At 43.6% G+C, this 144,179-nt stretch overlaps 5 protein-coding genes, 1 long non-coding RNA gene, 1 other non-coding gene and 1 pseudogene across 11 annotated transcripts; 4 read left to right on the top strand and 4 right to left on the bottom strand.

The window, feature by feature from the left end:
• Positions 1 to 20,016: 20,016 nt before the first annotated feature.
• On the bottom strand, positions 20,017 to 37,472 carry LOC121569245 (armadillo repeat-containing protein 1). 2 transcript variants are annotated; one of them, XM_041880047.2, is made up of 7 exons: positions 37,055 to 37,472; positions 35,933 to 36,141; positions 32,846 to 32,937; positions 26,359 to 26,551; positions 25,618 to 25,734; positions 25,427 to 25,501; positions 20,017 to 22,821 (listed from the first exon to the last, which is right to left on the bottom strand). In XM_041880047.2, the coding sequence occupies exons 2-7, from the start codon at positions 36,092 to 36,094 to the stop codon at positions 22,630 to 22,632; spliced, it is 831 nt and encodes a 276-aa protein (XP_041735981.1). In that variant the 5' UTR covers positions 36,095 to 36,141; positions 37,055 to 37,472; the 3' UTR covers positions 20,017 to 22,629. The 2 variants fall into 2 exon arrangements, with proteins under 2 accessions (XP_041735981.1, XP_041735982.1); XM_041880048.2 differs by lacking the exon at positions 37,055 to 37,472 and adding an exon at positions 36,950 to 37,022.
• Positions 37,473 to 37,709: 237 nt separating this feature from the next.
• LOC121569243 (mitochondrial fission regulator 1) lies at positions 37,710 to 50,224 on the top strand. 2 transcript variants are annotated; one of them, XM_045221252.1, is made up of 10 exons: positions 37,710 to 37,795; positions 38,720 to 38,789; positions 41,434 to 41,535; positions 43,838 to 43,888; positions 46,748 to 46,890; positions 47,067 to 47,308; positions 47,546 to 47,786; positions 47,910 to 48,105; positions 48,290 to 48,352; positions 48,459 to 50,224. In XM_045221252.1, the coding sequence occupies exons 2-10, from the start codon at positions 38,754 to 38,756 to the stop codon at positions 48,504 to 48,506; spliced, it is 1,122 nt and encodes a 373-aa protein (XP_045077187.1). In that variant the 5' UTR covers positions 37,710 to 37,795; positions 38,720 to 38,753; the 3' UTR covers positions 48,507 to 50,224. The 2 variants fall into 2 exon arrangements, with proteins under 2 accessions (XP_045077187.1, XP_041735976.2); XM_041880042.2 differs by lacking the exon at positions 43,838 to 43,888.
• Positions 50,225 to 50,683: 459 nt separating this feature from the next.
• Positions 50,684 to 84,656, bottom strand: LOC121569241 (high affinity cAMP-specific 3',5'-cyclic phosphodiesterase 7A). Of its 3 annotated transcripts, XM_041880038.2 has the most exons (13): positions 83,622 to 84,656; positions 63,818 to 63,878; positions 60,573 to 60,605; positions 59,987 to 60,076; positions 57,631 to 57,830; positions 57,447 to 57,510; positions 56,924 to 57,120; positions 56,609 to 56,740; positions 53,614 to 53,705; positions 53,314 to 53,458; positions 53,041 to 53,137; positions 52,749 to 52,829; positions 50,684 to 52,628 (listed from the first exon to the last, which is right to left on the bottom strand). In XM_041880038.2, exons 1-13 carry the CDS (start codon positions 83,757 to 83,759, stop codon positions 52,315 to 52,317), a joined length of 1,644 nt encoding a protein of 547 aa, XP_041735972.1. In that variant the 5' UTR covers positions 83,760 to 84,656; the 3' UTR covers positions 50,684 to 52,314. The 3 variants fall into 3 exon arrangements, with proteins under 3 accessions (XP_041735972.1, XP_041735974.1, XP_041735973.1); XM_041880040.2 differs by lacking the exon at positions 60,573 to 60,605 and having other exon boundaries at positions 59,987 to 60,073; XM_041880039.2 differs by lacking the exon at positions 60,573 to 60,605.
• On the top strand, positions 83,256 to 83,786 carry LOC121569242. Its single transcript, XR_006001344.2, has 2 exons — positions 83,256 to 83,522; positions 83,631 to 83,786. It is a non-coding gene; the product is annotated as an uncharacterized LOC121569242 (long non-coding RNA).
• Positions 84,657 to 87,077: 2,421 nt separating the features above from the next.
• LOC121568690 lies at positions 87,078 to 96,631 on the top strand (annotated as a pseudogene).
• A 1,048-nt stretch (positions 96,632 to 97,679) lies between these two features.
• Positions 97,680 to 97,765, bottom strand: trnay-gua. Its single transcript is given in 2 exon segments — positions 97,680 to 97,715; positions 97,729 to 97,765. It is a non-coding gene; the product is annotated as a tRNA-Tyr (tRNA).
• A 6,019-nt stretch (positions 97,766 to 103,784) lies between these two features.
• Positions 103,785 to 106,196, top strand: LOC121569240 (tripartite motif-containing protein 55-like). The gene is made up of 6 exons (XM_045221025.1): positions 103,785 to 103,790; positions 104,263 to 104,472; positions 104,666 to 104,761; positions 105,260 to 105,493; positions 105,592 to 105,614; positions 105,731 to 106,196. Exons 1-6 carry the CDS (start codon positions 103,785 to 103,787, stop codon positions 105,876 to 105,878), a joined length of 717 nt encoding a protein of 238 aa, XP_045076960.1. The 3' UTR covers positions 105,879 to 106,196.
• Positions 106,197 to 112,413: 6,217 nt separating this feature from the next.
• On the bottom strand, positions 112,414 to 114,020 carry LOC121570461 (corticoliberin-1-like). The gene is made up of 2 exons (XM_041881923.2): positions 113,862 to 114,020; positions 112,414 to 113,320 (listed from the first exon to the last, which is right to left on the bottom strand). Exon 2 carries the CDS (start codon positions 113,299 to 113,301, stop codon positions 112,798 to 112,800), a length of 504 nt encoding a protein of 167 aa, XP_041737857.1. The 5' UTR covers positions 113,302 to 113,320; positions 113,862 to 114,020; the 3' UTR covers positions 112,414 to 112,797.
• Between the last annotated feature and the right edge of the window lie 30,159 nt (positions 114,021 to 144,179).

The following is a 144,179-nucleotide window of genomic DNA, read 5'->3' on the forward strand; positions in this document are numbered from 1 at the left end:
TCTTCGCTCCAGTCTCTCCCTCTCTCCACTCCAGTCTCTCCCTCTCTTCGCTCCAGTCCCCCCCCTCTTCTCCGCTCCAGTCTCTCCCTCTCTCCGCTCCAGTCTCTCTGTCTCTCTGTACCCATGCACATCCCCATCCCCAGAGAGAGCCCATACAAGCTAGTGATCAGGTATTCATGTGTAGCCCAACCATCTCCATCTCTCTCTCCAATCCCTCCAGCCGGCACACTCGGAGGATCTCCCTTGATTCTCATTCCACCACCAGGATCCTCTCCTCCACCATTTATCTCTGTAATGCCCTCAGCCTTTAAGTGGATAATGTGGTTATTACTGCATTCTTTGGCTTAATTTTTTCTCTCACCCGCTTATCCCCCACTCACATTCACACACTATCTCCCTCTCCCTCTTTCTCTCTCTCTCCCTCCCTCCCCTCTTTCTTTCTGAAACTGTTGAGCTGGTAAGTTCAATGCAGAGGCAAGTATTTGCAGTGGAAAGGTAATCTAGCAGCCTGTTGAGCCATGACAAATAGGGACAGCTGCCCTAATTGAATCATTTGAGCTAAGACAGCTCAACTTGGTTATCCCCACTGCAGACCACACTGATATTAGTGCAGCGGGAATCATTAGCCATGAAATCATGTCTGCTCCCTCTGACTGCATCCTTTATGATGTGACAGCCAGCCTGAGCCCGGCCTCTCTCTCTCTCCCTCTTTCTCTCTCCCTCTCTTCCTCTCTCTCTCTCTCTCCCCCTCTCTCTCTCTCTCTCTCTCTCTCTCTCTCTCTCTCTCTCTCTCTCTCTCTCTCTCTCTCTCTCTCCCTCTCTCTCTCTCTCTCTCTCTCTCTCTCTCCCTCTCTTCCCTCTCTCTCTCTCCCCCTCTCCCCCTCTCTCCCTCTCTCTCTCTCTCTCTCTCTCTCTCTCTCTCTCTCTCTCTCTCTCTCTCTCTCTCTCTCTCTCTCTCTCTCTCTCTCTCTCTCTCTCTCTCTCTATCTTCGCTCTCTCTCCCTCTCTCTCTCTCTCTCTCTCTCTCTCTCTCTCTCTCTCTCTCTCTCTCTCTCTCTCTCTCTCTCTCTCCCCCCTCTCTCTCTCCCCCTCTCCCCCTCTCTCTCGCTCCCTCTCTCTCCCTCTCTTCCTCTCTCCCTCTCCCCCTCTCTCTCTCTCCCTCTCTCTCCCTCTCTTCCGCTCTCCCTCTCTTCCTTTCTCTCTCTCCCTGTCTCACTCTCTCGCCCTCTCCCCCCCTCTCTCTCTCCCTCTCTCTCTCTCCCTCTCTCTCTTTCTCTCTAACAAAAAGAGCCCTCCATCACAAACAGGCACAGAGGTAACTGATATGAACTATTCATTCAAGAGATTAGCTTTTATACAAGACTAAATACACAGAAAAGGTTAGGGTTGTTAAGGATGTACAAGCTCAAGAAAATTGATTTCAGATATGTATTTTGTGTGGTAACAACATATAACACAACTCACAGCATGTTATATTCACAATACGTTGCATGGTTATAATTTTGAGAAAACTCTGAGCTATGCATGCTTCAGCAGCATATCTGAACATTTACCATCTAAACAGATCAAGAAATCTAACTGTTTTTTTTGTGTCAGTGACTGAATGTCTGTTGTCTATCCATGGGTGATTTGGCGGGATAGTCAATGTGCTATTTTGACAAAAGCCAATCTCTGTTTTAGGGTCCTCCTGTCACACTTCACAGGCTGTAATGACACACAATTACACTCATTCCTGAAGACCATTTGCCAGTAATGCAATCAGGTGCGCATGATAGGTTCCTCCATAGCGTGGGGGCCACCTCAGTGGGGTGGTGAGGGGTGCCACATGTTCTGAGACCCCTCCTGCCTCACGGCCTGTTTTCTTTGGTTCCTCTCGGCAAGGTACCCAGCGATGCCAGACTGGCTGTGCCATGGGCCGCTATAGAGTTGGAGATGGAACAGCAGACAGACAGACAGACAGCAGGAGGACAAAACAGCAAAGCAGCCATGTTTTCTACAGATTAGGCTAGGGATAGTGGACATCTTGGGTGCTATTGTTTGTAGTTATACAGTATTTCAGGGGGTTCAGTTTGAGAATATGAATCCACCTCATTGTTTGGTTACTAACGATTATGTCTTGTTTATTCCTATGTGGACAACACTTTCTCTGTGCCGCCACCCCCCATTCCCACCTCGTTGCCATAGTGCTGCTATATAGATGGAGTGTAGTGTAGGGGGTAAAGAACACAAAGGTGTTATGGTATTATGTTATGACAGGATAAATGGTCCTGGTCCTCACTATAATCATGATGGTGTTATGGTGTTATGTTATGACAGGATGAATGGTCCTGGTCCTCACTATAATCATGACGGTGTTATGGTGTTATGTTATGACAGGATGAATGGTCCTGGTCCTCACTATAATCACGATGGTGTTATGGTGTTATGTTATGACAGGATGAATGGTCCTGGTCCTCACTATAATCATGACGGTGTTATGGTGTTATGTTATGACAGGATGAATGGTCCTGGTCCTCACTATAATCATGATGGTGTTATGATGTTATGTTATGACAGGATGAATGGTCCTGGTCCTCACTATAATCATCTACATCCATCCAAAGGCTGGCTTGGCTGGTTTAATGGAGCCCATGCAGCCGGGGATACCGTGGTAATGTTCAGGTCCATTTCCCTTCCACTCACATCCCACAGGATCGCTGTGACCCCAATGAGACGGCTGCTTTATCCTGGTGGCTAACCTTCCCCCCTCCCAGAGCAGGGGAGCGAGGAGACCCCCTTCCACCCATTGGGCCAGGCTGGAAAAACACTGCAGACACCAAAGCAGACACACACCCACACACACACTCAGTCAGCCTCTCGCTCACACCCTCAGGGCTCCAGTTCGCTTTCAAGGAAAATTTGACACAAGCAATTATTGGGGGCTTGGAAATGACAGGTCTATTCCAGGTTTCAACAGGAGCCGAGAGGAAAGGCGGGAGGACAATCGTCTGGAAAGATGGAATTACCGGCCAGCCTCAATGTCCTGGACTAACCATGCTCTCTCTCTCTCTCTCTCTCTCTCTCTCTCTCTCTCTCTCTCTCTCTCTCTCTCTCTCTCTCTCTCTCTCTCTCTCTCTCTCTCTCTCTCTCTCTCTCTCTCTCTCTCTCTCTCTCTCTCTCTCTCTCTCTCTCTCTCTCTCTCTCTCTCTCTCTCTCTCTCTCTCTCTCTTCCTCCTTCAGGGCTTTTTGAACGAGTGCGTCCTATCCAGCCTTCCCCATGATGTTTACCGATCGTTAATGGTCATCCATCTCTACCCTATTTACTCCTTTAAAAAGAAGCGATGTGAGTCTAAGACGTACCAATAGACAGTTCCTGGTCAAGCATGACAGAAATGAGAGCTGTAGCTATGGGTGGTTATTTTACAGAGGAATAAACGGGGTCCCTAAGACAGTGAGACAAAGGGACAGTTTATGTCAGAGTGGTGGGAGAAGTCGCTGGGACGTTTTAGACTTGACGTTTTGGGGTGCGTGTTTGATCTCCTGCTATATTTTAAATCAGGCTTCATCGAGTCATGGGATATTCCATTTGACTGTTTCTCTTTTAAACTCCTTTTAAACTAAAATTCTGTACTTTAATTTCTATTAAAATGTTAGTTGATATTTATTGTGGTTGTTGAATGGTTACTCAATGTATTCATAAATACGATTTCAAAAATAAAAGCAATCTAAAAATATTCAAAGTCCAAATATCATTCAGAAAGCTGTTAGCGGAATTCTTCGCCCCATTAAAACATATTTCACTTCAGAAGAAGACAAGAAGAGCAGGGAAAAAGAAAGTCTGGTGTGTGGCAGACACGTTACACAACACTGGTAATGAAGCATTGGCAGAAAGTGATCATTATTTTAATTAATGATAATGGTTTTAATTATTCAACATTTTGGCTAATTGATTATGATTGATTGCACATTACTAAACAAGGAGAGTGAATCAGGGAAGTAATCAGGGAGATGACAGCTACAGGTCAACACTACAGCGTGACGGAACATACAGCACACATACTAATCAGTTCTGGAGGGAGGGAGGGAGGGGAGAAGGGAGGAGGGAGGAGGGAGGGAGGAGGGAGGAGAGGAGAAGGGATGGAGGGATGTAAAGACAGAGATGGAGGAGGGAGGGAGGGAGGGAGGGAGGGAGGGAGGGAGGGAGGGAGGAGGGAGGGAGGAGGGAGGGAGGGAGGGAAGAGATGTAGAGACAGAGGGATGGAGGGATGTAAAGACAGAGATGGAGGGAGGGGTAGAGAGGAGGAGAGATGGAGGGAGGGGTAGAGAGGAGGAGAGATGGAGGGAGGGTAGAGAGGAGGGAGAGGATGGAGGAGAGAGAGGAGGAGAGATGGAGGGAGGAGTAGAGAGGAGGAGAGATGGAGGGAGGGGTAGAGAGGAGGAGAGATGGAGGGAGGGGTAGAGAGGAGGAGAGAGGGAGGGAGGGGTAGAGAGGAGGAGAGATGGAGGGAGGGGTAGAGGGGAGGAGAGATGGAGGGATGAGAGAGTAAGTGAGTAACCAAGGGAGAAAGATAAGAGAGAAAAGAGTAGAGACAATAAAATGAAAATATTTTTTTGCACAAAAAATCTATCATTTCTAAAAAACAATTGTTTTGCATGTAATAACACCTTTTCATTCTTATGATATCTGCAAGCGAGCACGTGCAATTGTCTTTGTGTGTGCGTGTGTGTGCATGTGTGTGCGTATATGTGTGTGTGTGTGTGTACAGTATGTAAGCTTGTGTGGTGGGATTTTTTGTGGCCATCTGAAGAGTAATCTGTACATGATGTGGCAGTGCAGCATTGTTAAGAGAAGAACCAGAAAGAACCAGAAAGACCCAGAAAGAACCATAAAGACCCATAAACTGCTCTCCATTCACCACCCAGACATTATAACAGAGGTATCCATGACACCCACATCTCACCCCATGCGCCGCCTCACCACAGCCTCTCTATGTTTGTTTATGTCGCGGGGGGATAACCATCCTCACCCCACATCACCCCCTCCCTGCCCTGATGCAGGAGGTAATTGTGCTCTCGATCTGTTTTGGGCATCAAGCCTCTCTACCCTCCTTTCCTCCGTCCCTTCCCCCTCTCTTACGGTTGTTTGCTCCACAGAGAGAGGACACTTGTCAGGAGAATTTTGCCTCTTACACTACACCCCGATGCGGGCGCATTCAGACACTCACACACACACACTCATCCGCCCTCTGCAGCCCCCCTCATCAGTAGCTATTGTCTAACCCAGCCCTCCAAAAAGCCCCTGACATGCAAATCTGTCCCCTGTATTTCACTTTGGGGAGACAGCGAGTGGAGTAGTGGAGTGGAGTGCCCCTGCCCTCTGCCACCTAACCCACCACCACCCCATCCTCCACTCTACTCCCCTCCACCCACTGGATGATGCAGTCCTCCTCAGAGTAGATTGACTGGGTTAGGTTTTAATTAATGAAATGTATGATAATGTGATTTCTTTAATAGAATGACATAGTCTAATAGTGTTGTGTGATGATGATTAATATAGTACTTTGGGACGTGGCTAAACGAGGCTCTCCTCTCTCTCTCAGTTCCAACCCTGGATACATTTCAGACCCTGTCTTGGAACCTGATACAGTGCTAATGGTGACTGTGGCTAAGCTCAGGAATATGGACCACAAAATGCATAGCTATGCTTCATCAAATCCTGAACCAGCCCCTAACCAAGTTATATCATATCCTAATACATTAAGCAGATGCTCTTATCCAGAGAAACTAGGGTTAAGTGCCTTGCTCAAGGGCACATCAACAGATTTTTCACCTAGTCGGTTCAGGATTTGAACCAGTGACCTTTCAGTTACTGGCCCAACGCTCTTAACAGCTAGGCTATCTTTACACCACATATAACCCTCAAACTCAACTCTGGACCTCGAAGCCAGTTCCACTGCGTTTTTCCATTGTTCCCCTCTAATCAGGAACTGATTTAGACCTGGGATACCATGTGGGTGCAATTAATTTTCAGGTAAAGGAGGAAACCAGCAGGCTCTGGACCTCGTAGGGTCAGAGTTGAATACCCCTGTCATATACTGATTTCACAATCTAGCTCTGTGATTTGCTTTAAGTTTTCACTGCGTTTGGACTGACATGATTCAATGGTTTAAGTTTTCATTGTGTTTAGAATTGATATGTGTCTCATTGTATTTCAGGCTACTTCACTGCCTCGGCTCTCCTCCAGGTCCAATTGTTTGAAGGTGGTGTGAAGGACGGGGTTTGAGGGAAGAGGTTTGAGGGAAGAGCTTATCCACAACCGTTCGTCACTCTGATACCTGGTAAATGTGATAATTAATACTGTAATTTAACTAAACCTACTCTGCGAGGTCTGTAATTAAAACTGATGTACCTACTTAGTGCACCCAGCATCACAGGTGGGCCCAAATTAATCTACAAATAGAGCTAAATTGCCTGCACTTAGCGTTTTCGTCAACGTCATTCAGTTTGGGGGGAAATATCGGTAATTAATTCCGATATAACAAAGTCATAAATTTGAGGTTAAATACGGCGTCGGTGGCAGTCGCACTGACAGGCAGGACCACATCTGATGTTCCCAGATGGGACCCAATACTCTGGGATCTTGGCTGGGAGTCTGGGAGTTTAGAGGAATATGGGAATATCACTGAGATAAAGTCCCTTTGCACTGGAGGATTGTTCAGAACTTTATGGGTCAGTTTGTGTCTGATTCTAGAGCAGAAATAAAAACTATTTTCATTCCAGAACACTTTTGCATCTAAAAACAAAAAGGGGCATCAGGATTGACTGTAATCAATAGTTATCTATTTTATTGTTCCCTAAATACAATACTATTATTCTGCTAAAATCCCAACAGTATTTTTAGTCAAGCAGATACTCTTATTTCAGAGAATGGGTTGGTGAATTTGTTTGATTCCAAATATTTTTTTCTCATTTCCTTTTTGGTTTTAGTTTTTGGTGGCATAGACAGCACACTCCAGTAGGCTGCTATTGTTTAATGAGAATAGTAGATTAAACCGAAACGCAGAGAAATCAAATAAATAATCACACATTTATGAATATTTTACATCATAGTCATGGCAAATAAGGCGAGTAATTAGTAGTTTCCATAAATTTGCAAATTGTTATTTATTTTATGTTAATGAGAGATCTTCAGTTTTACTCATGAATAATTTATGACTGAACACAAAGTTTAACACAAAGAAAAAAATAGTCACATTTTGTCTGTCTACTAATGTAGGCGTAGAAACACGTGCACACACAAACAGCACACAGTTCTCCATCAGTTCCCATACTATGTAAGGATTTTCATAGGGAGATGAGGACTTGGGTGGCTGTGGGTTATTTATGATTGTGTGAGTTCCAGCCCCCCTCTGTGTCCAATACTGTCTATAGAGACAGAGAGATATAGCTGAGTTCCAGGCCCCCTCTGTGTCCTGTACTGTCTATAGAGACAGAGAGCGAGAGCTGAGTTCCAGGCCCCCTCTGTGTCCTGTACTGTCTATAGAGACAGAGAGAGAGAGCTGAGTTCCAGGCCCCCTCTGTGTCCTGTACTGTCTATAGAGACAGAGAGATAGAGCTGAGTTCCAGGCCCCCTCTGTGTCCTGTACTGTCTATAGAGACAGAGAGATAGAGCTGAGTTCCAGGCCCCCTCTGTGTCCTGTACTGTCTATAGAGACAGAGAGAGAGAGCTGAGTTCCAGGCCCCCTCTGTGTCCTGTACTGTCTATAGAGACAGAGAGATAGAGCTGAGTTCCAGGCCCCCTCTGTGTCCTGTACTGTCTATAGAGACAGAGAGATAGAGCTGAGTTCCAGGCCCCCTCTGTGTCCTGTACTGTCTATAGAGACAGAGAGATAGAGCTGAGTTCCAGGCCCCTCTGTGTCCTGTACTGTCTATAGAGACAGAGAGAGAGAGCTGAGTTCCAGGCCCCCTCTGTGTCCTGTACTGTCTATAGAGACAGAGAGATAGAGCTGAGTTCCAGGCCCCCTCTGTGTCCTGTACTGTCTATAGAGACAGAGAGATAGAGCTGAGTTCCAGGCCCCCTCTGTGTCCTGTACTGTCTATAGAGACAGAGAGATAGAGCTGAGTTCCAGCCCCCTCTGTGTCCTGTACTGTCTATAGAGACAGAGAGATAGAGCTGAGTTCCAGGCCCCCTCTGTGTCCTGTACTGTCTATAGAGACAGAGAGATAGAGCTGAGTTCCAGGCCCCTCTGTGTCCTGTACTGTCTATAGAGACAGAGAGATAGAGCTGAGTTCCAGGCCCACTCTGTGTCCTGTACTGTCTATAGAGACAGAGAGATAGAGCTGAGTTCCAGGCCCCCTCTGTGTCCTGTACTGTCTATAGAGACAGAGAGAGAGAGCTGAGTTCCAGGCCCCCTCTGTGTCCTGTACTGTCTATAGCAGGGATCATCAACTAGATTCAGCCAGGGGGCCAATTATTTTCTTAAGTGGATGGTCAGGGGGTCCGGAACATAATTACAAATAATTTGTAGACTGCAAATTGATATGCAAGAAGCCCAAACAGATATAATATTTGACTAAAACATAATCATTTTAAACCTTGCTTACATTTGTATAAGATCACATATATATCGCTATTATGCGTGGGAATACTTTGGAACAGAATTCAAATCACGTGGAGCTGATTGGCTGGTGTTTGTACAGTATTTTATGTCCAACAGAAATTGGGGGACCAAATAAAATCACAGAATTTGGCCCACGGGCCGCCAGTTGGGGAACCCTGGTCCATAGCGACAGTGTGATGGGTGATTTTGGCCCACGGGCCGCCAGTTGGGGAACCCTGGTCTATAGCGACAGTGTGATGGGTGATTTGAAGGAGTCAGCCGCAGGAGGGTAAATCACAGAATAACAGAATTTATTCCAGAAGTACAGAGTTATGGAGTAATGTGTCAAAACAGTCCAGTGCACAAACCAGTGCACTGGAACCAACAAGGCACACAGGGAAAATAACCCGGCAATACAAAATACACGGAGCTCAACCGAGCTACACTCTCCTCACAACAAACAATCACACACAAAGACAAGGGGGCAGAGGGAACACTTATACAAGTACTGATGAGGGGATATGAACCAGGTGTGTGTAATAAACAAGACAAAACAAATGGAATGATGAGATGAGGAGCGGCAGTGGCTAGAAGGCCGGTGACGACGAACGCCGAAGCCTGCCCAAACCAGGAGAGGAGGCAGCTTTGGAGGAAGTTGTGACAGACAAAGAGACAGAGCTGAGTTCCAGGCCCCTCTGTGTCCAGTACTGGCTATAGAGGCAGAGAGAGAGAGAGCTGAGTCCCAGTCCCCTCTGTGAGGCAGAGGGAGGCAGGTCAGTCACAATAGAGACACCAACTCCAGTTTATGCCCACTCTACTCTGATACTCTGTTCTGTAGTATGTCCTGTTTCATGTTTTGTGTGGACCCCAGGAAGAGTAGCTGCTGCTATCACAACAGTTAATAGAGTGGTGAGGAGTCGAATTCACCATTCATGGAAGCGAATTCACCATTCATTTCTAGATTCAGGGTTCACTCAAACATTGTTTTGAGCTTTGTTTTACTATTGGCAGTTACAGCTGATTTGGGGATTGTATATCAATTTGCTCTCCTTAAATATGAGTCCGCGGATGTATTAGTTTCAGTCTCTGAATTGTTTAATCACACTTTTCACAGCCAGCTCCTGATATCAGAGCATAAAAACTACAATCTGTCTCCTGAATTATCCTACTGGAGTAGGCCCGAGCTTGTTTTCTCCGGTTTTCCTTGGCTAAACTAGCTGGCTAGTTTTCACCCTCATTGCCAAACTTCATAAATACTGCACCCTCAACTTCAAAACTCCTTTGCTAGTTATACAATCATGTAACTAAGAAATTAGCTGGAAAGTAACTTTAAAATGATGTATTGTTTTATTGTTTTGTTGAATACTCATGACCGGTTTGAGATATCTGTCTTAAGATGACAGTGGCAAAGGATATCATTGCTACTTAACGCAGATCCAAGTTCAGTTTTGAGAACCACCGGCGTCATTGGCGTAGGGTTAGATGGACATTTCTGACAGGTCTTGGAGCTGTGACAATGGGCAGTGTCTCCCCGCTCGGCTCTATGGGATATGTAGTGATTTTGCCAACACAGCCAGATACAGTGTCTTCAGAAAGTATTCATACCCCTTGACTCGTTCCACATTTTGTTGTGTTACAGCCTGAATTTAAAATGAGTTAAATTGATTTTTTTTCTCACCCATCTACACACAATACCCCATAATGACAAACATTCAATGTCGTCATGGTAAGCAACTCCAGTGTATATTTGGTCTCTTCAGTTGCAGTTGAGTGCCTTATTGCAAACAGGATGCATGTTTTGGAATATTTTTATTCTGTACAGGCTTCCTTCTTTTCACTCTGTCATTTAGGTTAGTCTTGTGGAATAACTACAATGTTGTTGATCCATCCTCAGTTTTCTCCTATCACAGCCATTAAACTCTGTAACTGTTTTAAAGTCACCATTGGCCTCATGGCGAAATCCTTGAGCGGATTCCTTCCTCTCCAGCAACTGAGTTAGGAAGGACGCCTGTATCTTTGTAGTATCATGTTAAACACTGTTATTGCACACAGAGTGAGTCAATGCAAATTATTGTGTGACTTGTTAAGCACATTTTTACTCCTGAACTTATTTAGGCTTGCCATAACAAATGGGTTGAATGCTTCTTGACTCAAGAGATTTCAGCTTTTCATTTTTAATTAATATGTAAACATTTCACTGACATTATGGAATATTGTATGCAGGCCAGTGACACACAATCTCAATTTAATCCATTTTAAATTCAGGCTGTAACACAACAAATTGTGGAAAAGGTCAAGGGGTGTGAATACTTTCTGAAGGCGCTGCATGTACACAGTCTTGTACCCTTAACCTTTTTTCAACTGACTATCGTATTTGTTGATTAAATCTGACTTTATTAATATAATGAGTAATCCAGGAATGTCACGAGTTAATTGACACGAGAAAACTCGAGAAAAGAGCAACTCTACGGATCGCAATGACTACAATTAATGGCTAAATTAGTTCCGAACACTAAGGGTCCACGGAGCTCCTCCTCCTCCTCACAACTCTATGAAGATCCTGATAAAATACCAAATACCAATACACTCTCACCTCCACAGTGGCCAGATTGGGAGCTCACTTACTGTAGGGGGCTGGAAGAAGGGGCACAGTAGGAGTCAATATTGTAGTGTGGGTGTCGGGGCACGCCACGGATGGAGGGGTAGGGGGTCTTGGAGCAGGGGTTAATGTGAGGGCGGATGAGGGGGTAACCAGGGGAGGCAGTGAGTCAGAAAACAAGAGCAAAACAAATCTGTGATGTGGAACTTTCCAGAGCCAGCCACTCAGGGGGGATTAATGAGGAGTAGGAAGCTGTGAAATTACGTGGCCTTTGAGTGGGGAGAATGGCCCTAGCAGAGCATAGCCCTGAAATGAGGTGATACAAACTTCACCTGATCCACAATTAACAGTGTCACGCAGAGGCAGGGGGGGAGCTGAGAGGGACAGGGGTCACAGCAGGGGAGGGAAAAATCACAATTCTCTGTGTGTCAAATTATCACCCCCCAAAAAGCGCAACAATGAGAAACTGGGACCCAGCGAAGGGAGGAGAACAAGTATTTATCCACATCCGTTTATTACAGAGAAAGAGACAGGGGAGAGAGAGACATAGACAGAGACAGGGGAGAGAGAGACATATACAGAGACAGGGGAGAGAGAAACATAGACAGAGACAGGGGAGAGAGAAACATAGACAGAGAACAACAGATAGGCAGAGACAGAAGTAGAGAGAAACAGAGAGAAAGACAGAGAGACACAGAGAGAGAGAGACAGAGAGACAGAGAGACACAGAGAGAGAGAGAGACAGAGAGAGAGAGAGAGACACAGAGAGAGAGACAGAGAGATAGAGAGACAGAGAGACACAGAGAGGGAGACAGAGAGACACAGAGAGAGAGACACAGAGAGGGAGACAGAGAGACACAGGGAGAGAGACACAGAGAGGGAGACAGAGAGACACAGAGAGAGAGACAGAGAGACACAGAGAGAGAGACAGAGAGACACAGAGAGAGAGACAGAGAGACACAGAGAGAGACACAGAGAGATAGAGACAGAGAGACACAGAGAGAGAGACAGAGAGACACAGAGAGAGAGACAGAGAGAGAGAGAGAGAGAGAGAGACACAGAGAGAGACAGAGACACAGAGAGAGAGACAGAGAGACACAGAGAGATACAGAGAGACACAGAGAGAGAGACAGAGAGACACAGAGAGAGAGACAGAGAGACACAGAGAGAGAGACAGACACACAGAGAGAGAGACAGAGACACAGAGAGAGACAGAGACACAGAGAGAGAGAGAGACAGAGACACAGAGAGAGAGACAGAGAGGCACAGAGAGAAAGACAGAGACACAGAGAGAGAGACAGAGAGACACAGAAAGAGAGACAGAGAGACACAGAGAGAGAGACAGAGACACAGAGAGAGAGAGACACACAGAGAGAGAGAGAGAGACACAGAGAGAGAGACAGAGACACAGAGAGAGAGACAGAGAGACACAGAGAGAAAGACAGAGACACAGAGAGAGAGACAGAGAGACACAGAGAGAAAAACTGATAGAACCAGACAGATAGACGGAGAGTTTGTTTCAAGTTTTAATGTCACGTGCACAAGTACAGTGACATGCCTTTCTTGCAAGCTCTGAATCCAACAATGCAGTAATCAATATCAATGTAGTACTAAAAATAACATAAGGTAGAACAAAAACACATGAGAAAGTAAGAAACGTTATATTGGTCAGGTCCAATACCATATTTACAATATGCAGGGATACTGGAGTGATAGAGGTAGATATGTATAGGGGTAAGGTGACTAGGCATCAGGATGTATAAAAAACAAAGTAGCAGCAGCATAATAGAAGATTGTATGTGAGTGTGTGTGTGTGTAGTCAGCATAAATGTGTGTGCATTTTATGTGTGTTGGAGTGTCAGTGTGCGTGACTGAGTGAGTAGACACCTGTGAGTGTGCATAGAGACAGTGCAAAAATAAAAATAAATACAAGGGTCAACTCAGATAGCCAGTTTGTTAGCTATTTAGCAGTCTTATGGCTTGGGGATAGAAGCTGTTCAGGAGCCTGTAGGTGTCAGACTTGATACACCGGTACCGCTTGCTGTGTGGAACCAGAGAGAACAGTCTATGGCTTGGGTGGCTGAAGTCTTTAACAATTTTCCAGGACTTCCTTTCACACCGCCTGATATAGAGGTCCTGAATGGCAGGGAGCTCGGCCCCAGTGATGTACTGGGCTGTATGCACCACCCTCCGTAGCGCCATGCGATCGAGGGCGGTGCTGTTACTATACCAAGCAGTGATGCAGCCAGTCAAGATGCTCTCAATGGTGCAGCTGTATCACTTTTTGATGATTTGAGGGCCCATGCTAAACTTTCAACCTCCTGAGGGGAAAGAGGCGCTGTCACAGCTTCTTCACGACTGTGTGTGTGTGTGGACCATTATAAGTCCACACACACATTCCCAAGGAATAGGGGAGAATTTAAATGAGAGCGGGTCCATTCTGTTGTGGTAAGAGGGTGAGGTGGTGTAACAGGGTCCATTCTGTTGTGGTAAGAGGGTGAGGTGGTGTAACAGGAGCCACACATGATTAAAGGAACACTTGTTTGCCAGACCCATCTTTGTGTGCCTTTGTTGTCTGTTCTAGCAGCAGGCTTTATCTGTGTGTAATTCTCCCTCTGATGAAATGTGTTTAAAGAGATGAATTGGGATCGGAGGACCTGTCCTGACATGATTATGAGAGATTCATCTGGAGCCATCTGTCACCGTTATGAAAGGGGGGTGAGGGAGGAATAGCAGAGAGAGAGATGGATGGGGGAGGGAGGGAGGGGGCGAGAGACAGGGAAAGAGGAGTGCAGACCTTCTGTTCAACAGCCCTGCCATAAACCCACAATGACACAGGTCCTCAGCATACAGTGTTACTTTACATCTAGGTCTGGACGTGAGAGAGACTACCATTCAATCAACACTGATAACCAGGTGGCTGACTAAGACTTCTAGAACTGTGTAAATGAACACGTGAATTCATCCATAAAACCACATTTAATGTGTATATAAAGTAATAGGTCATGATTCTCATTTAAACAGTATGCTCTCCTGCCTATAGAAAAACACTGTCTTGATTACATTAAACTAAACTGAACAAAAATATAAACGCAACATGTAAAGTGTTGGTCCCATGTGTCATGAGCTGAAAAATACAATTTCCAGAAATTTTCCATATGCACAAAAAAAGTATTTCTCTCTAATTTTGTGCACAAATTTGTATACATCCCTGTTAGTGAGCATTTATCCTTTGCCAAGATAATCCATCCACCTGACAGGTGTGGAATATCAAGAAGCGGATTAAACAGCATGATCATTACACAGGTGCACCTTGTGCTGGGGACAATAAAAGGCCACTTTAAAATGTGCAGTTTTGTCACACAACACAATGCCACAGATGTATCAAGTTTTGAGGGAGTGTGCAATTGGCTGTCGCCAGAGAATGTAATGTTCATTTCTCTACCGTAAGCTGCCTCCAACGTTGTTTCAGAGAACCTGCCTCACAACCACGCCAGCCCAGGACGTCCACATCCGGCTTCTTCACATGTGGGATAGTCTGAGGGGGGGATGCTGAGGAGTATTTCTGTCTGTAATAAAGCCCTTTTATGGGGGAAAAATCATTCTGATTGGCTGGGCCTGGCTCAGCATGTTGCGTTTATATTGTTGCATGTTGCGTTTATATTTTTGTTCAGTATAAATACTACTTTGACCTGATTAGGGCCTTGAGTTTACACAATCAAATGAGGTCAGAGGTTAGATTTCCATGTCCAAAGCCATCCCACTGGGCACAGACGTCAATTCAACGTCTATTCCACGTTGGTTCCACGTCATTTCATTGAACAACGTAGATTCAACCAGTGTCTTCCCAGTGGGATGCCTTTCATATATATGTGAAAATACGTATACACTGAGTGTACAAAACATTAGGAACACCTGCTCTTTCCATGACGACTGACAAGGTGATTCCAGGTGAAAGCTATGATCCCTTATTGATGTCACCACTTCAATCAGTGTAGATGAAGGGGAGGAACAGGTTAAAGAAGGATTTTTAAGCCTTGAGACAATTGATTTAGGATTGTGTATGTGTGCCATTCAGAGGGTGAATGGGTAAGACCCCCGGGACCACCCATACACAAAAATGTATGCACGCATGACTGTAAGTCGCTTTGGATAAAAGCGTCTGCTAAATGGCATATTATATTATTATTATATTATTTAAGTGCCTTTGAATGGGGTATGGTAGCAGGTGCCAGGCGCACCGGTTTGAGTGTGTCAAGAACTGCAACGCTGCTGGGTTTTTCAAGCTCAACAGTTTCCCGTGTGTATCAAGAACGGTCCACCACCCAAAGGACATCCAGCCAACTTGACTTGTGGGAAGCATTGGAGTCAACATGGGCCAGCATCCCTGTGGAACACTTTTGACACCTTGTAGAGTCCATGCCCTGACACACTGAAGCTGTTCTGAGGGCAAAAGGGGGTGCAACTCAATATTAGGAAAGTGTTCCTAATGTTTTTTTACACTCAGTGTATATGCCATATCTTCCAGGTAGCAGTGGCTCTGGGCTGGTAAAAATGTCATCTATACATCATGTTCACACACCAGTTGGAGGAGAGGACACGCCAGATGGATCCATTGCTCATCACGACGTCCATTAGCTGTTGGAGAGAAGGCGGACGGAGGCCGCAGCCAACATGCCTGGAGTTGTGTAACAGGCTTCAGTGCCACATGGGAAATGTGCACGTTTTCTTTGCTGTCACATATCAGCTATGTACTGCAGCTACAAATAGATTCTGTAATTGATATGCTCAATGATATGGGTTGATTCACAATCTAAAGTTCAACTGTAAAAAATCTAGTAAAACTTACTTTTGGGGTTATTTTCATGGCAGATTGGCATTGTCCATATCACACATGTGTAGAGCACTGGAAGTAAAGTGCATGAAATTATAGTTTGTATTGTAATCAACTACATCTCTATGTTTAGGAGAAAGAGAGGCTTAAGTACAACTGGTCAACAATGAAGACTAGCTTATCGCATAAACTCAGTTGTCAAACAATCTCTTATAACGAACACAGCGAACCCTCAGCTCCTCAATCCTCCCCATATTACCCTGTTACAAAGACAAATCCATCAGAGAGAGGAAGGTAGTTGCAGAAATGATCCTGCCGTGATCCAACAAGGCTAGCTCAACTACCCCTCTCACTTCTCCTGTGTTAAAACACTGACTATTTCATTCCCTGCCATTCAGGCTCAGCATTACTTCACATTACAGGTCAACGTTATGGTGCTTAATTATGTGCCGGCTGCTCTGCGCTCCTAATAACCTGTCATTGGGGGGAATTTGAATGTCACAGCATATTGTTGAGCCCTAATGGCGGACAGCAGATCCACTGATGAGCGGTTTTGGGACAATTACAGCAGATATTCAAATCACATGTGGGGTGTGGAGTGACCCACCATACACACACACTGGAATATACATACACACATTGAAGCATGACCACACACTGACACACAAACACACACACACACACACACACTTGACCTCATAATCCAGCACAGTTGACCCTGATAAAACAGACACCTTCCTCCTCGGCCTGCTGAAATAGTTTTAACTGCAGTCTGATCGCTTTTATTATCCTCCTAGTCCAGATATCAGCCATTTCATCAGGCCAGGAAGATTATGCATATCATGAATTATTTTGACACTGGGACCTTTTAATTTTCGGCGGCAATATTTCATCCCACCAATCAGTGCCTGGAGTGGTTGTCGCTGGGCGGACGCGGCGGTGTCAGAGGACGAGGCTCCCCTGGCGGCTCCAAATCATCTGAGGGACATAATGAACTACGGCCACAATTATGAGCTGCAGCCTCTCTCTCTCTCGCTCTCTTTCTGTGTGTGTGTGTGTGTGTGTGTGTGGCATGCATGCATGCATCTCAACAGGACCATTTCACAGGGAGGGAAGGAGGACTACTTACACACAGGCGTAGATATATAAGCAATCATAATAAAAATACACACAAAATATCTTCCATAGGTGGAGGGTGGGGTCCACACAGCATTCTAAATCACATAAAGTTACATAGTTGTTCTCTTCTTCTCTGTGTCTTTGTCTGGCTGACAAAGTATACTTCTTTATGCACTCCAGTGTTGCCCATCCTGGCTGAACTAAAAGTGTCATGACTCCATTGATCCTGGAGTAACTGTAAAGATGAGTGTTGAAGGTTTAGCATGGCAATGACATCAATGGCCTCTCAGTGATCTGCTCCTCCGGTTTCTTTCCACTCTTTATTCCCCATGGAGACTGAACGCTACATGAGCAAATTGGATCTCCAATCCAGTCAGCCTGTGACCTTCCCTCATCCAGGCTGTTGACCCCCCATCTAAAGGAGGCATTACATCTCGTTACACAACAACATGCCGCTCGCTCAGCGCTTAAGATAAAGAAAAATGTCTCAATTAAATCTCCACCGGGGCCCTCAGCCCAAGAGTTATGGCGCCTCGGTAACGCTGATTGCTACACTCACACATCCTCAAAAGTTATTTGACATAAATTACAGGAGTCACATAATTTCACGCCGTGCGCAGCGCAGGGGGATTTACGGCTGATCCCATTGATTGGAGGCTGAACCTGGAATCAAATCGTCAAAGCGGCCCAGCAGATACACCTTTCTTCCCTATCTATCTCCTCACAATCAGGCCCTCATCCCCGGCAAGCATAGATATAAAATGCAAATAGCGCTGCTGCTAGTGATATGGACGACATGTATGCACAAATATGCAAGAGGGCTGATATCGCAGACGAACAAGGTGTTTAGGAGAAGGGCACTTGTGCTGTTTGATCAGACAAGATGTGGGTGGAAGGTGAAAGGGAAGCTTATTTGAAATATCCAAGAAATGAAAACCTTTTATGTGGAATTAACTTTCTCAAAATAAGATAAGCTGCTAGGCTGATAGCTCTCTCTACTACCAGAATCCCCCGACACACAGTTCTAGATCTGCAGTGAGGTGTAGCTGGCTCTGTTAGTTCTCTCCATGGCAAATTGTTGCTTTCTTGAGAATATGTGTGGGTGTATCCGTAGGAGTCTGTGAGTGAATATTGGAAGAATATTTAAGAATTAGAGAATTTAAGAGACTTGTTAGGAGAAAAACCATGGTAGAAAATATAATATATTTGGTGTTCCTCTAATGCTGCATAGCCTACAATCAGAGGACAGGTATTTATAAATGATAATTATGAAACCATGTCAGTCAAGGTTGAATGCGTCGGCTACCCTGTTCAATTACTGATTCTCTCTAATTACCTTTACTTTTGGGGGGTGAAACGATACATCCCAAATCTACAATACATCCCAGATCTACAATACATCCCAAATCTACAATACATCCCAGATCTACAATACATCCCAGATCTACAATACATCCCAAATCTACAATACATCCCAGATCTACAATACATCCCAGATCTACTTCTAGAATAAAAAATGGGCCTGACTTCAGAGAACTGCTCTAGAACTCTCTATTGCTAAAACAGTTTAGTCTTAAATCAGTCTGAAACTGAATGTTTTAGGCGTCTATTCTGTAAATGTAGAAACACAGTTACCGGTATGTTTGTCCTTGTCCTCTTCATTGACATGCGATTGAACAATAAATGGCAAGTTCTGAGATGGTTTTCACTTTTGTTGGTCACAATTTGTCATTTCCACTTTTCTCAGCTAAGAGACTCCCTCTAGTGGAGAGCACATCACATTACCCTGAGAACCAGACAGTCTTCTATGACACTGAACGGAGGAGCACAGCCGCCCAGAGATGTGCACCAGCAGCACTGCCTCCAGGGGCCTACAGCTGTGACTAGATCCTCCTGCCCAGGCTGGTGGGGGGTGGACTGGCTAGGCTGGGGGAGCAGCAGGGGGAGGTGGACCAGGCTGGGCTGGTGGAGCAGCAGTGGGAGGTGGACCAGGCTGGGGGAGCAGCTGGGGGAGGTGGACCAGGCTGGGGGGGCAGCAGGGGGAGGTGGACCAGGCTGGGGGGCAGCAGGGGGAGGTGGACCAGGCTGGGGGGGCAGCAGGGGGAGGTGGACCAGGCTGCGGTATCAGCAGGGGGAGGTGGACCAGGCTGGGGGAGCAGCAGGGGGAGATGGACCAGGCTGCGGTATCAGCAGGGGGAGGTGGACCAGGCTGCGGTATCAGCAGGGGGAGGTGGACCAGGCTGGGGGAGGAGCAGGGGGATGTGGACCAGGCTGGTGGAGCAGCAGGGGGATGTGGACCAGGCTGGGGGAGCAGCTGGGGGAGCAGCAGGGGGAGGTGGACCAGGCTGCGGTATCAGCAGGGGGAGGTGGACCAGGCTGGGGGAGCAGCCAGGGGATGTGGTCCATTCTGGGGGAGCAGCAGGGGGATGTGGACCAGGCTGGTGGAGCAGCAGGGGGATGTGGACCAGGCTGGGGGAGCAGCAGGGGGATGTGGACCAGGCTGGGGGAGTAGCAGGGGGATGTGGACCAGGCTGGGGAGCAGCAGGGGGATGTGGACCAGGCTGGGGGAGTAGCAGGGGGATGTGGACCAGGCTGGGGAGCAGCAGGGGGATGTCCAATGAAAACAGATTTGATCATATCTCAATCTTTCTCTCTGCTGCCCTCAGCATTTTGATCTGGAAACATGAGCAGGTTTACAGCTGCTGCACTATGGACATGGTAGATGACTGCATGCCTAGGCCAAAGTATTCTCTTCCAATGAGGATTGTCATCACAAAACACACTCTGCTGACATCACAACACATTCTGCTGACATCACAACACACACTCTGCCGATATCACAACAACACTCTGAAAACATCACAACACACACCAGACGCAAACAATTGCAATTGTAGTTCTTTTTAATATTTGCCTTAATATGGAATTGGGAATCAACCGTTTTGAGATCTGCAATACATTATATTACATTAGACGGCAGATAAACACTGTATATGAGAAAAAGCTACTATACTGAGGATTTGCTACACGATTCTGTCAGCCATCCTGATGTAGTGGCTATTAAAGGATAGGTTGAGATTAAAAACTAACTGCATATCACATGGGGGATTTAAAACAGACAAAGAAACGTGTTCAAGTATTTATGATAAACAGTACAAGAGGTGTAACATATAATATAATTATTTTTCCATGGCGTGAATTTTGACTGATTAAGGATTAGGATTAAATATAATACTGATGATTTCTCAACTTCATCCTATGACTTGTTGTTGTTGTTGTTGTTGTTGTTCGTAAGCACTACTTTTGAAGGCTGGTGACAGATAAGAGACACTGACTTTAGTGGATATATGTTATTAGGCTAATTCTTTGTGAGGTCATTTTAATCATGCTATTCTACTAGCCATGTGAGCTGGGAGTTTGGCCTCCAGAAGGAGAACTATTCATTGTCTGGTCGGCACTTCCTTTACACAATGCATGTCAATCACACTCAAATCAGATGCTAATCAGATGAGATCGTGAAGAAGGGATTACAGGCAAGAAAGGGCTCTCAAAAGAAAATGAAGTCAATCCAAAAACGGATCTCTGCAAGAACCTACAGTATCATCGTACTTTAGTGTTTCTGACATTAGTCAAAGCCTCTTGATAAAGGGTATTATCTACATTTAAATTATATTCCATGGCATCCTTCAACAACAAAGTAAAATGGAGACAAAGTTTAACTGTCGAACAGAAGAAAAAAAAACATGATTTCTTCCTGAAATAAGGACTGTGATTAATATAACTAGGAGACCAGAGACCATTTACAAATGTACATATCCACACCCCTGATGCTGCTTAAACCTCTACTGTCTTCCTCTCAGCAGCAATGGTGTGAGTGTGTGTGTGTGTGTGTGTGTGTGTGTGTGTGTGTGTATGTGTGTGTGTAATTTGTTTTAAAGGACACTGCTGGCTAAAGGGGGTAAAATAAACATTTAAAGTGGCTGGGCCACAATAGTGAAGATGTTGATGAGCTTTAGGGTGAGAGACACATTTGGCAGGCGGCTATCAAGCCCTGAGATGGTTTCTCCATCACAATGATTTAGGCCAGGTTGACTACTCTCAGACCTTTCAGAAGGCCATATGATAATGCTATATGAAAACCTTGATGAAGGGGAAAGAACTAAGAAGTAATGTCAGGATGTCAGTCAATGCATCACAACTTCAACATCAACAATGATCTGTCTGAACACACTTCTACTCTACTGTACTGTTCAACCAAGGGATTCCCAAGTCCTAGGCGAGACTAACAAGAGGTAATGAGCGGACCAATGCAGATGTCTATAGTATAAACAGTAATCACCACAATTTCCCTTTTCTTTCTGCATCAACAGTCCTCTATGGGGAAGCTAGTGTCATTTGACTGACTGACTGGGCCCCAGTCTTCGCTGGTGTCTCGTTTCCTTACGACAAATATGACACATCTCCCTGTGAGAGACATGAGCTGCTAGGGGAAACAAAATCCCAATATAGAGGACTGAGATTGCATTATTCACAAGGCTTCAGAGGTTTTGAGCGAAGTTCAAATGGACCACTAAATAGTAATAAATTGCAGCAAAGCATCAAAAAGGCACACACAAAGGATTGAGATTTAAACAAAAAATGAAGAAAAGGCAACAAGCAAGATCGGCACACACAAAACAGAATTACAGCATGCTTTAAACAGGCCCCCCACGTGGGGGAACGAAAAGTGAATGAGGGATTATTGGCAAAAAGACAGAAAAGGGTGAAAAAAGCTTATTTTTAAAAATGAGGAAAAGACAAAGGAGAGCACTCAAACTCATGCACAAAAAGAAACTCCTATTTCCACAAGCGCAGCGTCATCTAATGCAATCGCTCAAACTCAGAAGACTAAGCAGCGCCATGCATTCCCACAATGCAATTTGGTTTCAAAGAGATGATGGACCCATCAGGCATCAGAGAAAACTCATTTTCTATTGGAAAAGAAGATTCTGAAGTCCTCCATCGACGGCTTGTGAGGTGCATAATGTGTAAGGATTGACTGAGTGTATTTAGTGTGCAGCACTTTACCTGTGGTACAGTAGCTAGCATGTTCTTAGCTTATTTCCTCTTATATACAAGTGAAGGTTATTGCAGGTTCAGGATTGCAAGTTTCCAGCAACTCTCAGTAAATTCCCTGGTTTTCCAGAAATCCTGGTTGGAGGCTACCGGCTTTCCAGCTTCTTCCCTCCTGATTCTGGGAATCCTCCAACCGGGATTTCGGGAAAACCAGGGAATTTATTGAAAGTTCCCGGAATTTTGCAACCCAATGTAGGTTGTGCTTGGCAGTCCAGTGCTCCTTATAGACACACTGAGCAGAGTTGTACTCTGTGTGGCTGCTGAGAGGGACTAGAGAGTAGAAGAGCTGGATGACTGGGGAAGGGGCAGGGCTGGTGGCCTAAGCGATCGACCGTCAGTTGGTGGTATCGGGTTGTGACGATGGGGACTGACACAGGAAGTGGTCACCAGTAGAAGGAGCGGGACAGGAAGTTGGCGGCGGTGCTGAGCCAGCCCACGCCGTCTGTGATGGAGCCCACGCGGGTCACGGCCTTGTCCTGCTCCTGAGACGGGCTTTCCTCCTCGGGGAGGTAGTCTGGGATGTCCACATTGTGCTCCACCACCACCTCCGCACCCTCCTGGAATGGAAGCATCAGCTGGGGGAACAGATGGAGAGAGGGAGGGAGGGAGAGAGTGTGGGACGTAGGGACGGTGGGAGGGAGGGTGGGACAGACAGAGGGAGGGGGGAGAGAGAGATAGACAACAATTGTTCAGAATCCATGCCTAGTAGCAAACGGGTTTAATTAAACAAGGCAACAGTAAACATGTCGTCTTCCACGAATGATGCCCCCCCCCCCCTCCCCCCTGGGCCAATTAGTGACAATTCAAACTAGACTATACTGGTAGTAACAAAAAATGTCCCCTTTATAGCGCCACCGTGTGGTCGATATGAATGTTCTTGCATATGTTGAGTCTTGACAGTGTTTGCAACATGTTTACCAAATTTTGTTACAATACGAATATCTGTGACTGAATTATATGCATTTATGTGCCAGACCACGCCCACGTTAATGTTTATTAGTCAATAGTGGCCATGTTGTTTGAGGTACTAATCTGGAAAATATTGTGTTGAGAGACCTTTGTCCATAGATGCAACATATCAAGTTTTATGCAGATCGGTCATTCGGTGCCAGAGTAGCATTTTAAGTGTTTTTCACAAAATTCTAAATGGCTGAAAATCCTTATGGGTCCATGAGGCAAATGTGTTCCTTGTGAGGAGAGGGATCTATGTACCGGATTTCATGACTTTAGGTCAAACGGGTTGAGTGGCGTGACCTTTCAAGGTTGGCATTTACAATCGCTTGTTATAGCGCCACCATCTGGACAATCAGTGTAATTATGTAAATGCTGGATCTCTATGGCAAGACGCATCATTCACCCAAGTTACGTCAAAATCGGGCCAGTGCTGTCTGAGATATTGTGTGTGACGAACATATGGACGTAGACAGATCCACAGTCCCCTCCCCAATTTCATTGTGGGGGACAAAAATAGTGCAGACAAAACAACACCAAGATCAGGAAACTTCAAGCTATTCTCTACCTCTCCAGTGTCATCTCTGAAACATAAATCAACCAGCTCTGCCCCCTGATGGACAGAAGAGGAACAGCAGCAGGTCAGTGAGGAGCTGTGGCTTGTTTTGGAGAGGGCCATTTCAGGCCATGATTGAGCACCCCAAGGAAGAAAACTCCCCCTAGTCTAATTTAACTACTTCAGACAGGAGGAAGAGTTCTGTTGGTGGCTCTGTCTCCTCTGATGGGGGTTGCGGTTTCCCAAAGATACATGGTGTAGTGCCATACTGCTCCCAGGGCATGCTGGGATTGGTCATGTGACTTGGCGGTGAGTAATGCCCTCAGGACAGAGTGATATGACCAGCTAATGGTGTCACTCCAAATAACCCAGATTCATCTGGGATCAAGCTACCATCCCAAGCACACCAAGATATAGACATATCCCCAGCACACCAAGATATAGACATATCCCCAGCACACCAAGATATAGACATATCCCCAGCACACCAAGATATAGACATATCCCCAGCACACCAAGATATAGACATATCCCCAGCACACCAAGATATAGACATATCCCCAGCACACCAAGATATAGACATATCCCCAGCACACCAAGATATAGACATATCCCCAGCACACCAAGATATAGAGACGTATGGGCTGGCAAAGAGCTCTACCATTCCTAATCCCCATGCCTACTCCCACTGGGTGTGGACATTTCCAAAGAAAGAAGAAGTCCTAGTCAAAGCTGCAACAGCACACTAATATAACGTCTTACCCTGTCAGGTAAGAGGGCCAGACACAGTTTCGGTTTATAAATCACGTTTGAAAACCCACTCTTTTAGCTTGAAGTTTAATACATTATTTTACAGTTATTGAGCATGGGCTTGAATCAATAATTTCAATATTATTTTCAGAGCTGGAAAAAGTACCCAATTGTCATACTTTAGTAAAAGTAAAGATACATTAATAGAAAATGACTCAAGTAAAAGTGAGTCACCCAGTAAAATACTACTTGAGTAAAAGTCTTAAAGTATTTGGTTTTAAATATACTTAAGTATCAAAATTAATGTAGTTGCTAAAATATACTTAAGTATCAATAGTAAAAGTAAAAGTACGAATAATTTCAAATTCCTTATATTAAGCAAACCAGACGGAACCATTTTCTTGTTTTTATTTATTTATGGATAGCCAGGGTCACACTCCAACACTCAGACATAATTTACAAACGAAGCATGTGTTTAGTGAGTCCACCAGATCAAAGGCAGTAGGGATGACCAGGGATGTTCTCTTGATAAGTGTGTAAAATTGACCCTTTTCTGTCCTGCTAAGCATTCAAAATGTAACAAGTACTTTTGGGTGTCAGAGAAAATGTATGGAGTCAAAAGTACATAATGTTCTTTAGGAATGTAGTGAAGTAAAAGTAAAAGTTGTCAAAAATATAAATATTAAAGTACAGATACCCCCCCAAAAAACGTATAGTATTTTTACTTAAGTACTTTACACCACTGATTATTTTAGACATCTTTTTTTATATATTTTTTAAACATTCTTTTATTAGCTTCTGTTCACCTTCATTTTATTGTTTTACTGTAAAGTGAGTTGTGATTTTAAATGCACTTTAAATAAAGTTGAATTTGATTTGACAGTACTATCCCTCCCTCCCTCTCTCTACTCTACTCTACTCACCTCTCCTCCATCCTCTCCCTTCACCACCTGTGCAGCCTTCATCACCTTGGTGGAGTTGATCGCCGTGCCTAGTGCCTGAGGAACACAAAGATGGAGGCTCTTCATCACAGGATTACAAAGTAATCAAAAGAGGGATGTTCTTCATCCATTTCCCAGTGCCATGGAATGACATTGTGGATAGGGTAACTCACCTCAGCCTTGAGGTCAGAGCGGATCCTGACCACACACCTCTTCACAGCCATCTGGAAGGTGAAGCTGATCACCCCTCGGATCTTCAACAGGGCCTCCTCACACAGACTTCTACGAGTCTGAGGGATGGAGAGAGACAGGTAAGATGTACAGACGACAAGGCCAATCCAGTCTTGACATAAAATGGTCACCCAGAAACCCTGTAAACCTTCACATTCTATTCAGATGAAGGGGTTTAATGTTGCATTCATACACAGGTCCAACACAGTAATAGAGCTCATCTTCCATTGCCTTGTGTGTGTGTTATGGTATGTGTGGTCGTCACTGAGGCCGTCTGTCTGGTGTAATGTGATCTGGCCAGGTGCAGCTATCCTGTGGTGTGGTGTTCAGGTTTAATCTCAACACCCTGCTGTTCAATGGCTGACATTTACAACACTGACCCACACTACCTGACAATGTGCGTTAGACTATGTGGTCACATTGACAACAGGGCGACAATATGCCCAACTCAAGGATTCTTAGAGGTGGTGACTTATCGACTGTGTTAACCTATCACAATAACGACAACTGAGATTCTATTTTTTCGCCAATTTTCATCCCAGGGAGACACATTAAGGCAAGAAATCATGGAGCAAGCAACCAGTTTGGAATGTAGCCTGGACCTTCGGTCTGGCAAACTGCTCTCCTCAGGGTGTGTTATGGGACTGTGTGTGTACAAGCTGGAGACACCACCATCCACTCACTGAGTCGTCCAGGCCATCGATGTGCAGCACCACAGTCTTGGCCCTCTTGTTGGTGGAGCCCAGGAAGAAGTGGGCCTTGCGTCTGCAGGAGGCAGCCTCAGCCTCGGCCTGCTCTGCCTGGTCATTACCAGCCGCCTGCAGAATCTCATAAATCTCAGATGCCAGCAGCTTGGTCTCCCCTGGGGAGGTGCTCCTGAGGGAGGGTTAGGGAGGAGAGAGAGGTGGGAGAGAGGGAGGGAGGGGGTGGAGATGAGGGGGAGGGTGGAAGGGGAGGGTTAGGGAGGGAGAGAGAGAGGTGGGGGGGGGGAATAGAGGGCGGGAGAAATAAAGAAGTTAAGTATCAAAAGTTACATTTTTTCAAATAATTTTGTGGACAGTTATCTCTGCAAACAAAGGCATACTTGCTGTGTGAGATTTTCTTTTTACACATTTTATTTCAATAACCTTGACTTTTTCGTCATGTCCAAGTCCTCTCTTCAAATCCAGACAAGGGCAAGATGGTACCAATGAATCCATGTCAATAAGGAAGTGGACGCATAAACAGCAAAGTATCCATGTCTACTCTTCCTCTCTGTACAACACGACGACGGTGGTCTCCTTTACAGTTGGGTGTCCTCTCCTGTGGTCTGGGCCTGTCCAAGTCTCTCTCAGAGCCGACTGGGCTGAGTGGTTGATATTTCTAAAACGTGTCTCTCTGCCAGACATACTGCACCAGCTACATGGAGGGGGTAGGGTGGGGTGGGGGGTGGTCCCCTACAGAGAGCCAGTGTGACAGGCCTGTCACTACCTGACCTTTTCACTGTATAAATAGCCAGCCTCGTTGGAGGAGAAATTACCACACTACACTCATAAATGGCCAAACATTCACAAAGGTCTCTGTCCGTCTCTAAAAGGTCGAATAATTATACTGTTAATGAAAGTAGTAGTCTAATATCATTTAAAGCTGCAATAAGTAACTTTTTGGGCGACCTGACCAAATTCACATAGAAATGTGTGTTATAGATCTGTCACTCATTGAAACCAAGTCTAAGAAGCGGTAGATATGTTCTACGTGTGCTATGTCTATGCTTCCCGTGCTTAAGTTTTGTTTTTGCGTTTTGTAAACCTGCATCAAACAGCTGAAAATACAACATTTGTGGTTATAAACAGCTGAAAAGACAATATCTGTGGTTATGGAAAATATATTTCACAGTGGTTTAAGATGGTACAATGATTCTCTACACTATACTTGCTTGTTTTGTCACATAAACTGAAATTAGGCGAACTATTAAAATTTTAGCAACCAGGAAATGGCGGAGCGATTTCTACATTGAGCTCAGGTGCATCCTGTTTCTATTAAGCATCCTTGAGATGTTTCTACAACTTGAATGGAGTCCACCTGTGGTAAATTCAATTGATTGGACATGACTTGGAAAGGCACACACCTGTCTATATAAAGGTCCCACAGTTGACAGTTCAAGTCAGAGCAAAAACCAAGCCATGAGGTCGAAGGAATTGTCCGTAGAGCTCAGAGACATGATTGTGTCGAGGCACAGATCTAGGGAAGGGTACCAAAACATTTCTGCAGCATTGAAGGTCCCCAAGAACACAGTGGCCTCAATCATTCTTAAATAGAAGAAGTTTGGAACCACCAAGACTCTTCCTAGAGCTGGCTGCCTGGCCAAACTGAGCAATCGGGGGAGAAGGGCCTTGGTCAGGGAGTTGACCAAGAACCCAATGGTCACTCTGACAGAGCTCCAGAGTTCCTCTGTGGAGATGGGAGAACCTTCCAGAAAGACAACCATCTCTGCAGCACTCCACCAATCAGGCCTTTATGGTAGAGTGGCCAGACAGAAGCCACTCCTCAGTAAAAGGCACATGACAGCCCGCTTGGAGTTTGCCAAAAGGCACCTAAGGACTCTCAGACCATGAGAAACAAGTTTCTCTGGTCTGATGAAACCAAGATTGAACTCTTTGGCCTGACTGCCAAGCGTCACGTCTGGAGGAAACCTGTCACAATCCCTACGGTGAAGCATGGTGATGGCAGCATCATGCTGTGGGGATGTTTTTCAGCGGCAGGGACTAGGAGACTAGTCAGGATCGAGGCAAAGATGAACGGAGCAAAGTACAGAGAGATCCTTGATGAAAACCTGCTCCAGAGCACTCAGGACCTCAGACTGGGGCGAAGGTTCACCTTCCAACAGGACAACGACCCTAAGCACACAGCCAAGACAACGCAAGAGTGGCTTCGGGACAAGTCTCTGAATGTCCTTGAGTGGCCCAGCCAGAGCCCGGACTTGAACCCGATCGAACATCTCTGGAGAGACCTGAAAATAGCTGTGCAGTAACGCTTCCCATCCAAACTGAAAGAGCTTGAGAGGATCTGCAGAGAAGAATGGGAGAAACTCCCCAAATACAGGTTTGCCAAGCTTGTAGCGTCATACCCAAGAAGACTCAAGACTGTAATCGCTGCTAAAGGTGATTCAACAAAGTACTGAGTAAAGGGTCTGAATACTTATGTAAATGTAATATTTCAGTTTTTTATTTTTAATAAATTTGCTAAGATTTCTAAAAAACTTGTTTTTGCATTATGGGGTATTGTGTGTAGATTGATGAGGGGGGAAAAAACAATTTAATCAATTTTAGAATAAGGCAGCAATGTAACAAAATGTGGAAAGAGTGAAGGTGTCTGAATACTTTCCGAATGCACTGTATATGCAATGTACAGCCTTACCTATGGATTGTGCACCAATGAAACGGATTATCAGCCTACTCAGTGACACCCACAGAACACAACTATGAACATTCAGAGCTAATGTGGCTAATTTCACAGTGGTTTCAGAGTCCTTCAGTACGAGCTAAGACGCTAATATTTATGTAAACTCCACATAGTTGTGTTCTGTGGGTGTCACTGAGTAGGCTGATACCCCATTTCATGGTGCAGAGTGTGAATTACGGGGGTGCCAGGGGGGTCTCAGACCCCCTGAATGAGACATGAGTCCCCCTTAATGCAACAGTCAAACTTTGGGGGGTTCTAAATAATGCTAATTTAACCATTCTCCTATTTGTTTAAAATGTTATTTGTACTGCTACAGTGGTAAATATTAAAATAAAAGCTTATTAAAAAAATGAAAAACAAAACACCCCCACCTCTGTGTCATGGTTATTATTATTATTATTATTAATCCTGCTACCAGTCACTTTCTCCTAATCCCTGTTTACATGTACATATCTACCTCAAATACTCCAGTATCCCTGTTTATATGTACATATCTACCTCAAATACTCCAGTATCCCTGTTTACATGTACATATCTACCTCAAATACTCCAGTATCCCTGTTTATATGTACATATCTACCTCAAATACTCCAGTATCCCTATTTATATGTACATATCTACCTCAAATACTCCAGTATCCCTGTTTACATGTACATATCTACCTCAAATACTCCAGTATCCCTGTTTATATGTACATATCTACCTCAAATACTCCAGTATCCCTGTTTACATGTACATATCTACCTCAAATACTCCAGTATCCCTGTTTATATGTACATATCTACCTCAAATACTCCAGTATCCCTATTTATATGTACATATCTACCTCAAATACTCCAGTATCCCTGTTTACATGTACATATCTACCTCAAATACTCCAGTATCCCTGCACATTGTACATTTGGTACTGACCCTGTATACAGCTTCCTCTCTTATTTCTTACGTTTTTTTAAATTTTAAATAAAAATGTTTTATTAGTTATAATATTTTGATATGGAATACTGCACTGTTGGGTAGGGCTTGCAAGTTAATCATTTCACTGTGCATGTGACAAATACAACTTTAAAAAATTGTTACTGCACTTGTCATCCAGGTACAGTCCTGTATCTCAGCCCATTTTCAAGTGTCCCAACTCTTTTCTACAAAAAGGTCCTTTTGTCAGCAAAACGCATCAATTAATTCAGGCTACAAGAGTGTAGAACCAATGACAATCGCCGAATGCCATTACACTTTTTGGTGTTTTGTAACAGATGTTAATATTATGAATATTTGTGTAAACGCTTCATAGTTGTGTTCTGTGGGTGTCACGGAGTAGGCTGATACCCAGTTTCACGGGTGCACAATCCATAGGTAAGGATGTACACAGTGTATGCTCCCAATGCAATTACGCAGTCTAATACATCCACAGGGGGAGTTTTCTGTTTATTGTCAAACTAACTAATTATTCTATTTAAATTTGTAATTATGTAACAACATTCCAACCTTGTTTAGCACTATCTAGTCCAAATATGGAATGATTCCTCTATTTGTAACCATTTGCATCGCTTTCAATAAGGGACTTTTATTTTGAAGGCGAACTGCAAATTCCACTCTTCCACACAGACCGCAGTCGGTGACCATATCAACGGAGTAAACAAACATTTTCTGCCTGTGAAAAAGTGAATTGCTAGAACACCATAGCATGCATAAAAAGTATTTACAGGCAACATAAATGATTAACCCAAAAATAGATTAGAAAACGATTTTCATTGTTAGATGTGACTGTAAACCTTCAATGTTCGCCAGCTAACTGATCTGTGACATGTAGGTGCTGGAGTATCACGACGCAGGCTGTTGTGTCGAGTATGGTGGAATGCGAATGCGTCTCAACCAATGAAAACATGTGGTGGGTGGGGCCAACCCAGCCCCATTCTATGCTGCAGAGCGAAGTACTTGGACAGTAGCGCCTAGCTGCTGCGCTCCATGGTTTCTCTAGTTGAAAGAGAGCAAACACTTAATTGAACAATTGCGTCCCATAGTTCCCACCCCTACTGTTGACCTATCACCGACAAAGGGGTGTAGACTTCGGCTACCAAACATTGACTTGCCTCAAGAAAAAAATGTTGTGTGCGCTAACAGCCGGAAAAAACCCAGCCGAACACCAAAACATCTCAAAAAATGTTTGACTGGGAAGCATGCGACAGGCTTACGGAAAGCTATAGGCATTGTTCTTCTGTGTGAATGGACTGGACAAAGCTCCGTTCACAAGCTAAATCTCTGTACTAATAATAATAATAATAATAATAATAATACAGAGCCTTGGGAGTGGTAACTTAGCTAGACTTTCCCTTCAGTCTTGTGTTCACACTCTCCAGCCATGAATGACCTCCACCCAAAGTCATTGTGTGTGGAATAGGAGCAGAGGGGGCCGGTGTGACCGCAGGACCCTTCTTGATAGGGCCTGTCGCTAGCTGTAGTGACTGGCCGGTTAGCTCTAGGCCCAGGGTCAGCCTCACAGAGAGTTATACCCTGGGAGAAGATCATACAGCCTGATACCAGGCCTGCCAACCGCTGGCACACTTCTGAGTGCCAGTCATAAACAGCAGTCACTTAACACCACACACCCTCCAGATACTCTCACAAGGGGGAGTGGGGGTGGGGGGGGAGCACACAACCTCCTATCTGGAGCACCCACACCTCGGAGGTATAGAGACCCCTCTGGGTGACCAGAATGTGTAAGTCATATTGATTTAGCAAGGTACCCAAAGGTAACAGAGGGCATTCTTTTTAACACAATCTTTTTTTACTGAATGACTAAGTAGTGATATGGGGGAGGGGGGGGGGAATCGATACAGTTACATATCGCAATATTATTTTGGACGATATTATAAATCGATACTTTGACTTCAAGTATCGATTAGAAAAAACAAATATTTGTTGTTGTTTTTGTTGCCGCTAGGTAGCGTTAGCTAACGCTAGTCGGCTGTATCTGCGCCAAAACTCTGTATTTTTCATCCTATAGCTGGTTCTCCATCTTCTTTTAAAATAGTGAGCCAGCATGTTTTCAGCACTTTTATGTCCATGACTGATTTTAAAAAATCATGCTCTCTCATCCCACTGCAGCAGACATATAGTGAGCAATATGTTTGGAACATCAAACAGCAAAAAAATTTGCAGTATCGAATCTCAATACATACCGTATCGGCACCTAAGTATGGTTATAACATCGTATCGTGAGGTCCCTGGCAATTCCCAGGCCTAGTATACAGTAAGGGCAAATTAAATGTTTATGCCTAACTAAAGGGCATTCAATAGACATTAACATGTATTTATTTGAAGAGACAGACGCAGTGATGAAAGTGTAGACTTAGCTACTTAGCTGAGATAACCGTCCTTGAGAGAAATACCTGGCAACCCTAACATTATTCAGAATTTAACAAAAACCAGTGGGGATACTGACTAGATCAATTGTGATATTTTTTAAAACAAGTGGCAGGTTGCATTAAATCCCTCAATGTGTGGAAACAACTAATTAATTGTTTACCTGCAGACTTTAATTCAGGATTAATCTAATTTATCCTGACATGGCAACCTTAGACAACCTTCCTGTCAAGAACATTTGCAGACAGGCACTGAGGTAATTATTGTCCTCTGAAAACAAGAGAAATACCAGGATCAGGTTTTCAGTGAAAAGTGCACAGTGTGTGTGTGTGCTCATTCCAATGTGTGCGGTGACGGGAGGGGACTTACTTCTGCATGACATTCTGCAGACTCAGCATCATGCCCAGCTCTCCCTTCATCTTCTCTCTGTTGGACCGACATTCTGCCAGGTAGCGCACCGCCTGGAACGACAAGGGAAGCCATTACAGCTTAAACGAACCTTGGGCTATCACTATCTCTGGTTGTGTGTGTGTGTGTCTGTGTGAAGGTGAGGGAGTGTGTGTTAAAACTCAGAAAGGCAAAGATTCATACACACAAACACACAGACACGGCTGAGCAGCCAACCAGCCACTTAAGCGCAGTGAGAGCCAGTGGTGGAAAAAGTACTCAATTGTCATACTTGAGTAAAAGTAAAGATACCTTAATAGAAAATGACTCAAGTAAAAGTCACCCAGTAAAATACTACTTGAGTAAAAGTCTAAAAGTATTTGGTTTTAATTATACTTAAGTATCAAAAGAAAATTGAATTGCTTAAATTTACTTACAGTGGGGGAAAAAAGTATTTAGTCAGCCACCAATTGTGCAAGTTCTCCCACTTAAAAAGATGAGAGAGGCCTGTAATTTTCATCATAGGTACACGTCAACTATGACAGACAAAATTAGAAAAAAATTCCAGAAATCACATTGTAGGATTTTTTATGAATTTATTTGCAAATTATGGTGGAAAATAAGTATTTGGTCAATAACAAAAGTTTCTCAATACTTTGTTATATACCCTTTGTTGGCAATGACACAGGTCAAACGTTTTCTGTAAGTCTTCACAAGGTTTTCACACACTGTTGCTGGTATTTTGGCCCATTCCTCCATGCAGATCTCCTCTAGAGCAGTGATGTTTTGGGGCTGTCGCTGGGCAACACAGACTTTCAACTCCCTCCAAAGATTTTCTATGGGGTTGAGATCTGGAGACTGGCTAGACCACTCCAGGACCTTGAAATGCTTCTTACGAAGCCACTCCTTCATTGCCCGGGCGGTGTGTTTGGGATCATTGTCATGCTGAAAGACCCAGCCACGTTTAATCTTCAATGCCCTTGCTGATGGAAGGAGGTTTTCACTCAAAATCTCACGATACATGGCCCCATTCATTATTTCCTTTACACGGATCAGTCGTCCTGGTCCCTTTGCAGAAAAACAGCCCCAAAGCATGATGTTTCCACCCCCATGCTTCACAGTAGGTATGGTGTTCTTTGGATGCAACTCAGCATTCTTTGTCCTCCAAACACGACGAGTTGTGTTTTTACCAAAAAGTTATATTTTGGTTTCATCTGACCATATGACATTCTCCCAATCCTCTTCTGGATCATCCAAATGCACTCTAGCAAACATCAGACGGGCCTGGACATGTACTGGCTTAAGCAGGGGGACACGTCTGGCATTGCAGGATTTGAGTCCCTGGCGGCGTAGTGTGTTACTGATGGTAGGCTTTGTTACTTTGGTCCCAGCTCTCTGCAGGTCATTCACTAGGTCCCCCCGTGTGGTTCTGGGATTTTTGCTCACCGTTCTTGTGATCATTTTGACCCCACGGGGTGAGATCTTGCATGGAGCCCCAGATCGAGGGAGATTATCAGTGGTCTTGTATGTCTTCCATTTCCTAATAATTGCTCCCACAGTTGATTTCTTCAAACCAAGCTGCTTACCTATTGCAGATTCAGTCTTCCCAGCCTGGTGCAGGTCTACAATTTTGTTTCTGGTGTCCTTTGACAGCTCTTTGGTCTTGGCCATAGTGAAGTTTGGAGTGTGACTGTTTGAGGTTGTGGACAGGTGTCTTTTATACTGATAACAAGTTCAAACAGGTGCCATTAATACAGGTAACGAGTGGAGGACAGAGGAGCCTCTTAAAGAAGAAGTTACAGGTCTGTGAGAGCCAGAAATCTTGCTTGTTTGTAGGTGACCAAATACTTATTTTCCACCATAATTAGCAAATTAATTCATTAAAAATCCTACAATGTGATTTTCTGGATTTTTTTTCTCAATTTGTCTGTCATAGTTGACGTGTACCTATGATGAAAATTACACAATTGGTGGCTGACTAAATACTTTTTTCCCCCACTGTAAGTATCAAAAGTAAAAGTATAAATCATTTCAAATTCCTTATATTAAGCAAAGCAGATGGCACAATTTTCTTGTTTATATATTTACGGATAGCCAGGGGCACACTCCAACACTCAGACATTATTTATAAACGAAGCATGTGTGTTTAGTCATTCCGCCAGATCAGAGGCAGTAGGGATGACCAGGGATGTTCTCTTGATAAGTGCGTGAATTGGACCATTTTCCTGTCAAAATGAACGAGTACTTTTGGGTGTCAGGGAAAATGTATGGAGTAAAAAGTATATTATTTTCTTTAGGAATGTAGTGAAGTAAAAGTAGTCAAAAATATAAATAGTAAAGTACAGATACCCCAAAAAATGTAAGTACTTTACACCACTTGTGAGAGCTAGTACTGTGTGTGTGTGTGTGTTGCATAACCAATGCAAACACGTAACAAGTACAGGCTCTGAGTGTACACTGTCCAGGTCACCACTAAATAAGAACTATTATATAAAGCACTCAGATGTGTGTGTGCGCATCCTAGGAGATGTGCCCAAGAACACTCTTCTCCAAACACTGACATTGTTGAATCATGTAGCTACAAGAAAACACAATTTTATTTTTGTTGCGGTCTACAGATATGGGTGATGCAACCTACCACTTTTTAATTTATTTTTCTGTTGATATTTTCTAGTTTATTTTGCAACTAGTTTTAATGAGCATTATTACAGCCTGGACTGAGTTTGGGAAAACCTGTTGTAGATGTTGCTGGGTAAATATCAGTGTTTCTGCCTGGCGCCGACACAGTGGGAGGGATTGCCCTCCGCACCGTCACTCTAACCTAACTTGTCCTGACACAACCTGACAGCAGGGGGGGCTGCTTATGAATGACTTACCGCATGCTGCATGGTATACTCAAGATAGACTGTCCTTCTTCCCTGTTCCAATTCCTTTTGATAATTTGATCATAGGATCAGGTCACATTTCTGCATAATAGGGCCTGGAGTTTTTCCAGGTCATATGTTCAGGAAAACTCCTGACCTTATGCATAGCCAACAAAATGGTCAAATGGTGGTGGATGAGCCTTACCAATAATGCTGAGTATACGACCTGAGGGTTGGGGTGGTCCAGAAAGAGGATGAGCCCCGGTAAGCAGCCGTTGTCCTGTACTATGGCTCGTCTGTTGAGGGGGTCAGCTGCAAGATCTCGTAGCTGGTTCACCACAGTCAGTGCATCCAGCTCCCCACTCATGGTGCCTCCTCTCGCAGTGCCTTGCACATCAAACCAGCCCCTTCACACTGTGTACATAATAGGATCAGGTCAGATTTAGCTGTACAGTACCGAACCTATTCATTACAATGACATCCATTTCAGTGACAACAGTCTCTAAATGCTTTTATTTTTGGCAAAATGCATGACCAAAAAAACCAATTGACATTAAGACCCTGCCAATATTAAATGGTAATGATGTATCAACCTGTTCAAATACTGTAATCAGTATGAGCAACATATTGTGATTTGTGAAAAACAATCAGTTTGACAGGTCACTTGAAAAGCATCACCATTATTGTCTTGGTGTGTAGACCTACTAGCTAGCTACAGTAGTTAGTTAACGTTAGTTGCATTCTTTGGACACTTGGCTGAAAATATAGCGTGGGAGTCCACATTGACACATGATAACACAGGTTAAAGCAATGTAGTTAGCTAATGATATGGTATCAGCAGGGTGTTTTGATATGTGGCCCTGTCCATAGTTAAGATAATAGATATGCATAGCAAATAAGGGCGCTAAGTGTTATTATGGAGGCTAACGTTATATGGCTACAACAAAAGGCCCAACTAGCCTAATGCCATGGGCCAAAACCAACTGAATATCGCGTTCTTAATCTTTTTTGTTGAGAATGCTCGTGGTTTTATTCTGAACAACCAGCTGCACATGAAACATAGCGTGGCAAGCAAGACCAATAGCTAAAATCAATCGTTAAATAGTTAGCAAGCTAGCCAACAACAAAACAGAACTAGTTATCAGGTTAGGACTGTCAGGATAATGACAGTGAAGAGCCTCCATGTTTATTATCAGAGTTGATAATTAACTGGCTACTTCACCTTGCTTATGTAGTCTTGTTGTCTACGCATAACCTCTGAAAACACGCCCAGGACAAGCAGGAGCTGGGCTAGCAAGCTAGCTAGTTATCGTTAGCATATTATTACCTTTTCTCCAATTGATCTCCCCGTTTGAATTATAAAATGACCGCAAATACAATGCAGTTAAAAATAACCTAAGCAGTTGTGAGAAGCAGAGACAGCTGTTTCCGTCACAACATCGAAATAAAACACAGAAGCTTGTGATTTAACAAAATTTCGTCCAAAAGCTAGCTAGCTGGCTAACTCGTCAATTTTATCACGGTCTCAGTTTGAAGACAGCTGATTCGACAGTTCAGTTGTGACCGACAAGACGAAGAGCCATTCATCGAAGGTTTTACATTAACAAATTGTCACGACCTTGATTGATTGTAGTGATACTCAAGAATGTAATGTATTTTACCAAATAATTCAACAAAAGACAGTGACAGTAAACTACAGACAAGGAATTAATGTTACTTGACATTTCACTTTTGGCAAGACTTGCTACGTTCAGGCGTAAAACAAATGGCTGTCCGTAAACAAAGACCGTGGGTCCGCCTCCTTTCTGACAAATACTCCAGTTGGTCAGTTGATGGCCTGCTATTCATTATAATTAACCAATAACATTACCAATACGTTATTGTACACGCCCAATCTAAACAACTTCTCAATGCCCATTGGTTTATAAAAAGTATCTACCACCCCCATTCGTCAATAAATACATATTTTCCCCGCCCACTCTCTCTGCCAGGACCAAGGGGACTTAAAATGTGGGATTGTTTGGGGGAAAACAGAAAGCTTTTCTTGCACGTCGACGTAAGGACACTAGTAAGTTTTAATTTTTTCAAATTCGATCTACAAACGTGGCTATGATTTAGCCTTTGCTGCTACTAAAAACCCAGTGAGCCTTTGTTTGACTCGTTAACCAACTGTCTGAACCACTGAACACTCAACGCATTGGTTAGTAAGAAGTTTCGCCTGCTAGTTAGTTTAGGTAGCTAACGTACTTAGTGTAGCTAAGCCAGTTGGTTAGCTAACATTATAATTGTACCCAAACCATTCACTATGCTTGCTTACATATGAAAATAGAGGAATATGTCAAGAGACTTAATAGTTTGAAACCTAGCTACTATAAGTTGTTTGGCACGCAATAGATATTTCAGGAAAATAATGCCGGCTTTCGTCCCTAACTACTTTAGTCAGTTTAGGATTAGCTATTTACACGCAGCAACTTGTTAGGTTACTAGTCAGAGAGAGGCTGGCAAGTTGTCTGTCTACACCAGAACTAGCTACAGTCTGCACCGGTCGATATACAATGATGTTTAGCGTACATGATTGCATATCAACCACATTATTGCATGTCGGCCGTTGCAGACAAGCAGTAGCCACACAATAACATTAACTATCAAATTGTTCATTGATTCTCAGCCAGGGGCCTTTTGAGAGCTTTAAGCCAGGGGGTCCCTAAAAAGGCAGGTATAACTAGTCATCATAAAGAGAAGTCAAAGTGATGGCTAGGATAAAATGAACAAATTAAAAATAACAGGAGGAAGGCAAAAATCTATCACATGGAAAAACTTTGACTGTAATGGCAGCTGGAGTCTGTCTAATGATCTGTGAGGGTCAGTACTCCTAAGAATATGGAACAGACTCTCTAACCCTGACCTGTGTTCTGACCTGCTGCCTTGTCGTTGTTGCTCAAACTAACTACACGTATTTCCACCCCTGTTTGTCTTCCTCTTGTTTCCCCAGACTACCTCACAGAGAAGATGCTTTCTTCGATAGAATGAGTAAAGAAAATGTATGGATAGAAAAGGACCTGGTATGTGCTTAAAAAAATCATAGACTGCAGTCATGGCTAGGGCTGTTGCGGTGACCGTATTACCGCCACACCAGCGGTCACAAGTCATGAAGGCAGTCAAATTCCACGTGACAGTTTAGTCACAGTAATTAGGGTTCTCCAAGCTCTGATGCTGCTGCTGGTCATTAGTAGCCTACCAAACTTGCTAACTACCTGGTACTCAGCACTCTATTGTCCCGCAAATCACTCTTACATCAATGCAAATGTGATCAAAAATGTAATCAAACACTTAATGAGAGCCCATGAGCTCATGTTGCGCAACATTTCTATAGGCTATGCAATTGCGTGAGAAAACCGAGTGATGGACTCTACTAAAAAGAGGAGGATCCCATCAGCTTTCTATAGGCTAGGCCTACTATATTTCTCAACTTTCCTAATATTAAGCACATTGCTTATATTTACAACAGGAGTATAGCCTACCTGGCTGGCATGAAAATGAACCACGGGAAAAGCGTCGTCCATTTGCTATTTAAGTGCATAGATGACATGTATTTGTTTCCCGCTGCCCCTGTTTCGATACAGGTGCATGATGATGGTCCATTCTAAATCAAAAACAAATTTCACACACATTATTTAGTATATGCAAAGATGAGATTAAATCAAGAGTAGTCTGATGTGTGACAATATTAGCCTATCACTTGTGAATTATATATTATCACTTGTGAATGATGCCCAGCATATGAAACAATGCCCTTTTTTTGCGACTTTTTCTAATCATAGTCGCACACCTCATGTAGCCTAGCCCATAGGCCTATATGTTTTGATAAGGTTTGTAAAATTAAGCACATTAATCTGCTTTACAAAGGGTGTAGAGCCTAACTGGCATACATAAGCAGCGTGTGAGTTTCAAGTTTTTGTGGAAGATAGTTCCATTTTTATGGTGAAAATTATTTAATAAAAGCATTACATGCATAATTGCATTTGCGGTCACTTTTGATAATGGTGTTTTACGCTAATGGAACATTCGCACTTATAGCCTACTACCATGTGCGCATTGCTGCGCTTATAATGTGAAGAAATAGCCTAATAGTTTATCAACGTTTTAAACTAAACGTTCTGATCTGTTGCGTCAGCCACATTGCGTAAAAAAGGTTTTTTGATGCTAGTGGTTGTAATAATTTAGGATCTATCGCATCCCACAACTGTCCCAGACTATGTTTGGAATATTTTTGTTGTACAGAATAGGTCAACTTTTGTACTATGGAGGATAGTAGATTGACATAGGCTAGTGCTTTTTGCTATTCGTTAGTCCTACTCATCTTGTTGGCTGACGAAACGTGAATGTGGACAGTTCTTCCAATATCTTCACTATGCACCTCGGAATTGGATAAGGACGCGCGCAGTTGCGTCCCTGATGTGTCGGTCTTCACTTGTAGCCTGTGAGAAAGACCCGATCACGTGATGGAGAGCCATGTGCATGAAAGGTGATTCGGAGCGCGCAGCACTCAGGGAGACGGGCACAACAGCCACTGGCCGCAAAAGGCATGGATTTCTTTAAGGTGCATTACGGCCACACAAAGGTGACGCCGTTGTGAAATTCTAGGCATTATCAAGTGCTTGTCAAATTGTGAATGAGAGTAATGAAGTGTGTACAGCCTGCGCAAAAAACAAAGCAGAGCTCATGCCTTTCAAGTGACTTTTTTCAAATCCTCATTAGTCGCATCATGCAGCCTTACAATGTATTAAAAATCAAAACATATAGCTCAATGTTTGTAGAACAACTGAAGTTACATTAGTAACTCTAAATTAAGCATATAGGAATACCTATTTCTTTGTTAACCGCTCAACACAGAATAGCCACGTGTGCACTCCCTCAAATCGAATGGAGAAAATATCCTTTCGATTTTATTCAGCTTTGTTCAATTGTATTCTTCATACTATAAAATAATGCTACGGTATTCTAAGCAAATATTTTCTGCTAAATGAACTAGTGTAGCCCACAGCCATTTGGCATAGCCAGATCAGGACCTAACATAATGACAACTCAGAGTATGCTATTCTGTTCTTTTGAAATAGACTACATTTTCTACATATCATGCTTCGTTAGACCTGTCTAAAATAAATAATGGATTTATTGTGAAGGTGTAGGCTATATTACATGGATTTATTCGACAGTTTAAAATGTAAATGTTCCGAAGGTCTTCACAAGAGGCTTGTAGGCTGTGTGGAAGCCAGGAGATGCTAAAATGTGTTTGTTAATTAACGGTCAGTTATCGTGAGACCGACAGTTATTTGCTTGGCAATCACTGCCTGACGAAATTTCGTGACTGCCACCAAGTCATGGTCAGACCAAATATCTGTCATCTCAACTGTCACCGATCAGACGTTTTAGCAACAACAGTATACTCATGAGCAGAGCGGGGCTGAAGACAATGTTAAAGCTTCTTGAGATGATGATGATGATAATATATGACGTTTAGCAGACGCTTTTATCCAAACCGACTTAGTCATGCGTGTATACATTTTATGTATGGATCACTAAAGTATCCACATTGTAAATCTTGTCCTCGTGGCTCTTCCACTATACTGTATTGATTTAATTATGATGTACCCCTTATTGTGATTCTAGTACGTAACCACAAGCCTATGTGTTTATTTTTGGCAGGCCTTTGGCTTTTCAGGCAAGGCGTATGGGTCCTCAAGGAGTATTGTGAGAAGAATAGCCACCAATCTTCCCCTTAAACCATGCCCCAGGGTCCATTTTCAGGTAAGACTGTGTTTATGCAACAGAGGCAAGCATACTAAACTCAGCAAAAAAAGAAACATCCTCTCACTGTCAACTGCGTTTATTTTCAGCAAACTTAACATGTGTAAATATTTGTATGAACATAACAACATTCAACAACTGAGACATAAACTGAACAAGTTCCACAGACATGTGACTAACAAATGGAATAATGTGTCCCTGAACAAAGGGGGAGTCAAAAGTAACAGTCAGTATCTGGTGTGGCCACCAGCTGCATTAAGTACTGCAGTGCATCTCCTCCTCATGGACTGCACCATATTTGCCAGTTCTTGCTGTGAGATGTTACCCCACTCTTCCACCAAGGCACCTGCAAGTTCCCAGACATTTCTGGGGGGAATGGCCCTAGCCGTCACCCTCCGATCCAACAGGTCCCAGACGTGCTCAATGGGATTGAGATCCGGGCTCTTCGCTGGCCATGGCAGAATACTGACGTTCCTGTCTTGCAGGAAATCACGCACAGAACGAGCAGTATGACTGGTGGCATTGTCATGCTGGAGGGTCATGTCAGGATGAGCCTGCAGGAAGGGTACCACATGAAGGAGGATGTCTTCCCTGTAACGCACAGTGTTGAGATTGCCTGCAATGACAACAAGCTCAGTCCGATGATGCTGTGACACACCGCCCCAGACCATGACGGACCCTCCACCTCCAAATCACTCCCGCTCCAGAGTACAGGCCTCGGTGTAACGCTAATTCCTTAGACGATAAACGCGAATCCGACCATCACCCCTGGTGAGACAAAACCGCGACTCGTCAGTGAAGAGCACTTTTTGCCAGTCCTGTCTGGTCCAGCGACAGTGGGTTTGTGCCGGTGAGGACCTGCCTTACAACAGGCCTACAAGCCCTCAGTCCAGCCTCTCTCAGCCTATTGCGGACAGTCTGAGCACTGATGGAGGGATTGTGCGTTCCTGGTATAACTCGGGCAGTTGTTGTTGCCATACTGTGCCTGTCCCGCAGGTGTGATGTTCGGATGTACCGATCCTGTGCAGGTGTTGTTACACGTGGTCTGCCACTGCGAGGACGATCAGCTGTCTGTCCTTTCTCCCTGTAGCGCTGTCTTAGGCATCTCACGGTACGGACATTGCAATGTATTGCCTTGGCCACATCTGCAGTGCTCATGCCTCCTTGCAGCATGCCTAAGGCACGTTCACGCAAATGAGCAGGGACCCTGGGCATCTTTCTTTTGGTGTTTTTCAGAGTCCGTAGAAAGGCCTCTTACTGTCCTAAGTTTTCATAACTGTGACCTTAATTGCATACCATCTGTAAGCTGTTAGTGTCTTAATGACCGTTCCACAGGTGCATGTTCATTAATTGTTTATGGTTCATTGAACAAGCATGGGAAACGGTGTTTAAACCCTTTACAATGAAGATCTGTGAAGTTATTTGGATTTTTATGAATTATCTTTGAAAGACGGGGTCCTGAAAAAGGGATTTTTTTTTTGCTGAGTTTGTCGGAAGTCTACGATATATGACATTTTATAGAACTAAAAGTGATTGATAATATTCTTTGTAGATTGTCTGCTGCTGTACTTTGACAGAGTATGATCTGTTTGTGACATTGTTTCCATGTCTATCACTGTTTCTGTGTCAGCGCTCGCTACAGTGATTGTATCTCTCTTTGCCTTGTGCTCAAGTGTCATGTTATCTTAGCATTCTGGCCTAATGTATTCTGATCTAATGGTCAAGTCACTCATCAAGAGTGTTTGCCTGCTTGTTCATCTGTTTTGATGCTCTAACTATAAACAGAATGGAAGAGATAATGAGACCAATAACATGGACCTACGTGTTTATTCATGTTGAGAGAAATTAGTAGGACTGGGACGATACCAGTATCGCGATACTCGTTAGTATCATGGCAAAGAAACCAAACACACAGTTAATTTAACTTCTTTATAAAAACAGCCCTAATGTTGAAAACATCATCAATATGTTGTCATCCAGAGTCCCATTTATTTATTTTAGAAGTTATAGAACACACCACTTTACATTCAGAAGGTTTTTAAAGGACCAAAGAGTTTGGTCTGCTACGTGTTTTTGCCATTTGCGCCGATTTGGTGATAAAATATTATAGGGCCTTTTTATTGTTTAGATTGAACGTAAGTCTGGTGTGTTTTTTTTGCATTAGAAAGTCACAGCAACACAGAGCAAAACAGTTCTGTGTTTAAAGGTTTTGGTAGTCATGTTATTTCCCTGTTCTCAATCTTTAGATTCAGTTTTTCTGTCTTTTCAACACTGTTTTCTCTCTTCCTCTCTCCCTCTTTAGCTGTCCAGTATGTCTGCTTTAGGTCAGTTCACCTTGCAACCTGTAACAACGGTAACCTTGTGCTGCTGACTAATTTCTGGTGGCATGCATACAAAGGTCCTCTTATTAGGACTGTGTCCACTGTCCTTATTTCTGTTTTTGTACCTTTTTATATGCTGACTGTTGAGTTTAGGGACAGCAGAAGAATAGGCCTTGACAGGCTATTGATAGACCACATAACAATAGGCCTTGACAGGCTATTGATAGACCACATAACAATAGGCCTTGACAGGCTATTGATAGACCACATAACAATAGGCCTTGACAGGCTATTGATAGACCACATAACAATAGGCCTTGACAGGCTATTGATAGACCACATAACAATAGGCCTTGACAGGCTATTGATAGACCACATAACAATAGGCCTTGACAGGCTATTGATAGACCACATAACAATAGGCCTTGACAGGCTATTGATAGACCACATAACAATAGGCCTTGACAGGCTATTGATAGACCACATAACAATAGGCCTTGACAGGCTATTGATAGACCACATAACAATAGGCCTTGACAGGCTATTGATAGACCACATAACAATAGGCCTTGACAGGCTATTGATAGACCACATAACAATAGGCCTTGACAGGCTATTGATAGACCACATAACAATAGGCCTTGACAGGCTATTGATAGACCACATAACAATAGGCCTTGACAGGCTATTGATAGACCACATAACAATAGGCCTTGACAGGCTATTGATAGACCACATAACAATAGGCCTTGACAGGCTATTGATAGACCACATAACAATAGGCCTTGACAGGCTATTGATAGACCACATAACAATAGGCCTTGACAGGCTATTGATAGACCACATAACAATAGGCCTTGACAGGCTATTGATAGACCACATAACAATAGGCCTTGACAGGCTATTGATAGACCACATAACAATAGGCCTTGACAGGCTATTGATAGACCGCATAACAATAGGCCTTGACAGGCTATTGATAGACCGCATAACAATAGGCCTTGACAGGCTATTGATAGACCACATAACAATAGGCCTTGACAGGCTATTGATAGACCACATAACAATAGGCCTTGACAGGCTATTGATAGACCGCATAACAATAGGCCTTGACAGGCTATTGATAGACCACATAACAATAGGCCTTGACAGGCTATTGATAGACCGCATAACAATAGGCCTTGACAGGCTATTGATAGACCGCATAACAATAGGCCTTGACAGGCTATTGATAGACCACATAACAATAGGCCTTGACAGGCTATTGATAGACCACATAACAATAGGCCTTGACAGGCTATTGATAGACCACATAACAATAGGCCTTGACAGGCTATTGATAGACCACATAACAATAGGCCTTGACAGGCTATTGATAGACCACATAACAATAGGCCTTGACAGGCTATTGATAGACCACATAACAATAGGCCTTGACAGGCTATTGATAGACCACATAACAATAGGCCTTGACAGGCTATTGATAGACCACATAACAATAGGCCTTGACAGGCTATTGATAGACCACATAACAATAGGCCTTGACAGGCTATTGATAGACCACATAACAATAGGCCTTGACAGGCTATTGATAGACCACATAACAATAGGCCTTGACAGGCTATTGATAGACCACATAACAACAGGCCTTGACAGGCTATTGATAGACCACATAACAATAGGGCCTTGACAGGCTATTGATAGACCACATAACAATAGGCCTTGACAGGCTATTGATAGACCACATAACAACAGGCCTTGACAGGCTATTGATAGACCACATAACAATAGGCCTTGACAGGCTATTGATAGACCACATAACAACAGGCCTTGACAGGCTATTGATAGACCACATAACAATAGGCCTTGATAGACCATAATAAATAGGCCTTGACAGGCTATTGATAGACCACATAACAATAGGCCTTGACAGGCTATTGATAGACCACATAACAATAGGCCTTGACAGGCTATTGATAGACCACATAACAATAGGCCTTGACAGGCTATTGATAGACCACATAACAATAGGCCTTGACAGGCTATTGATAGACCACATAACAATAGGCCTTGACAGGCTATTGATAGACCACATAACAATAGGCCTTGACAGGCTATTGATAGACCACATAACAATAGGCCTTGACAGGCTATTGATAGACCACATAACAATAGGCCTTGACAGGCTATTGATAGACCACATAACAATAGGCCTTGACAGGCTATTGATAGACCACATAACAATAGGCCTTGACAGGCTATTGATAGACCACATAACAATAGGCCTTGACAGGCTATTGATAGACCACATAACAATAGGCCTTGACAGGCTATTGATAGACCACATAACAATAGGCCTTGACAGGCTATTGATAGACCACATAACAATAGGCCTTGACAGGCTATTGATAGACCACATAACAATAGGCCTTGACAGGCTATTGATAGACCACATAACAATAGGCCTTGACAGGCTATTGATAGACCACATAACAATAGGCCTTGACAGGCTATTGATAGACCACATAACAATAGGCCTTGACAGGCTATTGATAGACCACATAACAATAGGCCTTGACAGGCTATTGATAGACCACATAACAATAGGCCTTGACAGGCTATTGATAGACCACATAACAATAGGCCTTGTTGCGGTCTTGTACCATGTGCTCCGTTTCTTAGTCAACCAAAGCCAATCAAGTGTCTGTCAGGATACATTTCCAAGTAGTGTGAATGCAGTTTAAGTCATAAGATGAGAATAGCTCACATGTGGCTAAACAGGACTGTGTATTTCAGTTGTTGACCGTGTATTGAGTGATTTTGGCCCAATCCTCTGGTATGTAAGGAGAATGTTTAGGTGTATTGATGAACATGGCTGCCCTGTGTCTCAGCTCAATCCTTACACTGAGGACAGTAGTGTCCTGAACAGTGCTGGGAGACAGAATGGACTGGTGGCCTCTCTGGCTGATGTCGTCTGGATCGACAGGGAGGAGGAGGAAGATGAACATGACTGGTTTGGATTTAGGAGACGGAGGTAAGAGGGGAGCGGGCCACACTTTCTCAAGCTGTGACGCTGCCCTTAGAAAGCTACTGTTTATTGACCCACATACTGTGCTCATTAGACAGTTCCTTTGCTCATGTGTTAACTATAACTCGGAGTCTCTGCCCCTCTTCTAATATGGTGATTTATTTACCATTGGTCCCGTTCAGGTCAGAGGCACCGTCAGGGCTCATGTTCCGTTCTCACCCGCCTCAGCCCAAACAACAACAACCGTTGCCCAGACGTAGTTCTTTACCCAGCCTGCACCAGGCTGAGCTGGAGCCCCAGGGTCAGACCCGCCGCAACGATGAGGCCATCCAGAAGATCAGTGCTCTGGAGACGGAGCTGGCCAAACTCAGAGCCCAGATCTCACAGATAGTACTGACCCAGGAGCAGAACGCACATACACCAGGTACGGAACAGAGAACCCAGAACACACATGCGTGCGCACACACTAAAGGGTGAAGAAGAATCCTCAAAACACAAACCCACAAAGTTCAAATAACTCCTAGCTCCTTCATTTGTTGGGTAAGCTACAGTAGTTGCACATTTTCCTCTGTAATGACCTACATCTGCCTGAAGATGGCAGCTTTTCATAATTGTCTGACTAATCTATACATTTCTCACCAAGCTCTCTCCTTCACCTCAGCCCCAGGGGGTCCTCCTGCTCCAGGCGGCCCTCCACCTCCACCCTGCGCCCTTCCCCCTCCTCCACCCCCACTCATGGGTTTCCAGCGGAGCTTCTCGGTCATTGACCTCATCCAGGAGCGCCGTGGGAAGAAGACCGACGGCCAGACACTGCTGGACCAGGGGCCCAAGCAGGCAGAGGTCCCCAACATGCTGGATGTGCTTAAAGACATCGGCAAAGTCAAGCTGCGCCCCGCCAAGAGGTGGGCACCATGTTCATGGTCTGACTTCTACATTACAGAAATGGGCGCAACTCTTGTTTTACTAAACGTGACTAATTTCCAGCTAAAGCATTCATTTTCCTTACTTCCTGTGTTATTGTCCAGCCGGCCAGAGAAGAGCCAAGCCAAGCCTAGTGAGCCCACAGACGCTGCGTCTCTCATTGCTAATGCCCTGAAGCGCAAGTTTGCCCATCGCTATCGCCACAACAGCAATGAGGACAATGAGTTTGACTTCCCAGCCTCTGAACTGAAACCTTTCTGTTCTGAATTCCCCAAGACAGACAAAGTAGAGATTCCCCTGGTAAGAGCAACACTGATACTAGATTTAGTCTATTACATCGACCATGAATCCCCAGTTTGGGCCTTATAATTTTCAAACTACAGTGTATGTTTGTGCAACAACAACAAAGATGGGTAAAACCTTAGATCTTTGAGTTTCTGGCTATTGTGTGTAGGGTTGTCATTTGCTTACCTTTGTCCTGTAGGTAAGGAAGCACCAGTTGAAAACCCCAGCCCCTGTAGTGAAACCACACCCAGAGACACCCTTGGTAAGAGTAGTGCAAGCATGACTAATCTTTGATTTTATAAAGATATCTAATATTTGATGTGAGTTTGGAAACTAATTTGCTCCTGTCTCTCTTACCCATCCTGTAGTTTGGGCAGCACATGTTGAAATCTACTGGCAAGAGAAAGCTCCTCTGAGCACCTGCAGAGATAGGCTGGAGTTCTGGTCTGAGTTCTGGACCTCCAGACACCCATGGACACTTAAGTGCCTTATCAACCCGTGTGTCAGCTGTTTCTGTGGATGGACACGTTGTTTCTGTCTAGATATGCAGTCAATCTGCTCTCCATTCCTACTCACCAACAGTGTTGCATTGACTCATAGTCTTCAGTTCTTGCGCTTTGATAATATACAGTATCCATTTTTCAGGTGTACCATGTAGATTTTACTTTTGTTTCATTTAAATGTCCTATTTTTGTTTCTTAAAATGATGCCAGTTTTGAAATCTCCGATCTTAAATTAGGAAGGTCCAAGTTTGTTTGTCAGATTTTCTTTTAATGTAGATGTATTTTGTATCATAACTAAATTCCAATATGACATTCACCCAGTGTGTTATGTTCTGGATATGCACTCTGTAACACTACAGAATCCTAACATTCAACTGAGAACCGTTAATAACGACATGTATTAAAGGGGGATTTATGGGAAATTACTGTTTCTAAATGCACATAGACGGAAAGGCTTATCCATTTTGCATGCCCTTTAAGGCAGTTGTATTTCTCTTTGCCTCTACTTCTTGCTATGGGTGGAGAGATGTCTGCAGTCATTTGGTCCCTTTTGTGTAGGATTGGGCCATTTTATATTTTTGTAAATTGCATCCTAGTCAATTTAGTTTATGATTTCTTGAACACTGTTTGGTTTTTAGAACAGAGTTTATAGTGAATACTTGATACAAATAATTGTTGTAGTTGCTACCAATTATCAATGCGTGTGTGGTTGATTTAATTGTGGTTTTAATTTTAGACTGGCTCTTTTAGCTTTGAGTTGAACTGGGACCAGTTTAGTACCTCACTATGAAGATTGGACCAAACTTACACTAATCTACAGTATGGTGACAGTTGTCTTAATGCATTCTGAAAGAAAACTATGCTAATGTTGATCTAAAGCTGTAACACTGGGACACTCCACCAGTCATTTTACTGATGCTGGGACGGAGGATGTTTTTATTAGTTCCAATCTGTGTATTCTGGCTCATGACATATGGGACAAGCCCAGTGGCATTATGGGAGGTAATGCTACTCAGTGACGAGCTGTGTTTCCCTCTTTCTTTAACCCACAGAAAATGGTGGCTTCATATGATACTACCAAGATATTTTTCAAAGAACAGTTTCATAATTGATGTTTTTTTTTGTAGAATGTGAAGTGTTTTATCCGCTCACCTTGATCGCATGATTCAAATGACTATTTAGGGGGGAACAGTATTTTAATTATATATAAGTCTAACCTGTGAGTCTGGTTCGTTTATCCTTTGAAGGCAAGGGCCAGTTGGTTTATCATTGACATACTGTACTGATAGTATTTTTCCTGCTCAGTTTGTCTAAGCTTTGAACCTGTGCATGGTGGGAGTGTAAGGGAACATGGACAACTGTCAGTAATACTTGATGTAAAACCCTAACTCACACCGATCCCTATAATGTTTGAGGGGAGATGTCATCCACACTTGACAGAAAGCTGGAATCAAATTCATGAAGTAGCTCAGCTGGTAGAGCACGGCGCTTGTAACGCCAAGGTAGTGGGTTCGATCCCCGGGACCACCCATACACAAAAATGTATGCACGCACGACTAAGTCGCTTTGGATAAAAGCGTCTGCTAAATGGCATATTATTTTTTTATTTAATAAAACTAAATGAAACTTTGGTTGTGTGAACTTGTGTATGGATTTTTCTTTTTCAAATGCTCAGTCACTTCAAGATACGTTTCAGGTAAATAGGAACTGTTTGCACAGTTCCCTATAAGAGACCTTCAGTGGTTGAACAGTGAATGACCTAGGGCTCTTCAATCTGAAGCGTTACAGATACATTTAAAGGTAATTTAATGAGCCGACATGCAGCGTTTACCGTGAATGCAGTCTCTGCTAACGTGGGAACCTTGCCTTTAAATTTCAAAGCGATGTAATGCTGAACTTCAGCGATAGATTGAATCAAGCCCTAAAGCTCATTCTGTTTATGTCCTCAGTTCCACTTTAGATGTTCAGAAGTGTATGATGTAGAACAGTTGCCTGTCATGTCAGCTCCATTCATTACATTTCTAGCTGCAATGTTGAGTATTTCACCTCAATACAGCCCTGTTTATGAATCATTGTGAATAACTAAGACGTTTGTCAACTGGTTTTATTAATCAAAATGTAACAGGCATGTATCAAAAGGTCAATACGGCAAAGACTTTACAAAATGGCTTGATACTGAAGTCCTCTTCCCAAAATGGCTGTCGCAAAAAATTGTAAACAGTTTTATCAACAGTCTTAAAGCACTTACAGCGAAATTACAAATCAGCTAAAATAAAACAGCACCTGTTATTGTTCAAAACATCTGCTGTCTGTACAGAATCAAAAGAGAACCCCCAAAATTAGAATGTTCATAGTCACTCATCCCTTTTGTATTCCATATATAAAAAAGGGTTGGGTTTTCCCTCACAACAAAAGGCAAATGGGGATCAGACAGTGCATTAAGGAGGACAAGCACACGATGCACTTAATGAGTAGTAGAACTAATAGTAGTAGGAGCTGGTTTGGTCACTTAGCGTAATCTGTGCATAGTTGAAAGGCATCGGTAGAGCAGTCCTCTAGGTTGCATGTGGCTATGATGATTAGAGACATTCAGAGAGAGCGAGCGTCCCATTCAGTAGAAGTAAACATGTTTACCAGGTAGCTAAACCACATCAGGAAACTTCCCTCCTACAGTCCACCCTCTACCTCGGGATAGAGATTGGCAAAACCCTGAGCTAGTTGCATTGTGATGGAGTTTTTAGATGAGATGCGTGTGCTATGACTGAGTGACTGGTCCAGGGTGACCGAAAGAGGTGCTCTACAGGCACAGTCCACAACACTGCTTTTTCATATTGGTTCCATTGTACAATCTAGAATACCGTAGAATGCCATTCTGTCTGTCCCAAATTCTTTCAGAACAAAAGCTGTGTCCAACATTTCAGTCTTTTGGGAGTGCAAGGAGGAGAGGAATACAATAGAAAACAGGTGGTGTTTTCTTTATGGCATCTGGTGTGTGACTGTCCGACTGTCAGACGGAGGCTTTGTGCTCGACTTCAGCAGTGGGGCGGCAGTTCAAACGCTAATGGTTCTTCGCATCTGTGCTTAGAAGGCATATCGCGGAATCGAAATGATTCATTTAGAAAGGACAACAATGACAAACAAAGAGATGTCTGTAAACAGTCAGAGGCAGCAAAAGAACTGGGCTTGTCACATTATCCCAAAAATGTTTTACATGAGGAATAAGATTCATTACAAATGCATCAACACACCTCACAGCATCTCTGAGCTGTCTTTAGAGAGCCTCTTCTCAATACTCAATGTGTTTCAAATCACTTTCAAAGCATCTTATAGAACTGTTTGAAAATGGCACTTAAACCAGAAAAGTGTATTCTTCAGTTACTGTCATTCCCTTAGATTCACTTTGCCACCAAAATAGTAGTGTGTCAAATTAGTAAGGCCAAAACTAGAGGACAAATAAATAAACAAGTTAATAAGAATAACAAATACAGCAGTAGCCAAATGAGGTATCTAGGTGTTGCTCCATGTCAAGGAAAGGAATTAAAAATTAAATAAAATCAGTGGTCTGTCAAAGACGGGATGCAAAAGCAACAAACTTAAGGTTCAGGTGGAGGGAGGAGGGGTTGAAGTCCACACCCCGTCCCTCCTACCTGTCCCACCCACTACCCAGTGTGTGGCGAGGCCAGGGGTCATAGGTCGGGGTTCTAAGGGCAAACGTGGAGTGTCAGGATTCTTTGCTTCCCCAAGGTATTTCTTTGGAGTTGGCTTCTCCCGTGGCTGTTGCCGTGGTGAAGGCTATGGGTTCCGCGGCAGAGGCAGACTCTGGTTCTGACTGGGTGACGGCGGGCGTTGGCATGGTGATGGAGGCAGGGCTGCTAGGTTCCAGCTCCTCAGGGCTAGAGGACCCCTCCTGCTGTACTAACCCACCCCAGCTGGCCTTGTTCAGCCCCAGGTGGCCTAGCATGGTCTGGGACAGACGTGTGTCAGAGAACCGTCCCCACTCGGCAAACAGAGGCTCCACCACGTACGTCATGAAACCTGGGGAAGGGAAGACAGGAAGACACACACAGGGTTAGAGAAGCGGGCCTAATAGAGCTTCTGGTTTATAATCAATGTAATGTAGCTAGTACTTACCTAGAAATCGTCATAAAAACTTACCTATCTGAATGTTTCCCATTGAGTTGCTCTGGCTATCACACAGTGGACTGACTTCAAGTTTGTGCTTCTTCTCAATGTCTCCTACAGAGGGATAGACAACACACTGATCAGAGATCAGAGGGATATACAACACACTGATCAGAGATCAGAGGGATAGACAACACACTGATCAGAGATCAGAGGGATAGACAACACACTGATCAGAGATCAGAGGGATAGACAACACACTGATCAGAGGGATAGGTGAAGAGAAAAAGAGAGATTAAGAAGAGGAGAATGAATGAGATGCTACCTTGGTGGAAAAACTCTTCAGTCACTTTCTCGCTCCACTGTTTGCTCAGCTCCCAGGGTCTGCAGGGGTTGCAGATGTCCGCACACTTCAGAGCCATCTGCAAGGGGTTAGAAACAAAATAGCCAGTTAGACCCCACAGTTTCCAGCTGGTAAGAGCCAAAATGACCGGTTCTACACAGTTTTCCCATGCACAACTAAGAGCCACAATGACTGGTTAGTTGCCACAGTTTCCCCAGGCCCAACTCTAAGCCTACGGCCCAGCTGGTAACTGACCTGGAGGATGAAGTGTCGGTGGCTGGCGTTGCTCAGGCACAGGTCATCCTGGTTCAGGTGTGTTCTGAACTTTCCCAGGTACTCGTTCTGTCTGCTGATGTCAGTGGCCAGGATCAGAGAACCCAGCTGGCGCTCCATCTTCAGCCTGAGGAGATCATGAGCAGTTTAAATAAATGTGTTAAATGTATACTACCATACTTGAGTGTACAACAACCAACTCATTACCTTCCTCTTTAACAACAGAGTCATGTTCATTAATCATAAAATACTTGGCACTGGAAAAAGAGAACCTAGACTGACCCTTCCTCAGCAGGCAGGTGGGAGAACAGGCCAGTCTCTCTGAGCAGACCTACTGCAGACCTCCAGTGGTGGTTCTCCAGAACAGAGGAATTCTACAGACCACAGAGACATATACATTAGATTTCTATAACACTGTTATCTTGAGTTCCTAAGTACATTAAATCATAGACCTCAACATTATCTTAAAATAAGAGCAAATACCCGATGAACTAGGTCAATTTTAAGACGTTATCACCACTTTTGTCCTGTCAAGCATGGCCATCTAGTGATCTCCAGCCAGGTCTAATGCTACAGGATTGCTTTGCCTTCTCACCCTGTCCAGCTTGGCCAGCTTAGAGTTAGCCAGAGGGGTATACTACTAAGCAGGATCAAAAAGTTGGCCTAAATATTCTGATATAAGGTTTTATTTTTAGGAAAGATAAGCTTGTAATAGGTATGGGCTAATTGATTCAACAAATCAAAACAGATATCTAAGATTAGATTTTTATTATCATTCCTTTCATTGATTTATTTGTGGTATCAATTGGTAGTTACAGTCTTGTCCCGTCGCTGCAACTCCCCTATGGACTCGGGTGAGGCAAATGTCGAGAGCCATGCGTCCTCCGAAACACGACACTGCCAAAGCGCACTGCTTCTTTTTTTTTTTTTTTGGGGGTAGATCAGCTTTAATATTGCATATGTTTTTACATACATACATACATAATGAGAAAAAAAAACATCCAGAAAATCACATTGCAGGATTTTTAATAAATTTATTTGCAAATTATGGTGGAAAATAAGTATTTGGTCAATAACAAAAATTTCTCAATACTTTGTTATATACCCTTTGTTGGCAATGACACAGGTCAAACGTTTTCTGTAAGTCTTCACAAGGTTTTCACACACTGTTGCTGGTATTTTGGCCCATTCCTCCATGCAGATCTCCTCTAGAGCAGTGATGTTTTGGGGCTGTCGCTGGGCAACACGGACTTTCAACTCCCTCCAAAGATTTTCTATGGGGTTGAGATCTGGAGACTGGCTAGGCCACTCCAGGACCTTGAAATGCTTCTTACGAAGCCACTCCTTCGTTGCCCGGGCGGTGTGTTTGGGATCATTGTCATGCTGAAAGACCCAGCCACGTTTCATCTTCAATGCCCTTGCTGATGGAAGGAGGTTTTCACTCAAAATCTCACGATACATGGCCCCATTCATTCTTTCCTTTACACGGATCAGTCGTCCTGGTCCCTTTGCAGAAAAACAGCCCCCAAAGCATGAGGTTTCCACCCCCATGCTTCACAGTAGGTATGGTGTTCTTTGGATGCAACTCAGCATTCTTTGTCCTCCAAACACGACGAGTTGAGTTTTTACCAAAAAGTTATATTTTGGTTTCATCTGACCATATGACATTCTCCCAATCCTCTTCTGGATCATCCAAATGCACTCTAGCAAACTTCAGATGGGCCTGGACATGTACTGGCTTAAGCAGGGGGACACGTCTGGCACTGCAGGATTTGAGTCCCTGCGGCGTAGTGTGTTACTGATGGTAGGCTTTGTTACTTTGGTCCCAGCTCTCTGCAGGTCATTCACTAGGTCCCCCCGTGTGGTTCTGGGATTTTTGCTCACCGTTCTTGTGATCATTTTGACCCCACGGGGTGAGATCTTGCATGGAGCCCCAGATCGAGGGAGATTATCAGTGGTCTTGTATGTCTTCCATTTCCTAATAATTGCTCCCACTGTTGATTTCTTCAAACCAAGCTGCTTACCTATTGCGGATTCAGTCTTCCCAGCCTGGTGCAGGTCTACAATTTTGTTTCTGGTGTCCTTTGACAGCTCTTTGGTCTTGGCCATAGTGGAGTTTGGAGTGTGACTGTTTGAGGTTGTGGACAGGTGTCTTTTATACTGATAACAAGTTCAAACAGGTGCCATTAATACAGGTAATGAGTGGAGGACAGAGGAGCCTCTTAAATAAGAAGTTACAGGTCTGTGAGAGCCAGAAATCTTGCTTGTTTGTAGGTGACCAAATACTTATTTTCCACCATAATTAGCAAATAAATTCATTAAAAATCCTACAATGTGATTTTCTGGATTTTTTTCCTCAATTTGTCTGTCATAGTTGACGTGTACCTATGATGAAAATTACAGGCCTCTCTCATCTTTTTAAGTGGGAGAACTTGCACAATTGGTGGCTGACTAAATACTTTTTTCCCCCACTGTATATACTTATTATGGACACAGTATGCTTACATTATTATCTAGTTGTTATTAGTCCCATCCTTCAGCTCCATTCAACACCTCCCATCTATCTCTTACCACCATCCATATTGGATTTCTATTTGCCATATATTTTTCAACTGTACTGTGATGTTTTACAAAAGTTCTGAACCTTTCTATTCTCATTGTTTCTACAGATTGTAAATTGAAAATAAAACATTTTTGCTAAAAGTATTATTAATCGATTGACTAAGAATTTTATATAATAATTTAACTTAAAAAATTATAAGTTTTGAATCCGGCATCGTTTTGCGTATCAGTTCATAAACACAGGATCGGTACATAAAAAATCTCTTCCCAACTATTTTGCAATCTATATGGGACGGCTGTCAATCCTTTGGTCCTTAAATGAAACTGGTATAGCAGACATTTCCATATGTTTTTGTTAGCTGCATGTGCGACATAACTGCTTCTTGACACACTGCTCGCTTAACCCGGAAGCCAGCCGCACCAAAGTGTTGGAGGAAACACCGTCCAACTGACGACCGATGTCAGCTTGCAGGCGCCTGGCCCGCCACAAGGAGTCACTAGAGCACGAAGAGACAAGGAAATCCTGGCCGCCAAACCCTTCCCTAACCCGGACGACGCTGGGCCAATTGTGCGCCACCTCATGGGTCTCCCGGTCACGGCCGGCTGTGACACAGCCTGGGATCGAACCCGAGACTGTAATGATGCCTCAGCACTGCAATGTAGTGCCTTATGTCTTCTTAAGTAGCTGTGGACTGCTCCAGCTATGTGCTCTCACCCTGTAGAGCTTGGCCAGGTAGTGGTTGGTCTTGATGAGGAAGGGCTGGTTGACTCCCGGGTGGTCCAGGTCATGAGTGGCGGCTGCTAGCAGGCCCAGGAGGATGTCACAGGACGTCAGGGACTTGGCCAGCTATGGAGAGACAGGGAATGTCAGCTCACTTTTCTCTGCTCATATCCATGAGCCCAGGAGCTAATGCCTAGGCTTTAGGTCAGTGGGATAATGTGGTCAATAGCCCAGTTCAACACCCAATAAGCTACTTCTGAATACTTTCTCTACAACAGAAAACCAGCACTGTCAATCTCTGTCTGCTACCTTGGGTTCTCGCAGGTAGCAGTACATGGCCTGCGTGACGTCAGCGGCGTGCACAGCATTGTGGTAGGGGTTGAGGCTACGGTAGTCCTCCTGCACCATGACCAGGAAGTGCCACAGCTTCACCATGTCCAGCTGAAACAGCTCCAGCAGACCATACTGGTTCAGGAGGTGGAAGGTCATCGTCACCAGGCTGTTTCCTGCATGGAGAGGGGAGGGATGGGAGATGTAGTTTAAAGAGCTGGTCAGGAATAGTGTTTGGGGGTGGGTAGTTCTGTTTTTATGTGGTCGTGGAGGAGTTTAGCATTGCAATGAAAATCTATGGAAAAGGACTTAAGAGGCCCCACCATCCCAGTTCTACACAGCATTCAGCAAAACAAACACCAGAGGGCATCATTGTCCACATCTCTGATGAGTTTAAAGCAGGCCTATGCAGTAATGTTACACTCATTCTGTGAGGATGATGACATTACAAAAATGTAGGTGAGGCTTTAGGAGAAAAGATGGACATCGGTCAGAAACATACCATTCGTTAATCTGTCGAAGAGGAAAATGTCGAAATTCCAGCTCCCGACCCTTTCCAGCATACACTGCAAGAGAAAAACACACGTAAATGTAAGTGTGTGTTAAGCCATGCACATAAATATTAATTGTGTATGCATAAGAGTGTATGATTGGCTCAGAGTGTATGTTCTGTGTAAGTATCAGACCTTGGCCTGTCCGATGTAGTCCTCGTCCAGGATGTGGAGGGGGTTGAGGTGGGTTGTTCCCCAGAGCAGACGGGACGAGTGCAGGTATCTCTGGAAGCTGAGCAGTCTGCGGAGCCTCCTACCAGACACTGGCCCAGCCGAAATGAAGCCAGGACCAGCGATAAGACTAGAGGCGGAGGTGGAGGTGGAGTCTGAGCAGGCTGAAGACACAGGAACACCGACAAGGGTTTATTCAGAACATTGGAGTTGTTTAGAACAGGGGTTCTCAAACCTTTTGGGTCCGGGACCCCTTTTGTTATAGCAAATTCATCAGGGACCCCCTCATAACTAGGGTGATATAAAACTAGCATACAAGGAATGGTACTATGACTTTGGCAGTGCATGGCCGGACGAACCTTCAGGCCCTGGGAAGGAACATTTTAAAAGGCCAACCTCTTGGCATCAGAGAGAAAATGTGCAGTTTTCAAGCGAATGTCCTGCAATTCTACACATTTTGTCATGAGACAGAGAACATGTTGCAGTTTTAAAGCTTAAAATTAGTGCATTGCAAAAAAAATTATAGTAACAATTAAGTACCTTACTGTGACTGTTTTCAATTACAAATGGTAAAAAATAAACAAATAGCTTCTTATCAAAGTACAATTTCTCAAACAAGAATTTTCCTAGGACTGTCTGGGAGTGGTCTGAGTGGGAAGGAGAAAACTGAAAACTAGCTGTTGGCTGAGGGGAGGACAGGTCATAATAATGGCTGGAATGGAATGGCATCCAGCCATTATGACGAGCCAGTCCTCCCCAATTAAGGTGCCACCAACCTCCAGTGGTTGGCACAGAGGAACTCTTTCTAATTTACCCCCAAGATGTCACCAGGCAGGCCAAAACTCCATCCCACCAAAACCGTCTGAAATTTCAAGCAGTCTTTTCAAACAGCTCTTACACTAAAAAGGGCATTATCATTATTTTCAAAGTATTATTCCAACCTCATAGTGTGGAAATATATATAAAAACACAGGGAAATCAAGTTATTGACTGAACTGGGCCTTTAAGTTGAAAAACTGATGGCTTACTGTGGATCCCAATATCCCTGTGAGCATCCCAGGCACATGTAACCAAGGGGTAAGAACATGAATTGTGGATTAATAATAAACATTGTATAACACCTTCAACTTATTCCATGGAACCCACAGCCATTATTTTGTTATCTGTTAGTAATAGTCAAAAAAATAAAACACATACGGCTGTGGACCCCCTGCAGTTCAAGGTTTACAACATAGTGGATAGAAATATGATGCATAGATTCAACAGTTTCCTGTTGTACAGAAAGGGACACAGAGGGATGACATGGCGTGTCTGGTTTACACAGTAGATGTCTATCTAATCATTTAGTAATGTACTCTGCTTGATAATCCCCAGGCACAAGTCTCAGACATCTGCTCCAAATCCTAATCAGGAATGTTGCACAACAAATGTTTGGGTGGACTTATAATTGAGACTGTAAGGGCTATCCAAATGTCCAAATGTTGAATAAATCAACAAGAATGAGAACACTGATGAAAACAATATAATTAAATCAACAAGAATGAGAGGTGGACAAAACAAATGATTTTGTCCAGTGTCAGGTCACACTGGATTTAAGACTGGTCGACTATGAACACTACTCCCCGAGGGTGGACACACACACACTTACACTACTGCCTGGACACACACACACACACACTTACACTACTGCCTGGACACACACACACACACACCAGTCACAAGTCGTGCTTTTTAAACAATTTAAAACATTAAGGAGATTGACATTCAATTTCATTGAATAGAAAATTGTACAGTATTTTCTCTACAAGACTGTGACCGAAATAAATATCACTCCACTTCCTGAACTAGAATAGCACCCCAACCCTGCTCAGTCACATAAGGATTCTTCAGGTTGGCTTATTTACACAAAGACAGTGATTGTTAGATGGCGAGGGTGACTAATCAGTGTGTGAAATAAATAAGATATGCACCAACATCTGTCAGTCAATCTGTCTGGTGTAGCAGATCTGAGTTAAGACAGGTAGTACCCACAGAGGGCTGTATTTATGCGGGTGCCCGCTCTCTCTCTTAACTGATCAGTGAGGGTAACTAGAGAAAATTCATACCGTATGTCATTACCAAGTGCATGAATTGAGCAACAGACTGGGTATATGTACACAGATACTATTTCTTGGATTACAGTCAAACTATATGACTGTTGTTAATAATGGGCCCTGGCATTCCTTCCTTTGGTGCTTCAGTGTGGATAGCTAGTAGCAGTACTTAGCACTACTAAGGAGGCCAGTGAGGAAAGAAGGTTTTTGTCATGGTTCATACTCACAGTGTAGGGTCCGGAAGTCGATGCACAGGTACGGGTAGGAACCTCTTCCTTCTGGTTCAAATCCTACCTGACTTCTCACTCGAACATCTCCTAGAGGGAAACAACACACACACACACACACACGTCCTCAAGAGTCATGTAACATAGTGGAGAAAGAGCTCTCCCACACACACACGGTCACCAACATGCTGTACTCACCCACATGCACTCTCCTCACACACACTTTCTTTCTCGCTCTCTCCCTCATTCTTCAAAGGGGAGCAGCATGTAGATCACTAAAAGAGCTAGGAACAGCTGATAGCTGAGCATGCAGTGCCAGGCAAGGCTACAGTATCACTAGTATTAGTAGTAAGACAGGCTAGGAGCAGCATACAGTAGAGTACAGTAGACAGGTTTGTGCTTCATACTCCGAGGTGAACACTGAGTATTGCTATGGTACTGGCCCAGGCAACCCAGTCAATACTAGTCTTCTAGATGAGTCATTCAGCAGTACAGTCAGACTGACAGACTAACGCAGCGCTTCAGTACTGATTTGTACAGCAGATCAGTCATACAGTACAGTCCCACTCCCACCAGCTTTACTTACTTGGGAACAGCTGTTTGAATATAACACAAGCCCCTAGCAAAATAGCAAAACTGGGAATTACCATTAAAGGATGGTCACATATAGCTTACACAGCATTCACAGATTGAATGTAAATATACAAGGGTATGTATGATGTACACAAACTCACACACATGCAATCACACATCCAAGTCATTTTGTGTCTGTCTGTGTGTGAGCTGTGAGTTTAAAATATGTGATGAGATGTGGTGAGTCACATTTTCCCATTCTGCGTGCCAGCGGGCCTTGACGTCGGGGGAATATGGGTCAGACAGTTGATTAGCAATGTGCCCTGACCTCTACGCTTTAATGCTTTTAAACCCACTGTATGACAACACATTACCATATCAGACTGGCTTAGTAATTGATCACAGGCCCTGGCAAATAGCCTAAATGTCCTGAACTGGGATGCTGCTGCACCTCTTACTAAGAATTGTAATATCCACCAACTCCACAAAAACACATGCTCTCAAAGTAGGCCCAATGCTAGAGCTAACCAGGGGAACGCTAGTAGCAGCAAATCAATTGTTACGTCATTGAGTTAAGGAAATAGTCATTTAGACTGTCTTCTTGAGATGTTTGAACTACTGAAGAGGTCAGTAATCCGTGTAAAATAAAAAATATTATCTTCCAACAGAATTTTATCAGAAAATACTACTTAAATCACAAACTATTTGCAGCACAAACCATCATGGCTTCCACCAGACAGGAAGTGAGGTCACACAGTGACCTGGCCAGTTGTAGGTTATAAAAAAGGGCCCAGAGTATTTCCTGGAAAACTCCTGGCCCTGTGTACAGTGCCTTGCAAAAGTATTCATCCCCTTGGCGTTTTTCCTATTTTGTTGCATTATAACCTGTAATTTAAATTGCTTTTTATTTGGATTTCATGTAATGGACATACACAAAATAGTCAAAATTGGTGAAGTGAAATTAAAAAAAGAACTTGTTTCAAAACATTCTACAAAATAAATAACAGAAAAGTGGTGGCTGCATATGTATTCACCCCCTTTGCTATGAAGCCCCCTAAATAAGATCGGGTGCAACCAATTACCTTCAGAAGTCACATAATTAGTTAAATAAAGTCCACCTGTGTGCAATCTAAGTGTCACATGATCTCAATATATATATATATATATATATATATATATATCTGTTCTGAAAGGCCCCAGAGTCTGCAACACCACTAAGCAAGGGGCACCACCAAGCAAGAGGCAACATGAAGACCAAGGAGCTCTCCAAACAGGTCAGGGACAAAGTTGTGGAGAAGTACAGATCAGGGTTGGCTTATAAAAAAATATCAGAAACTTTGAACATCCCACGGAGCACCATTAAATCCATTATTAAAAAATGGAAAGAATATGGCACCGCAACAAACCTGCCAAGAGAGGGCCGCCCACCAAAACTCACGGACCAGGCAAGGAGGGCATTAATCAGAGAGGCAACAAAGAGACCAAAGATAACCCTGAAGGAGCTGCAAAGGTCCACAGCTGAGATTGGAGTATCTGTCCATAGGACCACTTTAAGCCGTACACTCCACAGAGCTGGGCTTTACGGAAGAGTGGCCAGAAAAAAGCCATCGCTTAAAGAAAACAATAGGCAAACACGTGGAAGAAGGTACTCTGGTCAGATGAGACTAAAATTGAGCTTTTTGGCCATCAAGGAAAACGCTATGTCTGGCGCAAACCCAACACCTCTCATCACCCTGAGAACACCATCCCCACAGTGAAGCATGGTGGTGGCAGCATCATGCTGTGTGGTTGTTTTTCTATCGGCAGGTACTGGGAAACTGGTCAGAATTGAAGGAATGATAGATGGCTCTAAATACAGGGAAATTCTTGAGGGAAACCTGTTTCAGTCTTCCAGAGATTTGAGACTGGGACGGATGTTCACCTTCCAGCAGGACAATGACCCTAAGCATACTGCTAAAGCAACACTCGAGTGGTTTAAGGGGAAACATTTAAATGTCTTGGAATGGCCTAGTCAAAGCCCAGACCTCAATCCAATTGAGAATCTGTGGTATGACTTAAAGATTGCTGTACACCAGCGGAACCCATCCAACTTGTAGGAGCTGGATCAGTTTTGCCTTGAAGAATGGGCAAAAATCCCAGTGGCTAGATGTGCCAAGCTTATAGAGACATACCCCAAGAGACTTGCAGCTGTAATTGCTGCAAAAGATAGCTCTACAAAGTATAGACTTTGGGGGGGGTGAATAGTTATGCACGCTCAAGTTCAGTTGTCTTATTTCTTGTTTGTTTCACAATAAAAAAATATTTTGCATCTTCAAAGTGGTAGGCATGTTGTGTAAATCAAATGATACAAACCCCCCCAAAAATGCATTTGAATTCCAGGTTGTTAGGCAACAAAATAGGAAAAATGCCAAGGGGGTGAATACTTTCGCAAGCCACTGTATATATTCTCCCATGACAACAGAACAGGCCATGTGGCCGCACATAAGGTCTAATCTGTCTTGGTCTGCTAGACTGTGACTCCGGGATAGGCAAGGCTAAATCCAATTCAATTCCATAAACCTTATTATCCCAATTGTTACGTGGCAGTGCAGACAACATAGAATATACATATGTACATGACCAACAAGACAGGACAGACTGTTACAAACAACAACCACAGTAGAGTGGACTCCTGGCATCCACACAGAGGACCCAGAACATTCCACAGGCCTATGAGCCCAGTATGACACAGAACTAAATCTATGCCTCAGTAAATCTGATCAAAATACAAAGAAAGGCTTAATACTGTGGACCAACGGCTGGCCTGGTTGGCCTCAGACATGACTTAAGCCTTATGTGATGGAGAGATTATCAATGAGATCAGGGATTGACCAGACGAGAGAGTCTGCAGTGAGTCCCTCTACATTCCTCTCAGTCTGCCTGAATTCCTCTATCCCTTTCTCAATTTATTTATCCATCCCTTTCTCACGTTATTTATCACTTTCTCACGTTGTTACTTAAGCTATATAATATGACAAAAACATTACTAACTATATTTAAACCCTTTCCTTGATGTGCAATCTATAGGCCTGATGATGCCTGTTCATTCTGAATGTAGGGACAGTGGGCAGTACTTATAGTTGCTAGTATTGGAATGGTAGTTGTGCTAGAACAACACTGCTGGTGGTGCTGCTGAGTGAGTGTGGGTGGGGACAGTACTTACAGTAACTAGCATAATGCTAGTTGTTGTGTACTGTATGTGACAGGGGCAATACTTACCGAGCATACGAATGTACAGAGCAGTCTGATCTGAGCTGTCATATGAGATGGCCCCTCGTCTCTGAAGGAGAGGAAAGAGAACATAAAAAATAAACATGTTTTCAACTAATATTTATGCTTCAGAGACATTGGCAAATCAGAAGAGCACCAGAGAAATATGCAACGACATTAAAACACTTTAATAATCCAAGTAGTGGTGGCCTACAGTCTACTAAAGTCATTTGGGTTCAACTGATAAAGGATTTCCTCACAGGCTCACAAGTTGTCTGTCATCTGTTTGATGGTACACACACTCCATCTGTTTATCAGCTAGTGTGAGAAACATTCATGCTGCGTACCTACCCACACGCAAACACTCACACAGCGAGAGTGTGTGTGTGTGTGTGTGTACACCTGATATATGCATGTGTGTGTGTGTGCATGTGTAGTGTGTGAGAGCTGGTGCGGTATATGGTGTGGGAAGCTCTGTACTATGTGTAGGGGAACATGCTGTGCCAGACAGACTGAGTTGAGATGTCCGTCTGGTAAAACCTTAGAGTTAATCACACCTCATTTCCCCAGTAATAGGCTCCTTGTTACCGTGACGATAGAGCAAAGATGCTTGCTGATTAGGACAGCAGCAGATGACACTCGCACACACTTCCATAGACACTCTAGGCTTACAAAGCACGCAAGACAGAAAGAGAGGGGGGAAGACAACCACACACAAATAGCAAAAGAGAAAGTGAGACAACCCCACCAACCGACAGACCAGGCATTCCTTCTGACAGACTGAGAGGGTAAGAGTATTCATATAGCCAAGAGGAGAAGTCAAACATTGTGTCTAAAACGCACACAAACGTAGACCTAGGACAATACTAGATCATCCTGTGTGTGTGTGTGTGTGTGTGTGGTAGGTGTACATTGGTGCCTGGCCCTAATCAGCAGGTTTCAGTAACATAAGAGAGGACCTAACCAGGGGATATCCTCAACCTGCTGTCACCCACAGACAGACGCTCAGGCACGGCTTTGGCTCACCTCCCCTTGCACCACACACACACACAGAGTGTCTCCGGAGCTAGTCTCCCCATAGGGCTCCCCTCTCCCCTGGCCATCCAGCCAGCCAGGGTGTCCACAGAGGACACACCCCTCAGGCCCATGACGTCAATCGGCTCAGCCTCATTTACATTCATGATTTTTATCCATTACCATTCCCGCACTCAGTCTCTTTCTCTCCCTCCCTCGCTCATCCCCTCTGGGCTCTCCTCTCAAATGAAAAACAAAACGCTTTGAAGCCATATTCTCCCACAATGCAGTGTAGAGGCCGTGAAAACAGCAATTTATTGAGGCTTACGGGTGTCAACTGAAGGTTACATAATTATTATTATTAACATGTCTAAGCAGCTTGTTATAGCCTGGTCCTACTGGGAGTGGTCCCATCTGAAAAACAATCCTCTAACAGGGCTATGTTGACAAGTTTAACAACCACTGTCACACACACACACACACACACACACACATCCAACTGTAACCACTGATAAACCCAGATAAGGATCAGGGTTCGTCACCACCAAACCGTCACACACTATCTCTCTCTGGGTGTGTCCGTCTCCCTCTGACCCTAAGTGTCTTCTAATTCTAAGGTCACATGACGGCGGCGGCCAATCCGAGGCTAATATTTGACCGGCAGGCAAACAGGCGTGTCATGGTAGGTAATATGTGGTGCAGTGTGTTTACACACAGCACCGCCGCTTAGCGTGAGTAATATCCACCCTGTGTGTGGGCGGGGGGGAATTACGTGTGCTATTATGGCCACTTTGTATACAGAACAGCACCATACTCACAACACTCACAGCCTGGCACATCCTCACCTGCCCTGACACACCTCAGTGCAAACACACACTGAATACACACGTACTGTACACAACACACAGCATTGGTTTGGCACGTGTGCTAGTATGGTCACTTTGTCAATGTCACAGCTAAATGTGCAGAGGAATACACACACACACCCCATACAAAGATAAACAGACAGGCATAACCATAAGCAGAGAGACCCCAAACTAGTGCATATATATCACTAACACACACACACACCCCTCCCCCTCCCTCCTCCCTTTGGTGACATCTATTGCCGGCTTGTCTAATCTGGCCTGTACTGTCACTCATCACGTCAGTTAGCAGCCAACTGGCAGGATTACCAGGCCCCCCTCAGGCCGGGGTCAGGAAACTTCTCCAAGGTCACTGGGTTTGTAGGTCTAAGGTTAGAGGTCAGACTGGACTGAGGCGTCAACCCTGGGCCATGTGAAACCATAGAGATCAGGTTAGTGTCTGTAGTTTGTCATTTACTTGTGTGAAACTGTGAACAAACTAACAAAGGTGTGTCCTAAACCTACCTTTTTTGCCTGGAGAACCGTTTTGGTTTAAGTAAACAAAGACAAACGTTTGTAGACATAATTCAAGTGTAACGCATCTAGACACTTTTTTCAGCATTGAGTTTGATCTCATGTGTAGCCTAGCTGACACTACTGTAGGTGTACTTGAAGCTAAATCTAAACCCAAGCAGACAGCTCCCCAGCGCTGTGAATGATCATTGATGCCAAGTCTAGCAGCTCCAGGCCTTTAAAGTGGTGTTAAGCAGAGCCTGGTCAAAGCTCATCCACACACACTTCCCTGTTTTAGCCCCAAGGCAATTTCACTTACAATGTAGGTGTGCCAAACAAAACCCATTGATTTCAAGGTTTAACAAACCATACAATGAACAAGGACTACTTTTAACAATTTACACTGACGATTTTACAAAAATACATTTACTGGAAGAACTGTGCAGATGCAAAGTTTGGTAACAGAATTTCTGTAAAATTTCCCTCCGTTTTTTTTTTGTGTCCATGTTTTCCAAAAACTCTTAAATAGCTGCTTCAAATTAACGTCATTTGCAGAAAGAATGGGATGTCAGCTATGACGTGACACACTGACTTTGAAAAACCTCTTTTGGTTATTGAAATACACTAAGTGAAGTGGATTTACACCCAGTAACGGAATTTCATCATGGACCCCTGATCTGTACTACACAGAAATGCTTAATTATGGATATGAATGTCATTAGCTTCATGGTGTTGTATCCTAAATAGGTACACAAAAAAAAGATATAAAATATGCAATATCCTCCTTTGCATATTTGGGTATTATTCTACACACTGTTCCGGTCTGGTTTAAATGAGCTCTGCCCCCAAACAAGACCAGATTTGGTTGGTCCAGACCGGAACAAATCTGAACCAATCATAGATGTCTATGTTTCACAAGTTTGGACAACAAAAGTACAGCACAGTAGAGTAGAGTTCAGTACATTATAGTGTACTCAACTCTAGTGTGCACTACTGTGTACTGTACTGTACAGTACAGTACTCTACTGTCCAAACTTTTGAACAAAACTGTGGTTTGTGACTACTACGATTTCCCATTCTAGCCAATTCAATTGCAGAAATTCCTTTACCAAATCAGTAAAATAAAAAAACGAATTAAAAGAGTAACGGATTTGAGTTTGAATCACTTAATTAAACAAATTGATATCAGTAAAAACTAATTGATAGGTCATTGAAAATGGGTCGTGGATGGGTATTCCAGCATGACAATGACCCAAAACACACGGCCAAGGCAACAAAGGAGTGGCTCAAGAAGAAGCACATTAAGGTCCTGGAGTGGCCTAGCCAGTCTCCAGACCTTAATCCCATAGAAAATCTGTGGAGGGAGCTGAAGGTTTGAGTTGCCAAACGTCAGGCTCGAAACCTTAATGACTTGGAGAAGATCTGCAAAGAGGAGTGGGACAAAATCCCTCCTGAGATGTGTGCAAACCTGGTGGCCAACTACAAGAAACGTCTGACCTCTGTGATTGCCAACAAGGGTTTTGCCACCAAGTACTAAGTCATGTTTTGCAGAGGGGTCAAATACTTATTTCCCTCATTAAAATGCAAATCAATTTATAACATTTTTGACATGCATTTTTCTGGATTTTTTTGTTGTTATTATTCTGTCTCTCACGGTTCAAATAAACCTACCATTAAAATTATAGACTGATCATGTCTTTGTCAGTGGGCAAATGTACAAAATCATCAGGGGATCAAATACTTTTATCCTATTTTTACAAAATGGACTCAGCTTTTATCTGACACCCAATTTGAAATGCGCCTATGAACTTCACGTTGGTGCTCATGGGTCCTTCTGAATGGAAATGACCCTCAGTGATAAAACCCGATTTCCTCATGCGGTCAGTGGTAAAAATACTGGGTTCTAGCTGAGGACAGCCTTCCCACTCGCACACAGACACCAAGCCCCTCACAACAATGACTGAAGTTGATCTTCTACCTATCTGGCAACAAGCAGTTACAACTCGCTATTTGCATTTGAGGTTTGGTCCAACATATACAAAAAGCATAAACTAAAATTGGTCATATCATATGGATAACAAAACACATTTACATTATTTTACTCTGAGAGGAGATCATAACCACTGTAACGATACCCTTTGTATGTCTCAAATGGATAAATCACCTCTACCCGCCGTTCTATTGGCGAACGTGCAATCACTGGAGAATAAATGGGATGAGCTCCGTTCAAGACTATCCTATTAAACATGATCTGAAAAACGGTAATATCCTATTTTTCTCTGAGTCGTGGCTGAACAAGGACATGGTAAATATAGATCTAGCTGTTTTTTTCTATACAGTGGGGAAAAAAAGTATTTAGTCAGCCACCAATTGTGCAAGTTCTCCCACTTAAAAAGATGAGAGAGGCCTGTAATTTTCATCATAGGTACACGTCAACTATGACAGACAAAATGAGAAAAAAATTCCAGAAAATCACATTGTAGGATTTTTTATGATTTTATTTGCAAATTATGGTGGAAAATAAGTATTTGGTCAATAACAAAAGTTTCTCAATACTTTGTTATATACCCTTTGTTGGCAATGACACAAGTCAAACGTTTTCTGTAAGTCTTCACAAGGTTTTCATACACTGTTGCTGGTATTTTGGCCCATTCCTCCATGCAGATCTCCTCTAGAGCAGTGATGTTTTGGGGCTGTCGCTGGGCAACACGGACTTTCAACTCCCTCCAAAGATTTTCTATGGGGTTGAGATCTGGAGACTGGCTAGGCCACTCCAGGACCTTGAAATGCTTCTTACGAAGCCACTCCTTCGTTGCCCGGGCGGTGTGTTTGGGATCATTGTCATGCTGAAAGACCCAGCCACGTTTAATCTTCAATGCCCTTGCTGATGGAAGGAGGTTTTCACTCAAAATCTCACGATACATGGCCCCATTCATTCTTTCCTTTACACGGATCAGTCGTCCTGGTCCCTTTGCAGAAAAAACAGCCCAAAAGCATAATGTTTCCACCCCCATGCTTCACAGTAGGTATGGTGTTCTTTGGATGCAACTCCGCATTCTTTGTCCTCCAAACATGACGAGTTGAGTTTTTACCAAAAAGTTCTATTTTGGTTTCATCTGACCATATGACATTCTCCCAATCCTCTTCTGGATCATCCAAATGCACTCTAGCAAACTTCAGACGGGCCTGGACATGTACTGGCTTAAGCAGGGGGGACACGTCTGGCACTGCAGGATTTGAGTCCCTGGCGGCGTAGTGTGTTACTGATGGTAGGCTTTGTTACTTTGGTACCAGCTCTCTGCAGGTCATTCACTAGGTCCCCCCGTGTGGTTCTGGGATTTTTGCTCACCGTTCTTGTGATCATTTTGACCCCACGGGGTGAGATCTTGCGTGGAGCCCCAGATCGAGGGAGATTATCAGTGGTCTTGTATGTCTTCCATTTTCTAATAATTGCTCCCACAGTTGATTTCCCTCAAACCAAGCTGCTTACCTATTGCAGATTCAGTCTTCCCAGCCTGGTGCAGGTCTACAATTTTGTTTCTGGTGTCCTTTGACAGCTCTTTGGTCTTGGCCATAGTGGAGTTTGGAGTGTGACTGTTTGAGGTTGTGGACAGGTGTATTTTATACTGATAACAAGTTCAAACAGGTGCCATTAATACAGGTAACGAGTGGAGGACAGAGGAGCCTCTTAAAGAAGAAGTTACAGGTCTGTGAGAGCCAGAAATCTTGCTTGTTTGTAGGTGACCAAATACTTATTTTCCACCATAATTTGCAAATAAATTCATAAAAAATCCTACAATGTGATTTTCTGGAAAAACATTTCTCAATTTGTCTGTCATAGTTGACGTGTACCTATGATGAAAATTACAGGCCTCACTCATCTTTTTAAGTGGGAGAACTTGCACAATTGGTGGCTGACTAAATACTTTTTTTCCCCACTGTACATCAGGAGGACACAACGGTGGCATCGGGGAAGTTCATGTGAGATTGTGCGTCTGTTATTAAGGAAGTCTCGAGGTTCTGCACGCATGAGTTAGAATACCTCAAGATAAGCTGTTGACCAAGAGTTATATATTTTTCATAGCTGTGTACCACCACAAACAGATGCTGGCACTAAGACCGCACTCAACAAGTTGTATAGGGCCATAAGCAAACAAGACAATGCTCCTAGTGGCCAGTGACTTTAATGCAGGAAAACTGAAATCAGTTTTACCTTTCTACCAGCATGTCACCTGTGCAATTCCAGGCAATAAATAAATACAATTACTCTAGATCACCTTTACTCCACACACAGAGACGCATACAAAGCTCTCCCTCGATTTGGCAAATCTGACCATAACTTTATCCTCCGGATTCCTGCTTACAAGTAAAAACTCAAACCGGAAGTACCAGTGACCCGCTCAATACGGAAGTGGTCTGATGAAGCGGGTGCTAAACTAGACTGGAATATGTTCTGGGATTCATCCGACGGCATTGAGGAGTTTACCACATCAGTCACCGGCTTCATTAATAAGTGCATCGATGACGTCGATGTGACCGTACGTACATATCCTAACCAGAAGCCATGGATTACAGGCAACAGTCGCACTGAACTAAAGGCTAGAGCTGCCACTTTCAAGGAGCGGGACACTAATCTGTCCGCTTACAAGAAATCCCACTACGCCCTCCGATGAACCATCAAACAGGCATAGCGTCAACACAGGACCAAGATCAAGTCCTACTACACCGGCTCTGACGCTCGTTCGATATGGCAGGGCTTGCAAACTATCACAGATTACAAAGGGAAACCCAGCCGCGAGCTGTCCAGTGGTGCGAGCCTTTTAGACGAGCTAAATACATTCTATGTCCGCGTCGAGGCTAGCAACACTGAACCAGCCCCGCTCCTGTACTTCTTGTTCACCCACCACTGCGTGGCCGTGCACGACTCCAACACCATCATTAAAAGGCCTGATCACCGACAACGATGAGACAGCATACAGGGAGGAGGTCAGAGACCTGGCAGTGTGGTGCCAGGACAACAACCTCTCCTTCAACATCAGCAAGACAAAGGAGCTGATTGTGGACTACATTAAACAGAGGGCCGAGCACGCCCCCCCCCATCCACATCGATGGGGCTGTAGTGGAGCAGGTCGAGAGCTTCAAGTTCCTGTGTCCACATCACTAAAGGAATGATCATGGTCCACACACATCAACACAGTCGTGGAGGGCACGACAATGGCTCTTCCCCCTCAGGAGGCTGAAAATATTTGGCATGGGACCGCAGATCCTCAAAAAGTTATATAGCTGCACCATTGAGAGCATCTTGACTGGCTGCATCACCGCTTGGTTTGGCAACTGCTTGGCATGCGATCGCAAGCTGCTAAAGAGGGTAGTGCGTACAGCCCAGTACATCAATGGGGCCGAACTCTCTGCCATCCAGGACCTCTATACTAGGTGGTGTCAAAAGAAGGCCCTAAACATTTTTTAAAGACTCCAGCCACCCAAGTCATAGACTGTTCTCCCAGCCAATCAGAATAGGTTTCCCACCCCACCAAGTGGTCTGCTGTTGTGAGGCCGGTTAGACGTACTGCCAAATTCTCTAAAACGACTTCGGAGGCAGTTTATAGACATTACATTCTCTGGCAACAGCTCTGGTGGATATTCCTGCAGTCAGCATGCCAACTGCACGCTCCCTCAAAACTTGACACATCTGTGGCGTTGTGTTGTGTGACAAAACCGCACATTTTAAAAGTGGCCTTTTAATTGTCCCCAGCACAAGGTGCACCTGTGTAATGATCATGCTGTTTAATCTGCTTCTGGATATACCACACCTGTCAGGTGGATGGATTATCTTGGCAAAGGAGAAATGCTCACTAACAGGGACTTAAACAAATTTGTGCACAGAATGAGAGAAATAAGCTTTTTGTGCGTATGGAACATTTATGGGATTTTTTTTAATGCAGGTCATGAAACCAGTACTTGACATGTTGCGTTTATATTTTTTGTTCAGTGTATACACAGACCGATTTGGGTTTTTACTTTATCTTCTATAACGGTATTTGAATGTTTGGTTTGTTAAATGGGATACGATGTGTGTAACGTCCATTTTTAAATGTAATCCGCTACTTGAGTCATCCCACTCCGCACTCTCTCCATGCCGCTTTCCACACGGAACTAGCCCCGTCCCGTCACTCAAAGAGCGCATTTGTCGTTGCTCGACCAGTAGACACTTGCGTTCAGTCTGCATGGTCAATGCAGCACATGCAACAATGTTGATGACAATGATGCGGTTTCTACTTTGCGTCTTAATACAAATCCACAAGCATTCTATAATTGCACTATTATCTTGTGGGTTTTTTTACATCTGCAAACAGCTAGTTTGTCTTTTCTTAGAAAGTTGTGGCTAAATCGTGTTAGCCGCTAATGCTAAATCGCTAGCTATCTAATAAATGTACTGAGTCAGAACAAATGTAGCTAGCTATACAGCCCGATACAAGTGATGGTGTAGGCCTAAATCAGCATGTTGTTTGTGCAACAGTATCTTCTAAAACCAAAGATGAGGCGAAGCATGAATATGTTAGCTACATGAAGTAACTAATAGAAAACATTTAATGTAGCCAAAGATCATAAGGTCCCCTAGGAAACACTGACCAACACTTTGGTTCCTACCCGGTCACAATAATTCCTCCCTGGCATTTTCATTCGTTGTCATGGCATTAAGATTGCACTGAATGAGTTGTACAAGGCCATAAATCAACAGGAAAACGCTCATCCAGATGCAGCGCTCCTAGTGGCCGGGGACTTTAATGCAGGGAAACTTAAATCCTTTCTACCTAATTTCTACCAGCATGTTAAATGTGCAACCAGAGGAAATAAAACTCTAGACCACCTTTACTCCACACACAGAGACGCATACAAAGCTCTCCCTCGCCCTCCATTTGGCAAATCTGACCATAACTCTATCCTCCTGATTCCTGCTTATAAGCAAAAATCTAAAGCAGGAAGCACCAGTGACTCGGTTAATAAAAAAAGTGGTCAGATGACGCAGATGCTAAGCTACAGGACTGTTTTGCTAGCACAGACTGGAACATGTTCCGGGATTCTTCAGATAGCATTGAGGAGTACACCACATCAGTCACTGGCTTCATCAATAAGTGCATCGATGATGTCGTCCCCACAGTGACCGTACGTACATACCCCAACCAGAAGCCATGGATTACAGGAAACATCCGCACTGAGCTAAAGGGTAGAGCTGCCGCTTTCAAGGAACGGGACTCTAACCCAGACGCTTATAAGAAATCCCGCTATGCCCTCCGACGAACCATCAAACAGGCAAAGAGTCAATACAGGACTAAGATTGAATCGTACTACACCGGCTCTGATGCTCTTCGGATGTGGCAGGGCTTGAAAACTATTACAGACTACAAAGGGAAGCACAGCCGCGAGCTGCCCAGTGACACAAGCCTACCAGACGAGCTAAACCACTTCTATGCTCGCTTCGAGGCAAGCAACACTGAAGCATGCATGAGAGCACCAGCTGTTCCGGATGACTATGTGATCACGCTCTCCGTAGCCGATGTGAGTAAGACTTTTAAGCAGGTCAACATTCACAAGGCCGCAGGGCCAGACGGATTAACAGGACGTGTACTCCGAGCATGTGCTGACCAACTGGCAAGTGTCTTCACTGACATTTTCAACATGTCCCTGACGGAGTCTGTAATACCAACATGTTTCAAGCAGACCACCATGGTGCCCAAGGACTCTAAGATAACCTGCCTAAATTACTACCGACCCGTAGCACTGACGTCTGTAGCCATGGAGTGCTTTGAAAGGCTGGTCATGGCTCACATCAACAGCATTATCCCAGAAACCCTAGACCCACTCCAATTTGCATACCGCCCCAACAGATCCACAGATGATGCAATCTCTATTGCACTCCACACTGCACTTTCCCACCTGGACAAGAGGAACACCTACGTGAGAATGCTATTCATTGACTACAGCTCAGCATTCAACACCATAGTGCCCTCTAAGCTCATCACTAAGCTAAGGATCCTGGGACTAAACACCTCCCTCTGCAACTGGATCCTGGACTTCCTGACGGGCCGCCCCCAGGTGGTAAGGGTAGGTAACAACACATCTGCCACACTGATCCTCAACACGGGGGCCCCTCAGGGGTGCGTGCTCAGTCCCCCTCCTGTACTCTCTGTTCACCCATGACTGCATGGCCAGGCACGACTCCAACACCATCATTAAGTTTGCCGACGACACAACAGTGGTAGGCCTGATCACCGACAACGATGAGACAGCCTATAGGGAGGAGGTCAGAGACCTGGCCGTGTGGTGCCAGGACAACAACCTCTCCCTCAACGTGACCAAGACAAAGGAGATGTTTGTGGACTACAGGAAAAAAAAAGAGGACTGAGCACGCCCCCACTCTCATCGACGGGGCTGTAGTGGAACAGGTTGAGAGCTTCAAGTTCCTTGGTGTCCACATCACCAACGAACTATCATGGTCCAAACACACCAAGACAGTCGTGAAGAGGGCACGACAAAGCCTATTCCCCCTCAGGAGACTGAAATGATTTGGCATGGGTCCTCAAAAAATTCTACAGCTGCACCATCCTGACTGGTTGCATCACCGCCTGGTATGGCAACTGCTTGGCCTCCGACCGCAAGGCACTACAGAGGGTAGTGCGTACGGCCCAGTACATCACTGGGGCCAAGCTTCCTGCCATCCAGGACCTCTATACCAGGCGGTGTCAGAGGAAGGCCCTCAAAATTGTCAAAGACTCCAGCCACCCTAGTCATAGACTGTTCTCTCTGCTACCGCACGGCAAGCGGTACCGGAGTGCCAAGTCTAGGTCCAAAAGACTTCTCAACAGCTTCTACCCCCAAGCCATAAGACTCCTGAACAGCTAATCATGGCTGCCCGGACTATTTGCACTGCCCCCCCACCCCATCCTTTTTACGCTGCTGCTACTCTGTTAATTATTTATGCAGTCACTTTAACTCTACCCACATGTACATATTACCTCAACTACCTCAAATAGCCGGTGCCCCCGCACATTGACTCTGCAACGGTACCCCCCTGTATATATAGCCTCCCTACTGTTATTTTATTTTACTTCTGCTCTTTTTTTTCTCAACACTTTTTTTTTGTTGTTGGTTTATTTTTATAAAAATAAATGCACTGTTGGTTAAGGTCTGTAAGTAAGCATTTCACTGTAATGTCTGCACCTGTTGTATTCGGCGCATGTGACCAATAAAATTTGATTTGATTTGTAAACACTGTATTCCAAAGTGGCCACTATTATATTCTAACTATAGAATGATAATAATCATTCTATTTCCATGATTCCAACAGTTCACCCAAGTGTTTTGATCTAAATCGCAAGTCAAATCGCAATTGTAACATTTGGTTAAAAATAAGCTCTAGATTGTTTGCCAATATCATGCAGCCCTATGAACAGTATTAAACAAATCCGAATGGAGGAAGACCCATTGATATCACTTAGAATGGAGGAAGACCCATTGATATCACTTAGAATGGAGGAAGACCCATTGATATCACTTAGAATGGAGGAAGACCCATTGATATCACTTAGAATGGAGGAAGACCCATTGATATCACTTAGAATGGAGGAAGACCCATTGATATCACTTAGAATGGAGGAAGACCCATTGATATCACTTAGAATGGAGGAAGACCCATTGATATCACTTAGAATGGAGGAAGACCCATTGATATCACTTAGAATGGAGGAAGACCCATTGATATCACTTAGAATGTATGCGTTGCCACCCTAGGGTCACACACACACACCTCAAAGCTAATGTAGAATTTGTATTATTCAAAGACATAAAATACCGTCATAAACTAGAAAATACAGTGACATTATATTTTGGCCATATCGCCCAGCCCTACCTATATGTATATTTACGGGGTATCTGGAAAAAGCCACAGGATGTTTTTTTCAATACCGTCAAAGCAATTTAATTGAAGTTTTTCAATAAATTCGAATATTTGTAGTTACTTAAGTTAATACCCGCAGTCAACTGGTGAAATACGTTAGGAGATAAAGTGTTCTCATTCTTCATTATGTCACATTATGAAGCTTACCGTAGTTTCCCAGACCAGATGCGCTAGCCACGTTTGTAAATAGTGCAACGGAAGACAGCAGGAGCTGGTGAGTCCATAGAGTTCTACAGTTGAAGTCGGAAGTTTACATACACCTTAGCCAACTACATTTAAACTGTTTTTCACTATTCCTGACATTTAATCCTAGTATAAAATTCCCTGTCTTAGGTCAGTTAGGATCACCACTTTATTTTAAGAATGTGAAATGTCAGAATAATAGTAGCGAGAATAATTTATTATTTCAGGTTTTATTTATTTCATCACATTCCCAGTGGGTTAGAAGTTTACATACACTCAATTAGTATTTGGTAGCATTGCCTTAAAATGTTTAACTTGGGTCAAACGTGTCGGGTAGCCTTCCACAATCTTCCTGACGGAGCTGGTGTAACTGAGTCAGGTTTGTAGGCCTCCTTGCTCGCACACGCTTTTTCAGTTCTGCCCACACATTTTCTATAGGATTGAGGTCAGGGCTTTGTGATGGCCACCCCAATATCTTAACTTTGTTGTCCTTAAGCCATTTTGCCACAACTTTGGAAGTATGCTTGGGGTCTTTGTCCATTTGGAAGACCCATTTGCGACCAAGCTTTAAACTTTGACTGATGTCTTGAGATGTTGCTTCAATATAGCCACAATTTTCCTTCCTCATGATGCCATCTATTTTGCGAAGTGCACCAGTCCCTCTTGCAGCAAAGCACCCCCACAGCATGATGCTGCCACACCCATGCTTCACAGTTGGGATGGTGTTCTTCAGCTTGCAAGCAACCACCTTTTTCCTCCAAACATAACGATGGTCATTATGGCCAAACAGTTCTATTTTTGGTTCATCAGACCAGAGGACATTTCTCCAAAAAGTACAATCTTTGTCCCCATGTGCAGTTGCAAACCATAGTCTGGCTTTTTTATGGCGGTTTTGGAGCAGTGGCTTCTTCCTTGCTGAGCAGCCTTTCAGGTTATGTCGATATAGGACTCGTTTTAGGACTCGCTGTGGATATAGATACTTTTGTACCTGTTTCCTCCAGCATCTTCACAAGGACCTTTGCTGTTGTTCTGGGAATGATTTGCACTTTTCGCACCAAATTATGTTCATCTCTAGGGGTCTCCTTCCTGAGCGGTATGACGGCTGCGTGCTCCCATGGTGTTTATACTTGCGTACTATTGTTTGTACAGATGAACGTGCTACCTTCAGGCGTTTGGAAATTGCTCCCAAGGATGAATCAGACTTGTGGAGGTATACAATTATTATTTTTTTTGAGGTCTTAGCGGATTTCTTTTGATTTTCCCATGATGTCAAGCAAAGAGGCGCTGAGTTTGAAGGTAGGCCTTGAAATACATCCACAGGTACACCTCCAATTGACTCAAATGATGTCAATTAGCCTATGACATCATTTTCTGGAATTTTCCAAGCTGTTTAAAGGCAGTCAACTTAGTGTATGTAAACTTCTGACCCACTGGAATTGTGATACAGTGAATTATAAGTGAAATAATCTGTCTGTAAACAATTGTTGGAAAAATGACTTGTGTCATGCACAAAGTAGATGTCCTAAACGACTTGCCAAAACTATAGTTTGTTAACAAGACATTTGTGGAGTGGTTGAAAAACGAGTTTTAAATGACTCCAACCTAAGTGTATGTAAACTTCCGACTTCAACTGTTTATCTATCGGCGAGTCTCTGTTGTGCCGTGCACATGAGGTGAAGAAGATACACTTGTATGCATTTCACTACTAAATGTTTGCCATCAGATATCTCATAAATGGCTTTCTGCCAGAAGTCCAATATGAGTTCTGTACAGCTGCCAAAAGTGTTAAACAAAAAAATATATATTTTATCTTTGAGATTCTTCAAATAGCCACCCTTTGCCTTGATGACAGCTTTGCACACTCTTGGCATTCTCTCAACCAGCTTCACCTGGAATGCTTTTCCAACAGTCTTGAAGGAGTTTTTCACATATGCTTAGCACTTGTTGGCTGCTTTTCCTTCACTCTGCCGTCCGACTCCTCCCAAACCATTTCAATTGGGTTGAGGTCGGGGGATTGTGGAGGCCAGGTCATCTGATGCAGCACTCCATCACTCTCCTTCTTAGTAATATATAGCCCTTACACAGCCTGGAGGGGTGTTGGGTCATTGTCCTGTTGAAAAACAAATGATAGTCCCACTAAGCCCAAACTAGATGGGATGGCGTATCGCTGAAGAATGCAGTGGTAGCCATGCTGGTTAAGTGTGCCTTGAATTCTAAATAAAATCACAGACAGTGTCACCAGCAAAGCACCCCCACACCATAACACCTCCTCCTCCATGCTTTACGATGGAAACTACACTTGCAGAGATCATCCGTTCACCCACACAGCGTCTCTCAAAGACACGGCGGTTGGAACCAAAAATCTCCAGTTTGGACTCCAGACCAAAGGACAAATTTCCACCGGTCTAATGTCCATTGCTCGTGTTTCTTGGCCCAAGCAAGTCTTTTTTTCTTATTGGTGTCCTTTAGTAGTGGTTTCTTTAAGTAAGCATTTCACTGTTAGTCTACACCTGTTGTTTATGAAGCATGTGACAAATACAATTTGATAAGCATCTTCTTATCCAGCTAGGCGCCACTTGATTTCAACATCTAAACAAAGTGAACAGGCTATGTTGTTAAAACAGTTGGAGAGGGTCTTAGGGTTGAAGGCTTATATTTAGCCTAGTTATAATTTTACAAGCCCAGAATTCATTCGATTATTCCCGACTGCTTGAAATGCAGTGTATTGACCTTTAAAAATGGTGCAACCAAGCTTATTTATAGAAAAAAAAAGTATCATGAATCGCCACCTAAGTAAAAAATAGATATATTATTGAGATATGATTTTTCGGCCATATCGCCCAGCCCTAGCTGAGGTCAGCCCAGAGACAGACAGCACAGGTCAAACTAAGGAGGAAGCCTAGCACTATGCCCATAAACTCTGGAATATCAGCCACACACACACACAGCATGCCTGTAAACTGAGAGAGCTAAAAGCAGCTGGAGACAGCAGAGCTTCATAAAAGGTGAAAACTTCCTCCTAAGAGTTATACCCTTGCGGTGCAATGCTGTAATATGCCATGGCACATTCCAGTAAGGCAGTGCTAAAGCCATAAAGCCATTCTAGGGCGGCAGGTAGCTTAGTGGTTAAGAGCGTTGTGCCAGTAACCGAAAGGTCGCTGGTTCTAATCCCCGAGCCGACTAGGTGAAAAATCTGTCGATGTGCCCTTGAGCAAGGCACTTAACCCTAATTGCTCCTGTAAGTCGCTCTGGATAAGAGCGTCTGCTAAATGACTAATTATTATAAACCTGGACTTTACTGCAACGCTGCTTAGACAAAGCCACAGATTGAGTCTAACACTGGTTTATGGGGACACACTCCACTCTGGCACCTATACACACACAGCTGTATCTAACCCAGATGGTGGTGGGGGTGTCTGTCGTAGCCGGCCACGACCGGGAGACCAATGGGGCGGCGCACAATTGGCCCAGCGTCGTCCAGGGTAGGGGAGGGAATGGCCGGCAGGGATGTAGCTCAGTTGGTAGAGCATAGCGTTTGCAACGCCAGGGTTGTGGGTTTGATTCCCACGGGGGGCCAGTATGAAAAAAATAATAATGTATGCACTCACTAACTGTAAGTCGCTCTGGATAAGAGCATCTGCTAAATGACTCAAATGTAAATGTATGCACACTCCTGGGCTGTTGTAGTTTTCACTGCAGTGGAATTTTGTAGGCAGGTATTGAAACACCCGTTGCATGTGACGTGAATCAAGGTAGAAATTGAATTATTCAAACCTCTACTCTAAATGTTTCTAGAATGTGTTAGTGTCAGTCAACTTAGTCTATACCTGGTAAAATAAGAGAGATGTGGTGAGAACTGTATGGTTTGTTTAGGCCCTACCTGTTTCCTACTATAAACGAGCTCCTGAAGTTAAGTCCTCTATCTATCCCTGGAGGAGTGGAGATTACTGTTGATTTAGTTTAGGCCTATCTCAAACCTTTCCAGTTGAATGCCTTGATCAGGTGGGTACCGGTTTCACCAAAAGCTGACAAGGAACCACAAGCAGAAGAGTCATGTGAAGACAAACATTATCAAAAAGGGACAGTGCACAGACCATGTACTATTCCTAAAAAAGGTCTACACTCATTCAGATAGACTATTCTCATGAAGGTTGTGTCAGTTTGGCACGTCGGGGGTTAAAGCCGTGTGGTTGTGAAAGCAAGGCTCTGAACAGCTCCTTCAGCATTCTTACCACATCCTGAAACTACGTCAATCCAGCCACGCACGCCACTATGTCAAAACCTTATCGCTTCAGTTAAGATCAACACACTAACTCCCTTTAAAAAAGTGCACTCTTTTACCCCCACCTCCTGCCAGAACACTCCTACAGCCAGTCAACTCATGATATGAACCCCTCCACCTGCAGAAAAACAAGTGGTGCTATCTCATCCTGTTGCATAGCTCGCTGGATCATATTTGCCAAATCTCCTTTTTCCTGTCATAAATCAGCATGGGACTAACCGCTCCAACTCATCAATACTGTGTTTCTGTTAACATATTGACTTTAATATCTCGGTTACACACAAGACAAATGTCAATTGGCTCTGTGGCCTGGCCTTATCAGTGGAGAGGTGTGTGTTTCAGTGATCAATCAATGCACATGGCACCAACAGCTGCACTGTTCCCTGCAATGGCCTGGCTCTCTGGATGTAAACACCAACTCAGGAGTCAGATGAGGCAATCCTGCCTGTGTGTGTGTGTGTGTGTGTGTGTGTGTGTGTGTGTCTCACACTAACATTTCCCCTCTCACACACTCCCTGTCAGACTGTGTGTGTGTGTGTGTGTGTGTGTGTGTAATGTAAACCACATGATTAAATTACTGTGTCCTAGTCCTTGTCCTGTACACCAAACTAATGCCTACTTGACTTCTAGGGTGGAGGTGCTCACTCTGTTTACAGTCTACTTGGACATTATACTGACGTGAACTCGGACTAAGAAACACCTTGAAGCCATAGAACAGCCATACTCAACAGGCGGGAAAAAATAGTTTAATTTAGCTCATTAATAATTGTCACTCAGGCATCCTATGAACACAAGACACAGCAAAATGTGTAGAATTGCAAGAAATTCACTGCAAAATGTTGAGAGAGAGAAACTCCGGCCATCTGTGAGTTTGGTGGAGAGCCAAACCACTGCCCTCAGGCACATGTTGAACCGGCTCCCTCAGTAACACTAGCTTTAGCCTGTCCCCGCTTACAGAAACACCAGTACCAGGCAGCGAGCACACTGGAACCAGAACCACACAGCAGCAACCACAAAAGAAAAAAGACTCACCCTTATGGCCACACAGAGGGAGTGAAACAATGTTTAGAGAGGGACAGTAATCATTCCATGGCACGTAGTGTGTGTGGAAAAAGCCCATATAGCAAACGCGTCTCCTTTCCATACCCTAGTGTCCAACTACAGTGGGAAAGTTTTCCCTATTGCGCTGATCTCTTCAACATGATCTCATCTGCTGCACAAACCAAAACCTGATGCAAATCATTGTTTAAACAGAACCCCACTTAACACTACAAAGCCTGTGGCTCGTTGCAAGTGAGCCGTTTCTCCCAACAAAAGGGCCCAACAAAAACACACAGCCCACCAATTACAAATGAACTGTGGCAAACACAACCCAGGAGCACAATGGATCCTACAGTGTGTTTGTACACAGTGCCCGTCTGATCTGACATGGCAGCCATTTGGAATATTCAATACATTTATGATCAGCTCATCAGAAAACTAAGCGGAACTTTATGCAATCTAGTAATACCAATTCTATGCCAGAACATCGATGGTCTTTGACAGAGAGGGGTTGTATATCTGTCATTGAGTGGAGGGTAATGGTGTGGCTATTTGAAAGCAGACACATGGGTGGTTATGTGATGTGGAGCAGTGGGCTTGACAAAAGACTAATGATATCCCACCAAAGAGGGACGTGGCTTGCACACACACAGGTCTCACTGCATGGTTAATGTGTTTGGTATACAATGGCATGTGAGCCTGGGACAAGAGTTAAATTCGGGGGGGGTGATTGTGTTAGTTATGGGTTATCAGTTCCAGCACACACACATTATATATATATATACACACACATATACACAGTGGCTCAAGTGGTTGATGTCCTTGATGATCTTTTTGGCCTTCCTGTGACATCGGGTGCTGTAGGGGAAAAGTACCCGCCCTCGAGGACACCTACAGCACCCGATGTCACAGGAAGGCCAAAAAGATCATCAAGGACATCAACCACCCGAGCCACTGCCTGTTCACCCAGCTACCATCCAGAAGGCGAGGTCAGTACAGGTGCATCAAAGCTGGGACCGAGAGACTGAAAAACAGCTTCTATCTCAAGGCCATCAGACTGTTAAACAGCCATCACTAGCACATTCGAGGCTGCTGCATATAGACAGAATGGAAACGCTGGCCACTTTAATCATGTTTACATATTTTGCATTACTCATCTCATATGTATATACTGTATTCTATACTATTCTACGGTATCTTAGTCCATGCCGCTCTGACATCGCTCGTCCATATATGTACATATTCTTAATTCATTTCTTACTTAGTTTTGTGCGTATTAGGTATATGTTGTGAAATTGTTAGATATTACTGCACAGTCGGAGCTAGAAGCACAAGCATTTCGCTACACCCGCAATAACATCTGCTAAACACGTGTATGTGACCAATACAATTTGATATATTTATTGGCATTATTGGCTTCCTTGCGCCAAAGTTTGCTTAACAAGATACTGTAACTCATGGGCCTAAGCTACATTGCACAACTATGCCATTAATAGGCCTACTGCGCAATGTGATGAGAAATCAAGGAGTAGCCAATGTGGCTCACCTATTTAACGCGAGTCTGTTAAATGTGTCGAGACTGGAACACACTAGATCGAATACCAACAAAAGTATCCAGGCAACACGTTCCTTGGCGCACAAAGTAACAAGTAGACAGCTGTTGCAAGTTGCAACTAACACTTGAAGGCGTTGCAACAATTCAGACAATGTAGCTTAATAATACATTCAGAGTTGAAGAGTGACTGCATTTAACCACTTGAAAAGTTTTACTGATCATTTTGTACAGTTTGAGTTACATTGCAAATTGATAGGCTACCATCTGCAGGATTCCCATACCACTCATATGAATCTGAAAGAAGCGATCCGACAGCTGGTTACTAGGTAGTGCATGACATGTCATCAAATTGATTATGTAGTGTCATTATGGAGAGCCGAGACAGTTCATTTGAAACCGATCCAGTTTAAGTAATGAGGCATTACCTGTGACAGCTGTCTTGGATCAGGAGCGCCGAAGAGAGACGAGCTGGAGCTGAAACTGATGGCTCCTCTCCGGCTGAGGACATGCTTAGGAACCGGCCTGTCTAGAGGCAAAACCGGCAGCTGATAACATACTTCCATTGAACAAAGTCAGAGCTTGATCCAGATTTTTTTTGTTGTTGTATATAATAAAAAATAAATGGGAAATTAATTGATCAAATGGAAAAGGAATTGCAGGAAAATAAGAGGGTTGATTGCAGAGCGGTATCCCTCATATATTGTGTGGAGGGAATCCGTCGTAATACTTCACCAGTAAGGAAGGCTACTTATTTTTGTTCTAGGCGACTTTAAACTTGCCAAAATCGCCGTCATTGATTCATTGTCTATGCTGCTAGTCTCGTTTGTTCCCATTCTATCCCGGGATTTTATTCATGCTGCTCCTTAGCTCATTTTTCCACCCAGATTTGGGCCCTCAAAGGACGAGGCCTCTATATTTTCTCTATCTTCATAAAAACGTTGCCTCATTATTTTATCCCAAACGTCTCACAGACGTGCTTCGTCGTGATATGGCTCCGCATTGAGTCTCCAAATCAAAACAAAAAGGCAAGACCACTTCAAAAAAAAAAAACTGCTATGGATGTACAGCACTAGTGGATTAAGTAAAAGGAATCATACGAGGAACATATTGGAGCACTTGCCTTTACAGTAGTTATGTGGTAACGTTATTGATTCAAGGTTTTCGGTGCGAGAAGAAACTATCGATATGTATCTTTTTTCTCAATGCAAGCATAAATAGCACCCGTAATTCACCACACATCCGTCTCACTCAATGCAGCACTGTGTGATTTGAAAAGAAAGTGGCTGGCTAAAGCGGAAACCCGACGTCCATCTCACCCAAACCTGTCGTCCGGCAAAAATATTGGCACATCACGCAAAAATGTGAACCAAGGTAAATTGATTTCCTTTAAGTATCTAGCTACCTTCCTAAACATTAGTCTGCTCTCGAACACCACCTGCCAGAGATGGAGCTGTTGGAGAGAGCACAAGACGCCCTTGTCCAACTTATCCAATTGCAGCATGGCTACCAATGTCACATCTATAGTGATTGGACAATGGTGTAGATTTTGTTTGTAACAAGCCACACTATTGGCTAAATGTCCAGTTTGCTCCCCAATACCGATTTGAGCAGTCGATCACCGACGGCGCGGACCTCCACAAGGGTATTCCACCACAATGGGGTTTGCCCTAGAGCGGTCCACATCATTGCCCGTAATTACATTTCTTGCATGAGTCATACAGTTGTAGCCTACTTGAGAAGTGGGACTCAACAGTTTTCAATGTGAGGCTATGGTGGAATTTAGTGGAATACACTTCAAAAATGTTTTATGATCTGTTAATAAAACCTTTATGGTGTCTGATAGTTCACATTAATAATACAAATAATAATAGGCTACTTACTTGTAAAATGACTTATTGACTACCCTACCTTCATTGATTATCTGAAAGGTTTTTTATTGTTCCTAGACAGGTGTGGGGGTAGGAATAGTATTTGAACAGTCCCCCTATCAAATACACACAGGGGATATTCATGTGAGATCACAGTGAATGTCTGTCACACTCAGTAGGGAGGAGAACTTCCCACAAATGTATCAGAGAGAGAGAGAGAGAGAGGAACTCATACTACTCCTGTCCTCCATCAATGTCAGGCTGACCTAACATCCATTACTAACAACTATTACTTGCAGACAGCGGCTATTGTCCAGTGTGTCTCTATTGTCAGGTTGTGTGAATGTAGGCTAGACCTAAATAAGACCTTCTTTCCAGGAAGTCAAGGAACACACCATTCCATTCCAGAATTCTCCCCTGAAAACACTGTTCTAAAACCACCTCTACTTACATTCCAATTATACTTTTTTCCCCCGCCTTATGTGGGAGAGCTGGGGGACAATCCTGGGCTGTACCATGGCAACAGTCAGGCTGAATGCCAGTTGAGGGACATAGTGAGTAGGCCTACCCCCTCTCCTTGACTCCCTCCCTCCCTCCCTCCCTCCCTCCCTCCCTCCCTCCCTCCCTCCCTCCCTCCCTCCCTCTCTTCTACGGCACTCTGGATGCAATTCCACACAATTCCACTCCCTGCCACGAGGTCCTGTGTCTTTTCAAGGCAACCAAGCAACATTGTGCCAAATCACTCCACCAGCCAGTCACTCACCCTCAGCGAAGGCTAGGCACATTATAGTGGAACCCCATATCGCCATTAGCCAATGACAAGCCAATCTAGCCTCATTCGGTTAGATATAAACTGAGAATGACTGGGTTTAGCTGTGGTGGCTAATAAGCTAAATTTTTCATACACATTTCTAAATGTGTAGTGGAGGTTGGTTTTGATTTGGTAGTTTTTACCAAATGTTTTCAACAAACCACTCGACCACTCTAAAATTAGATGAGTGTGTGTGCGCATGTATGTGTGTGCATGTGTGGGTGTGTGTGCATGTGTATGTGTTTGTGTACACACTCCCATGAGTGTGACTGTCTGTGGGAAAGGGTAGGAAAGCATTTCTTCATTAATTCCTACAACAGTCTCCTTGCAGCACACTCATATTGGTCCCTAGGCAGACATGTTTAGCCACACCAGTCAGTGTGCAAGCCCAGGAGACACGGAGTATAGAGAAGGGAGTCCAGATACAGGTGAGCTGCTTACCTGCTGTTTCCCCAGGAGCCACAAGTATCTTCTTGCAGATCAGGAAATAAACCGTCAATAAAATGTGACTCCAATCTATTGTTTTCTATGGACTTTCAACACCATAAACAATAAATTACAACTGTGATATGCCACTCCTTGAAATAATCACTGGTTTGATAACTTTACCCAATCTAAATTCTAAGATACAATTACTATCATTATTGTAGTCTTCATATACATGGAGCTGAGGTGAATATAATGCATATTGTTATGGTAAACTTTGTGTCCACCTGCAAACCCTTTTCGACCTACGTTTTTATCCAATGTCATGTCACTCTGTAAAATCTGCATGTATATCGCCATCTTGTGGAGTAAGAGTATTCATGCAGGACAATACTTTTTTTCTACCTTTCTTCTGTCTACCACTAGGTGATACTGTTGTGTCACTGAATGCAGAGGCCTTGTGAAAACCATGGTGGAATCCTATCAAGCCTACTAAAAAGATAGTAGACTAAAAAGCACAGCATTACGTTCAATATTTTACCTTATCTTTCACCATCCTCTCAGAAAGTCATCAATCAGCTAACACTACTACCTTTCCACCCAGACACCTCAGTATCCTGCAGTATAGTAGACCTACTTCCGAGTCCCCTTTAAACCCCATCCCAACCTCCAGGTAACCATGTTAGGGCCACTGGCGGCCGGGCCTGCTGAAACGTGAGCCCATGACTATCTGCCTGTATGTTTTATTCATCTCATCCGCTGACCTCGTCCTCCAAAGAGCAGACACCTGACTCCACTGACCTGTCTGCCTCTCCCAGGGACGACGGGTGCACTGGAGCTGACGGCCTGGACAGAGGAACAGGTAGGAAAGAGAGGAACGGGAAAGTCACACAGAAAGAGGAATAACTGTGGACAAATGCAGAGGATGTGTTTGGCTAAAAGTTATTTTTGTCAAGTCTTTTGAGTTCTGTTGTTTTGTTTTTAGCGTTCTTAGTCCATGTTTAAACAGTAAGGTGACAGGTTCTCTCATTTTTGTGTTCTCTGATGAATTTTGAAAATGTCTTTAGGGACTCTTGGATCTAATAGAGTGTTGGAGATAACATAGTGATAACCCAATTGAACGGTAGATCCCTGTGGGAAAAAAATTGTTACTATTTAGAACAGTTGTATCAATAATGAATAGATATGCTGTGTGAACAGTATACCATTACTGATAGATCAGTGGATCAGCTAAACAAGCGCATAGTCAACATCAGGAATAATATGAAAATCATTGTGGTTGCTGTGTTGTGCAGGTAATGGTGAGAGAATATGTCGGAGCAAAGGCAACGTTCCCTGTCCACCTCAGGAGAGGCCCTCTACCTAGTCCTGGGCCTCCAAAATACCTGTACACTGGACGGCATCAAGAAGTCCTACAGGTACACACACACACACACACACTCTCACCTCGCTTCTTGAGCTGTGTGCTTGGTTAAACCAGTGGGTGAACCACTTACATTTTGGGGCCCTGAACCATCAGGTTGTTTCTATTGGACACACAATTTGGGAGTCATTGGGCTAGTTAGTAGAGTAACCAGACAAACAACAGATAACCTTATGCCTCAATGGAGAAACTGAACTGCATATTACATCACTGAAAAGTTCCATCCATTTAACTCTAGATACAAAGATCATTTTCTCCACCGAAGCAGTTTATACATTGATCTGTGACCATGCTACATGTGCTGAAAAGCACAAACAAATGTCAGGTAACAACCATTGTCTATGGAGGTTAGTGGAAGTGATTTTAATGGGCCGGTTTTCAGGAGACAAAAAACAAGACTTTGTGAGACAGACAGACACTCTGACTGACTGCTACAAGGCCTTTTATAATCACAGCCAGTGATTGTCAGACAGCTGCATGAATACAATATTACTTCCATAAAACTAAAATATTAATACTACAGAACAGATGTCACCCCTTGTTGTATAAGGTCAGGCCTTATAAAAGACTCCTGTGTGTGTGTGTGTGTGTGTGTGTGTGTGTGTGTGTGTGTGTGTGTGTGTGTGTGTGTGTGTGTGTGTGTGTGTGTACCCCCCTCATGCAAGCGTGGGTGTACTCGGAAGCTTGTCACAACCCGTTGGGAATTGACCCTAGCATTATGGCGGCAGCCCCACTTTCTATGAGCCCACACAACAAGTAGTACCTGAACCTTACAATAAAACAGAAGAACAGGCTTCCTACAACATGGAGAGCTGCTATGACAGGGGCTTTTGATGCTTACTCAAGATCAAGTCACTCAGCTATAGCCCAAGCCATTATCAATTATATTTTGCAATGTAATTCCACATTTGGATGTAGATTTTGTTTAGGATAACTATTTTATCCTGTAACCTACTGTCACGGTTTCGGCCGAGGCTGCTCCTCCTCCTGGTTCGGGCAGGCTTCGGCGATCGCCGTCCCCGGAGTACTAGCTGCCACCGCTCTATGTTTCGTCATTCGATTGCTTTTGTCTGTCTGTATCACCTGTGTCCATTTGTGTGTTGATTGCGTGTCTTATAAGTTCCTTGTTTTGTTCTAGTATGATTGTGTGTTGTTAATTACTGCCACAGTGTCGGAGCTACGTCTTTGCTCCCTGTTTGTTTTGTGTTTTAGTGTTTACGCGTGTGCGTAATTCTCCCTCGCCTCTTTGTGTTTTTGAGGTCGGAGGTTTTCCTATTATACTTTGGACTATTAAATACTGTTGGACTTAACCTCAGTGTCCTGCGCCTGACTCCTCCACCACATCCACATCGGTTTAGTGACAGAACAACACACCACCATGGAGTCAGCAGGAACAGCGGCGGCACCCGAATCCCTGGAGGACCGGATCAACTACCAGGACACCATGATCCGGCAACTCGGGGCCGCCATGGAAGAGGTGTCCAACACTCTGCGCCGATTGGTGAATCGAGAGGTGCCCACGCACTCTTACAACATCCCATCACCAACGGCCAGTCCTCCTCTCTCAGCACCGGAACCCAGTGGCATTCGGCTCTCGCTCCCGAGGGCATATGACGGTTCTGCAGCCGGGTGTCAGGGATTCCTCCTGCAGGTGGAACTTTACCTTGCCACCATACACCCGGCGCCCTCGGGATACGAGAGCGTCTCCGCCCTCATCTCCTGTCTATCCGGCAAGGCGTTGGAGTGGGCCAACGCCGAATGGAGGGGAATAGACGCCGCAACCATCACCTACGCGGAGTTCTCCCGCCGCTTCAGGGCTGTCTTCGATCATCCACCTGAGGGGAAAGCGGCGGGAGAGCGTCTATTCCACCTCCGACAGGGGGAAGAGGAGCGCACAGGAGTTCGCACTGGAGTTCCGGACACTAGCGGCGGATGCGGGGTGGAATGAGAGGGCCCTCATCGACCACTACCGGTGTAGCCTACGAGAGGACGTTCGTCGTGAGCTGGCCTGCAGGGACACCAACCTGTCGTTCGACCAGTTGGTGGACATTTCCATCCGTCTAGACACCCTGCTGGCTACCCGCGGGACGTCCCGAGTGGGGGTCGTCCATTCCACCCTCCAGCACCTCCGAGCCGATTCCCATGGAGCTCGGGGGTGCTGGCGCTAGAGAGAGGAGGAGAGGGAACCCGAGGGGGGCCATCCCCTGCACCACCTGTGGTCGTGGAGGACACACCGCGGCCAGGTGCTGGGGAGGGTCTCCTGGGAGAGGTGACAACAGGCCACGCACTGGGGAGTCATTTCAGGTGAGTAGGCGCCCCACTTACCCAGAGCTTTCTGTTGGTCACATGAGTATTCCTGTGAGATTTCCACAGGTGGCACCTCATTCCCAGCATAAGGCGCTAGTAGATTCAGGCGCAGCTGGGAACTTTATTGATCGGGCATTTTGTGGTAGGTTAGGAATTCCCCTTCGGCCGGTAGAAGCTCCATTTCCTGTCCACGCATTAGACAGCCGGCCGTTGGGGTCGGGTCTGATCAGGGATGTCACAGCACCACTGACGATGACGACGCAGGGGGGTCATGAGGAGATCATTCAGTTTTATCTGATTGACTCTCCTTCGTACCCCGTGGTGTTGGGCCTTCCCTGGTTAAGCACCCATGATCCTACCATAGCGTGGCAACAGAGGGCTCTTATGGAGTGGTCTGCCCAGTGTGTAGGGAGATGTCTAGGTGTTTCCGTAGGGGCGACCTCGGTAGAGAGTCCGAACCAAGTGCCCGCACTGCGCATTCCCCCTGAGTATGAGGATTTAGCACTCGTGTTTAGCAAATCGAGGGCAACACGGCTACCTCCTCATAGACAAGGGGACTGTGCGATAAATCTCCAGACAGGAGCGGCTCTTCCCCGAGTCGTGTGTATCCCCCTGTCTCAAGAGGAAACAGCGGCTATGGAGACTTACATAGCCGAGTCCTTGGCACAGGGATACATACGGTCCTCCACTTCCCCGGTCTCCTCGAGTTTCTTCTTTGTGAAGAAGAAGGACGGGGGATTGCGCCCGTGTATTGATTACCGTAGTCTCAATCAGATCACAGTTAAATACAGTTACCCACTTCCACTGATTGCGACGATGACGGAGTCATTACGCCGGAGCGCGGTTCTTCCAAAGTTGGATCTCAGGAGCGCGTACAATCTGGTGCGCATTAGGGAGGGGGATGAATGGAAAACAGCATTTAGCACCACCTCGGGTCATTATGAGTATCTTGTCATGCCATACGGGTTAATGAATGCTCCTTCAGTCTTCCAATCCTTTGTTGACGAGATTTTCCGGGACATGCATGGGCAGGGTGTAGTAGTTTACATCGACGACATCCTAGTGTATTCTTCTACACGAGCCGAGCATGTAGCCCAGGTGCGCCGAGTGTTGAGAAGACTGTTGGAGCATGACTTGTATGTCAAGGCAGAGAAATGCCTGTTCTTCCAGGAGTCCGTCTCCTTTTTGGGTTATCGGTTGTCCGCGTCTGGCGTGGAGATTGAGGTAGACCGGGTATCGGCCGTGCGTAATTGGCAAACTCCAACCACTGTAAAAGAGGTGCAGCAGTTCTTGGGTTTTGCTAATTACTACCGGAGGTTTATTCAGGGTTTTGGACAGGTTGCAGCTCCCATTACGTCCCTGCTAAAGGGGGGTCCGGTTCGTTTGCAGTGGTCGGCTGAGGCGGACAGGGCATTTGTCAAACTAAAGAACCTGTTCACCTCGGCTCCTGTGCTGGGCGCATCCGGATCCCTCTTTACCATTCCAAGTAGAGGTAGACGCGTCCGAGACCGGTATTGGGGCAGTTCTGTCACAACGGTCCGGCACGCCACCTAAACTCCGCCCCTGTGCGTTCTACTCCAAGAAGCTCAGCTCGGCGGAGCGTAACTATGATGTTGGGGACAGGGAGCTGTTAGCCGTAGTCCAGGCCCTAAAGGTGTGGAGGCATTGGCTTGAGGGGGCTCAACACCCTTTCCTCATTCTGACTGATCACCGTAACCTGGAGTACATCCGGGCAGCTAGGAGATTGAACCCTCGTCAGGCTAGGTGGAACATGTTCCTAACCCGGTTCGTTTTTAAGATCACATACATCCCTGGGTCCCAGAATGGTAAGGCAGACGCCCTGTCCCGGCGGTATGACACAGAGGAGAGGTCCAACGAGCCTACTTCCATATTGCCGGAGTCTTGTTTGGTGGCTCCGGTGGTATGGGAGGTCGATGCGGAAATCGAGCGGGCACTGCGTACCCGACCCTACTCCCCCGAGTGTCCTGTGGGGGCGGACGTACGTTCCGCTCGAGATTCGTGATCGACTGATTTATTGGGCTCATACATCACCCTCCTCTGGACATCCAGGTATTGGCCGGACCGTGCACTGTCTTAGCATGAAATACTGGTGGCCAACGTTAGCTAGGGATGTGAGGGTTTATGTCTCCTCCTGCTCGGTGTGTGCCCAGTGTAAGGCGCCTAGACATTTGCCCAGGGGTAAGCTACATCCCCTGCCCGTTCCACAACGACCATGGTCCCACCTATCGGTGGATTTCGTAACCGATCTTCCCCCCTCCCAGGGGAATACCACCATTTTGGTCGTTGTGGATCGGTTTTCCAAGGCCTGTCGTCTCCTTCCCATGCCGGGTCTCCCTACTGCCCTACAAACCGCTGAGGCCCTATTTACCCATGTTTTCCGGGTCCCCGAGGATATAGTGTCTGACCGAGGTCCCCAGTTCACCTCCAGAGTTTGGGGGGCGTTCATGGAACGGTTGGGGGTCTCGGTAAGCCTTACCTCGGGGTACCACCCAGAGAGCAATGGGCAGGTGGAACGTGTCAACCAGGATGTGGGTAGGTTTTTTAGGTCCTATTGCCGGGACCGGCCGGAGGAGTGGTCTAGGTTCATCCCCTGGGCAGAGATGGCCCAGAACTCTCTCCGCCACTCCTCCACCAATTTAACACCTTTCCAGTGTGTTTTAGGTTATCAGCCGGTCCTGGCACCATGGCACGAGAGCCAGATCGAGGCCCCTGCGGTGGACGAGTGGATTCGGCGCTCGGAGGAGACGTGGGGACGCTGCCCATGTCCATCTGCAGCGTGCCATCCGGTCAACAAAAGGCGAGCGCCGACCGCCACCGCAGTGAGGGACCGTGTACGCACCGGGAGATCGAGTCTGGCTCTCGACTCGAAACCTGCCCCTCCGCCTGCCCTGCCGGAAGCTGGGTCGGCGGTTTGTGAGGGCCCCTTCAAAGTCCTGAGAAGATTGAACGAGGTGTGTTACAGGTTACAACTGCCTATAGAGTATAAAAATATTAACCCCTCGTTCCATGTGTCTCTTCTCAGGCCGGTGGTAGCTGGCCCACTCCAAGAAGATGAGATAGGAGAGACCCCTCCGCCCCCTTTGGACATCGAGGGGGCCCCGGCGTACAGGGTCCGGACCATCTTGGACTTGAGGCGCCGGATGAGTGGTCTCCAGTATCTCGTGGAGTGGGAGGGGTACGGTCCGGAGGAACGGTGCTGGGTGCCCAGGAGGGACATACTCGATCCATCCCTCCTGACTGAGTTTCACCATGGGCATCCCACGCGCCCGGGTCCGCGTCCTCCTGGCCGTCCCCGAGGCCGGGGTCGGCGCACGGCTTGAGCCGCGCGTCAAGGGGGGGGTACTGTCACGGTTTCGGCCGAGGCTGCTCCTCCTCCTGGTTCGGGCAGGCTTCGGCGATCGCCGTCCCCGGAGTACTAGCTGCCACCGCTCTATGTTTCGTCATTTGATTGCTTTTGTCTGTCTGTATCACCTGTGTCCATTTGTGTGTTGATTGCGTGTCTTATAAGTTCCTTGTTTTGTTCTAGTATGATTGTGTGTTGTTAATTACTGCCACAGTGTCGGAGCTACGTCTTTGCTCCCTGTTTGTTTTGTGTTTTAGTGTTTACGCGTGTGCGTAATTCTCCCTCGCCTCTTTGTGTTTTTGAGGTCGGAGGTTTTCCTATTATACTTTGGACTATTAAATACTGTTGGACTTAACCTCAGTGTCCTGCGCCTGACTCCTCCACCACATCCACATCGGTTTAGTGACACCTACCTTGCCTTCTCTCTCATTTCACCAATACATTTCCATTAGAGGCACTCCAACATGTACAGTAGTAAGTCAGAATCTAATGACTTATAATATTAATTCACTTCAGGCTCATATAGGTGCCGTCACAATTAGTCATTCTTAATTAGTCTAATAGGAATTCACTTTCAGGAACCATCCAAATGGTTAGCTTTTGAGCAGCCCTTGTTTGGTATTAATGAATATGTAATCATAGCGGCATTTTCCGAGCCTGTTGGCATCATGAAAAATGAACAAGCAGACATGCTTCAGAGCATCATCAAATGTTAATGAGAAATTACAATTTACAGCAGAAAAGAGAGAGCGAGAAAAAAAAATGATGTAAAGCTGACTGTAGTTATATTTATTTGATGGTGTCTGTCAACAACATTTACACATGTTCTAGCCTGACTTAGAATACTTTTAATTTAGCTATACATGCTATTACAACTATAACTGTGCTTATAGCAGTAATGTACTAATGCCTGGCAGGTGTGTGTGTTGATGGGTGTGAGGGATGAGGGTTCTCACCCCAACTTTGTCACTAGTTGCTGAGGTGCTGACTGCTAACTGGATCTGATCTGCAGGTATTGGGAGTGATCTGCAGGCATTGAGAGTGATCTGCAGGTATTGAGAGTGTAGACAGGAATGAGTTTAAAGATGCCAGGATACACACTGAAACATGGGAAAGGATCTCAACTTGGAAATGAGAGATAATACTGCAGCCTCTTACTGAAAGCATTAGATAAGACCATAAAGTAACAAGATAGTAACAATGAAGAAGATGCCATTTCGGCTAGCTAAGCCTTCCGGAGTGCGTAATCTTTTCAATTTCGTAATCTTTTTTTCTATTCAGAAAGCTTGCTTTGAAATATCATCCAGACAAGAACCCAGAGAAATTCAAGGAGCTCAACAATGCCCACTCTGTCCTGCCAGATGTCTCCAAGAGGAACGTCTACGACAGCTATGGCTCCCTCGGGCTGTATGTGGCTCAGCAGATTGTAGAGGAGAACGTCAACACTTATTTCATGCTCTCCAGTTGGTGGGCAAAGGTGGGTTTCGCCAGGTAGAAATTGTGTGTGTGTGTGTGTTTGTTTGTGTGTGAAAAAGGAAATCTAGTCTATGTTCATGTGTTAATAGTGAATGGTCTATGTCCATCCTGTTTGTGGTCTGTAGCGTGCTAACAGGCTGCTACTTCTGCTGCTGGCTGTGCTGCTGCTTGAACTGCTGCTGTGGGAAGTGTAAACCCAAAACCCATGGAGAGGAGGACCCCGACACCTACGTGTCCCCTGACAACCTGGAGGAGCAGATCCGTACAGACACGGAGACAGGTGAACAGCACACACCTGGAGGGTGTTCACAGCTACAATGTTCAGTAGGGTTTTGTAACAAAGAGACAGGTGAGCCCCACTGAGAAGGATGAAGTTGCCCCTTGACACTGAACTGAGGTCAGTTTTGCCTTTCATAATATTACATAATAAGGTAAGGACTCTGGGAGGGTAAGCTGATCCTGTGCCTAAGGGCAACTTCTACCCTGAGCAAGCCTCACACACTATCTCTTACTGCTTCAGAATTAGCCTATAGTTCTCAGTTGTATTATCCATCTGTTGAAACAACAGCAGCAACCCTCTTAATAAGCTCTTCCTACATCACTCTCCTACCGTATCAATACTTCCTCATCTATTAAAGGGAAAGCATTTGATGCTGCAAAGTCACAAAGACAGCGGAATGGCATAGACGAGCTTCGAATATTATGTTTTCTCAAACGCACCAAGTCAGCCAGTTAATAAAATTAAAGAGACTTGGATATGATGTTTGGATATGATACATTGCTTTGGTGCCAGTTAGCTGTGGGAGGTGGGCTGTGCTTTTTTCTTCATGTCTGCTGCAGTTCTCCAACATAACTGATAATTACTGCCTCTGAGTCACGTCTCTAAATGTGTTTCCATAGCAGTTATTTTTAGCCCCATCTCACGATTAAAGGGAAACAATAGCCTTTGTTTCCAGCACTCACTGCAATGTCTTTCAGCGGGATGATGAGAAGGCCTACTCATGTATTTGGCTTCAGAACACATTGCTTATGATAACATATTTATTGTGAGCATGTATCAATAGGAATTGGACCTACTACTGTAGGCATAGCCCAGGGTAATTGAAGTCATTAAAGGGGACTTTAAACCAAAGTTGTAAAACTGCCCTTCAAGCCAGCCAGGCTGTGACACAGTGTGCCTAGTCTGTGGTGCCAAAAGGACAACCCGCAGCAGGAGGCAGGAGGCTAGACGCAGGTAGCCATCACTTCCTCACAACAGGACAGTCAAGACATCCCTCAGTCAAGACATACCTAAGTCTCAACATGAGCAGCTGTACTATAGTTAGTGTACATATGTAGGATCTTAATTTGATCACTCTTTTGTTGCTGAGAATTTTCCTGCACAGCAGGAAATGCAAACTTGTAGTATTTTCGAGGTTTATAAGGCTTCTAAAGTTTGTAATTTCTACTTTAAATATCAGACTTGATTTGCCCCTACAAAAACATTTCCATTAGCTATAATCCACATAATAATTCACATTTCCTGTTGCTGCAGGATTATTCCTGCTGTAGCAAACTGGCTCAAATTAAGATCCTACATCTGTAGTAGGCCTATTTCCAGGATATGCCATATTTTCGTAGTTCTGTGTAACATAAACTGATGCACTGATAAATTGATCTTACCCTCTCCAGATGCTGACGACATCCCCATAATACAGCAACCAACCAATGCCAGCGAGAAGACCGGGTTGATTGGTGACAGATGACGGGCCTATACCTAAGACACCTGAGAGCAGACATTAGAGGACTGGTGATGTCATAGGGATTCCAGACCTGGATTCAAATACATCTGTATTTAAGTATTTGTTATTTGAATACTTATTTTCTGTGTATTTTAGTGTTTTCAAGTAATGTGACCTGAATTAACTACTTCTATTGGAAGTATTTAAAAGTATTTTTCTCCCAAGTGGCGCAGTGGTCTAAGGCACTAGAGATCCTGGTTCGAATCCAGGCTCTGTCATAGCCGGCCGAGACCGGGAGACCCATGGGGCGGCGCACAATTGGCCCAGCGTCGTCCAGGGTAGGGGAGGGAATGGCCGGCAGGGATTTAGCTCAGTTGGTAGAGCATGGCGTTTGCAACGCCAGGGTTGTGGGTTCGATTCCCACGGGGGTATGAAAAATAAAAAAAAGAATGTATGCACTCACTAACTGTAGGTCGCTCTGGATAAGAGCTTCTGCTAAATGACTAAAATGTAAATGTTTTTCAAATAATTCCCTATAAATATAGCCTACTGCCTACAGGAATTTTGAAATACCTCGGTTAAATGCATGGGAGTGTATTTTAGTCAGTGTATTTGAGAAGGCTATTTTCAAATACTTTCCAAATACGTTCCAAGTGTATTTCCAAATATATTCCGATATTCAACTTGTATTTTCAACAACAAAAAATATCTAAATACTTACTTCCTTAATACCCTAAATAGTATTTGAACCCAGGACTGAGGGGGATTCATTCCCTGATGTGGTAGATCCCAGAAGGGCTCCATTCCACCCCTTGACTACACTTTGTAAATTCTGAATTAGTGTTAGTTTGTGTGCAATGTGTTTGTTATTGTTTTTTGTTTGTTATTTAGTAGGCCCAGTATGGCTGTGAAAGGATTGAGAGATTTAGAATTTTGTCATGTGGCAATAGACCTCCCTTTTTGAAATGTTACTTCAACATATTTTTTGTAATCACATTACGTTCTACACACATGTAGGCATACACATCATACTTGAGTTTGTTGTTAGGCTCTGGTTTCACAAATCAGGCGAGCAAAAAAAAAGTCCTCCTTCGAGCCGGATTTGAACCAGCGACCTAAGGATAGCTATATAACCTCTACAGTCCTCCGCTCTACCAACTGAGCTATCGAAGGGGATACATGCAATGACTGACTAGCGGCCTATTTATAAGTATATATGGTTGGCTGGTGTCCTAGTTTACTTTCTGCTATGAATTACTCAGGGTCGAATAATATCTCCTGAGTGGACTACATTTTAGCAGTCACATATGTAGATTGCGAATTATAAAAACAAACGAGATATGCACATAGCTAGCTAGCTACATCCCGCTTCAAACGCATTCGACACATTTTACGTTACGAGCTAGCAAGCATGAGCCATGTCAAATATACTGTGGCCGTGTGCAACCATTACTAAAACCTAGAACATTCTCTGTATATTCCTAGACTGAAAGTAAGCTAGCTGTGACGACGTTAGCGAACTTTTCTAATAAGGTTGACATGGTGGTAATTAACTATTGCCTAAATTAAAGTGTCATAGAAGCTAGCTGCCAGTATTATGTTACTCTGACAAGCATTTCGCTACACCGGCAATCAGTGGTGTAAAGTACTTAAGTCGTTTTTTTTGGTATCTGTACTTTACTTTACTATTTTCCTAAAGAAAATGATGTACTTTTTACTCCATACATTTCCTCTGACACCTTAAAGTACTCGTTACATTTTGAATGCTTAGCAGGACAGAAAAGGGTCAATTTCACACACTTATCAAGAGAACATCCCTGGGCATCCCTACTGCCTCTGATCTGGCGGACTCACTAAACAAAAATGCTTTGTTTGTTAATGATGTCTGAGTGTTGGAGTGTGACCCTGGCTAAACGTAAAAAACGTTTGCTTAATATAAGGAATTTTAAATTATTCGTACTTTTCCTTTTGATACTTAACGTTAAGGATATTTTAAGCAACTACCTTTGATACTTTAGACTTTTACTCAAGTAGTATTTTACTGGGTGACTTTCACTTTTGCTTGAGTCATTTTCTATTAATGTATCTTTACTTTTACTCAAGTATGACGATTGGGCACTTTTTCCAGCACTGCCCGCAATAACATCTGCTAAACATGTGTATGTGACAAAGAAAATTATATATGATTTTATTTTGATTTCAACAGCTTAAAAAGTTGCACTGCGACAAGTAGTATTTTACTGGGTGACTTTCACTTTTGCTTGAGTCATTTTCTATTAATGTATCTTTACTTTTACTCAAGTATGACGATTGGGTACTTTTTCCAGCACTGCCCGCAATAACATCTGCTAAACATGTGTATGTGACCAAGAAAATTATATATGATTTTATTTAGATTTTAACAGCTTAAAAAGTTGCACTGCGAGAGGGAGGTGGCAACATTATAGCTAGCTAGCTACCTACATTCAAGACGTCATTCGAAATAGCTTGATGCATTTATCTTTGTCACCGCTGCCGTTTTACGAATGAGGGGAATTAGCTCAAATGGTAGAGCGCTCGCTTAGCATGCGAGAAGTAGCGGGATCGATGCCCGCATTCTCCAATATTTTTCCCGTCCCAATCAGTGTTGTTGGCTAAATGCTTTAAATAAACATTGAAATTACTTTGTAGCCAGTCATGTGTTGGTTTGTATTCTTATGAAAAATTCTGCCTACAATATATCTCAATGATTAAGGTTAGAATGTATTTCAAACATGAACTGGATGAACGGTCCTTCCTAGATCTGCACCTGCGCAATTTCCAGTGCGAGATACTGTACTTTTTGCACTACGAGATACTGTTCATGATTCTGATAATATATTCTGATACGTTTTATAAGGGTAAATACTATTTTAAAATACCATAATACATCAAGTTGTCTCATTATACAGCTTTTATACTCAAACGATAATGTTAGTGTGTATGCCACTGTTCTTCAGTGACACAGGGTGATTATAATTAGCAAATTTCATAATCACAAGGGGTTAGGGTTAGGGTTAGGGTTTTAACCCTACCCTACCAACACACATAATAGTACAATTGGTTAGAGGGCTGTAAAACGGCAGCCATCTTCTCCGGCGCTGTTCAACTCAAATTTGATTTGATTTGATTTGATTTGATTAAACTCAAATGGTAGAGCGGTCGTTTAGCATGCGAGAAGTAGCGGGGTCGATGCCCGTAATCTACAGGGTAATTTTCCCATTGTTTCAGGGCGCCCACTATAGTAGTTTTACTGAACTCCCGTAGGATTACCAACTAACTGCAATGCTCATCAACACATCAATTGTGTCCAAAATGTCAACCCTACCATAGCCAATATAAATAGCCTATTATGTCACATTTTCATGTTGTTCCCCTGAACAACACACCCCCAAACACTTTTGTTATACATTGATATTTGCATATAGGCTAACAGTTTGATGACACAGCTTTACATTAAATGTGGGCAAATTGTAGACAACTGCGAGGAATCATCAACTGCCCAAGCCCTAACTAGTATCAGTTTCATATATGGGCAAGTAAACATTGCAACCTTTGACCTGACACTTTCTAAAAACAGCCCTGACACCAGCTCGAGCTGCCGGTTTGGGTGCCACGCTATACTCCGTATGAGGAACAGCTTGAACCGGAGCAATTACCGTGGGCCTACTTTTCAATTTTATTCTGAAATAAGCGGCTTGGGACGTTATAATGCCGAATTAACCGTTGCTTATTATTAATTTGACACTATTTTAACGTCTTAACGGAGTGAGTGGGTGTGTATCAGAAGAGAAACGTCATGGACAATTTGGAGAAGCAGCTGATTTGGCCCATCTGCCTGGAAACGTTTACTAAACCAGTGGTAATTTTACCGTGTCAACACAACCTGTGTAGAAAGTGTGCCAATGATATCTTTCAGGTAATGTAAGCCTGCAATAACGTAAGTAATAGCTAGGTATTTTAGGGTAGACCTATAGATTAAACCGTGTTTAATCTATATTATTTGTTAGTCTATCTATAACAACTAGTTTTACTGTATATCAGGGATATTGTTTTTGTTTGTTTATTGTCTAGGCCCCTAGGCTATGTACAGCGGATTGTCTGCACTGTTCTCATTTTGTGCTTTATTTTAACTTGTTGTTGTTGTTTCCCATGATCCAATCCAGTGTTCAATAACATAATATAATATAATATGCCATTTAGCAGACGCTTTTATCCAAAGCGACTTATAGTCATGCGTGCATACATTTATTTGTGTATGGGTGGTCCCGGGAATCGAACCCACTACCCTGGCGTTACAAGCACCGTGCTCTACCAGCTGAGCTACAACCATGTCATTTTGTGTAGCCTCAAATGTGACTACAGTATGAGATATGAAATATTAGGCATAGACAATAATAGGTATTACATTTGGTCTACATTTTACTATGCCCCTGTCTGTTCTATCCTGTCTAGGCCTCCAACCCATACCTCTAAACCAGAGGGGGGTCAGTGACCTCCGGTGGCCGTTTCCGGTGCCTGTCCTGCAGGCACAAGGTGGTCCTGGACCGCCATGGGGTATACGGGCTCCAGAGGAACCTGCTGGTGGAGAACATCATCAACATGTTAAAACTGGAGTCCACCAGGTGAGAGAGTCGTATGCTATAGGAGTCCAAAGGAAAAATTATACTTCCGGTGTCTGTACTTCACTTTCCAGCCAAGGTACATGAACAGATGAGCAAACTGGGGGGGAAACCATTTTCTCCATGTACTCATTAGCTTGTTACAGTACAGTACTTGTTACAGTAATAATTTAAAATAGTAATTATAAAACAAGTAGCCACTGTCTCAGACACACACCACCTCCACCATCACCATCACTACCACCACCACCATCACTACCACCACAACCATCACTTCCACCACCACCACCATCACTTCCACCACCATCACTTCCACCACCACACCATCACTACTACCACCACCACCACCATCACTACTACCACCACCACCATCACTACTACCACCACCACAATCACTACCACCATCACTACCATCACTACCACAACCATCACTACCACCACCACCATCATCATCACCACCACCATCACTGCCACCACCACCATCACTACCACCACCATCACTACTACCACTACCACCATCACCACCATCACTACCACCACCACCATCAATACCACCACCACCATCACTACCACCATTACCATCACTACTACCACCATCACTACTACTACTACCACCACCACCATCACTACTACCACTACCACCATCACTAACATCACTACCACTACCATCACTACCACCACCACCACCATCACTACCGCTACCACACCAACACCACCATCACCACCACCACCACCATCACTACCACCACCACCAACACCACTACCATCATTACTACCACCACCACCATCACTACTACCACCACCACCACTACCACCATCATCACCACCATCATCACCACCATCACTAATTCCATCACTACCACCATCACCATCAATACCACCACCACCATCACTACCACCATTACCATCACTACTACCACCACCACCACCATCACTACTACCACCACCACCATCACTACTACCACTACCACCATCACTACTATCACTACCACTACCATCACTACCACCACCACCACCATCACTACCACTACCACACCAACACCATCACCACCACCACCACCACCATCACTACCACAACAACACCACCACCACCCCCACCACCACCAACACCACTACTACCACCACCACCAACACCACCACCATCACTACCACTACCACACCAACACCACCATCACCACCACCACCACTACCACACCAACACCACCATCACCACCACCCCCACCACCACCAACACCACTACTACCACCACCACCATCACTACTACCACCATCACTACTACCACCACCACCACTACCACCACCACCACAACCATCACTACCATAACAGGCACAACTTGCATTATCCTACTGTACCACAGACTAAATACAAACATCCAGTTACTCAATTTTGTGAGTTTCGGCGAAGATGCATTTCTATGTGTAATTACCTTATCCTTACCTTATTCACTCATCTTGTTACATTACCAGGCTCTAAGACTACTTCCAATATGTCCGTGAATTACTTACAAGAAGACGGAACAGTGAACTGTAAAAGTAGGTCAGTTAGGGCATTGAACAGTGAAATATGAATTATAATGATAGCAATGTGAGATTTTCTTCTCTGAAAAACTACATACAACCTACATTGAAAACATGTTGAAACTCCAGTTTTGAAACTCCAGTGTTGAAATGTGTTATTTTTCCTGAGTCCTCACTACATGACCTGGCACCTGACCAAGACAAAGCTGGGCCCCGATCTTTACTGGTCATCTCATGTCCTCTGGAAAAACTCCTGGTGCCACTCGTACTGAATGTTTTCTACAATATTAACTACTATTCTCGCCGGCTCTGTCGTAGCCGGCCGTGACCGGGAGACCCATGGGGCGGCGCACAATTGGCTAAGCGTCGTCCAGGGTAGGGGAGGGAATGGCCGGCAGGGATGTAGCTCAGTTGGTAGAGCATGGCGTTTGCAACGCCAGGGTTGTGGGTTCGATTCCCACAGGGGGACAGTATAAAAAAATAAAATAAAAAAATAATGTATGCACTCACTAACTGTAAGTCGCTCTGGATAAGGGCGTCTGCTAAATGACTAAAATGTAAATGTTGTGTACCAGTATTCCAGGCTGCCTTATAAAGACACATGGTGGCTGGTGAACGTGACTAGTAGTAGATCATAAAATAGTGTTGATAAATAAATAAATAAATACAGTAGATGACGTCCTTCAATCAGATGTTCTCCCTCCAGGAGCCACAGCGATGACAACAGCTGGAGCTTAATACAGTCAAGGAAGTATGTAGATCACAAACATCACATTTACATGAAGGATTACTGTTTATATTTAACTCCCGCTAGCTAAAATGAGCTAAGTGTCAGCGTTTTGTAGTGAGAGTGTCATCTTATCTTTGATGTCTGCTGCTATAAGAATACATGGGATGAATGCGTTGCTTTGAAGAATAGGAACCCTGAGGCAATGTAATCTAGCTCTCTACTGTCCTTTCACCCGACATCACGCTTAACGCTTTAGACTTTATTTATGAGACAAAACTCTTTCTCTCGACATAGAGAGGAGTGGAATGGAGGTGAGGGGTGCTCTGTGTGTTTGAGGACATTCACTAGCTCGATAGAGAAGAAGAGGGACACTTGCTTATTGTGTATTTTTTAGTGCTTAAAGCACTCAACCGCTGGTGCCCTTATTAACCCATGGTCCCACAGTGAGTCAGAGGGGTGATTTGGTTGATAGGAGGTTTCTGGTCCGAGTCACACAATGATATACTCCCAGCCGACGTGTGTGTGTGTGAGTGAGTGTGTGTGTGTGTGCGTGCGCGCATTGGGAGGAAGGGTGACTAATAACTAAGGTATGCCACACGCAGCACTCCATTTAGATACTGTTTGTACAGATGCTTAGGATGTGACGTTACCTAACATGACCTTATGACTGAATGATGGGGTGTTCAGTTATCATGGGCAGGCAGCCTGAATCATAACAGCCAGTAGAAGGAAACTGATCAGGAGAGGCAGCCATTAAACTATTACAGTAAGATGCACCCCTAGTGTTGGAAGTCTCAGCATGTCTCCTTCCCCCCTCCACCAGCGGCCCCAGAGAGGACGGAGGAGCGGGCCATGTGCCAAGAGCACGAGGACGAGCAGATCAACATCTACTGTGTGACCCACAGCGTGCCCACCTGCTCCATGTGCCAGGTGTTTGGAGCCCACAAGGACTGTGAGGTGGCGCCGTTCAAAAGCACCTACCAGACACAGAAGGTGAGGACCTAACTGTCTGCTGTATGCTCCTGACTGATGTAGGAAAATATTCATCTTCTTCAAGAGATGTACAGTAGGTCAAATGGGACAGTTGCCTCCTGCGCATATGTCAGTGCATTGCAACTCGCTCAGTGACTGATTCGTTTTGGCTCCGTGTGTGTGTGTGTGTGTGTGTGTGTGCTGCGGCCCCCAGACTGAGTTGACTGACGGGATAGCGATGATGGTGGGGAACAACGACAGGATCCAGGGCATCATCAGTCAGTTAGAGGAGACCTGCAAGACCATAGAGGTGACTGGCTCAGTGTGGCAGCACCTGTCTCTGTCTGTCGCTCACTCACACAGCCAGCCAACTGAAACCAGGATGTTACTGTATTCAGCCCCCCCCCCCGCCCCCATACAAAAATGAGATCGAAGTCTGTTTGTTTCTATCACCCACAAAAATAAACTAATAAGGTTACAGAGACACACATACCAAGAAACACACAAAGTATTCTGCCTTTTCTCTCTCACACTGAGAAACCAGGAGGATAATTGATGTGGAGAGAGCGGACACCCATGATGTACACACACAGGCACACACACACACACACACACACACTGGAGTTGATGAGCTAGTAACAACTGTACTGGGGAGGAAGCTGGAGCGGCTCCAGTCCCTTCTGTGTCACCCGTGGTGGTGTTACCCAGGATTGCCATGCAGAGCTGGGTCATGTTCACTAGGCACGGAAAGGGAGAAAATGCTTTTGTGTGTGTGTCCGTCCATGTGTGTGTGGTTTCCTGCGCACAGGAGAATGTCAGGAGGCAGAAGTCCCAGTTGTGTGAGAAGTTTGACCATCTGTACTCCATCTTGGAGGAGAGGAAGAGGGACTTAAGTTCTAAGGTGGCGGCCGAGCAGGAAGAGAAGCTTAACTACATCCGTGGTTTAACCATGAAGTATAAAGAGCACCTGGAGCTGAGCTGTAAGACCGTAGAGACAGGCATACAGACCATGGAGGAACCAGAGATGGCCGTCTTCTTACAGGTGACTGACACAAACACTCTCCCTCAACATTCAGGCTTGAATCCTGATTCAACTTTTCACATAAATCAGGAAACCCTTTCCATTTCTTTGTTTTACAGACTGTAAAATACTTCCTTAAAAGGTGAGTACACATGTTGATGGAACAAAGTGTGTTTCATGTACCATATTATGTACATATCTCTGAAAACTATACACAATAAGGTAAAGCCTGACTCTCTCCCTGTGTGTGTGTGTCAGGATTGGGGAGGCGTCGAGCACCTCCCACCTGGAGAAGGTGGAGCGTGGATATGAGGCGATGGATCACTACACTGTTAACTTCTGGAGAGAGGGCAGGGCCCTGCATAGCATTGACTTCATCTCAGGTAGGAAGAGGAAGAGTTGGTAGTGAAGCATCTGATTGTCTCTTTCTGTCTGCCCCTGCAGGGTGGGGCGCATCTCAATTGTCTTGTGTGGTTTCCTTTCCTTGTTTCCGGGCTGTCATCTTTATTGATCTGAAAACAGGCTAGGTGAAAGTTATATTAAGCTTTCCATGGGCAGTGTATGTAGTTCTTGCTTTGCTGTTTGTCAGACATTTATCTCTCACTTCCATATCCCTCTGTCTGTAGATGACGAAGATGAGTGTGAAGAGGTAGATGGGGGGGAGGCAGAGGAGGAGCCTCAACAGTCTGAGTTTACATATATACAGTATCTCATAAAAGTGAGTACACCCCTCACATTTTTGTAAATATTTGAGTATATCTTTTCATGTGACAACACTGAAGAAATGACACTTTGCTACAATGTAAAGTAGTGAGTGTACAGCTTGTATAACAGTGTAAATTTGCTGTCCCCTCAAAATAACACAACACACAGCCATTAATGTCTAAACCGCTGGCAACAAAAGTGAGTACACCCCTAAGTGAAAATGTCCAAATTGGGCCCAAAGTGTCAATATTTTGTGTGGCCACCATCATTTTCCAGCACTGCCTTAACCCTCTTGGGCATGGAGTTCACCAGAGCTTCACAGGTTGCCACTGGAGTCCTCTTCCACTCCTCCATGACAACATCACAGAGCTGGTGGATGTTGGAGACCTTGCACTCCTCCACCTTCCGTTTGAGGATGCCCCACAGATGCTCAAAAGGGTTTAGGTCTGGAGACATGCTTGGCCAGTCCATCACCTTTACCCTCAGCTTCTTTAGCAAGGCAGTGGTCGTCTTGGAGGTGTGTTTGGGGTCATTATCATGTAGGAATACTGCCCTGCGGCCCAGTCTCCGAAGGGAGGGGATCATGCTCTGCTTCAGTAGGTCACAGTACATGTTGGCATTCATGGTTCCCTCAACGAACTGTAGCTCCCCAGTGCCGGCAGCACTCATGCAGCCCCAGACCATGACACTCCCACCACCATTCTTGACTGTAGGCAAGACACATTTGTCTTTGTACTCCTCACCTGGTTGCCGCCACACACGCTTGACACCATCTGAACCAAATAAGTTTATCTTGGTCTCATCAGACCACAGGACATGGTTCCAGTAATCCATGTCCTTAGTCTGCTTGTCTTCAGCAAACTGTTTGTGGGCTTTCTTGTGCATCATCTTTAGAAGAGGCTTCCTTCTGGGATGACAGCCATGCAGACCAATTTGATGCAGTGTGCGGCGTATGGTCTGAGCACTGACAGGCTGACCCCCCCACCCCTTCAACCTCTGCAGCAATGCTGGGAGCACTCATACGTCTATTTCCCAAAGACAACCTCTGGATATGACGCTGAGCACGTGCACTCAACTTCTTTGGTCGACCATGGCGAGGCCTGTTCTGAGTGGAACCTGTCCTGTTAAACCACTGTATGGTCTTGGCCACCGTGCTGCAGCTCAGTTTCTGGGTCTTGGCAATCTTCTTATAGCCCAGGCCATCTTTATGTAGAGCAACAATTCTTTTTTTCAGATCCTCAGAGAGTTATTTGCCATGAGGTGCCATGTTGAACTTCCAGTGACCAGTATGAGGGAGTGTGAGAGCGATGACACCAAATTTAACACACCTGTTCCCCATTCACACCTGAGAACTTGTAATACTAATGAGTCACATGACACCGGGGAGGGAAAATGGCTAATTGGGCCCAGTTTGGACATTTTCACTTAGGGGTGTACTCACTTTTGTTGCCAGCGGTTTAGACATTAATGGCTGTGTGTTGTGTTATTTTGAGGGGACAGCAAATTTACACTGTTATACAAGCTGTACACTCACTACTTTACATTGTAGCAAAGTGTCATTTCTTCAGTGTTGTCACATATCAAATATTTACAAAAATGTGACGGGTGTACTCACTTTTGTGAGATACTGTGTGTATATATATATGTATATATAAAAAATATGCTAACAAGGTTTGGTTTTTTCCAAATTAGATGTGGCTAATTTTAGCGTCCCCTCAGACTGCCGTTGTAGCAGCAGTGCTGTATTTCTTTAATGAAGTTGGCAAGATGCCACCGTCTGAACTACATCATTAGAGAATATCGTAGGCTGAACATCTCAAACAAGAACTTCCGGAAGATTTTTTTTTATTTTTTTATGAAAAAGTATTTAAATATATATATATTTGGTAACATTATGAATTCACATAGGATAATAATATATACAGTGCTATGAAAAAGTATTTGCCCCCTTTCTAATTTTCTCTACTTTTGCATATTTGTGATACTGAATGTTATTAGATCTTCAACCAAAGCCTAATATTAGATAAAAGGAACATAAGTGAACAAATAACACAACAATTACATATTTATTTCATTTATTTCATAAACAAAGTTATGCAACACCCAATTCCCCTGTGTGAAAAAGTAATTGCCCCCTTACACTCAATAACTGGTTGTGCCACCTTTAGCTGCAATGACTCCAACCAAATGCTTCCTGTAGTTGTTGATCAGTCTCTCATGTCGCTGTGGAGGAATTTTGGCCCACTCTTCCATGCAGAACTGCTTTAACTCAGTGACGTGTGGGTTTTCAAGCATGAACTGCTCGTTTCAAGTCCTGCCACAACATCTCAATTGGGATTAGGTCTGGACTTTGACTGGGCCATTCCAAAACTTCCAATTTGTTGCTTTTTTGCAATTTTCATGTAGACTTGATTGTGTGTTTTGGATCATTGTCTTGCTGCATGACCCAGCTGCGCTTCAGCTTCAGCTCACAGACGGATGGTCTGACATCCTCCTGTAGAATTCTCTGATACAGAGCAGAATTCATGGTTCCTTCTATTAAGGCAAGTCTTCCAGGTCCTGAGGCAGCAAAGCATCCCCAAACCATCACACCACCACCACCATGCTTGACATTTGGTATGATGTTCTTACTGTGGAATGCAGAGTTTGGTTTTCACCAGGCATAATGGGACCCATCTCGTCCAAAAAGTTGACGCAAGTTTGCCAAAAAGCACCTGGATGATCATCAAGACTCTTGGAAGAACGTTCTATGGACAGATGATTCAAAAGTATAACTTATTGGACGAGATGGTTCCAGTAATGCCTGGCAAAAACCAAACTCTGCAGATGTGAGTCTTTCTGGGTAAGTCTCTAAGAGCTTTCCACACCTGGATTGTACAATATTTGCTAATTATTCTTTAAAAAATGATTCAAGCTCTGTCAAGTTGTTTGTTGATCATTGCTAGACAGCCATTTTAAAGTAAACTGTAACTAGGCCATTCAGGAACATTCAATGTTGTCTTGGTAAGCAACTCCAGTGTATATTTGGCCTTGTGTTTAGGTTATTGTCCTGCTGAAAGGTGAATTTTCCTCCCAGTGTCTGTTGGAAAGCAGACTGAAGCAGGTTTTCCTTTAGGATTTTGCCTGTGCTTAGCTCTATTCAGTTTATTTTTATCCCCCCAAAAAAACTCCCTAGTTCTTGCCGATGACAAGCATACCCATAACATGATACAGCCACCCCCATGCTTGAAAATATGAAGAGTGGTACTCAGTGATGTTTTGTGTTCGATTTGCCCCTAACATAATGCTTTTTATTCAGGACATAAAGTACATTTCTTTGCCACATTTTTTGCAGTTTTACTTTAGTACCTTATTGCAAACAGGATGCATGTTTTGGAATATTTTTATTCTGTATAGGCTTCCTTCTTTACACTCTGTCAATTAGGTTAGTATTGTGGAGTAACTACAATGTTGTTGATCCATCCTCAGTTTTCTCCTATCACAGCCATTAAACTCTGTAACTGTTTTAAAGTCACCATTGGCCTCATGGTGAAATCTCTGAGCAGTTTCCTTCCTCTCCGGCAACTGAGTTAGGAAGGACGCCTGTATATTTGTAGTGACTGGGTGTATTGATACACCATCCAAAGTGTAATTAATATCTTCACCATGCTCAAAGGGATATTCAATGGTTTTTTTTACCCATCTACCAATAGGTGCCCATTGCGAGGCATTGGAAAACCTCCCTGGTCTTTGTGGTTGAATCTGTGTTTGAAATTCACTTCTCAACTTAATTGTATGTGTGGAATACAGAGATGAGGTAGTCATTCAAAAATCATGATAAAAATGTTTTGGGGAGAGCCACCCCATTAAGCAGACTGGAACTTATCCTTTTTTTTCACACAAAGTGAGCCCATGCAACTTATTATGTGACTTATTTAGGCTTGCCGTAACAAAGGGGTTGAATACTTATTGACTCAAGACATTTCAGCTTTTCAATAATGTCTAAAAACATTATTCCACTTTGACATTATGGTGTATTGTGTGTAGGCCAGTGACACAAAATCTAAATTGAATCTATTTTAAATGCATGCTGTAACAACAAAATGTGGAAAAAGTCAGCGGGTGTGAATACTTTCTGAAGGCACTCTAGGTTTAATATATATATAGCTAGATTTTTCAATTACTGTAAGAGACGGCAAGCAGTCTTTTCTCATAAAAAAATAAAAACACTTTTCAAGAAGATATTTTGCCTGCATTTTGTCACAGTTTACATTACATAAATAAAACAACTTGTTTGTTCCAGTGTCTTTCTTCCTTTGTGCAGAAAATCTGAATGCACCACTGTTTTTACTCCCTCCAGAGACGTTGTCTTCCAGCAGAGTAGAGACTATTCAGGGCATGTGGGCCAAAGTCATTTCCGTTGGCCTCCAGCACCATTTCTCTATGAGGTATTTCCCTTATACCTCCCCTCCTTAGCAGTAAACAGGCGTTAGTTCACAGATCTCACTGCCTCAGTTCAGCTAACTTGTTGCATAATCCAAATACCTTCTTCCAGCCCAGTGGAGGGCATGTGCGTGTGTGAGGTGAATCTTGTGGTGGTGCTTTAACGTGTCCACATACTCATCTGTGTAGAGATCCATCAGATGCAGATATCAGACCTGAAAGAGGGATAGTCTGGTTAATCAGTTCAGTTTCTCTGGATGCCTTGAGTGGTGTTAGGATTGTTTTACTGCACAGGTAGACAACTTATTTACTATTTTCCTTTAGTATATTTCATGTCATCTCTTCAGTTTTATTAAGCTGTTTCAACTGTTCATCTACTAGCCATTCATAGTGCACCCCCTCCCAGACCTCTCCGCATAACTTCCTTCCCAGACTTTCCCTCCCAGACCTCGCCTGCCAGACCTCCTCTTGTCTTTGAGGACGTGATTCAACCAGCAGGTATTGAAACCGGATCCAGATCCATCATTTACTTCTCTTATCAATCACTGTTTACAGCATGGTTCACTGTTTACAGCATGGTTCACTGTTTACATTTTAGTCATTTAGCAGACGCTCTTATCCAGAGCAACTTACAGTTAGTGAGTACATACATTTTTTTTTCATACTGGTCCCCCGTGGGAATCGAACCCACAACGCTGCCGTTGCAAGCGCCATGCTCTACCAACTGAGCTACACGGGACTCCAGATCCATCATTTAATTCTCTTATCAATCACTGTTTTACAGCATGGTTCACTACAGCATGGTTCACTGCAACCTTTACAACTTAGGATCCGCACTGTAATGAGCCCCCTGTTGCTATGTAGGGCAGACAATAAGCCGAATGACTCACAGACACATCAATTGTTTTGTTTATGTTGACCCTACAGGTCAAGGATCAGGGCACACACACACATGCCAGTCATCTCACACAAGAAAGAGCTCATGTGTTGCCATGGAGCAAGTTTCTGGGTTTTTGTTGTCTTGTCACTAAGGAAGCAGTGACTTGGACTGTGTAGTGAGTGCTACTCCTTCATAGAGGAGTGCTTTGAAGCAGCTAGGTAGATGAGGCTTGAATTGTAAGGAGGCAATGGTCATCTCACAAACTCCTCTCAGCTTGTTATTGTGCTCACAGTGATTCTCTGACTTCTATTCGACTTGTCTGGATCGATTTGGTGGCACCAATCATCAGTAGCCTAATATAAATGCAATAACAATAGTAATTTTACTATATATTTTTTTTGTTTTGAATTCTGTATCCTGTTGTGTGTGTGTGTGTGTGTGTGTGTTTCAAACTTGTGGCAGCGAGCTGATCCTAAATCAGTTAAAATGACAGGAAAAACACATTTAGTTAATCTTTATGATTAAGAGTAGACCTAATCTTTCTTTCTTGTTCTACTTATTTCTCGCTGCATGTCACATGTTATAGCAACTATTGCCGTTTGTTTGAAAAGGACAGAGCTGTTTTTTAACGCAAATGCAATTAGACATCTGCAGGATTGAAAGAAACACTTGCTCCGTCCTCAAACTTTATTCTATTGTACGGACAACTGTAGGCTATACAGATAATCATGTTTAGGTTTTTTGTCCGACACTTAAGGTCAGTGAAATGTTTGTGTGCAGTATTTAAACAAAACCACATTTAGATTTAAATGGCTAACTAACTATATGGGCGATAAACTGTCGAATGTACAAATATCCACAGAAAAGTGCCAACAACTTTTCAGATTTTATTGAAAAATATAAATATAAGACATTCTCTTGCACAACAAAAATGTACTGGTTGCTCATAAGTTTATTAACAAACTTAAGTAACATAACATACAATAAAACGTAATTTCCTAAGCCTATAAGATCTACCCAAAAAATATGTTCTTATCTTAAAGAGAGACAGAATCGTGTATATTCTACAGTTTTGATTGAGCACTTTAACAACAATAGCCTAATAGAAATTGATAGGACATAGTTTATCTTGCATGGTATAGGCTACAATCATAATTACAGGTAGCCTACAAGCCCATTTAGTCTCCATTGTCGGAGGTTAAAGCTATAAAATAAATAATTATAAACAAAGAAGGAAAAGCAGAACTATGGTACAGAATATTGTGTGTTTTGTGCTAAATGTAAAAACAAATCTTTGGCGGATGAATTGATGTAGTTTTCATTTCCCGAAGATCTCCATCATTTTTCTGTTGCTATGGGCTTGTTGCTGTAACTGTTCAGCTCTGGACATCTCCATCATCTGTCGGAGCATGTGGAACGTGAGATCTAGAGATATCGGCGGATCATCCGACCTCCTCCCCCTCTCCATCGAGTCGTCGAGCTGGTTCGCGAAGCCGCTGATGAACCGGCTGATGTTCCCAACTTTGCCTTGTAGAAGACGCTGGGTCAGCTGGAGCTGCAAGGCTCTGTTGTAGACCGCTGGGGAGCCCTCGGGGTACATGCCTTTCGGTGCGGACGCAGCAGAGTTGCGGTTCCCGTTGCCCAGTCGGATGTAGTATTCCTCTCCGAGTCGCGTCAGATGGGGAAGAGACTGTTGCTGCGTGTTGTGATGTGGAGCCGTGGCTCGCTGGACAGCGCCAGGGCTCTCGATAGCCCTACATTCATAGCCAGGTAAGAAAGCAACGAGCAGAACCACGGTGGTGACGAGTAAATTGAGCTTCATGTCAGGGGTTCAACGAGATCTGAGGAAGAAAGGAGACAAATAACTTCACGTCTCCCTCAATGATTATCATTTTTGTACAATACGTTGATGCGTAATTTGTGCGTAAAATTGAGAAGCATTCGTTGCGTGTGATGAAGTTGCAGGAGAATATAAAATTAATGTGCATGACTTATGTAAAAGTTTTCAATTGTGATGAGGATACACTGTCTATAATTTTAAATTCCTGTCTTCTCTACCATTATCAGACTAGGAATTTACAGCCAGAAATAAATGAAATGGAATATGTACATGCAAAGTAATCCATTTAGTGGTCCATAAAGCCAGGGGTTGATGAAACTCAAGAAAATCAAAAATCAAAACGAGATAGCAGAGAGGGACTATATTAATTATGCGTGCATCTTTGAGTATCCATCAAGTATATGTGAAAATCTATGAACAGCTTTCCATGTTGAGGAAAAAACAACATGCAATGGCACCTGCCAACACACAAATGTAAATAACATTTTAAAATGAAGTAGGATCTATGAATGGACTTGTTGCCAGCAGATATGGTCTCATACCTTCAGTTGATCGTTGTGTCCCTGGAAGATTTTAGGAATTTGTTGAGAGCGGTCTTCCTCTTCCAGTAGTGCTGTATCAATAAATCAGTATAAGGAGTTCTTCAAAGAAAGGACGGCAGTTTGGACTTATATAGCCAAGACCCGCGACAAGTGTCACGCTCTGAGCTCAGAGATTGCGTATGCGCGGAGTTGTATTGGTGTAACTTGAATGAAGGCATCTGTGAAAGTCTGGGGTAGTTTGAATGAGATGAGTCATAAAGGTTGGTTGTGTGTGTGTTTTAGAATACAACGTATTTTCCAACACTCACACAGACTTGGATGCGGACATAATTGTTTGTCCATAGTTGTTCTTTATCTCAGTGGCTGGTCTGTTCTACAAGAAAGAGGCCTGTATTATAATGTCATGCACAAGTCGTGTTCAGAAAATTGACAGAATTGTAATTTTGGTGGGGCACTTCTCAAAATGATTCTCACTCAGACAATCAAACGCCAGACTTTGTGCCCTGAATTAGAAATTAGAAACAAAATAGTGCTGAGACATGATTAATATTCATAACAGATTACCTCAGAGTACATTCTAAATTAATATAATTGTACTAATCAACTTCAAGAAGCACAGATTGGTCTGAAATGCATTGCCCAATATTTCATGGCAATATGGTAATCCCTTAATGTCTTGAACAGAATGTTCAGAATGCTATAAGAGCTTACTAGCTCAATAAAAAAAAAATTATATATATATATGGCCCTTTTCAAACACCATCTATGGATTAGAGTTTCTCAACTTTTCTTAAACATGATTACACACCAACATACACTGAGTGGCCAGTTTATTAGGGACACCACCCCATTCATGAAAATGGTTCCGCTTACAGACAGTAAGTCATGTGGCTGTGGCTTGCTATATGAATCAGGCAGACAGGCATAGAGGCATTCAGTTACTGTTCGATTGAACATTTAGAATGGGCAAAACGAGTGACCTAAGAGGCTTTGAGCATAGTATAATTGTCGGTGGCAGGCGCGCCGGTTCCAGTATCTCAGAAACGGCCGGCCTCCTGGACTTTCCACACATGACAGTGTCTAGGGTTTACCGAGAATGGTGTGACAAACAAAAAACCTCCAGTCAGCGGCAGTCCTGTGTGTGAAAACAGCTTGTTGATGAGAGAGGTCGAAGGAGAATGGAAAGAATTGTGCAAGCTAACAGGCCGGCCACAAACAGGCATATAATGGTGCAGTACAACAGTGGACTGGTGGCGGTGGCTATTGAAGCAGATGACCACACCGGGTTCCACTCATATCAGCTAAAAACAAGAAGCGGCTGCAGTGGGCACGCCATCACCAACACTGGACAATTGAGTGGAAAAACATCGCCTGGTCCGGCGAATCCTGGTTCCAGTTGCGTCATGCTGATGGCAGTCAGGATTTGGCATAATTCTGGGGCCCCATCCTGCCTGGTGTCAACAGTACAGGCTGGTGGCGGTGGTGTAATGGTGTGGGGAATGTTTTCCTGGCACTTGTTAGGTCCCATGATACCAATTGAACAACGTTTGAATCCCACACCTTGTAGAATCCATTCCCCGAAGAATTCAGGCTGTTTTGGAGTCAAAGGGGGGTCCGACCCGGTACTAGATGAGTGTACCTAATAAACTGGCCACTGAGTGTAGATGTACACAATGTAAGCAAGGGGACCCCCCCCACACACACACACACACACACACACACACACACACACACACACACACACACACACACACACGTACAGTGGCTAGTGAAAGTCTACACACCCCTCTTCACATTTTGCTGTCCTAAAATTACATCTTTAAATTATTTTTACAGTTGGTGCGATTATTCGCAAATGGAAGAAACACAAAATAACTGTCAATCTCCCTCGGCCTGGGGCTCCATGCAAGATCTCACCTTGTGGAGTTGCAGTGATCATGAGAACGGTGAGGAATTAGCCCAGAACTACACGGGAGGATCTTGTCAATGATCTCAAGGCAGCTGGGACTATAGTCACCAAGAAAACAATTGGTAACACACTACGCCGTGAAGGACTGAAATCCTGCAGCGCCCGCAAGGTCCCCCTGCTCAAGAAAGCACATATACATGCCCGTCTGAAGTTTGCCAATTAACATCTGAATGATTCAGAGGAGAACTGGGTGAAAGTGTTGTGGTCAGATGAGACCAAAATGGAGCTCTTTGACCGCCATTAGAATCTCAATCAGCTTCGTAGAGAGCACAGAGTAGAACTCTGCTCTTTCCATTTTTACTCTCTCTTTCTCCCTCTCTCTTTGTCTGTCTGCTTAGGCCTCGCTTTGTTTCTGGATCTTTCTTATCTCTGTTTCTCCTTTTCTCTGCCAGTTTGTCGCTTTCTATCCCTTCCTCTCTCTCTCTCTCTCTCTCTCTCTCTCTCTCTCTCTCTCTCTCTCTCTCTCTCTCTCTCTCTCTCTCTCTCTCTCTCTCTCTCTCTCCCTCCCCTCTCTCTCTCTCTCGCTCTCTCTCTCTCTCTCTCTCTCTCTCTCTCTCTCTCTCTCTCTCTCTCTCTCTCTCTCTCTCTCTCTCTCTCTCTCTCTCTCTCCCTTCCTCTCTCTCTCTCTCTCTCTGCCATTCTGCTTCCACACACTCATAGATTTCTTTTAGTTCTGGTTCATAGTAGTTTTCTGGAAATGTAATCAGCATTGCAAAGGAAAAGGAGCAACACTCGCGCAGCATAAAAAAGTATATGTTTTATTTAAGCACGGTTAAAAGATTAGACTCTGATGAAGGCCATTGTAGGCCAAAATGTTTTATATTTTAACCTTGCTTAAATAAATCATCAGTGAGTGAGTGTTGTGCCTTTTCCTTCATAATACTTTTCTAACATTTTCCTATTTCCATTAGAACCCTAATAGAAAACCCATCTTGTTGTTAGTGTGTAATTGTCTAGACATCTACGCCTTACTTCCCCACATTTTGAGAAAAGGACAACGTTCTATATACCACGTCTATCTCTCTCACATCATTCAGACGACTGGGGTATGAAAAAGCAGGGAAAACAATATTTCAGATCTGTGGTTTACAAGGAACCCTAGGGAATAATGCAATGAAGTAACATGAAAAAAAGTGGATTCTTCCCCAGAATAGCTTAATGTTATTACATTTGATAACAGCATCCATCTTCTGACTAAGGTGACAGTCTGACAGCATAACTGGAGAAAATGGGAGACGTGAGGATTTAAGTTGCAGAGCGTAATTGCAAATTTGGCCATGATAAGCTGAATCAGGTGTCATATTAGTACAGGGCTGGAACTAAATCCTGTACACCTGTAGTTATTCAGGACTGGATCTGTACACCCCTGCCTTAGAATAATGTAGAAGGATCCCAATCTCAACATAGTTCTGTCGTCCCTCGTCTAAAAAATCTTAGCCACTATTGACTGACTATAAATGTAACATTTTGGTGTATGTAGCCCAGAGTCCTGCTTAGAGGTCCTCTGCACTCTGCCAAGGAAAACATAGAAGGGAATCACTGTCCCGTAGCATCTTCATCATACTACACTGTGTGTAATAGTGATTGCCCCCCTCTCTCTCCATCTCCTTCACCCCTCTCCTCCAGGGGAGGTGTCAGGTCCCATCATGAGAAGCACATGCTGTCCGACACAAATAGAACACACCACCATGTCAGACGGGGGGAGCAAGCGCTTTGGGTCACCTCACTGTCAAATCAACGCCCCCCTCAACCAATCACTAAATCGTGTGATGCAACACAGGAAGGGCTCAAGGCCCGGATTATGGAATCACTAGCCGTCCTTTTTTTGTATTGTTGAAGTTGACCCAACACAGTGATGAGGTCCTGTTATGAGAAAGTGAGACTGACAACAAGTAAATTACTATGAGAGACTGAAACACTGTCTTGCTGTAAGTCTGTGGAGAGCATCGGCTACAGTAAATTACCCAAAGTGAGGACACTAATTTGCCATGGCAACAGATGTCCCTTAATTGATGATCATTTGCTTTCATAATTGTAATGTGGAACAGCCTGCAGGTACATGCACGTATCTGTGGTGCCATGCTAATAACTGCCACCGTATACCATGTTTACTTAATGCAGTCAGTGTTGTGGTCGACTTGGAGGAACTAATCTCAATAAAGGAGGTGACAGTGGCCTTATGGCTGTTAACAGGTCCTCCTCCCACTGCTTGTAAATGGGGTGGCTGGACCCAAGGGTCCCCAGAGGAAATGGCCTGACATTAATGGGCAAAGCTCATGTGTCCAGGAGATATGGAGAGCAGTGATACCGCCTGGTTTAAAATGGACAGTAATTGAATTCAGAGTGTATTCTAATGTATTCCTCCACTTTAACAAGGTACTAGAGGTGGGTGACACTGGTGGTAGACTGACAGAGGAGTGGGAAGACAAATAGGCTGAAACGTTAGTGGTGAGACATTTACCAAGTTGATATTATTGCCAATGAATGGATCTTGATTTATTTAATAACTAACATAAACAGTCCTAACTTTGGCACAGCCAGGCTGGCATATGCAGGAACAAACTTGACTCATTGTCCTGTGTGTTTTTGTTTGTCTGTTTGTTAGTTGTCTCTCTCTGTCATTTTAGCCTCTCCAGTATTCTTTACTTTTTACACATCAAGTCCCTGCTTTGTTTGGTTAATTACATGTACACTTGGTAAATGCTTAAAATAAATGAGTGACTGTTCTACCAGTTAATATTGGTAGCAAAACCAGATTAATTAAATTGGCAATCATTGCAGCCAATAAATGCACAGCTTTTATATGGAAGAGTGACACTCCGCCAAGCAAGCAGATGTGGCTAAAATAACTAACTTCCTATATTCCATCTGAAAAAATAACGTACAATTTAGGTAATAAACCCTTTGAATTTACTGATGTCTGGGGGGACCTTCAGAAGTTTCTAGAGTCATTGCCTTAGCTACCTCATTGTTATTTTCTTCATTAATGTATTATTATTATTATTATTTGTTTTAGCGTTGAATAATTTATTTTCTAGTATTGGATGTGAAGGTCATTCTGTTTCGTTTTTTTAGTTGTTAATCATTGAAGCTAAAACCGGTAGAGGGGAGGGAGGGGGATGTTCACGTGTCGGGGAAGGAAGGGTGTTGTACGATGTGCTCCCATGTAGCATTGCTGTGTTGTGTAGGTGGAAGGAATAATGGGGCATTATCTGTGTCATATTTTGCTGATGATTGTTAAATTGTAAAAAATGCCAATAAATATTTTGTTAAAAATAATAGTAATAAACGAGTGACACATAATACTATGCGTGTGTCCTTCAGGACAGGTAGATTCATTATGCACAGGTAGGCCAACTGATCAGCTCAATTGATTAGATATCAACTCTCAAATAACAAATATTAATAATAAATGTTTTCAAATGTATTAAAAATAAAAATAAACGGATAACATTTACGTAAGTATTCAGACCCTTTACTCAGGACTTTGTTGAAGCACCTTTGGCAGTGATTACAGCCTCGAGTCTTCCTGGGCATGAAGCTACAAGCTTGGCACAGCTGTATTTGGGGAGTTTCTCCCATTCTTCTCTGCAGATCCTCTCAAGCTCTGTCAGGTTGGATGGGGAGTGTCGCTGCACAGCTATTTTCAGGTCTCTCCAGACATGTTCAATCGGGTTCAAGTCCGGGCTCTGGCTGGGCCACTCAAGGACATTCAGAGACTTGTCCTGAAGCCACTCCTGCGCTGTCTTGGCTGTGTGCTTAGGGTTGTTGTCCTGTTGGAAGGTGAACCTTCGCCCCAGTCTGAGGTCCTGAGCGCTCTGGAGCAGGTTTTCATCAAGGATCTCTTTGTACTTTCCCTCGTTCCTGACTAGTCTCCCAGTCCCTGCCGCAGAAAAACATCCCCACAGCATGATGCTGCCACCACCATGCTTCACCATAGGGATGGTGCCAGGTTTCCTCCAGAAGTGACGAGTTCAATCTTGGTTTCATCAGACCAGAGAATCTTGTTTCTTATGGTCTAAGAGTCCTTTAGGTGCCCCAAGCGGGCTGTCGTGTGCCTTTTATTGAGGCGTGGCTTCCGTCTGGCCACTCTACCATAAAGGCCTGATTGGTGGAGTGCTGCAGAGATGGTTGTCCACCTGGAAGGTTCTCCCATCTCCACAGAGGAACTCTGGAGCTCCGTCAGAGTGACCATCGGGTTCTTGGTCACCTGCCTGACCAAGGCCCTTCTCCCCCAATTGCTCAGTTTGGCCGGGCGGCCAGCTCTAGGAAGAGTCTTGGTGGTTCCAAACTTCTTCCATTTAAGAATGATGGAGGCCACTGTGTTCTTGGGGACCTTCAATGCTGCAGACATTTTTTGGTACCCTTCCCCAGATATGTGCCTCGACACAATCCTGTCTCGGAGCTCTACGGACAATTCCTTCAACCTCATGGCTTGGTTTTTGCTCTGACATGCACTGTCAACTGTGGGACCATATATAGACAGGTGTGTGCCTTTCCAAATCATGTCCAATCAATTGAATTTACCACAGGTGGACTCCAATCAAGTTGTAGACACATCTCAAGGATGATCAATGGAAACAGGATGCACCTGAGCTCAATTTCGAGTCTCATAGCAAAAGGTCTGAATACTTATGTAAATAAGTTATATCTGTTTTTAATTTTTAATACATTTGCAATAAAAACCTGTTTTTGCTTTGTCATTATGGGGTATTGTGTGTAGATTGATGAGGGAAAAAAAAGTATTTAATCAATTTTAGAATAAGGCTGTAATGTAGCAAAATGTGGAAAAAGTCAAGGGGTCTGAATACTTTCCGAATGCACTGTAATTGTTCAATAATTATTGTATTTGATAACAGCTTGACATTTATCTCCACAGTGGACTGTAGTTCCCCTTGGTAATACCCAGTCATACAGGAGCATATAAGGTCTCTGTGTATTGACTCTAGACCTCCAGGGCAAGCAGCCTGGTCTCATACACTAGACATAACATAGTAAACGTAAATATGGACACTCAAATTAGTATGATATGTTATGTTTGGTATGGTATGGTTACATAAGACAGAAGGTTATTTAAACCAAAAACAAAAGTTAGGGGTGGGAGTAAAGCAACCCAAAGGTTGCGTGTTTGAATCTCATCATGGACAACTTTAGCATTGTAGCTAATTAGCTACTTTGCAACTACTTAGCATGTTAGCTAACCCTAACCTTAACCCTTTAACCTAACTCCTAACCCTAACTTTAACCTTAACCTTAAAGGGAAACTTCACAGTTTTTCAACTTCATATTCATCATTTTCAGCACCACCCCAACATCAACATATGTGAAAATAGCGTCTTTCTATGTTTTGTAGCAAGAAAGATAGAGGAAGATAGTGTTTCCAATGACATCATCAACCAATTAGTAGGCATTTAGTAGGCAATGCCTACTCATAATTGATTAAATTCACAGGATGCACACTGATGATGTCATTGGAAACACTTTATCTTCCTCTGTCTTTTTGCTACAAAACATAGAAACGCGCCATTTTCACATATGTTGATGTTGGGGTGGTGTAGGAGATGATGAATATGAAGTTGAAAAACTGTGAAATTTCCCTTTAACCCTAACCCCTAACCCTTACCCCTAGCCTAGCTAACGTTAGCATTAGCCACCTAGCTAACGTTAGCCATAATAAAAAGAAATTCTTAGCATATCATGCGTTTTGCAAATTCCTAACAGTGTATGAATTAATGGTTATTAATGGTATTGATACCATATGAAACGTAACATATCATACTCATTTGAATGTCCCAGATTTACATTTACTATGTTACGTCTACCCCTGAGGCAGGTTGGGGCAAGCCACTCAGTACTCTGTCCTGATTAATCATGTTAGTTTAACAGTGAGGGGATCAAATCAGTTACAGCATTGAACTGATGACAATGAGCAATCTGTTTTCTTGACCTTATTTCTCGACTTGTGTGTGAATCTCATCACTATTATGAAAGGTGAGAAAAACAAGGCGATGAAAAAAGCATGTGACACAAACATATGGTAACCAGAGGAGGCTGGTGGTAGGAGCTATAGGAGGACGGGCTCATTGTAATGGCTGGAATGGAATAAATGGAACGGTATCAAACACATCAAACATATGGAAACCACATGTTTGACTGCGTTCCAACTACTTACTCCTTTTTAGCTACTTTGCAACTACTTAGCATGTTAGATAACCCTAACCTTAACCCTTTAACCTAACTCCTAACCCTAACTTTAACCTTAACCTTAAAGGGAAACTTCACCGTTTTTCAACTTCATATTCATCATCTTCAGCACCACCCCAACATCAACATATGTGAAAATAGCGTCTTTCTATGTTTTGTAGCAAGAAAGATAGAGGAAGATAGTGTTTCCAATGACATCATCAACCAATTAGTAGGCATTTAGTAGGCAATGCCTACTCATAATTGATTAAATTCACAGGATGCACACTGATGATGTCATTGGAAACACTTTATCTTCCTCTGTCTTTTTGCTACAAAACATAGAAACGTGCCATTTTCACATATGTTGATGTTGGGGTGGTGTAGGAGATGATGAATATGAAGTTGAAAAACTGTGAAATTTCCCTTTAACCCTAACCCCTAACCCTTACCCCTAGCCTAGCTAACGTTAGCATTAGCCACCTAGCTAACGTTAACCATAATAAAAAGAAATTCTTAGCATATCATGCGTTTTGCAAATTCCTAACAGTGTACGAATTAATGGTTATTAATGGTATTGATACCATATGAAACGTAACATATCATACTCATTTGAATGTCCCAGATTTACATTTACTATGTTACGTCTACCCCTGAGGCAGGTTGGGGCAAGCCACTCAGTACTCTGTCCTGATTAATCATGTTAGTTTAACAGTGAGGGGATCAAATCAGTTACAGCATTGAACTGATGACAATGAGCAATCTGTTTTCTTGACCTTATTTCTCGACTTGTGTGTAAATCTCATCACTATTATGAAAGGTGAGAAAAACAAGGCGATGAAAAAAGCATGTGACACAAACATATGGTAACCAGAGGAGGCTGGTGGTAGGAGCTATAGGAGGACGGGCTCATTGTAATGGCTGGAATGGAATAAATGGAACGGTATCAAACACATCAAACATATGGAAACCACATGTTTGACTGCGTTCCATTTATTCCATTCCAGCCATTATAATGAGCCCTTCCTCCTATAGCTCCTCACACCAGCCTCCTCTGATGGTAACCTGGTTTAGATTGAACACTTCTATTCGACTGAGAAAGACACGTTGAGATTTACCAATCCATTTTTCAAGTGGAAACACTTCACGTCCCAAGAAACTTGAGTCACTATATTCTGCCCCTCTCATCTCCTCTCAGTCTCAAATACACACACACACACACACAAACACTCTTGTTATTGACATCAGAAATAGTCTCAGGTTCTGATTTGTCTGTTAATAACATTATTGAGAGGGTAGTTTATTCTTAGATATATATTGGGAACCTATACTCAGGTGATCAAACAGTTCCTTGAAACTCAAAGAATCAAAAACAGTGGCACGCTGCAGTATGTGGATCTGAGGTGTTTCTGTCTCTCTCCGTCTGGTATTCTTACTTCCTGTTTCTTTGATTCTCCCAGGGGATTGGTGGAGATCTCCAGTGATTTTAATAATGATAATAAGGATGTGAATACAGTGTAGCTTGATGATATGAATAGGGTGAAATGCAGGTGGAGTGGGTGTGCTAACAATGGAGTTATCCCGATCTCCCACCTGCTATGTGTGACAGGTTGAAATCATTCCTCTTTTACTACAAAGAAGAGCATCACTTTCTTCTACTACATGTAATGTATGTGTGGCTGCACATAGCCTTCACCTGTGAATCTACACCTCAAAATGTGGAGCATGGACAGGTTACTGGTTTATTTTTTAAATGAAACACAACATTCTGCACAAAATTGTTTTCGATTTTCCCCCCAAAATAGACGTTTATCTATTCCTGGTCTTCCTCTTTTCCTCATTGTTCTGTGACTCCCGTGCAACCACCCCAGAGTGGCTTCAGTTAGGCTGCGGTCAAACAGACACAGGCCTGTTTTCTGCCTCACAGCGGTGGGCAGTGCACTACTAATAATTTGATTTAGTACTGGGACACTGGGTGTCTGATCTGGGTACGCATTCGCAGAGACTCGTTTGGCTAGTGATGTCCGTGTCAAAGCATATCAACACCATTCAAATGAGATTGCTTTAATTCCTGTATTACATAACTTGTTTATTTATTTCATAATATGGTACTTTGGTTATGAAAGGCTTGATAATACAACTTAATCATTCACTGGAAGTGATTGTAGTTGATTTCGAAGTGTTTTTTCTGTTGACCATAACTGTTGCTTAGTCACTTTATCCCTACCTATATGTAGATATCTACTTCAATTACCTCGTATCCCTGCACATCGACTTGGTACTGGTACCCCGTGTATATAGCCAAGTTATCATTACTCATTGTGTATTTATTATTACGTGTTTTACTTTTCTATTATTTCTCTATTTTCTCTCTACATTGTTGTGAAGGACCTGTAAGTCATAATTTCACTGTTAGTCTACACCTGTTGTTTACGAAGCATGAGATGAATACAATTGAATTTGACTTTATGTTTTTCACAGGTCTCAGTCTCCGAGGTGTATATGGGAATGTATATGAAGTGTTTGTTGACTAAGTGGAAAAATAAAGATGGTTCTCCTCCATCTGTTTCTGTGCTCCTCCATCATGTCTTGGTGAGGGCGGTCGATAACGTGTGGCCTTTTTCTCTCCTACCCACAATGCACGCTGCCTGCCACCATGTCTCAGAACAGTTAGTGCAATCCTGGATCATTGGGATGTCCCTAACCCAAACCATAACCCTTAACCTTAACGCCTACCCTTACTCTAAACCTAACCTTAACTATAACCCTTACCTGACCCTTACCTTAACCATTTTAAATGTCAACTTCAATGGGTTGACGTCAGAGTTGGAGATCCCAAGGATCCCGGATAGCAAGGACCATCTCAGAACTCTGAGCCTCGAAACTTGGAGTCTTTATGTGATGACGTCATAGTTTTAATCTTACTGCATTTCACTAATTCTGTTTAGGATTTGCACGTGTCGCATCTTCCCATTAATTATCTTTCCAGGTTTGCGCTCTTGTGACTTAACCATGTTTGTTCTTATGGAAGCAAACAGAGATGGCAAACATTGAATGCTGAGTTGAATCTGTAATAAGAGGATGGCTGACAACTGCATCAGAACTGGAATTATTTTCTTACCAGCTGCAGTCCAATAGGACACCCCTTGTCTTTCCACAGATATAGGATCAGTTTACCCTGCCTCAACCCTAACCTTGACCATAAGGGGGCCAATCATAAAACTGACCACATATCAGCCCTTGAGGCTTAGTGGCAAGTTTATATGTCTCCTATGGCGCTTCCTGGGTCAGCTTTACTTTAGTAACACTTTTTGAAGCCAATATCTAAGTGACATCAGAGGCCAAGTCCGTCTCACGCTCATATAGCGATCACGGATACTTAGTGTCCCCTTCAGTCACAGCTCATTTGCATAATTCCCATCAGTCTTTGCAGATGATTGCTCTGTGAGTATTTGTCCCACAGTGCGCATTATGGTTGCACTACACCATGTTACACAAGATGCTGCCAAGTGAGAAAAACAAGGAAATGGGCTATTCTTAGTACAGGGTCAAAAGGCATTGTTGTTCAAAACAAAACTGCTTTAAAACAGTCAAATGAGCTAAACATGAATGTTGTGGGTTTTGTTTATAAGTTTTGACCCAGTAACTTAATGGGTGAGCAGAATGCAGTAGGATCGCATGCTATTGCTTTAGGACCAGGTTTGGTGACCACTGCCAAAGGGGGACAATCCATCCTGAGACTGCAATCTCTATAAAGTTGTCATTGTAACTTCTGGTGGGTGATGCCAGTTATGCTTTTAACTGTTTTGGCTAAATGTGATAAAGCAAAAGGAGAATTTAGGAGTCACAATTTCCCATATAAAAGCTCAAAACAAAAGTTACCTTGATTGACACCATCCAGAAGAGAACCTGGTATTCTTAGAACCATTTAGCATGTTTACGTGCACACTAATAATTCGATATTGAACTGATTATGGCAGTAGGCCGAGTATGGCATTAGTCATGTAAATACTTTACTCTGCTTATCTCAATCGGCGTATGATCATAATCGAAGTAAGCATACGATGATTAAAACACCTGGTTTTCTGAGAAATCTTTCGAATTATTAGGACATGTAAACACCTTAATCGTCGGAGTTCCAGCGGTGTATTTGATGTGCTACCACCAGCCGAGCAAGCCTCCCTTTAGCGCGAGTGAAGTGAGTTCGGAACAACTAAAAGTATTCATCTTAGAAGTCGTTTTCACATACAAACTTTATATGTCCGAACTCAGAATCAAATAGGCTTCCCAGAAATAACATGGTCGCTGTGGTAGAACGTTTATTTTGATTGCCGATTTTCTGCATTTATCAAAGTCCCATCAGGTAGCCTGATTTCAAATGTGTCCATGTAAACAGGATTATTAGGGAAATCGTTGGTTTTGCAAAGCATGTAAACATTTTAATCAAACTATTATATTAATCAGACTATCCACAACAATCGTATTATTGTGTGCATGTAACTGTATTCAATCTAGTGCTGATCTTATTGTCACAGGTCTGACGAATTCTCTTAATTATTGTGCATGCTTCTGACTATGTGCTCTTAATTGAGAGCTTGTTTATTGCTTGATTCATTGAGTAATGGGCTCCCTGTTTTTCCCTGCCACTTTATAACCCTTCTTTCCTTTGTTTGAGGTGTGGCTGCCCAGGGGAAGGTGCAGGTGAGAGGTAAGCTATATTTGTGTGGAGGCTGTGTTTAAAAAATATATTTTATATATATATGTATACTTTTTTTTTTTTGATTTGAAGCCTTGGTTTTGCTAAGAGAAGTATTACTTGGTTGATGGAAGCCAAAATTGGGAGAGAAATGCCTCGATTTTCCTTTCATGAATTTCCACTCAAGCCGATTCTCAAAGAACCTGTGTTGTCTATGGTACAACTGTTATTCAGACTTCCATATGCTCTTGGTGTAAACCTAGGGTGGTGTAGTCAGATCTATGCTACTGAACTAAGTTTAGTCACAGCCTCTCGGCCAGGGTGAGACATTAGTGTATCAAACGATATGATGGGTTCTCCTTGCTCTTTCCTTGTGTGTAGAGATAGTATTATACTTCATTAAAGAAGTCTTATGATGACACATTGTACAACTTTCCCTCTTCCACGCCAGGTAATATTTGAGGAAGGTGACATGTGGAAGGGCGTAGAAAAGACTGCAGAGCTACTTCTCTTCTCTAATTGCTGTTCGTTAACTCTGGGGTCGTCTCTGTTCATTTTATCTCTCTACCACAGTCTATCTCTCTGTGATCATCTGAAGTTTAGTTTAATTTAGTACGTTCCCCATTAGCTACTGCATTTGCAGCAGCTACTCTTCCACATAAAACGTACAAATACATGACAAAGTACAGAACATTTATAGACCAGAACAACATAAGATCTTACATTAAAATAAGTGTTATATATTGGAAAGACACGAAGAGACAACAAAAATACTATCTACACACTATTCTTATATACAGTACAGTTAAATTAGATATTTAGAAAGGAGAGCGGTGCTGCGACACATTAAATCTGCTTTTGGTTTGGGTACAGTGAAGAAACCCATAGTGGCGTGTCTGGTGGGGTATGTCTCTATTAGAAGTGTAGTCTTAAGACTAGAAGAGAAGTAGTCCATTTCTCCTCAACCATGAAAGACTATCATGCATGTTGTTGATGTTAGTTGTGTGTGTGTGTGCAGTTAAGGGAAAGGCGTGCTGCTTTGTTTTGAGCCATCTGCAGCTTTGCTAGGTCTTTCTTTGCTGCGCCTGACCATATTACCGGACAGTCATCAAGATGGGACTAAATCAGAGCCTGAACAACTAGTACAACAGACATACTTTTTCACAACTTTGTCAATATGACTTGACCATGATAACTGACCATCCAATGTCACTCCTATGAGTTCAGCTTTCCCTCACTTTTATATAGGTAACGAGCTGAGATTAGGAGCACACTCTTAAAGGGAGTGCTCCTAATCTCAGCTTGTTACCTGTATAAAAGACACCTGTCCACAGAAGCAATCAATCAATCAGATTCCAAACTCTCCACCATGGCCAAGACCAAAGAGCTCTCCAAGGATGTCAGGGACAAGATTGTAGACCTACACAAGGCTGGAATGGGCTACAAGACCATCGCCAAGCAGCTTGGTGAGAAGGTGACAACAGTTGGTGCAATTATTCGCAAATGGAAGAAACACAAAAATAACTGTCAATCTCCCTCGGCCTGAGGCTCCATGCAAGATCTCACCTCGTGGAGTTGCAATGATCATGAGAACGGTGAGGAAACATCCCAGAACTACACGGGAGGATCTTGTCAATGATCTCAAGGCAGCTGGGACCATAGTCACCAAGAAAACAATTGGTAACACACTACGCTGTGAAACACTGAAATCCTGCAGCGCCCGCAAGGTCCCCCTGCTCAAGAAAGCACATATACAGGCCCGTCTGAAGTTTGCCAATGAACATCTGAATGATTAAGAGGAGAACTGGGTGAAAGTGTTGTGGTCAGATGAGACCAAAATCGAGCTCTTTGGCATCAACTCAACTCGCCGTGTTTGGAGGAGGAATGCTGCCTATGACCCCAAGAACACCATCCCCACCGTCAAACATGGAGGTGGAAACATTATGCTTTGGGGGTGTTTTGACATCAGTGATCTTCAGGTCAGAAAGTCGGAACTCTAGAAAGAGGCCTGAGTTCCCGAGTTGGAATTCCGAGTTGGATGACCGTTCAACACGATTTTTCCCAGTCGGAGCTCCTTTTTTTCAGAGTTCCCAGTTGTTTTGAACACACTGATCTCGGGAAGTCGGAGATAACGCCGACATAACCCAGGAAAGGGAAATATGAAAAAAGGAAACCATATACGGTATCAGTCAAAAGTTTGGACACACCTACTAATTCAAGGGTTTTTCTTTTCTTTTTACTATTTTCTACATTGTAGAATAATAGTGAAGACATCAAAACTATGAAGACATGGGGCAGCGCACAATTGGCCCAGCGTCGTCCAAGGTAGGGGAGGGTTTGGCCGGCAGGGATGGCGTTTGCAATGCCAGGGTTGTGGGTTCGATTCCCATGGGGGGCCAGTATGAAAAAATAATGTATGCACTCACTAACTGTAAGTCGCTCTGGATAAGAGCGTCTGCTAAATGACTAAAATGTAAATGTAAATAACACATATGGAATCATGTAGTAACCGAAAAAGTGTTAAACAAATAAAAATATATTTTAGATTCTTCAAAGTAGCCACCCTTTGCCTTTGACAGCTTTGCACACTCTTAGCATTCTTTCAACCAGCTTCATGAGGAATGCTTTTCCAACAGTCTTGAAGGAGTTCCCACATATGGGGGATTGTGGAGGCCAGGTCATCTGATGCAGCACTCCATCACTCTCCTTGGTCAAATAGGTGTGTTTTGGGTCATTGTCCTGTTGAAAAACAAATAATAGTCCCACTAAGCGCAAACCAGATGGGATGGCGTATCGCTGCAGAATGCTGTGGTAGCCATGCTGGTTAAGTGTGCCTTGAATTCTAAATAAATCACTGACAGTGTCACCAGCAAAGCACCCCAACCCCGCCTCCTGCATGCTTCACGGTGGGAAGCACACATGATCACCCATTCACCTACTCTGAGTCTCACAAAGACATGGCGGTTGGAACCAAAGATCTCAAATTTGGACTCATCAGACCAAAGGACAGATTTCCACCGGTCTAATGTCCATTGCTCATGTTTCTTGGCCCAAGCAAGTCTTCTTCTTATTGGTGTCCTTTAGTAGTGGTTTCTTTGCAGCAATTCGACCATGAAGGCCTGATTCACGCAGTCTCCTCCTCTGAACAGTTGATGTTGAGATGTCTGTTACTTGAACTCTGGGAAGCATGTATTTGGGCTGCAATCTGAGGTGCAGTTAACTCTGATGAACTTATCCTCTGCAGCAGAGGTAACTCTGGGTCTTCCATTCCTGTGGCGGTCCTCATGAGAGCCAGTTTCATCAGAGCGCTTGATGGTTTTTGCGACTGCACTTGAAGAAACTTTCAAAGTTCTTGAATTGTTCCGGATTGACTGACCTTCATGTCTTAAAGTAATGATGGACTGTCGTTTCTCTTTGCTTATTTGTGCTGTTCTTGCCATAATATGGACTTGGTCTTTTACCAAATAGGGCTATCTTCTATATACCACCCCTACCTTGTCACAACACCACTGATTGGCTCAAACGCATTAAGAAGGAAATAAATTAACTTAACAAGACACACCTGTTAATTGAAATGCATTCCAGGTGACTACCTCATGAAGCTGGTTGAGAGAATGCCAAGAGTGTGCAAAGCTGTCATCAAGGCAAAGGGTTGCTACTTTGAAGAATCTCAAATATAAAATATATTTTGATTAGTTGAATACTTTTTTTTGGTTAATACATGATTCCATATGTGTTATTTCATAGTTTATATCTTAACTATTATTCTACAATGTAGAAAATAGTACAAAATAAAGAAAAGCCCTTGAATGAGAAGGTGTGTCCAAACTTTTGACTGGTACTGTACATTAAATAAACAGAACTTCTTTCTCATGAGTCATGCAAACGTTAATGCGCACTATAAACATCGCGCCCACTAAGAGCAGGTTAAGAAATGGTTGGCTATAAAATGAATGTATCGTAGGCCTATCAAACATGAAACAGAAATGTGTTGCAATATACAGTACGGGGATGAAATGATGACATGCTAGCAATTATTGTAGTATTAGATAGAATCTAGATTTACCACATAGGGCCTATGCATTGAAACGTGTGAAAGCAACAGCAAATATTTAAACGAGAAAAAAAGCACTCCATTCCTATGGTGCATCTTTGCCACAGTAATAATTCATTTTAACAACAAATTCCAAATGCAAGCTTTTTAAGTGCATTATCAATTTCAAGCAATTGTTAGGCTACATACCAAAAGACCAGTAGGCATATGTTAGTAATTGTTGCCCCATTGCTGGTGAGCTTGCAAAGTAAACAGTTCATAATTTTTGATCACCAAACAATATTTGGAGCTGCATGTTTATTTATTATGGCAATCCTCTCTCCCTAGAATTTGCATTTGTGCTGCACCCGATCCTATAGCTGTACAGCAAATCAGCAATCTGTTCGCAAGCACACCCAACCTGTGTTGATTGACAGTTTGCTGGTCCAATCAGAGTGCAGAGTGTGCGTTTCATTAGCCAATCTGTAGTATTATGCTGCAGCGACTGTCTCTGGCTGCGTGTAGAGTAATCCACGTAGACTCTGCGCAACAAAATGAGTGACAAAACCTGGCCAGGTAATTTAAAGTCATCAGTCTCAAGTCAAAGTCGAGTCCCGAGTCTTGAGGGTCCAAGTCAAGTGTCATGTTATTTTATTTTCTATCAAGTCGAGTCTCAAGTCATCAAATTTGTGACTTGAGTCAGACTCGAGTCCAAGTCATTTGACTTGAGTCCACAGCTCTTATGGGCTACTAGGTTCCAGAGCCTAGCATCAATCACTTAAATTAGCCAAATAAAACAAATGTGATCACAGATGACTGAGATATGAATATATAAATCTTAGACGCAGCCTTCACTTTAAATGAACTTTGGAGGAGAGGGGGAGAGGGAGAGGGAGAGAGAGATCATCTCATTGCATTAAGTGGACTGTTTATTTTTGTTGCCAGACGCTGCAGTGACATCTTGTTCTGGGCTGAGTGACATCAAACGTCGATAGTTTGTTAGGGGTAAATGTCAGCAAGGTTGATGGCGTCTACGTGTCAGACTTCATCAGTTAAATGATTCATACTCCTCTGCAGATCGTGTGATAAAGTGTTAGAGGCAACAAGTGCAACCAGGGAGGTAAAGTATTAAACGATAGTATATTAATGTATAGGCATATTAAAAAATAGTATATTTGTGTATAAGCATGTTAAACCAAAGTATACTGAACAAAAATATAAACGCAACATGCAACAATTTCAAAGATTTTGCTGAGTTACAGTTCATATAAGGAAATCAGTCAATTTAAATAAATAAATTAGGCCCTAATCTATGGATTTCACATTTCAGGGCGCAGTATACAGTGGCTTGCGAAATTATTCACCCACTTGGCATTTTTCCTATTTTGATGCCTTACAACATGGAATTAAAATTGATATTTTGGGGGTTTGAATCATTTGATTTACACAACATGCCTACCACTTTGAAGATGCAGACAGGTTGGGCCGGGCCGGGCTGCGGGCCAGACAGGTTGGGCCGGGCCGGGCTGCGGGCCAGACAGGTTGGGCCGGGCCGGGCTGCGGGCCAGACAGGTTGGGCCGGGTTGCGGGCCAGACAGGTTGGGCCGGGCCGGGCTGCGGGCCAGACAGATTGGGCCGGGCCGGGTTCGGGCCGCGGGCCAGACAGGTTGGGCTGAGTTCGGGCGGCCGGCCAGATACCTAGGCTTTTAGCCAGCCTGCCAGCTTAGTGGAGTCTGCCACTAGCACAGTCAGTGTAGTCAGCTCAGCTATCCCAATTGAGACTGTGTCTGTGCATCGATCTAGTTTGAGCAAAACTAAACATGGCGGTGTTCGCCTTAGCAATCTCACTGGAATAAAGACCTCCTCCATTCCTGTCATTATTGAAAGAAATTGTGATATCTCACATCTCAAAATAGGGCTACTTAATATTAGATCCCTCACTTCCAAGGCAGTTATGGTCAATGAACTAATCACTGATCATAATCTTGATGTGATTGGCCTGACTGAAACATGGCTTAAGCCTGATGAATTTACTGTGTTAAATGAGGCCTCTCCTCCTGGTTACACTAGTGACCATATCCCCCGCGCATCCCGCAAAGGCGGAGGTGTTGCTAACATTTACGATAGCAAATGTCAATTTACCCCCCCAAAAATGACTGTGTTTTTTTACTTTTGAGCTTCTAGTCATGAAATCTATGCAGCCTACTCGATCACTTTTTATAGCTACTGTTTACAGGCCTCCTGGGCCGTATACAGAGTTCCTCACTGAGTTCCCTGAATTCCTAGCGGACCTTGTAGTCATGGCAGATATTATAATTTTTGGTGACTTTAATATTCACATGGAAAAGTCCACAGACCCACTCCAAAAGGCTTTCGGAGCCATCATCGATTCAGTGGGTTTTGTCCAACACGTCTCCGGACCTACTCATTGCCACAGTCATACCCTGGATCTAGTTTTGTCCCGTGGAATAAATATTGTGGATCTAAATGTTTTTGTCATAACCCTGGACTATCGGACCACCATCTTATTACGTTTGCAATCGCAACAAATAATCTGCTCAGACCCCAACCAAGGACCATCAAAAGCCGTGCTATAAATTCTCGGACAACCCACAGATTCCTAGAGGCCCTTCCAGACTCCCTCCACCTACTCAAGGATGTCGGAGTACAAAAATCAGTTAACGTCCTAACTGAGGATCTAAATGTAACCTTGCGTAATACCCTAGATGCAGTCGCACCCCTAAAAACAAAAAAACATTTGTCACAAGAAACTAGCTCCCTGGTATACAGAAAATACCCGAGCCCTGAAGCAGCATTCCCCAAGAGAGGATGCCTTTCACTTCAGCAGTGATGAATTCATGAACTTCTTCGACTAAAAGATCATGATCATTAGAAAGCAAATTACGGACTCCTCTTTTGAATCTGCATATTTCTCCAAAGCTCAGCTTTCCTGAGTCTGCACAAAAATGTAAATAAAATGTAAAAAACTATTCCTCTCAAAATGTTTAGAAAAAGCTGTTGTGCAGCAACTCACTGCCTTCCTGAAGACAAAAAATATATACCAAACGCTTCAGTCTGGTTTTAGACCCTATCATAGCACTGAGACCGCACTCGTGAAGGTGGTAAATGACCTTTTAATGGCGTCAGACCAAGGCTCCGCATCTGTCCTCGTGCTCCTTGACCTTAGTGCTGCTTTTGACACCTTCGATCACCACATTATTTTGGAGAGATTGGAAACCTTAATTGGTCTACACGGACAAGTTCTTGCCTGGTTTAGATCTTATCTGTTGGAAAGATATCAGTTCGTCTCTGTGGATGGTTTGTCCTCTGACAAATCAATTGTATGTTTCGGTGTTCCTCAAGATTCCGTTTTAGGACCACTATTGTTTTCACTATATATTTTACCTCTTGGTGATGTCATTCGGAAACACAATGTTAACATTCATTGCTATGCGGACGACACACAGCTCTACATTTCAATGAAACATGGTGAAGCCCCAAAATTGCCTACCCTGGAAGCCTGTGTTTCAGACATAAGGAAGTGGATGGCGGCAAAGGTTTTACTTTTAAACTCGGACAAAACAGAGGTTCTAGGTCCCAAGAAACAAAGAGATCTTCTGTTGGATCTGACAATTAATATTGATGGTTGTACAGTCGTCCCAAAAAAAAACTGTGAAGGACCTCGGCATTACTCTGGACCCTGATCTATCTTTTGACAAACATATCAAGAATATTTAAAGGACAGATTTTTTCCATCTTCGTAACATTGCAAAAATCAGAAACCTTTTGTCCAAAAGTGATGCAGGAAAGCTAATCCATGATTTTGTCACTTCTAGATTAGACTACTGCAATGCTCTACTCTCCGGCTACCCGGATAAAGAACTAAATAAACTTCAGTTAGTTGTAAACACGGCTGCTTCCTGTTAAGGCTAGGGCTGATTTCAAGGTTTTACTGCTAACCTACAAAGCATTACATGGGCTTGCTCCTACCTATCTCTCCGATTTGGTCCTGCCGTACATACCTACACGTACGCTACAATTGATTGACTAAATCCCTCCACACTACACTATATCTTTATATTGAGTTAATGTGGACCCAGTGACTCACTGGGCGAAACAGTCATTAGCTCCCGTTCTACTTCTGGACACCAATGTGGCTTTGGCGTCTGTGGAACGTTGATAACAATGTCAATGACGTGATGGAGGTGCAACCCATACTACTTTGCGACACCATCTGGTGTTACATTCCCCAGCAAGAAAACCAAAGATTGTAGCTCAAACAGAAGCGGGAACTAACAAAGAGTCACTGACAACAACCAAACGAAACAGGTGGGGTTTTAGGAGGGGTTCGGAAAGACACTCATGGGGTGTCCACTGAAAGTTGACAACAACCGGGAACTAAAAGCAGTCATTCAGAGCAGGTGGGGCTCCCACATTTTTAGCAAATAAATCAAATTTGCATGTTATTTTGGCATTAATACGTATCACATATCAGTTTGCAAACAATGTAAAAAAAGATACATATCATTGAGTTAATAAAGCTGCATACAAACATGGTCTCTTTTTAGTTTTCTTGATTACGGCAGCTCCAAAATGCAGGTGTTTCACCCTTGACTTCCAGTGAGTTCAAGACAACTGGGAAGTCGGGAATAAACGAGCTCCGACTGGGAAAAACGCTTTGAACGGTCATCCAACTCGGAATTGTAAATCTGGCCTCCTTCTTTGATGACAAAATTTGCCCACGAAGGACTGCCGCGCCACCTTCCTGTTCAAGTGAGCACAGCACAACAAGGTGAGTCCAAAAATGTATTGTATGCTGCTGCATAAACTATGTAATATGCCAGGGAGATATGTATATCGTAGCTAAGAAAGTAATACTAAGTGTATGTTGTATAGTAAGATGTTAGTAGCCCATGTGCCTCACCCTAATAATTTGGTCTATTTACCCCTCTTAATTCTGCCTACTGTTCTGACTTGGTGGTGCACATGTAACCTGTTTTAGAGAAATATTGTAAGAGCTTTCATTGTCTGCTTATACGCCCCCTTTATTTATCCTACGGTTCTGACTTGGTGTACAGGTAGAATACTGTAAGAACGGCCCATGTTCTGAATTCTGTCGCTGTACATTTCAAAAGTGCTAAACAAATAGTTAGACTACGTTCGTCCTAGCTCGCTCATTAATGTCTTAATCGAAATGACAGATTGCCCCTTATGCCAGTTTGTACATCTCAATTGTTATTAGAAACCACGTTTTTTTAAGCAAGTCAGCCCTTATCAGCTATGTTTTTTTTAAAGGCAGTAAATGAGGCTGAATTAACCGTTTCGCTGCCAGACAAGGCTCCGCTGATAGCCAGGTGTAACAGTGGTAAGATGTTGGGACAGCTTTATGTAGGCCCTAACAGTTTGTGGGCACCGTTTGTTACCGTTCTAGCGCAATTAATGTATTGTTTAGTGTTGTGTTGTGTAGTGGCTTTGCTGGCATGAATCCCACTTTTTTAGTTTTTTTGCCCCACCAAGATGTACATGCTAAAATCATCACTGCTTAAAAGACACCCACCATGAGTGCCCACTAAATTTGACCAAGAAGAAGGAGGCAAACTTAAAGACAGGCGGCAAACCAAAAAGGGGTGCGAAACTAAAACAGGGAAGAATAGAAAAAGATTGTTAGTCCCAAATAGGGAGCGCCAGCTAAAGGTGTTAACCCTCCGTCTCTCAAGTCAACTGGAGAATTGGGCCAGCCAGTCTTAACCAGCACAGGTGTAATACAGACTGACTAAAGAGATGACACCAATCGGTGTGCCCCACGTGCTAACATCCAACCTCAAAATATAAAATGGAAAAACCAAAGCCTGTAACATGTGAGTGTGCTACTCTCAAGCGTGTGTGTCTGTTTAAAAAAAAAGATGTAATGTGCAATATCCATGTAGGCTGAATTACGGAATGTACATGGCCAGATAATTGTTATATATTTGTTATAGCTCTGCTGTTGGGAAGAGAATAGGATGTTATGCAGAAAAATATGTTGGTAGGACTAGGCTGAGCAAAAATATAAACGCAACATGTAAAGTGTTGGTCCGACGTTAAATGAGCTGAAATAAAATATCCCAGAAATGTTCCATATGCACAATAAGCTTATTTCTCACAAATGTTTTGCACACATTTGTTTACATCCCTGTTAGTGAGCATTTCTCCTTTGCCAAGATTATCCATCCATAATCCAGAAGCTGATTAAACAGCATGATCATCACACAGGTATGTAATGGGGACAATAAAAGACCACTCTAAAATGTGCAGTTTTGTCACACAACACAATGCCACAGATGTCTCAATTTTTAAGGGAGCGTGCAATTGGCATGCTAACTGCAGGAATGTCCACCAGAGCTGTTGCCAGAGAATTTAATGTTAATTTCCCTACCATAAGCCGCCTCCAATATCATTTTAGGGAATTTGGCAGTATGTCCAACCAGCCTCACAACCGCAGACCACTTGTGTGGGTGAACGGTTTGCTGATGTCAATGTTGTGAACAGAGTGCCCCATGGTGGCAGTGGGGTTATGGTATGGGAAGACTAAAGCTATGGACAATGAACACAATTGCATTTTATCGATGGCAATCTGAATGCACAGAGATACCGTGACAAGATCCTGAGGCCCATTGTCGTGCCATTCATCCACCGCCATCACCTCATGTTTCAGCATGATAATGCACAGCCCCATGTCGCAAGGATCTATACACAATTCCTGGAAGCTGAAAATGTCCCAGTTCTTCCATGCCCTGCATACTCACCAGACATGTCACCCATTGAGCATGTTTGGGATGCTCTGGATCGACGTGTACGACAGCATGTTACAGTTCCCGCCAATATCCAGCAACTTCGCACAGCCATTGAAGAGGAGTGGGACAATATTCCACAGGCCACAATCAACAGCCTGATCAACTTTATGCGAAGGAGATGTGTCGTGCTGCATGAGGAAAATGATGGTCACCAGATACTGACTGGTTTTCTGATCCAAGCCCCTACCTTTTTTTTTAAAGGTGTTTGTGACAAACAGATGCATATCTGTATTCCCAGTCATGTGAAATCCATAGATTAGGGTATAATGAATTTATTTAAATAGGCTGATTTCCTTATATGAGCTGTAACCCAGTAAAATCTTTGAAATCGTTGCATATTGCGTTTTATATTTTTTTAATATATTTGTGTATAGGCAATATTTAATAATTGATTCATGGCTGTTTTTAATTTTGCTTGTGTAACTGTTGACATTTTTCCAGTCAATAACCACAGCCAAACAAATTGATTCATTTATATAGAGTACCTCCATGCTACATATTAGCAATTCATTACTTAAATAAAATAATTGATATTGATTGAATATTTAATAAACATCAGAACACTTCCATTAATTGTAGCAACTGCATAGTTACTTGTAATTACCCATGGCATGGTTACAATTTCTGCAACAGTTAACAGATAATGTTCTTTATCAAAAGCAATCAGTACTTTTAAGCAATTACAGTATTTGAATTGCATTTGTGGGCTATTTAAAGCAGAAAGTACAAAAGGCATTGACTTAAAATGAGCATTAACTTACAGTACAGCATTATGCTATGGAGAGATACACATTTGTCATCCAAACTGCTGAATTCCTTCCATTGTCAAAATGTTTTAAGGACTCCAAAAAGACACAAGAACGAAATGGCAATTAGGATCTCAAGACATTTCCAGAAGTCGTGCCACTTAAAAATATTTAAGTGCTCTCTGTTGACAGTGGTTTGTGACAAGATTGATGTTAGACATTGTATTCTTGCAGATTATATGGGGAAAATGCATTTAATTCATGGCTGTTTTATTGTACTTTGTTGAAGCATCTTTGGCCTCGAGTCTTCTTGGGTATGACGCTACAAGCTTGGCACACCTGCATTTTGGGAGTTTCTCCCATTCTTCTCTGCAGATCCTCTCAAGCTCTGTCAGTTTGGATGGGGAGCGTCGCCGCACAGCTATTTTCAGGTCTCTCCAGAGATGTTCGATCGGGTTCAAGTCCTGGGCTCTGGTTGGGCCACTCAAGGACATTCAGAGACTTGTCCCGAAGCCACTCCTGCGTTGTCTTGGCTGTGTGCTTAGGGTCGTTTTCCTGTTGGAAGGTGAACCTTCGCCCCAGTCTGAGGTCCTGAGCGCTCTGGAGCAGGTTTTCATCAAGGATCTCTCTGTACTTTGCTCTGTTCATCTTTCCCTCTATCCTGACTAGTCTCCCAGTCCCTGCCGCCAAAAAACATCCCCACAGCATGATACTGCCACCACCATGCTTCACCGTAGGGATGGTGCCAGGTTTCCTCCAGATGTGACGCTTGGCATTCAGGCCAAATAGTTCAATCTTGGTTTCATCAGACCAGAGAATCTTGTTTCTCATGGTCTAAGAGTCCTTTAGGTGCCTTTTGTCAAACTCAAAGCGGGCTGTCATGTGCCTTTTACTGAGGAGTGGCTTCCGTCTGGCCACTCTACCATAAAGGTCTGATTGGTGGAGTGCTACAGAGATGGTTGTCCTTCTGGAAGGTTCTCCCATCTCCACAGAGGAACCCTGGAGCTCTGTCAGAGTGACCATTGGGTTCTTGGTCACCTCCCTGACCAAGGCCCTTCTCCCCTGATTGCTCAGTTTGGCTGGGCGGCCAGCTCTAGGAATAGTCTTGGTGGTTCCAAACTTCTTCAATTTTTTGGTACCCTTCCCCAGATCTGTGCCTCGACACAGTCCTGTCTCTGAGCTCTACAGACATTTCCTTCGACCTCATGGCTTGGTTTTTGCTCTGACATGCACTGTCAATTGTGGGACCTTTAATATAGACAGGTGTGTGTGCCTTTCCAAATCATGTCCAATCAATTGAATTTACCACAGGTGGACTCCAATCAAAGTTGTAAAAACATCTCAAAGATGATCAATGGAAACAGGATGCACCTGAGCTCAATTTCGAGTCTCATAGCAAAGGGTCTGAATACTTATGTAAATAAGGTATTTCTGTTTTTTTTTATTTTTAATACATTTGCTAAAAGATCTAAGGCTGTAATGTAGAAAAGGTCAAGAGGTCTGAATGCACTGTATGTTGTCATTGTTCATCATGTTGTTTCCAGTTGTCTACATTTGACTTCCTCAATATGAACATGAAGTGAAGTTGTCAGGATAAGGGGAAATCAGACATCAAAGCCATAAAGGTCAAGGAGCATGCAACTTGACGCAAGATGATCCTGATCTTGACATCTTGACAATGTAAGTGGAGTAAATTGCCCAAATCAAGTATACAATGGATTCTACTCACAACCTCTAGAATATTTGGCTTTGAGAAAAATGTGTTACAGTAGACAGTTACAAGCCAGAATCTGTTTAAGTAATATGTACACTCGCATGTAGAGTACATTGCATTGTTAGGAGGTGGCACTGTATTGCCATTTCTCACTTATCTGAGATCCTAACTGTTATGATGTCCCTTGATTATGTTTTAAAAGTTCCTTTAAGTTTTTTTTGCTGTATCCTAGAGACAGTTAACTTTGTGTAGGACACTGCAGCTCCTCTATCTTCATTATACAAGTGTGTGACTCATAAACGATAGGGGCGTTGTAGATTATCCTACGACAGAGGAACCGAACAGACAATGGTGTGGGTTTGTGAAAGAAACGCTCAAGTTCTTTAATCATCACCAAAATGCATCAACAATCAACCAAAACCACAGAACTTTTAATTTGATTAGCTTATGAGGACATTCATCCACGTAAACAATTCTGGCCTAAAGTTTGTTGTTGCAGTATGTTGTAATTAAAGTGTAGGTTTTTCAATCTCTTCTGATTTGTTCAGTTCACTGGGCTGTGCAGCTACGCCCACGCAGATTCCAGGTGAACAGTCAACCCAGGTGGGTGGGCAGCCCTCAGTCGATGTACCTGGACAGAAGCTAATAAGAATGATGTTTTCTGTAGTAACACTACAATTTGATAAGGGATTTAGAATTACACTCCGAATGCTTACGGACATATAGTCCGTTCTGGTTCTACAACTGTTAAACTCTCGAGCTGAGATTATTTTTATGGGATGACTTATGTGTAGGTGAGTGTGTTCAGTAGGCTACACACACACGTCCAGTCATCTGAGTTGTGTGTGTTATGACATAACATAGTCACACTTATGGCTTAGTTGGACTAAGGTTAGTTACCTCGTCTCACAAGCTAGGCAGACGGAAAAGGAGACAAACCAACCAACCAACCAAGGATACAGCACATTGCCCAGGACGACCTAACGACAAGGAATAACGGCCGCTGCCTTGTCACAACCCTATCACACTCCTCCTCCCAGCCCATAATAATATCCATACACCCCAAATAGGAACGCTGGCATCCACTAACTGTTCCCACTCATCTGTAAGAATGAATCATCAGCTTTTATTTGCAGTACAAAATGCAAATGAGGCCTTGCGGCCATCAGTTAGCGTTCCCTCCCTGCATCTCTGTTTGGAGACAATGAGCTAATTAATCACGTAGCTCAACTATAGTGTGAACTGTCCGTTAAAAGACAGCTTCATAGAGAGAAAGAGACGAAACAGAAATAAACCTGTGAATTGGATTTGCAGCAGGTGCAGTGAAGCGAACCTCTGGTGATGTCACAAAGGGACTGGCGGAGTGTTTACATTATGCTGGTTTTGATCTCATGATTGAGAATAACATAAAATAAACAGATTTTAAATAAATGTAAATAGATGTTGAATTAAATTCAATGTAGGGCGCTTGTGAATGTTTCCACAGAGATAGTTGTTGCTGGCACCAAAGTGTTAGTGTGTGTGTGTTGTTGTGGTTGTGTTTTCATGAGAGAGAATCCTGAGGTGTCGTTAAGTTTGAAAAGCAGCTAACGTGGACTCCATGGAAACCAATTAAAGAACAGGTCAAACAGAGGTGTTTCTTGTACAGGTCTCTCTATCAAAGTCCCGTTGTTCAAAAAGAAGAAGACGTTATTGTTTCTCTCCTCCCACCCAGTTCACTACCACACAAAATCCAATTTGAATTCCAGTGAGTTCCCTCACTGACCACAGTTTATTTTAATTGCAGTCGTCCGCAAGTAGGGTGACCCCCTGTTACCCTTTTCTCTCTCTCTCTCTCTCTCTCTCTGTCTCTCTGTCTCTCTGTCTCTCTCTCTCTCTCTCTCTCCTCTCTTTCTGGTTATGACAGTCCATTGTTCCACTGTGTGTAATTGTTAAGACTTCTCCCATCCCTGGACTCTACAATGACCAGTCTGCGTGACGGACAGAACCACACATATTTCCCCCCAGATATAGTGAGGAGTAATGAGTCCCTAGCTCCCCATCCACCCCCACACTGACCTCCCCAGAGAGACGCAGTCAGTCAACTGGTACCTCACAATGTCAAAATGGATTTCATATAGTCTGTAGATTATATTCCAAATGGGTCCTTTGTAGCCTACTGGCCATTGCAATCATAAGTGGATTAGTGGTACCTAAAAGAAGGACTGAAAATGATGGGTAGCCATTTAAAATTAGGAAGCCAAATGTTGATTCATTAATTTGCAGTGTAAAAGTATGCTTGAATGCCTGCATCTTCACACATTGTAAACTTGTAATTCCAATTATCTCCCACCAAATGGTTGTCATCTTGCACCTCTGTGAAACTCAAGGGTTTAGAAATAAGAATAGGATTTGCATAACAAATAAAATAAGCCTCATGCTGCGGGGGGGGGGTGGTAACTCAAGAAAATGTTGTTATCTGTATTATTTATAGCCAAGGAAAGTGCCTCTGGATTTGTATTTTGGGCATCTGTCATGTTCAGGGAGGAGACAGTGGTAGAGCGAATGTCACCAAGACCTGTCCCATACTGTACATCGCCTATAGGGAGATAGTGCCAGTGCTTGTTGTCTTCGTATGGATCCGAGCACATAGACATGGCGTATGTCATTTAGCAGTCACGTAGGCTAGCACGGCATTGACACCCTGTTAGGAGTGAGTGACAGGAAGCAGAGCGGTCTGGGTGACGGCCACTGGAGGAAGTTGACTTCTGACCTTTGGCTAATGAGCATCCCTAGCTCTGACACGCCACAAAAACACATGGTGTAGGAAGGAAGCCACAGCGCTTCAGAATGACACATAAACAAAGTTGCAATTCTGGACTCACTGGTGTAGGGGGGACTTTCTTTAGCATCACAAGCTGCCTGATCTCACGAGCTTACATGAATGTTCGCTGCATGGATATGTACACTGAGTATACCAAACATTAGGAACACCTTCCTAATATTGAGTTTGCCCTAAGAACAGCCTCACTTCGTCGGGGCATGGACTCTACATGACAAGACATGTAGACCTTACAGTGAGCCCTTCCCAACGATGCAGACTAAAAAATAAGAACATATAAACACAAGAGAAATAAAACACAATTTAGAGAAGATGTTTAAGAAAATGGCAAGAGTTCTTCCTTAAAGCCAACCCCTGTGCTAACATGACCAAATGCAGCTATCCTTAGAGTGCTTATTTCTGTTACCAACCATCACTGAAGCTGTGACAGCATCTTCCCACTATGCTAATAGACATCTTTCCGTTGACGTTCACAACTGATTAGGCTGTTTTGAAGTTAAATGAACAGATGAAAAAGTGTGAAAGATGTCTGCTCTCAAAGGTAATTCCCGCTTATACTTATTTAGCTTGTTTCACAGTGAGTTGCAGAGAGAGAGAGAGAGAGAGAGAGAGAGAGAGAGAGAGAGAGAGAGAGAGAGAGAGAGAGAGAGAGAGAGAGAGAGAGAGAGAGAGAGAGAGAGAGAGAGAGAGAGAGAGAGAGAGAGAGAGAGAGAGAGAGAGAGAGAGAGAGAGAGAGAGAGAGAGAGAGAGAGAGAGAGAGAGAGAGAGAGAGAGAGAGAGAGAGAGAGAGAGAGAGAGAGAGAGAGAGAGAGAGAGAGAGAGAAAATATATGAAGGTTTTGTGAGCGTTGGAGCATGCTGTGTGTTTCTCCAAGCCATAACCTCAAGATACGGTTAATCGCTAGCTCTTTATTGTTATTGGCCTACCTAAAAAAAATATATATTTTCAGGAATAATGGTTTCATAAACGTTTAACAACACATTTATCGTCTGCACATTTCTAATATATATATTTTTCTCATACAAACATGTAGGGCTAATTTTATCTAGCCATTGTGTAACATTTAAACTCTTCCCCCTTGTGTTAACATTCCGCCTCTACTTTTCAACTATTCCCCTTTGTGGTATCAGGGGTTATCTGTGTTCATTAGGCTCATTATCACCCTCATTATGCACCTATGAGCTAATTAGGAGAGGATCAATACTGGCCCTGGATGCCCCTCACAGATAGCCCATTAAAGGACCAGATCATTACCAGCGCATCAATGCTGTTTCAAAAGTGTTTTTTGCAGGCCATACACACTGGGATCTGATGGGGATGACA

Source organism: Coregonus clupeaformis, chromosome 7 (genome assembly GCF_020615455.1).
Source record: "Coregonus clupeaformis isolate EN_2021a chromosome 7, ASM2061545v1, whole genome shotgun sequence".
NCBI lineage: Eukaryota > Metazoa > Chordata > Actinopteri > Salmoniformes > Salmonidae > Coregonus > Coregonus clupeaformis.

Coding starts and splice junctions, on each gene's coding strand:
- LOC121569245 (XM_041880047.2), bottom strand. CDS start 36,094: ATGAGTGGGGAGCTGGATGCACTGACTGTGGTGAACCAGCTACGAGAT. Junction 32,938..35,932: donor TCGTATACTCAGCATTATTG/GTAAGGCTCATC, acceptor TTGTCGTTCCAG/GCGGTGCGCTACCTGGCAGA. Junction 25,735..26,358: donor TCGATGGCCTGGACGACTCA/GTGAGTGGATGG, acceptor TCCATCCCTCAG/ACTCGTAGAAGTCTGTGTGA.
- LOC121569243 (XM_045221252.1), top strand. CDS start 38,754: ATGAGTAAAGAAAATGTATGGATAGAAAAGGACCTG. Junction 38,790..41,433: donor TATGGATAGAAAAGGACCTG/GTATGTGCTTAA, acceptor TATTTTTGGCAG/GCCTTTGGCTTTTCAGGCAA. Junction 48,106..48,289: donor ACAAAGTAGAGATTCCCCTG/GTAAGAGCAACA, acceptor TTTGTCCTGTAG/GTAAGGAAGCACCAGTTGAA.
- LOC121569241 (XM_041880038.2), bottom strand. CDS start 83,759: ATGGAAGTATGTTATCAGCTGCCGGTTTTGCCTCTAGACAGGCCGGTT. Junction 56,741..56,923: donor GCTACCTGCGAGAACCCAAG/GTAGCAGACAGA, acceptor GTCTCTCCATAG/CTGGCCAAGTCCCTGACGTC. Junction 53,459..53,613: donor CACCTGCCTGCTGAGGAAGG/GTCAGTCTAGGT, acceptor TGATCTCCTCAG/GCTGAAGATGGAGCGCCAGC.
- LOC121569240 (XM_045221025.1), top strand. Junction 105,494..105,591: donor AGATGGCCGTCTTCTTACAG/GTGACTGACACA, acceptor TTTGTTTTACAG/ACTGTAAAATACTTCCTTAA. Junction 105,615..105,730: donor GTAAAATACTTCCTTAAAAG/GTGAGTACACAT, acceptor TGTGTGTGTCAG/GATTGGGGAGGCGTCGAGCA.
- LOC121570461 (XM_041881923.2), bottom strand. CDS start 113,301: ATGAAGCTCAATTTACTCGTCACCACCGTGGTTCTGCTCGTTGCTTTC.